Source organism: Emys orbicularis, chromosome 12 (assembly GCF_028017835.1).
Source record: "Emys orbicularis isolate rEmyOrb1 chromosome 12, rEmyOrb1.hap1, whole genome shotgun sequence".
Classification (NCBI taxonomy): Eukaryota; Metazoa; Chordata; order Testudines; family Emydidae; genus Emys; species Emys orbicularis.
This window is the reverse complement of record NC_088694.1, coordinates 53948631-54069488: the sequence shown is the minus strand read 5'-3', so window position 1 is coordinate 54069488 and position 120858 is coordinate 53948631. Positions and strand designations below refer to the sequence as shown.

The window sequence follows — 120858 nt, the reverse complement described above, 5'->3', positions numbered from 1 at the left end:
AATGTGTTAAGAGTGGAATGTGATAAGTTCTCCTTAGATAGGAGGGCAGGATACAAAAATGTTCATGCTCAAGTTTTTGTAAAGCTTTTGATGACAGTGATAATACTGCTGGCACCAAAAAGCTTATCTTCGGGCAGGGGACACACTTAACAATAAATCCGGGTAAGTGGAAAGATGACAAATTCTTTATAACTGTTATTTGGTTGGTTGAAAACAATCTGTTCTACCATTTAATAACCACCACCACACCGGGTTAGACCAATGGTCCATCTAGCCCTGTATTGTGTCTCCAACAATGGCCAGCACCAGAGCTTCGGGGGAATGTACAGAACAGGACAATTCTGGAGAGATCCACCCCTGTCTTCTCCTCCTGGCTTCTGGTAGGGAATAAGGACTTTCAGTTTGGGGCCAGATCCTGAATTCTTAGCTATTAGCACAGCTCTATTCGAGTCAGTGGAGTTGGGCCAACTATGCATCAGCTGATGGCCTGGTTCATGGTCCATAAATCCATTGTCTCCAACCGTGTCATAGACACTAATATAAGTATCTGCTTGGACACCACTCTAGAAAAATGGGTAGATAGAGGAGTGTACATGAGAAAGAAAGAAAGAAAGAAAGAAAGAAAGAAAGAAAGAAAGAAAGAAAGAAAGAAAGAAAGAAAGAAAGAAAGAAAGAAAGAAAGAAAGAAAGAAGTGATTAGTTCCTTATTACTTTTTGCCTACTTTATGGTTTTATTTTAGCTCCTATCACTGTGGGATCTGAGCTCCTTCCTGTGCACTTTGTCATAAAAGTAGGTCACCCCAAACGTATGCTCCAGTAGTGATTGCTCCTTTGGCTAGCAACTCTATTGACTGCTCTAGTTTGGAAGAGGGAGAAAGAAAATCTCTCTGTATGTGTTGGTGTGAGTGAAAGTGAATCTTAAGTGACACTGATAAGCAACGGTTATTGTAAAGCTTTTTACCAAGGTGTAGCTTTGGTAGCAGCTATGGAAAACTCACATTTGGAGAGGGGACACAGTTGTCTGTGTATCCAAGTAAGTTCCAGAGAACAAAATTCTCCATGAATGTGTGAGTGGGACAAATTGTCAGCTTGTGTAAACCAGCCATTGCTCCACTGCGATCAATGGGCCAGATCACCAGGTGGTGCAGATCAGCATAGCTCCAGTGGAACTAATGGGCCAAATGCCCCAGCTAGTGCAAATCGGAATTGCTCCTTCGGACTCGTTGGGCCAGATCCCCAGCTAGGGACCATCTGATGCAGTTCCCTTGGAGTCAACAGAGCTGTGTCACTGTTACACCAGCTTGTGAATCCATGTTTCTGTGCTTGTGTCTTATACAACCAGCTGGCCATAAATACCTATGTGGGTTGGGATTTTTGGAGTTTTAAGGGAGTTAGGCACCCAATCCTCATTGAAAGTAAATAAGAGTAAAGCATCTAATTGCGTTAGGTTCCCTCAGAAACCCTAGCCATAAGCGTTAAGGCTACTGTATATTAAGGACTTTGCTACTAACGTGGTCAGAAATGGAGTGAGGGTCTGCGATTCCAGAAGCAAAGAACCAGAACCGGTTCCTCGGCTGGTGTAAACCAACAGAACTCCTTTGTAGTCAATGGACCAAACCTTGATTTACACCAGCTGAGGCTCTTACCCCCAGACAGCATCTGGGGAAACATTTGCCATCGCCACTTATTGTAAAGCCCCGTGTTACGGTGTAACCCTGCTGCTGGTAGCTACAAACTCACCTTGGGGACAGGGACACGACTGAGCATATATCCAAGTAAGTCTGAAGAAAATCATGTTCTCTGCAAAAATGTTCATGGGAACTATGAAGTGCCAGCCTGGATCAGATGAAGAGTCCATCTGGTCCAGCCTCTTATATCTGACAGTGACAGTGTAGCTTCACATAAAGGTGCCAGAAACCCTTTCATGGATGGTTATGGGATTATCTTCCCCTAGGAAAAGTTTCTTCCACACCTCAATGAATTTGAGATGATCTTGTGCCATGTAGCAGACGGGTGTAAATACACTGTTAGAACAGGCAGAAAGAGTCTTCAGCTTTGCAGGTAGCTAGAAAAAGCGTACCCTGGGTGAAAGCTGACATTACAAGTTTGTGTAGAGGTCTGTTTTATGGTGTCACACTGGCACCAGCTACAAAGTCACATTTGGGAGCGGGACAAACCTGAGAGTCAACCCAAGTAAGTCTAAAAATAAACAGCCACAACTATGTAGGTAAAAATCTCAAAGGTAGGTCTGAGGTTTTCAAAGCCATCTATGAGGTTTGGACACTTGCCTCCAATTAACGAATAATGCTGGGATATCCCAAGAAACCTAAGGTAGTTAGGTGCCAGCCTCCCATTAAATCCTATATTGAAGCACCCAGATGCTATAGTGATGGATGGCAGTAGAAGCAGCTAGGTAGGAAGGTAGATAGATAGATAGATAGATAGATAGATAGATAGATAGATAGATAGATAGATAGATAGATAGATGGGGTGGATGGGGATAGATACATAGATAGTCTGTCATTTCATAGTCTGAGCATTCTGTGTCATTCTTTTCAGAGATGAAGAGAAGGTGGGTTTTTGTAAAGGGCTGAGAGGCTGTGGGAGACAACTACAATAACTTCATATTTGGGAGTGGAACACAATTAAAAGTAGTGCCAAGTAAGTGTTTTAGTTTCAGTTTGAGAAACTATTAAGTCTTAGATTACAGGGATCACTGAAGTGACTCACTTGAGCAAATGGCCACTTAGCTTGACCACCACACAATGATTAATAGATTTTAGGATGATTTTGTATTTGCTTTTGGTTGTGAAGAGTTTTTGTAAAGTAGTTGGCTACTGTGGGAATGTTGCTGGCACGGCGGTGACATTTGGAGCTGGCACTAGATTGGTCGTGCAACCTGGTGAGAAGGACGGAAATTTTTCTTGCTGAAATGATTATGCTATGGACCATGCATGACTGTTCAAGCCCACCCTGATGTTGATTAAGATTCAAAGAGTATGTTAGATTACAGTCACAATTGTTCCCACAGTTACTGCTGGTTTTTGTAAAGCTTTTTATGATGGTGTAACATGGGAACTGCCCAAGGGAAACTCACATTTGGGAAGGGGACATGGTTATCTGTGATTCCAAGTAAGTCCAAAGGAATGAAAATCTCTGTAAATATATGAGTGGTCCAGATTCCCAACTGGTGTAAATTGGCATTGCTCCATTGGAGACCAAGGGCCAGATCCCCAGGTTATGTAAATTGGTTTTGCTCAATTGGAGTCAACAGGACCAGGTCACCAACTGGTGTAACTCTGAGTAGCTCCATGGATCTGGTCCAACACCGTATTATTCCAAATGGTCCATTTTTTCACCCTATGCCACAGATTTTTTAGTAGAAGATTTCGTATCTTTCTTGGTGTAGTGATAGGAACACACAAGTGGGTTGTTGGGGAATGATTCTATTAATGAAGGAGAAGTTTGTGGGAGTTTGTTGGGAGATTACTTTTGTTGGGTGTTGTTAGACCAGCTGCTATTTTCTTCTGCCCTTCTAATTTTTGTTGTGAAGTTTCCCGCTGTCCTGCATTTGCACCTTATTTTTGTATTTTTCTTATACTTCCAGAGAAGACTAGAATGTGAGTTTTTGCAAAGTGTTGAGTGGCTGTGGGTAACAGGAATGACAAATTCGTCTTTGGGAGTGCAACAAAATTAAAAGTAGTGCCAAGTAAGTGGCTTCATTTAAATTAGAGAACATATGAACTATTAGATTGTACAGATCAATGAAGTGAATCACCTAACGAAATGACACGAGCTGGGATTTATTCCATTCATAGGTTCCCAGGTCAGAAGGGAGCACTGTAATAATTCAGTCTGACCTCCTGTATAACACAGGCCATAGAACTTCCCTGAATTAATTCCTGTTTGAATGGCCGGAGAGATCAACGATGAACAGGGATCAAGGAGATATCATGTGTGATCTTGGTTCACTATTAGTTTTTGTAAAGCTGTTGGCTGGTGTGGGAATGAAGGTGGAAGGAAGGTGGCATTTGGAGCTGGGACTAGATTGAAAGTGCGACCTGGTAAGAAAGAGGGAATTTGTCCAGAGCTAGAATATTGTGGCAGGGACCGTGAGAGGTAATTGGAGCCCATTTTGGTAATACAAAAAATGAGCCGGTTTTCAGAACCAAGCAGCAAGTGTTTGGAGGGCAGGTAGGTCAGTGACAGAACATCCCTTTGCAAACTCTTCCCCAAATCAGACCTGTGCACTCCTCATGACTTCCTGGTTTCAGGTCAATTTCATCCTCCTATTTAGGGCCAAACAGAGCCAAGCACTTAAGGACTTGGTTAATTTTCAGCACATGGGTAGTCACGAGAGCTGATTGGGAACCAGTTTTCCACTTCACAGACTTTTTTGAGGGATTTAAAAAATGTCCCTGTTCTGAATCAATATGAATCTGAGATCTTTCAAAGTCGTCCATGTAACAAGAGAGGCCGAGAGTCCTGCCTCCGACAAGCCAATTGCCTGGTGGTTTGGACACTGACCTAGTGGGGGACCCACTTTCCAGTCCTTGGTCTGACTGATTTAGAGCAGGGACTTGAATCTTTGTCTCAGGCACCCGAGCTGAGCTCTCTAATCACCAAGCTATTGGCTAGTGTGCTGCTATTGGCTTTCCATCTCTCCTGTTGCAGCTTTCCCACTTTGTGTCAATAATTAAATAGTCATTAGGAAGCAGACAGATTGATTCGACATCCGAGTGGTTAGGGCACTCGCAGAGGACGTGAGAGACGCTGGTCCAAGTCTTTGGTCTAAATCAGGCAGATCAGACACTTGTACCTTCGTCTTCCACATGCCAGGTGAGTGTCCAAATCACTAATTCTACCTTGGTCCTGAGAAACCTCTCAAATGAGAGTCTTGTGGAACTGGCCCATTCTCACGGAACGTTTCAAATGGTGAAGAAGTAGAGTTTTATTAAAAAGAAATCTGGTTGCTCTGAAAATTCCTGGCCAGCTCTCGGGTTCACAGTGAAGTCCATCAGATTGCATACATTTTTTAAAATTAGGCATGTGCTTTACTGCTTTATCAACAACCCATTGTCTTCCAAGCACTGACTCTACAAGAGAAGTATATCCCTAGAAAAAAAGGCTGATTTTGGTCCATTGTTTTCACTGTTAAACCATTAGGCAATTGTATCAGATAAGATCTGGAATTATGCATTAAAATTACAAGACCCAAATGAATGAGAGCTAACCTAGCAACATTGTGAAGATTTTTCATACAGTGACCTAGGTAACAATGACTTTGAATTCACATTCAGGGATGGGACAAATTTGAGAGTAAACCCCTGTAAATAAGTAAAAGTAGTTCAGTCAGTCAGTCTGCCTATCTATCTGTGTGTTAATGCACCCAGACTGGAATGAGATAATTATCCTTGTATAGGCAGGGAAAATCCAGAGATTACCAAAAATCTTAGATGCTTGAGTTTTTGTAAAGCTTTTGATGACAGTGCTAGTGCTGCTAGCAACTATAAAGTTTACTTCGGGCAGGGGACGCGTTTAACAATAAATCCAAGTAAGTGGATGGAGCAAAAACTCCTTAATACTTTCACTATCAAGCCACTATGGAATAGTATGAGAGAAACTCAGGAATCATGTGTAAAAATGATAAAACCAATCTGAGTGAGCAGCAACAGAGCAGGTTTTGTAAAAAAAAAATTACATACAGTGTCCTGGGTAACAGTTTCTCTAGATTCACATTCTGGGATGGGACCTATTTGAGACTAAATCCCTGTAGATCTCTCATTCTGTCTCCCCTACATAGGCAGCCATCTCTCTCTCTTCCCCCTTTCCCTCCTCAAGATCTATTTTTGATTTGTTCTCGAATCAGTTCTCAAGGAAGCTATATTCTTTTGATAGGCAGGGAGGATTCAAAGATTGCAATCTTCTAATCGGATGAGGTTTTTGTAAAGCTTTTCTTGGCAGTGGTAGTACAAGTGGTGACTACAGAGTTACCTTCGGGAAGGGGACATACCTAAAAGTAAATCCAAGTAAGTGTAGAGAACAAAAACCCTTTGAAAGTATTATATTTGTCTGAGAATAACCCAGGGTTAGGATTTATGCATAATAGAACCACAGGATTAATTTGAAAGAGGGAATTGGTGTGAATTAGTAAGAGACTGAACATATCCAGGTTTCAGAGGGTAGCCATTTAAATCTGTATCAGCAAAAACAACGAGAAGATTTTTTGTTGAAGAATTGCCACTTTTAAGTCTGTTATTGAGTGTCCATTTTTTCTTTTGCTTAGAGACTGTCCGGTTTGGCCAATGCACATGGCAGAAGGGCATTGCTGGCACATGATGGCATATATCACATTGGTAGATGTGCAGGTGAACAAGCCCCTGATGGTGTGGCTGATGTGATTGGTTCCAGTGATGGTGTCCCTTGAATAGATATGTGGACAGACTTGGCTACGGGGTTTGTTGCAAGGATAGGTTCCTAGGTTAGTGTTTTTGTTGTGTGGTGTGTAATTGCTGGTGAGTATTTGCTTCAGGTTGGGGGGCTGTCTGTAAGTGAGGACTGGCCTGTCTCCCAAGATCTGTGAGAGTGAGGGATCATCCTTCAATATAGGTTGTAGATTCCTGATGATGCGCTGGAGAGGTTTTAGTTTGGGGCAGCCTCTACGCAAAAGAATAAATGGACACAAATCAGACATCAAGAATTGTAACATTCAAAAACCAGTAGGAGAGCACTTCAACCTCCCTGGACACTCAATAACAGACTTAAAAGGGGCAATTCTTCAACAAAAAAATTTCAAAAACAGACTCCAATGAGAAACTGCAGAACTGGAATTAATTTGCAAACTGGACACCATCAAATTAGGCCTGAATAAAGATTGGGAGTGGATGGGTCACTACAAAAACTAAAAACTCATTTCCCCCTCCTGTTACTCACACCTTCTTGTCAACTGTTTGAAATGGGCCACCCTCAGTACCACTACAAAAGTGATTTTTCCTCCTGTTGATAATAGCCCACTTTAATTGAATTGTCTCATTAGAACTGCCCCTCCTCTTGGTAAGGCAACTCCCATCTTTTCATGTACTGTGTATATACATCTTCCTACTGTATTTTCCACTTCATGTATCTGATGAAGTGGATTTTAGCCCACGAAAGCTTATGCCCAAATAAATGTGTTAGTCTCTAAAGTGCCACAAGGACTCCTTGTTGTTTCGACAACATCCAGTAAATGATAGCTCCCTGTGTGCTGTATCTGGAAGACAGAGACAGAAAGAGGTGGCCAAATAGCATAGGAATGGAATCTATGTAAACACCGAGATTGATGGATGCGTGAGAAGATACAGAAGTGGAGTTTGTCCTTTAATACTCTTCTTTCTGTTCATCTTGGGGTTTTACACTGGCTCCCCATTTCCGTGGTAGATTATTGGCTTGCTGCAGGAATTGGGATCATATCACAGCCCCACACTCATACGCTAGAGTGATGAAGCCTGTTTTTGAGCTAGTGGACAAATCTGTAGCTGGGGTATATTGGCATATCCACTGTCCCAAACTATTTACATGGGAATCTGGAACAGTGCCTTTCTGGTCTGGATCATTGGAAAGAACGGCACGGGAGCTCTGTCTGCATGTCGGGTTCAGACAGAGACTTGGGAGGCAGAGCTGCCTGCTCTGATTTTTGTAAAGCTCTTGATTGCAGTGTAACGCTGGGGGCAGTTTGGGGAAGTTCACATTTGGAAAGGGGACAAGGCTGTCCGTACATCCAAGTAAGTGCAATGGACAAAACTCCACATAGAAATATCCATGGGACAGATCTTCTTGGGTACAATGTGCATAGGTCCTTTGACCTCAATGGAGATGCACTGGGGATCTGACCTCATTAGGTTTAATGGAGCTTTGCTGAATTATGCCAGCTGGGGATCTGGCACCACTGACTTCAGTCAAACTATGTTTACACCAGATAGAAATCTGGTCCATTGAATTAATGGAGCAACCCCAGTTTATGTCATCTGAGGATCTGGCCCCATTGACTTCAATGGAGCTATACTGGGGGGTTGGAATGGCAGTGGTTTATTCCACTTGGTCTTTTCTACCTATTTAACCTATTGCATTCATTCATCTGGGAAATGGTTTCATGTCCTCACTGGACAAAGAATGTAAACTGAGGCTGATGTTGACTTTGAAGGGAATTAGGCACCTAATCTGCTCAGGCACTTTTGAAAATCCCACAAGATGCCTATCTGCATCTTTAGTCACCCCAATACCTTTCAAAATATGCCCCTTAGTCTTCCTATGCCTCGGGTTCTCTTCTGTAAAACTGGGGTAACAGCACTTGCCTACCTCATTTGTTTTCAAAAGCAACATTGCAAACTTTCTGGCTCTGTTGTTGGAATGGACAAAGCACCCTAGTCCACAATGCTCTCAAAGTCTCCATCAACATGCGAAGAGGTGCCCTCACTCTATGTGGAGCTGCCCGTGGGGTGCCCCAGAGATTGGTGGATTAGCAGGACTGAGCCAGATCTGGGAACTTTGCTACACAATGACTAGTGGGATCCCATCAACTGGGGTCACTATGGCTGGCGCAATGATGCTCTGATACCTCACAGAGGTATTATGAGTGTAAATACATTAATGACCGTGAAGTGCTCAGTACTCTAATAATGAAGGCCATATAAGTACATAGATAGATAGATAGATAGACTTAATAACAGCACTTAAGGATAGTTCGTGTCAGGGCCTTTGCTCCTAATACAGTTAGAAATGGAATGAGAACCTTGGGCTGTGTAGGTAGAGAGGGAAACAGCATCTTGGAGCAAGTTTACCACGACCGGTTTTTGTAAAGCTCTGGATTATAGTGTACTACTGGGAGTGGCAACTATAAATATATATTCGGGAAAGGGACTGGGCTGAGAGTGAATCCAAGTAAGTCTGAAGGAAATTGTGATCTACAAAAAATATAGGCCAAAAATATTTTCAAAGGAGAGTGCCTGAAATTTAGGGTTTTACCCATATTAGGGTACAGACAGAGATTTAGATATCAACTAGGCTCAAGTTTTTGTAAAGATCTTGATGACAGTGATTAGGGGACAAAATTAACTTTGGGAGGGGAGCACACCCAACAGTAAATCCAAGTAAGTGAAACAGTAACAATAATACTATGAGAACTTTTTTACATAGCTATATCATTGTCGGAAAATATTCGACTATTAGTTTTCTGTTTAACTAATGTGATGAATGCCCCCAGGGAATATAATCTTTAGACATGGCTGTGAAATAATATCTATTCCCCCTCACCTCCCTCCAAAAAGAGGTGAAAATATTTTTTTTTTAATTCCATCATTTTCTCAAGCTATTGTAAAAAAATTCCTCTCAAAATAGTTTACATTCCCCCTACCATTTTTTGGTAACCTGTTTCCAGTTTTTGGACAAAAACCTATGAAATGAACAGTTTTCACAGAAATATCCATTTAGTGCCAGATTTTTAAAGGTATTTTGAAAATCCCTTTGAAAGGTGGTGTCTGGATGCTTCTCTAAAGATGGTGTCTAAATACCTTTAAATATCTGGCCCTTCATCAATACAGCCATTTTCTATTGAAAAAAGAGTTTTGATGGACCATTTTTGAGCACCTCTAGAACTATCTCTGGGTGGCCGAGGGAATGGCAACAGTCGTATAGGTCTGGGCACAGATCCTTAGCTGGAGTAAATCAACATTGCTTTATTGAGATCAGCAGAGTTATGCTTATTAACACCAGATGATTCTGTGGCCCCTTGACTCCAATGTACTATGCTGATTGACACAAGTGGGGGATCTGATCTTGGTATGAATATCTAAGTGCCCAGATAGCATGGTGATGAACTCCAGTGGAAGAAGATAAACAGACATAGATCATGAGTTACTCACTTGGGACACCCTTTAATGACTTCTCTTTGTGGCAACTATTGCTAGATGTCTTGCCCAGATATGTGCAAAAAGGCATACATCAAAAGAGATGGGAATGGAAATTGAATTCACTTGTTTTTTATTAGTGCTTGTGACACTGAATTAACTTTGGAAGCCACTGGAAATACATCTTTGGGAGTGGGACTAAATTGGTAGTGAAGCCTGGCAGGTGATGATAGCTCAGAAAATCTTTGAAATATAGAAGTGCTTTTTCCTATACTGGATAACCAGCTGGGATTTCTGGAGGAACATAGATAGGTAGGTAGACTAGGAGAGTAACTGCCTAATATGATCCCAAAGGGGTTGAAAACAAGGATTTATGGGGGGAAAGGAACACACACATTTGTCACGTAGAGCAAATACTGTGCATTTTAGTTATGAAGGCGTAAGATGGGAATGAGACAGGGATGGAAGTTAATGGATGTGGATGGAGGCTCTGAGCATGTTTTTGTTAGACTGCTAAGCACTGTGGGAAAGGTAGTGGCTATGTAGTCACCTTTGGGAGTGGATCGAAGCTTCTTATTAAACCAAGTAAGAGACCTGACATTTACACATTTCAGTGATTTCTGGCAGTGGTTAATTAGCAATGTTGTGGATGAGACGGGCAATTTGAATGACAATGTAATAATATGTGAATCTGGACGTTTTATAGTGAAAGAATCCTTGAAATGTATGACCTTGCATTACTGAGATACGAGAACTTCATATTATTGAGAAAGAGAGAGATTGCAAATGGAAGGACAGCTATACCAAAAGATAAGGGATTTGTATGCCCAGTTCCCACTGAGATTAATGTTAGCTGCATGCCCAAATCCCCTAGGCAGCTGAGAATATTTCTCCCTAAATCTCACACATCAGATTCAAGGATTTGGGATGTCTTCATGACCTTCCATTACAACAATGTGATTATAGACAGAGTTGGAAGGATGGCATCTAAGATTGGAATTTTCAAAGTTTCCTAAGGGACTTAGGGGCAGATTTTAAAAGATCTCTAGGTGCCTAGTGGGATTTTCAAAGTACCTAGGTGCCTAAAACTCATGGTTTCAATGGGTATTAGGTGCCTAGGTGCTTTTGAAAATCCACCAGGTGCCTAAATACCTTTAAAATCTGGCCCTTAGATGCTTTTGAAAATCCCACCTAAAAAGCCTTTAAAAATCTGGGCCTTAGGCACCAAACTTGAACTACATTTTGATAATGGTTGAGGATGTGATTCTCTTATGTCCCTTTGAAAATGCAGGTCTAAATATTTCAATCAAATTTTGTAAGGGAAAAAAAAGTGTAAACCAGGACTGGGATGTAGGCGAAGATAAGACTATGGAGAATATATGACTGCAATAAACACAGTAAAGGAAGTTAAGTGCAGGTAGTTTTTGCTGGGCCTCATATCACTGTGTGTATAGCAGTGCAGACAAGCAGGTGTTTGGAAGTGGAACCAGGTTAAATGTGAAACCCAGTGAGTATCCTGCTTATTGAATTGAGAATTTCTTTTTGTTAGAAATTGCAGGGGGCAATCTATTGCAGAGGGAAGGACAGGGGCTGATGGCTGGCTGGCTGGCTGGCTGGACAGAAAACTAAGGGCTTGGCTACACAGATACTTGTTTTGCAGCAGGCTGGGGTGTAAATGTACCCCACACTAATGTACAGCAGGCAGGCAGCAGGACACTACACGGCTAAAAATACCAACAAGGATGGGGAGGCCCAGCCAGGGTAGAGCAGAGAGCCGTGCAGGGTAGGTAGTCGGGTACATACCCACACCCTTCAGGCATGTCTTTACTCTACTCTCCTAAGCCTGAGATGCATCCACAAAGCAAAACGACTGCAGGACCCCTAGCAGGGTCCTTGGACCTAGGTCCTGAGTGCTTGCTGGCCCGAGTGAGACTGATTTATGTGTGGACAGAAGCGGGACTTGGGCTCAAACCTGACTCAGAGCCCAGGCTTTGGGTGCAGTGTACTGATCAGCCACAGGGTACACACAGACTCTTAGTATGTAACAGGCTAAAATGTACCCCCAGCTTGCTGTGAACTAAGTGTTCATGTAGACAAGCCCTTTGAGATTATGATGTCCAATACCAATCGAAATTAATGTCAAAAATGTGTCCAGTTCCCCATGGCATCATTTCATTTCTTACCCTCAATCTCATGCACTTCATTCCTTTTCTTTGTCGCTAGTTTACTGCAATAGAAAGAGACTGACTGGTGGTGTCTGAGTTGCAATTTTCAAAGGCATCCAAGGTATTGCATTTTGGTGGGAGGTGAGCATCTAATTCCCTTGGGCTCCTTTGAAAATGTATATCTGAATGTTTCAATAGAATTTGGTGGCAAAAGTCAGATACGAAATGGAAATGGAACGTGAGTGAAGATGCAATGACTAGGTACACATGAAGGGTAGCTGGTTTTTGTTGGGGCTAATATCACTGTGTGTATAACAATGCAGAGAAGCTGGTATTTGGAAGTGGAACCAGGTTAAATGTTAAACCTAGTAAGTATCATTATTGAATTAAGAATTGCCGTTATCAGTGATGATGGGCACAAGAAATTGATCAATGTGATTGAACCAGGCTGACTGAACCTGATTTCAAGGATCAAATATCCAAAATGGAAACAGCCGAGTGAGACAGAAAATGTTTTTCTGTTGTGATGAAAACACATTTTTTTTTTTTTAACAACATTTTTCTTCAAAAGGTTTCAGGTTTGGCTGAAAAACAAAAAAGCAGGTAACATCTGATTTTTTTCAAGTTTTTAAAAAAAAACAGATTTTTTAATTTTGATTTTCAGATTTTTTTACATGAACCTGAAAAACTTCATTGAAATTGTACCTTTCCTACATAAGTTTTGACAAAAAAAGGAATTTTTACTGAAAAAAACCCAAACATTTCAAATGAAAAATTACAACAAGTTTTAGAATTTTTTACAGCCAGTGTTGTTGCCTTTTAAACCCAAATACTATACACTTGCATGGCCAGCAGGGAATGTATTTACCCATGTGTGTGTGATAATCTCTCTTCTTTCACGTGATGAAAATGTAGCACGTGGAATTCATGGCCATCAGGTTCACCTGATGCTGGAGTCTCTGGTCTATTTCAGGAGTAGAAAGGAAGGCTGGCTTTCTGGAGTACATTTCTGACTCCTTTACAGCCCGCCTGGGAGACCTTGGGCGAATCATTCAGGGCTAGATTTTTAAAGGTACTGAAGTGCCTAACTCCCATTGATTGAAATGGATTGTAAGTACCTAAATACCTTTAAAAATCAGGCCCTTAATCTCTTGGTGCCTCATGTCTCCCTATGTACCAAACCTTCCTTTTTGCTCTTCTTTCTCTGTGTTGTGTGGCTGCCACGGTGCTGGATTGGGACCCAAGAGTTCTGGGTTCTATTTCTGGGTCCTATGGTCTTGGGCAAGTTGCTTTATTTGTAATTTTCAAAGAAGCCCAAGGGAGTTAGGCACATACATCCCATTGAATTTCACCTCCTTGGAGCTCTTTTGAAAATTCCAGCCTTAATCTCTCCGTACCTCAGTTTCCCCTTCCACCTTTTGTTAGTCCTTCTGTTTAGATTTTAAGCTCCTGGGGAAGGGAACTGTCTCTCGCCATGTGTGTGTGCAGCACCTGGCACACGGGGACCTCTGAGAATGACAAAGAGGAATAGTAGAGAATAATAGAGGAGCAGGGAATGGCAGAGAGACACTCCATCTGCGTGTGGAGCACTCTGCGAGGGAGCTGACAGTTTATGTAAAGTGTTTGGTGACGGTGTAACTCTGGCAGCGGCGGTTTGGGGAAGCTCGTTTTTGGGGATGGAACTCACTTGAGAGTAATTCTAAGTAAGTCTTGAAGAGAGAAGCCTGGCCTGCAAATATACACGTTTTTTCCTAAGTCTTTCCAACTGGGCTCAGATTCTCCCACCAGTGACACAAGAATAAATCCAGAGTGTTTCCACTGAGTCCAGAGAATAAGCCTGGATAAACCCCAGTGTATCGTTGATCCGATTCTTTTCACTCTAGTCAGCTGAATGCCAACCATGTGTTGGCTGAAGGATTCCGAGAAGAAATATGCTTAAATAAGATCCATTAGGTTCAGGGATTCATTAGCCTTAAATGTTCCCCCATGTCAATAAGTAAGATGTATAGGATGAGTTTGAAGGACATTGGTACAAATGCAGATTCAAGATTTGGTGTGAGCACTTAGAAGTTATGGTTATGTAGATAGATAGATAGATAGATAGATAGATAGATAGATAGATAGATAGATAGATAGATCACAGGTTGCCCGCTTGGTACACTCTATAATGACTTCATTTTATGGGAATCAGTGCTAGATATTTTAGCTGTCTGTGTGGAGAGACATACATGAAATGAGATGGTGATGTAAATTGCATTCACTTGGTTTTTGCTATTATATGTGTCACTGTGTTAACACTGAAGGAAACTGGAAATTCATCTTTGGGAGTGGGACTAAATTGGTAGTGAAGCCTGGTAGGTGCTGATATTTCATGCATTCTCTGAGATATGAAAGTGTTTGTTTCAAATGACTGATAACCAAGTGGGATTTTTGGAGGAACAGAGAGAGAGAGATGCTTTTATTTGCCAGAAATAACAATGATGTAGAAGTGAAGTTTAAGTGTAAATGGGAATATGGAGAATAGGCAAAAAGAATGAAGGAAATAAAAGAGTGAGGGAAGCAGAGATTAAAAAGCCCTCACAACACGTGTGTGTAGAAGGAAGGACCATGCCATTATAACTAGCTACAAACGGCGGCACACGGATAGAGCTCTTGTTTCTCAATCATCTTCTCCCTGCAATCAGATTCCAGGGCTTGTCCATTAAGAATCAGGATGCCAGTAGGTTAGGGCCCATGTTAATTTCTCCTGAAGGAAACAGACTGAGGGGAAGATTAATGCTTCTTCCTGACCAGTTATTGTAAAGCATTGCATGACTGTGTAAATACAGGCAATCAGAACTTTATATTCGGGCAGGGGACAAGATTGACCGTAACACCAAGTAAGTGAGAAGAAACGAAATGATTTAAAACTACAAACAATCATCATTCCTCCTCCACATTGTCCTTTTTATCCTCAACTTTGCTTTTGATCCAGATCCGTCTATCTACCATCTACATACGGAGGGAAAGAGAGAAAAAGAGAAAGAAAGAAAGAAAGAAACAGATGCAAAGATGGATGCAAAGGCATGGGGATAGATAGATAGATAGATAGATAGATAGATAGATAGATAGATAGATAGATAGATAGATAGATAGATAGATAGATAGATAGATAGATTTTGCAGAGGGAAGAACAGGTAGACTGGCAAGTGGCTGGACAAGCAGAAAGGCTAAGGATTTTGATTCCCCATTACCAACTGAAATAAATGTCAAATGTAGGTCCTAATCTCCTAGGCAGCTTTGAATATCTCAGTGTAAATCTCACACACTTGATTTAATCATTTAAAAATTCTTTATTCCCTCCCATTATAGCAAGCTTTGTGTTACAGAAACGTGGTGGGTATCTGAGGCTGCAATTTCCAAAGGTATCCAAGGGTGTGGGGAACAAAACTTCTATTGCATTTCATTGGGAGATGAGCACCTAACTCCCTTGGGTTCCTTTGAAAATCCCAGTGTGAATGCTGCCATAGGATTTGGTTTGGTTTAAAATGGAAATGGAATGTATGTGAAGATGAGACTGTTTGGAATACACGAAGGCAATAAACTAAGGGAAGGAGATGAAATGTATTTTTGGGGGTGGGGGGCATCGTATCACTGCGTGGATATGAATGTAGACAAGCAGGTCTTTGGAAGTGGAGCCAGGTTAAATGTGAAACCTAGTGAATATCCTGATTATTTAATTAATATTTTTTTAATGATAAAAGTAGAGGAGGAAACGAACTTTATTGACACAATTGAATTGTGTTCACTGTAATTGGTTTCAGGAACCAAGATGGAAATATGCAGAGTGACTCAGAAAATAGTTTTTGTTCACATGAAAAATTCTGTTGAAAACCAAAATGGGTTTGGTTTTACTGAAATTTTTCTTCAAAAGATTTCAGGGTTCTGTTGAACAAATGAAAACAGAAAATATTCAAATAAAATCTGAAAAGAAAAGTAACCAAAACAAAGGAAACTTTTTTATTTTCAGTTTTTGGATGAAAACCCCCCAAATTGCATATTGGACACTTCCCTGAAAAATTTCATTTGGCTAACACAGCCATTTTTCATCAAAAAATATATTTTTGGTGAAAGAGTCTACCCAGCCCTGGACACAATATTGGCATCAAGAGAGACTCCAGCTGCGTGTGGAGCACTCTGCGAGGGAGCTGACACTTTATGTAAAGTGTTTGGGGACAGTGTAACTCTGACAGCGGCGGTTTGGGGAAGCTCGTTTTTGGGGATGGAACTCACTTGAGAGTAACTCCAAGTAAGTCTTGAAGAGAAAAGCCTGGCCTGCAAATATACACGGCTTTTCCTAAGTCTTTCCAACTGGGCTCAGATTCTCCTCTCAGGAACACAAGAGTAAATCCAGAGCGTTTCCACCGAGTCCAGCGAGTTAGCCTGGATTCCCCCCAGTGTATCGTAGATCTGATTCTTTTTACTCTAGTTGGCTGAATGCCAACTCTGCGTTGGTTGAAGGACTAAGATGAGTAATATGCTTAAATAAGATCCATTTGATTCAGGGCTTCATTAGCCTTAAGTGTTCTCCCATGTCAATATGTTATATTTATAGGAAGCATTTGACGGATATTGATTGGGGTTTTGATACAGACGCAGACTCAAAATTTGCTGTAAGCTCTCAGAAGTTATAGTGGTTAGATAGATAGATAGATAGATAGATAGATAGATAGATAGATAGATAGATAGATAGATAGATAGATAGATAGATCACAAGTTGCCCACTTGGTACACAATCTAGAATGATTTCACGTTGTGGGAATTATTGCTAGATGTTTTAGCCCCCGGTGTGGAGAGACATACATGAAATGAGATGGTGATGTAAATTGCATTGGTTTTTGCTATTACATGTGTCACTGTGTTAACATTGGAGGCAACCAGAAATTCATCTTTGGGAGTGGAACTAAATTGGTAGTGAAGCCTGGTAGGTGGTGTTATCTTATACATTCTCTGACATATAAGATATTCATAAATGATCTGGAAAAAGGGGTAAACAGTGAGGTGGCAAAATTTTTAGATGATACAAAATTTCAGATAGTTAAGACCTAGGCAGACTTCAAAGGGCTAAAAAAGGATCTCTCAAAACTGAGTGACTGGGCAACAAAATGGCAGATGAAATTCAGTGATGATAAATGCAAAGTAATGCACATTGGAAAGCATAATCCCAACTACACATATAAAATGATGGGGTCTAAATTAGCTGTTACCACTCAAGAAAGATCTGGGAGTCATTGTGGCTAGTGATCTGAAAACATCCACTCAATGTGCAGCGGCAGTCAAAAAAGCGAACAGAATGTTGGGAATCATTAAGAAAGGGATAGATAATAAGACAGAAAATATCATATTGCCTCTATATAAATCCATGGTATGTGCACACCTTGAATTCTACATGCAGATGTGGTCGCCCCATCTCATAAAAGATATATTGAAATTGGAAAAGGTTCAGAAAAGGGCAACAAAAATGATTAGGGGTATGGAATGGCTGCCATATGAGGCGAGATTAATAAAACTGGGACTTTTCAGCTTGGAAAAGAGATGACTAAGAGGGGATATGATAGAGGTCTATAAAATCATGACTGGTTTGGAGAAAGTAAATAAGGAAGTGTTATTTACGCCTTCTCATAACACAAGAACTAGGGGCCATCAAATTAAATTAATAGGCAGCAGGTTTAAAACAAACAAAAGGCAGTATTTTTTTCACACAATGCAGAGTCAACCTGTGGAATTCCTTCCCAGAGGATGCTGTGAAGGCCAAGATTATAACAGGGTTCAAAAAAGAACTAGATAAATGCATGGAGGATAGGTCCATTAATGGCTATTAGCCAGGATGGGCAGAGATGGTGTCCCTAGTCTCTTTTGCCAGAAGCTGGGAATGGGCGACAGGGGATGGATCACTTGATGATTCCCTGTTCTGTTCATTCCCTCTGGGGCACCTGGCATTGGCCACTGTCGGGGACAGGATACTGGCTTAGATGGATCTTTGGTCTGGCTCAGGATGGCTGTTCTTATGTTCTTATATAAAAGTGTTTGTTTCAAATGACTGTAGAAGTGAAGTTTAAGTGTAAATGGGAATATGGAGAATAGGCAAAAAGAATGAAGGAAATAAAGAGTGTGGGAAGCAGAGATTAAAAAGCCCTCACAACACGTGTGTGTAGAAGGAAGGACCATGCCATTATAACTAGCTACAAATGGCGGCACACGCGGATAGAGCTCTTGTTTCTCAATCATCTTCTCCCTGCAATCAGATTCCAGGGCTTGTCCTTTAAGAATCAGGATGCCGGTAGGTTAGGGCCCATGTTAATTTCTCCTGAAGGAAACAGACTGAGGGGAAGATTAATGCTTCTTCCTGATCAGTTATTGTAAAGCATTGCATGACTGTGTAAATACAGGCAACTATGGGAAATTTATATTCGGGCAGGGGACAAGATTGACTGTAACACCAAGTAAGTGAGAACAAACTAATTTAAAACTACAAACAATCATCATTCTTCCTCCACATTGTCCTTTTTATCCTCAGCTTTGCTTTTGATCCAGATCCATCTACACGAGGAGAGAAAGAAGGAAATGGATGCACAGATGGATGCAAAGGCATGGGGATAGCTAGCTAGCTAGATTTTGCAGAGGGAAGAACAGGTAGACTGACAGATGGCTAGACAGGGAAACAGAAAGGCTCAGGATTTTGATGCCCAATCCCAACTGAAATAAATGTCAGATGTCTGTTCAAATTTCCGAAGCAGTTTCAATATTTCAGCCTAAATCTCACATACTTGAGTCAATCCTTTAAAAACTCTTCATTCCCTCCCATTACAGCAAGTTTGGTGTTACAGAAAGGTGGTGACTGTCGGAGGCTGCAATTTTCACAGGCACCGAAGCGTGTTAGGCACAGAACTTCTATTGCATTTCATTGGGAGATGAGCATCTAACTCCCTTGGGTTCCTTTGAAAATCCCAGTGAGGATGTTGCAATAGGATTTCTTTTGGTATAACATGGAACTGGAACGTAGGTAAAGATGAAACTATTAGGAATACATGAGGGCAATAAACAAAGAAAAGGAGATGAAATGTATGTTTTTTGTTGGGCCGTGTATCACTGTGTGGATAATAATGTTAACAAGCAGGTATTTGGAAGTGGAACCAGGTTAAATGTGAAACCTAGTGAGTATCCTGATTGTTTGTTTAATAATTTCTTTTATTGTTAAAAAAAAAGGGAGGGGAAATGAACTTTATGGTCACAATTGAACTGTGTTCACTGGAGCCAAATGTCCAAGAGGGAAATAAGCAAAATGAATCAGAAAATGGTTTTTGTTCACATATAAAATTCTGAGGAAAGCCAAAATGTGTTTGGTTTTATTGAAACTTTTCTTCAAAAGATTTCAGGCTTTTGTTCAAAAATATGAAAACAGAAGGAATTCAGCCAAAATCTGGAAGGAAAAATTAACCAAAAAAGAACATGGAAATGTTTTTGTTTTCAGTTTTTAGATGAAATCTCCCAAAAGTTATTGATATTAGACATTTCCCTGGAAAAATTCCATTTTGATAAAACACCATTTTTCAAAAATACATTCTCAATTAAAAATTATAACCACCTCTAGAAACAATATTGGCATCAAGGAGAAACTTCATCTGCATTTGGAACACTCTGGGAAGGAGCTGACAGTTTATGTAAAGTGTTTGGGGACGATGTAATACTGGCAGCAGCAATTTGGGGAAGATCATTTTTGGGGATGGAACTCACTTGAGAGTAATTCCAAGTCAGTCTTGAAGAGAAAACCCTGGTCTGCAAAAAGAGACGGGTTTTCCTGTGTGGATCCAGCTCAGATTCTCCTATCAGTGACTCAAGAGTAAATCCAGAGTATTTCCACTGAGTCCGGCAGAGTTAGCCTGGATTCATCCCAGTGTATCGTAGATCCAATTCTTTTCGCTCTACTGTCACACGTTTCAGCTGAATGCCAACCCTGCCTTGGCTGAGGGACTAAGACGAGTAATATGCTTAAATAAGATCCATTTGATTCGGGGATTCATTACCCCTAAATGTTCTCCCATGTCAATATATTTATAGGAAGCATTTGAAGGACATTGGTTGTGGTTTTGATACAGATGCAGACTCAAGATTTGGTGTGAGCATTGAGAAGTTATGGTGATAGAGATAGTTAGATAAATTGATCCATCACAAGTTGCCCGCTTGGTACACTCTATAATGACTTCATTTTATGGGAATCAGTGCTAGATATTTTAGCTGTCTGTGTGGAGAGACATACATGAAACAAGATGGTGCTGTAAATTGCATTCACTTGGTTTTTGCTATTACATGTGTCACTGTGTTAACTCTGGAGGCAACTGGAAATTCATCTTTGGGAGTGGGACTAAATTGGTAGTGAAGCCTGGTAGGTGCTGATATCTCATACATTCTCTGACATGTAAAAGTCTTGGTTTCAAACAGCTGATACCTGAGTGGGATTTTTGGAGGAACATAGAAAGAGAGATGCTGTTATTTGCCAGAAATATCAATGAAGTAGAAATGAAGTTTAAATGTCAATGGGAATAAGTAGATTAGGTAAAAAGAATGAAGGAAATAAAGAGTGAGGGAACCAGAGATTAAAAAGCCCTCACAACACGTGTGTATAGAAGGATAGTATGTGCCATTATAATTAGCCACAACCATCTCACACACAGATGGAGTTCCTGTTTCCTAATCACCTTCTCTTTGCAATCAGATTCCAGGGCATGTCCATTAAGAATCAGAATGCCTGTAAATTTTGGCCCATGTTAATTTCTCCTGTAGGAATTAGACTGAGAAGATTAATGCGTCTTCCTGATCAGTTATTGTAAAGCATTGCATGACTGTGTAAATACAGACACTTGGAAATTTATATTCGGGCAGGGGACAAGATTGACTGTAACACCAAGTAAGTGAGAAGAAACTAAATGATTTAAAACTACAAACAATCATCATTCCTCCTCCACATTGTCCTTTTAATCCTCCGCTTTGCATCTGATCCAGATCCGTCTATCTATCATCTACATGAGGAAAGTAAGAGAGAAAAAGAGAAAGAAAGAAATGGATGCATAGACTGATGCAAAGGCATGGGGATAGATAGATAGATAGATAGATAGATAGATAGATAGATAGATAGATAGATAGATAGATAGATAGATAGATAGATAGATAGATGGGGTGTATAGGGATAGATAGATAGATAGATAGATAGATAGATAGATAGATAGATAGATAGATAGATAGATAGATAGATAGATAGATAGATAGAGTGTATGGGGATAAAAAGATAGATAGATTTTGCAGAGGGAAGAACAGGTAGACTGACAAGTGGCTGGATGGGCAAGCAGAAAGGCTAAGGATTTTGATTCCCCATTACCAACTGAAATAAATGTCAAATGTATGTTCAAATCTCCTAGGCAGTTTCAATTTTTCAGCCTAAATCTCACACACTTGATTCAAGCATTTAAAAAATCTTTATTCCCTCCCATCACAGCAAGCTTTGTGTTACAGAAAGGTTGTGGGTGTCTGAGGCTGCAATTTCCTCAGCCATCCAAGACTGTTAGGCACAGAACTCCTCTTGCATTTCATTGGGAGATGAGCACCTAACTCCCTTGGGTTCCTTGGAAAATCCCAGTGTGAATGCTGCAATAGGATTTGGTGGGAAAAATGTGTGTATAAAATGGAAATGGAATGTAACTGAAGATGAGTTTATTTGGAATTCACAAAGGCAATAAGCAAAGGAAAGGAGATTAAATGCATATTTTTTGGTTGGGCCCCATATCACTGTGTGGATATAATGTTAACAAGCAGGTATTTGGAAGTGGAACCAGGTTAAATATGAAACCTAGTGAGTATCCTGATTGTTGAATTAATCATTTATAAATACGGTGGGGGGGGGGAGAGGAATGTATATGGACACAATTGACTTATATTCACTGCAGTTGATTTCAGGAACCAAATGTCCATGATGGACATACACAAAGTGAGTCAGAAAATGGTTTTTGTTCACATGTAAAATTCTTATGAAAACCAAAATGTGTTTGGTTTTTCTGAAACTTCTCTTCAAAAGATTTCCGATTTTTGAAATCTTTGAAAAAATGAAAACAGAAAAAAATTAGAACAAAATCTGAAAAAAAAATTAACCAAATAAATGGATACTCCCCCCCCCCCCAACAGTTTTTGGATGAAACCCCCCAAATGTTACTGATATTGGGCATTTCCGTGGAAAAATTCCATTTGGCTGAAACACCATTTTAAATTGAAAAATACATTTTCAATTAAAAATTATAACGAGCTCTAGAAACAATATTGGCATCAAGAGAGACTCCTGCTGCGTGTGGAGCACTCTGCGAGGGAGCTGACACTTTATGTAAAGTGTTTGGGGACGGTGTAACTCTGGCAGCGGCGGTTTGGGGAAGCTCGTTTTTGGGGCTGGAACTCACTTGAGAGTAATTCCAAGTAAGTCTTGAAGAGAAAAAAATGGTCTGCAAATGTACACAGGTTTTCCTAAGTCTTTCCAACTGGCATCGATATTGCAAGAGTGTCTTGTACGGTGCATTAATAGAAGAGGAAGGTTGGTCTTGTGGGGAGGCATTGGCTGGGAACTTAGGGGATTTGGTTTCATTTCTGGCTCTACCGCAGGCTCCCTCTGTGACCTTGATAAAGTCACTTCATCTCTTTGTGCCTCAATATTCCAGAAGTGATAATTCTTCATTTGTCTAGTTTGATTGTAAGCTCTTTGGGGGCAGGGACCATCTGTCATTATGTGTCTGTGCAGTGCCCAGCAGAAATGGGCATCTTGGAAGTCCAGTAATAGAAATGGCAAATGATAATAATAGACGAAGGAGGGAGTAGCAGAGAGCAAGTCCAGCTGCAGTCTGAATTTCAAAGAGCGCTCTGCGTGGCAGCTGACGGTTTGTGTAAAGTGCTTTAGGATGGTGTAGCTCGGGAGGCAACAGTTACGGGAAGGTTGTGTTTGGGGATGGGACTCTCCTGACAGTAATTCCAAGTAAGTCTTTGAGAGACAGGAATGGCTCAGATTCTACCATCAGTGACGTGAGAGACGATCCAGAGTAATTCCATTAACGTCAGCAGAGTTGCCTGGATTCACACCAATGTAACAGATATCGGAATCTAGAAAACTAGCTTTGCCTTCCAAGTGCCCGCCAATCAGTTGACTACATCCAAGTCTGCATTGGCAGAAAGAATCACACTGGATACGCTTAAAACAGATCCATTAGATTCAGTCATCTATCGAACCTTGATTCCCCACCCCCCATTTCAGTCATGTTATTTTGATAGGAAGATACAGATTCTGACTCATATTTTGATATAAGCATTCAGAAATTATGAGGAGGAGGGCTGCAAGGTAGATAAATAGACAGATATTATTTGCCGGGAACAAATCAGTGAAGTAGAAATTAAATTTACTTGAAAGTCAGAACAGGGAAATTATTGAAAGGCAGTATACAAAATGAAGGGAGAAAGACGTGAGAGAAAGAGAGATCAAAAACTCTTGAAATGTGTCTGTAAAAAGAAAGAACATGTTGTTATAGTTAGCAACACATGGACCATACACAGCTTGAGTTCTTGTTTCTAAATTGCCTTCTCTCTGCAATCAAATTCCAGTTCATGTCCACTAATAATCCGAATGTCTGTTTGTTAGGGCCTTTGTTAGGAGAGATACTGAGCAGAAGGTTAAAGTTTCTCCCTGAACAGTTTTTGTAAAGCATTTCCTGGCAGTGTACATAAAGACAGCTATGGGAAATTAATATTCGGGCAGGGGACAAGATTAACTGTGAAGCCAGGTAAGTGAGAAAAACAAACCAAAACAAATGAGTGATTTACCAGTATCACCAATAATCAGATCTCCTGCACATTTTCCATTTATCCTCACATTTATTTGTTGATCTCCATAGATAGATCTATCTCTCTATCTAAATTGTTCAGCTAGGGGAACAAACTCTTCATCTACATTGTAAACAGAAATCTTTAACAGTCTGTATCCCCATGGAGAGTATGTGTGAAAGATTTGGAGAGTCTGGGACAGTGATAGAAATAGAAAGTGAGAGATAAATAGGCAAGACAGACAGGCAAAGAGAGAGAATTTTCCCTTCCAACCCAAGCTATGTTATGTCTTAGGTCGATCAGTTCTTTCATACAGATTCCTGAACGACATGCTTTGGTTCTGGACTATGCCCGGGTTGAGTCCCGGATAGGAAAAAGCAAAGCTCCCTGCTGAGGTGGAGACTCAGAGGGTCTGCAGAGTAGGAGAAGGTTTTTGAAATGGCGTTAAGCAATGTGTGACTACAGGGTCTGGCTACGACAAGCTGCAGTTCGGGAAAGGCACAAAGTTAAATGTTAGACCGAGTAAGTGCATCTTCTGATTTTAAACTTTTCAAAGTACCAAACCGAGGGAGAGGGCTAGATCCTGAATTCAATAGAGCTATGTTGATTTAGGCCAGCTGGGCTGTGGCCCATTCTCTCAAATGGAGGTACAGCAATTTACACCAGTTGTGGATCTGGCCCTTTATTTGGAGCAAGCTTTACTTAAGTTTCCATGTGTAATTGGTTTATTGGGGGCTGATAAATTATTACTAGTTGTTCTAACAAATGATTATTGAATAGTTACAGATTGTATTAGAGTCCCACAAGAGAAAAGATTGCTTGTAACCAGGCATTGTATAAAAAGAGATGGGCCGTTTATATACCACATCTGTGCGGTGATTAAGCCTTCCTCAGAAGCGCTTGATTCTAGCCTCTGTCAGAGTCAAGACTCGGGATTCGACGGCCCTTGGATCTGAGTATGTCAGTTCCCACACTTCTATGTGGCTAGAATAGCTTCCATTCATGTGCTTCTAACACACCCTGCTTATGCCTGTACCAGGCTTATCACGTCTGTTCATCGTTTATAAACTATTTATGCACTTGAATAGAAAGAGCTGAGCATTTTTCCCTACTGCACCGACAGTCAGGGGAAGGAATAATTCATCTCAAGATCTGGCCCACTATCTTCAATGGGAAATTTTGTTTTTCAAACCTGGGGAGACAAACATAGCAAATGCACCCATTTCACGGGGAGAAATCACACATTTGCACAAGCTAATACTTATTCCTGTCTGCAGAATTGTCTTGTGCACAGAATAAATGAGCAATAACCACCCCTGTGCCTGCATTAAAAAATTAGATTATGTGCTCACTCTGGATCAAAATGCATTGTGCAGATGTTCCCATTGTGTGGAGCTTTGACACTTGTGCCTCTGTGAGGTAGTATCCTTGATTGCATTTCTGATTATTCATTATTCTTATTTGTATTGCGATAGTGTCTAGCATACAGGTGGTTGGGATTTTTTAATTACAATATTTTTTACAGAAAAATGCAGATTCCTTGAAAACAAAAAACCTTTCTGCGAGAAAGGGTCAGTTTTGATGAATTTCCTGACCAAAAAAAAAAAGTCAGAAAAAAGTTTCAAAATTGCCTTTGACATTGCAAAACTAAAAGTTTCATTTTTTCGGTTCAAAATGACTTTTTGTTTAGAAACCTAACTTCATCTATACTGGGGAAAAAAATAGTTAAAATAAAGGTCAAAATCAAAACAAAATATTCAGAAATTATATGAACAAAAGTGACCCGAAGTAAAAAGAAAAGAAGTCAGTTCATTTGTTCATGAACATTTGGGACAGAATTTTTTTTAAAAATCCCCCAAATTCTCACGGGACAGGAGAATAGTTAGCCACTCAGCCCTAGTGATGCACTAATCAAGACTGGGACCCCATTGTGCCAGGCACATTGAGAGAGACAGTCCCCACCCCAAAAAATAGATAAGAGAGACAGAGGAGATATTTAGATCCATTTTTCAGATAGCGAAAATGAGTCAGAGAGAAATTGTCCGGTCTTTTCAAAGGGGAATTCAGTGGCATTTGGGTATCTAACTCCCTTAGGCTTTTTGAATATCCCAGCCATAAGATTGATTTACTTATGAGACTATTTTAGAGGCGTCACCCAGAGAGTGGGTTTTGTAGAAGGGTTTGTGGCTGTGTGACATATGGCAATAGGGAACTGGTGTTTGGATCAGGAACGGTTTTGAATGTTAAACCAAGTAAGTAAAACAAAACTTTTTTAATCTAACGGGGAAAATTTGCAAAGTCACAAGATGCATTTAGGCTCTGAATTCTCATTATGATTCAAACTCCCTTAAACCCTATTGAAAATACCAGCCTCCTACTGGATGGTCTATGGGTTGGCAATTCTTCCAAGGTAATTATCTGAACATTTTGGAGTCGACAGGTAGAATTTTCAAAGCACCAAGTGACTCAAGATCCTAAGGTCCAGTTTTAAAAGTTTCTTAGGTGTTTTGAAACTCCAAAGCTTCTCTTTTTTATCGACAGAAGTTGGCCCAATAAAACCCTAGTCACTTTGTCTAAGTGCCTAAGTCACTTTTGAAAATGGGATCTAGGGTCCTAAGATAGCTAGGTGCTTTTGAAAATGTTACTCAACAACTACTAATTAAGGGTAAGATTTTCAAAATTTCCTTAGGCATTTTTGAACATTCCATACAAAGATTCCTTTATGTTTAGAGCTGGTAAAATTATTTAAATGTTTTTTGAAAACTTAAAAAAAAAATTCAGCAAAATGGGAAAAACAAACAAAATGTTTTTCCTCGTTTTTCTCATTTGGTTTCTGGGTTATTTGTTTTATCATCATTCTCTCTCTTCTTTCATTCACAAAACATGAAAAAAGGAAAAAACGGAGAGAAGTAAAAATAAAAGGAAAATTGAAACCTCAAACAAAAATCTGAAAATAACAAAACAAAAATTGAAAGTGATTTTTGGGGGGAAATTTTGAATAAATGAAAAAATATTCCTTTTCAAAACCTTGCAGAATGAACATGATTTTAATTTTTCAGAAAATCACCAGCACCTTCTACCCTTCCGTTCTCCAAGGATCAAATCCTAGATTAACTGAAGTCAGTGAGAATTTTGCCATTGACTTCAATAGGGCCAGCATTTCATCTCAAGTTTCCACTGCACTAAGAGACGGTGGTGGAACGGCTGTGAATGTAGGTTCAAAGAGAGCAACAAAAAGTTACATGAGCAGTTATTGTAAAGGGTCTTGTGGCAGTGATAATGCAGGATACGGTGAGAAGCTCACATTTGGGAGTGGGACCAGCCTCTCCGTAAACCCGAGTGAGTCCTGTGGGGAAAAGAGAGTGTCTCTAAATATCACTCAGATGAAAAGAGGCCAGATCCTCAGCTGCTGTAAATTAAGACTGCATGTTTTTCTCAAAGATCTGTCTTGGAATTGTTTTAGGGCAGTTCTCTGACCTGTGCTCGGCAGGAGGTCAGACTAGAGGATCACAATGGTCTCTTCTGATTCTATGACAGTATCTCCATTGACTTCAGCAGAGGATCTGCCCCCAAAATACAATCTTATTTTTTGTTATTTAAAATACTGGGTTTGAGTCGAATGGGTTCCTTACTGGACAGATGTGTGGTATGACGATACTGATTTGGTTGTGTGTGTTGGGGGGTTATTATGCCATTTTGAAATAGTGAAAAGTTCTTTGAGGATTTCAAATACTTGAAATTCAGCAGGAAAAGTTTCCTAAGGAGAAGCTGTAGAGGATCACCTTGGCCATATAAAACCAGCAGCCGTGTACACGCGTTACAGAGAGGTGGGAGGAGGGTTAGTCTGAGGGGTAAAAAACTGACCCTGGTTCAAGATTCCCGGGTTCAACATGTCCCTCATCAAAAAGGCAGCAGGGCTATCTGTCAATTTACATTCCCCTTGGCTCAGGATGTAGATCAGAATGGTCTGGAGCACAAAACCAGACATGCAGCTGTGAATTGGCCTCTTTCTATTGTCCCCCTAATAATTGTCCCAAGGCACACTTCCCGTGATGCTAAATAATATAGGGTAGAAACACTGCATTGGGTCTGCCACAGAATTCCTGTGTGAACTCGGGCCAGTCTCTTCATCTCTCTGTACTTCAGTTCCCTGTTTATCAAGTGGACATAATAATACTTCCTTGCCTTGAGTCTGTTTAGAGAGAAGCCCTAAATAGCTGGGAGGTAGTTAGAGGCTAGAGTAGTTAAGACTAAGAAGGCAGGATCATATAGTATCTATCTATCTAATCTATCTATCTGGGTGTGCATAGGAAGAGATAGATAGATAGATAGATAGATAGATAGATAGATAGATAGATAGATAGATAGATAGATAGATAGATAGATGCCCAAGGAGGTCTTTTCCAATTCTAATGTGTATGATTCCATGGTACACAATTGGTTTGTGGCTAGATAATCGTGAAATCACCAAGGGGGTGGTGTTAGGTGCACAGCAGGTTTCTTGAGGGGCTAGGAAACGAGCAGTGACTCAGTAAAGACCCTTTTTGTAAGGGGGATAGTCACTGTGTGTATTCAGGAAACAAACTCATCTTTGGAAAGGGAACGAAACTTCTGATCAAACCCGGTAGGTACCTTCAGCCGTTATGGTCCAGAAAGATTCCAGCCATGTGGGGTTATCAGCAGGAATCTCTGGAGCTGGTGTAAACTGGGCTTAGCTCCATTGGAGTCAGTGGCCAGATCCCCAGCTGATGGAAATCAGCCATAGCTCCATGGTCAATGGGGCCTGATCCTCAGTTGGTATAAACCAATCATAGCCCCATTGGCGTCGATGGGGTGAGAGTCCAGCTGATGTGCACTGATGTAACACCACTGAAATCAATGGCTCAAGTGCCAGTTTACATGAGCTCAAGAGCTTCTCCAAAATCATCAGGATCCTATTTTGCCCCCAAACTTGTAATCCCTATTAAGGCAGGTTACAAGGCTAGAGTAAGTGAGGGGAGTTTTTGGTTGGCTCTAAATCACTGTGCCATATAGAGGAGGATCAGAGAAGTTGATTTTTGGACCTGGCACTAAACTGATTGTCCGGCCAAGTAAGTAACAAGGATGAGGGGCAGCAAAATATTTTTTTCTATGAAGAATTGCTTGTCAGTTCTCTTTATTTGCCTCACTTTTTATTGATCTGTTGCCTTCATTTGTGAGACTAGATTCAGGAGGAGAAGCAGACAGTAAAAAGGAGCTGGGATGTTCAAAAGGGAATTAGGTGCCCAATTCCCACTGAAATTCCATGTAGGTCAGACTGGATGTTCTACTGTTCCCTTCTGATCTTAAAAATCTATGAGTCTTCCTCAGTAGGCGTCCTTTGAAATCCTGCAAAAATAACAAATTCAGTGAGCCCGGCTAAAGTGACTGTGAATGGCATCCAGGGTTCTACCTTTACTCTGAGTTTTGTAAAGACTGTCATTGGGTTGATTTCGTTTATTCATGATCTGTGGGTTGGATGGTAACTACCGGATGACAAGCTTATTATCTCTCTCTCTCTCTCTCTCTCTCTCTCTCTCTCTCTCAGCTTTTGTTATGCTTGAGGTTAAACTATATTATTATAGTAATTTCTTGGGATAAAGACCTTTCTTTCTTTCTTTCTTTCTTTCTTTCTTTCTTTCTTTCTTTCTTTCTTTCTTTCTTTCTTTCTTTCTTTCTTTCTTTCAGCAGGTTAGATCAGTAGCAAAATTCAAATGTTAGGCCAGATCTTCAGTTGTTGGAAATCGGCACAGCTGGTTGAATTGAATTGAATAAAACTTTGGTCATTGACCCTAGCTGAGGCTCTGGTCCCTTCATTAGAGGATCACACTGTTAATTCTTTTTGGAAGAAGATTCATTGCTGAATGTGCCTCTCTGTTGGTTCACTCGTTTGTGTCAGCTCTGGAAAGCGCTTTACAGAGATGCTAAGTGAGGTTTTTGTTAAGGTTTCTATTACTGTGAGCAATAACATCAACAAGTTCACCTTTGGAACTGGAACAAAGCTAGTAGTGAATCCCAGTAAGTATCAGGAATATTATTCAACATGTCTAATAAGGCAAGAACAAGAGGCAGTTCCATAAAACACAACAAGCAGCAAATTTAAAAGAGCTAAAAATACTTACACATAATTAGCCTGTGGAACTCACTGCCACATGGTACCATTGAGCTTGACAGGATGTTTTAAGAAATGATTGGATATTTAGAAATAGAGGACTGGAAGGGGCCTCATGAGACACTGAGTCTCCTCCCCAGTTATTGCAACCAACCCTGGCATATCATCTCATTGATTATTGTGGGGGGATGTTCAAAGTGCCTCTGGTATTTGGAAGCAATGGAATGAATGCTTCTAAATCCCTTAGGTGCCTTTGAAAAACTTCTTCATACATGGATAATGGGTGAGATTTTACAAATGTATCCACACCATTTAGGTGCCTATACACCACTGAAAGTCCCCGGGCGTTAGTTGCCTAGGTCACATTGGAACTTTTGAAAATCTCACCCAACGAGACCATGTGCAGTTACATTAGAGAGAGGGGAATGCAATAGAGATATAAATCTGCCTGCTTAAGGCATGCGCCAGCCACTAAATGATGTGGAGTTAGGGAGAAACATCCGACTCCTGCACCACTCCCAACGTCGGGGCTCTTGTACATTCCTCTGAGATAGCGGGTTCTAGGTATTGCTGGAGCCTGGGCTAGATGGTCTTATCCACTCTGGCTAGTCCTAGGATTCTATTTCTTCAAGGAGGCGACGAGTTACAGTTTATTGGGCTAAACTCACCCCTTTATTAAATTGACTGATCTGAATGGAGCTACACCTGGGAAGAATTTAGTCCCATTATCCCTCTTGTTATAGCCAATCAGCAGTAATGACACAAGTCAGGGAATTCAAAGTGGACATTTATTTCAACAGCTGTGATTGGTTCATTTAAAACATATCCAGGATCCCTTGGGAAAAATAAGCTTTATTTTAAAGGCAACTTTTGTACAAACTAACTGGTCTCATGAAGTTTTAGGCGGTTAAAAAATACCTGTCCTTATTGTGCGGCTAGGTGTGTGTGTGTGTGTGTGTGTGTGGATAGATAGATAGATAGATAGATAGATAGATAGATAGATAGATAGATAGATAGATAGATCCCAAGTTGCCCACTTGGGACACCTATAATGACTTCTCTGTGTGGGACTTATTGCTAGATGTCTTAGCCATGTATGTTCAAAGAGACATGCATCAAAAGACATGACAATGTAAATTGAGTTCACTTGGTTTTTATTGTTGTCTGTGTCACTGTGTTAACTCTGGAGGCAGCTGGAAATACATCTTTGGGAGTGGGACTACATTGGTGGTGAAGCCTGGTAGGTGCTGATGATGTTTGTGAAAGTAAAAGTTTCTGTTTAAAATAACTGAAATAAGCTGGTATTTTGGGGAGAAACATAGATAGACAGATGCCCTAAATCTACCTACCTATATTTGTAAATTCAGTTCTGGTCAAAGTATTGAATTTGTAACTATGTGAATATGTGGCTTTAGCCAGTGTATGGACCTAAACTCAACTTGCAAAATAAAGTGATCTGTAAGATAGCGCCAGATTTTCAAAGGTATTTCGACACCTGAAGGTGCTGATAGGGCATCTTTCCAAAAGCACCTCAGTACCAAACTACCTTTAAATTAGGCAGCTAGGCTCTTTTGAAACTCCCACTTGGTGCCTCTCTCTGTCTTTAGCTACCTAAACACCTTTAAATTTCTGGCCCTAGATCCTTAACCCTCCTGCATTATGTGCCAAGGATGGAAGTTCAGGGAGCCTTCCACGGGACAGGAAAAGGCTCGTTTACTTTCTGTGTGGTTCTTGTAAAGCTATGAGCTGCTGGGGGGATTCTGGAGGATATGGCACTAAACTAATTTTTGGAATGGGAACGAAACTCTCTGTAAAACCGAGTAAGTGGTGAGGTGTTAATAGAGTTTCTATAAACGTAGCCTACACAACATGAGCTAGGAATTTCCAGGGCTGCTCAGATACTGTCGTGATGATCATTACATCATTGCCTAGAGCTATAGATGGATTATGAGTGCGGATAGAGAGCTAGATAAATAAATCTGTTTTTAGACAGACAGACAGACAGACAGATAGATGGGGTATGTTGGCATAGATGGATAGATGGATAGATAGAGAGAGATAGGAAGGATGGACAAAAATGCAGAGATCATTCTGTATCTACTCACTTAGGACTTCACTTCATTGTCGAAAATCTAGAGTAACAGTAATGTTCATAATGCTGAATTTATAATCGGTTGGGGGATATGGCAGGAATTGTTGTATGGGCCTAAACTCAGTTTTATAAGGAAAGAAAGCAGTTCATGATCCCTGGGTCCTTAATCTTCCATGTTATATGAGCAAAGATGGAAAGGTAGGAAGCCTTTCTCTGTGTAGGAATAGGTTCCCTCTCTCACACATACGGTTCTTGTAAGGCTGTGTATTGCTGTGGGAACTATGGGGGAAGCAGTACAAAGCTCATCTTTGGAAAGGGAACCAAACTCTCTGTTAAACCAAGTAAGTGGTTTTGTACTGCATGGTATGTACAGTGTAATAATCTGATTGATATTCAAACTCAGAGTTACTAGAGGCAGTCTCACGAATTGGTTAGATAGATAGATAGATAGATAGATAGATAGATAGATAGATAGATAGATAGATAGATAGATAGATATGCATGGAGATAGAGAGCTAAACCTATCTATCTAGACTGTTTGCCAGTTAACTAGCTAGCTAGGTGGGGGATAGAGTGCTATACAAATGGATATCTAAATCTCTCTATGTAGATAGACAGGCAGATAGACAGATAGAAATTCATTACTTTAACATAACTCCCATCCTGGAGTTTTCAAGATGATCTATCAGGTTGGGTATGTAGCGCCAATAAGTTTAGGGACCAATAGTCCATTTCACTATGGAAATAAAATGATTAATAATGTTACATGGTAAGTTTCCCCCTTCTTTCTTATGGGCCTGATCTAAAAGCAATTAAAGCCAATGGGACTCTTTCCAAAGATCTCAATGGCCTGTGGATCATGCCTTTTGTAAACAAAGATGGGGATGTGATGAGTCTTCCACTGTGGAGCAAAGGCCTTGGTTATTGTAAGGCTGTGTGTTGCTGTGGGAATTATGGAGGAGGCAACACAAAGCTCATCTTTGGGAAGGGAACGAAACTCTCTGTAATACCGAGTAAGTGGTTTTGCTTTCGCATTTTAATTGAACGCATGGTTGTGGGCAGTACAAATTATTATAGTTATTATATTAAATAAATATCTGTCACCCAGAAGAAAGTGGGTTTGATTCCCTAGAGTTTGTAGAATACAATATAGTTGAAATAAGTTAAATTATAAGAAGTGATCAGTTACTATAATAATGAGGACCTCTAGGTAGGTAGATCAATCGGCCACAGGTTGCATTGTTATGGGGATGAGATACTGGACTATACTTTTTTTCTTTTGGAACCTTCTTTGAAGGTAAAATTCATGTGTACATCCCAAGAGCCATAAATTCAAAGAAATGACAATGCACAGTGAATGCACTTAGTTTTTGTTATTGGATGCGTCATTGTGGGTCTTCGGGAACAGGCTGGAAACTGATCTTTGGGAGCGGGACAAAATTGACCGTGGAACCTGGTAGGTGATGATATCCAAGATATGCTCGTAAATATCTAATAGATTTGAAAGCCTAATTTGTATTAATTGAAAACGGGCCGCAGAATCCCTTGGGTAGCTTTGAAAATATGAACATCAGTGATTTTTGAGAAGACTAGAGGTGGATCTTTTGCCATGGGTTTTATCACTGTGAGTAACAATGACTTCAAGCTCATCTTTGGATCAGGGACACAACTAATTTTAAAGCCAAGTAAGTATTTGGAATGTTATGGGGGATTTTCAAAAACGTCTCAGGGAGTTGGACTTCCAGTTCTCACTACTTTAGTTCCAACAGGAATATTTTTTTGGGTAATTTCTCTGGTTTGTATTCTAGATGATCACAGTGGTCCTTTCTGACCTCAGAATCTATGAAAGCCAATGAGAATTAGGCATGTAACTCCCTATCAAGTCCCTTTGGAAATGAGGCATAATTCCCTTTTATTAAAGTGATCAATAAAATATAAGAGCAGAAGGAGTGAGAAATTAAGAGAAATACACAAGGCTCAGAAAGGATTTGAAAAGAGGTGGAGTATCTGTCTAATCTTCTTAGAGTGGCATTGATCACTGTCATATCTGAGCAGCAAAAAAAGTCATAGTGCTTCCAAGAGTAGAGTTTACCCTTTTTCTGATCCATAGTTAGATGACCCTGGTGGCACGTCTCGTTCACATATTCAGTTTAGAAAAATGTAATTGTCCAACCAGACTCTGAGAACCAGAGCCTCAATTCTTTTAACTTCCATGTCGTTGCATCAAGTTACCCTAGATTGGACACCTGGTCGAGCAATCTAGACCTCTGCATTAGGCACCATTGCAATTTGACGTGTCATCTGGTAGAAGGGAAATGGTCTCTCCACAGTTATTGTAAGGCAGCATGTTGCTGTGTGAATTCTGGAGGTGGCTTTGCAAAGCTCACCTTTGGAGCAGGCACCAAACTCCTTGTTATGCCAAGTAAGTGGCTTGCTTTTTTGTTGCTGCTAGAGAGTTTGTATAAAAATACCACAGACAATTGGTGGTTATTCATGGTGTTGGCACAATGGGAGGTAGAGAATGGAAGATCTATTAGGTTCTCTCTGCTGGGACCATGGCAGGCTTCTTCCTGATCGCAGAACATCTGCCACAGATCTGTCCACTTCTCATGTTAGCTGTGTCAAGCAACGGGGAGTCTACTATTTTCCTGCTTCTCTACCTAGAGGTCCTCATGGCTCTAGTATCTGAGCCCCTCTTAGCAGAGGCTCAGTTCAGATCAGGGCGCCATGTAGGGCTGCCAGTTTTGGTTGAACGTATTCCTGGAGGTTTCATCACATGACATAATCTTTAATGAAAGATTAATCTTTAATTCCTGGAGACTCCAGGACAATCCTGCAGGGTTGGCAAGCCTAGTGCCATATTGCTGGTTGCTGTACAAACACATTAGAACAATCTCTGCTTTCAAAGAGCTAACCGTGTAAATAGACAAAGGGAAGAAGGAAGTATCATTGTGCCCATTTTACAGATGGGGGGGGGGACTGAACAGAGGGAGATTAAAACTGGGCTTTTCCAAGCAACCTATGGGACTTGGATGCTTTTAAATTTTTTTAAGTCTATAAATAAACTGGTGTAGCTCCACTGAAGTCAATGAAACAGTGACAATTTCCATCTGCTGAGAGTCTGGGCCAAAATATGCATGCTGTGATTTTCAGAGATCACTAAGGGGTTTGGGCAACTGCATCCCACTGAATTCCAGTGGCCTCTTTGAAAATCCCAGCATGCATTTCTCCCTGCACTCTATCGCTCAACGTGCCCCCCTGGCCTCTGCAGTAGATAGATTTTTGTCATGGCAGAGACCACTGTGGGACCACAACTGGGTACAATAAGCTGGTGTTTGGAAGCGGAACGAGACTGATTGTCAATCCAAGTAAGTTCCTGTCCTTAATTTCTCCTGCTGTATGGCCTCTGAAGCAGGGCTGGCTGGAAATTTTTTAACCAAAACAATTTTTCCATCAGAAAATGCAATTTAGACAAAGCCTTTTTTTTTCATGAAAATATGCTGGTTTCGCTGAAACTGATTCTTTTAAAATGGAAATTGGTATTTGAAAATCAAAAGTATTTAGTTTTAGTTTGTGCAACACAAAACTAAAGACAAGGGCAGGAAAGTTGGGGAAATATTTTTTTTTCAAAATTTCCCACAGAAAATTATTTACATTCCAGCTCTATAAACAATACACACATCTAAGCTATACATGGTTATGGGAGTAAATAACACTGTGATATAGGTGAGAAATGCCCTAGAAGTTTTTGTTATGGTGGTACATGCTGTGTGACTAATGATGCACAGAAACCCATCTTTGGAGGTGGAACTCAGCTACTGATAAAACCTAGTAAGTGCTTTTCCTTTCACTCAATGTTTGGAGGGTAAAAATAAATGATATTTCAGGATATTTTGGGGTGGAAATTTTTTGAGAAGCCCATTAGGTGCAGATCTGCATTTTTGGCACTTAATATCTTCAAAATTATGACCCACAATGCTATTGACTTCAAGGGAGATATGTTGATTTACAACAGTTGAGGGATTGGCCCATATTGTATTTTATCTAAGAACAAAATGTATCTCAGATAAAACAATGGGCCAGATTCTCAGCTGGTGTAACTCAGCATCGGTCCCTCCAAGTCATAGACGCTACATCAATTGACAATAACTTTACTTCTGATTTACTTCTGTTGAGAAAATTCTGGGCATAAATAGATTCACAGAGAGCTAGTACTCCTTAGAGTGACAGCTGGTGTTTTTGTTATGGTGCAAATTGCTGTGTGAATACTGGGAACGATAAATTGACTTTTGGGAAAGGAACGAGATTGATTGTTAGGCCAAGTAAGTGCTTTTAGTTTTTTTTTAATTGAGACCCATTTTTTAAAAAGGTGAATTAGATTTCCAAAGAGTTGGTTGAACTGGGGGTTTATTTTATTAGGCTTATCTTACGCACAGAGAGGGACAAGGCACAAATGACAATACGGTTCCCATCTAAGTCCATGAGCATTGGGCACCTGCCTTTTATATCATTCAGAGAATCTCCCCCCTTGCACCTAATTATGTTTAACTGAGAGCAGAAACATTTCAGACTATGTGAGCAACCACTAGATTCCACTCCCCTGTCCAAGCTGGGGATAGAACCCAGGTGTCCTGACTCCCAACTCAACCCACTAGACCATACTAGCTTCCCAGAGTAGGGAAATCAACCCAAGCATCCTGATTCCCCGTCCCTTGCTCTAACCTTCAAGACACCACTCTTCTCCTTGAGCAGGGGCTAGAACCCAAGTGTCTGCACTCCCAGCTCATGCTTCTCTCACCTCTGGACCCCATAATTCACCCCAAAACTGAGGGCAGAAATTAGGAAACTTAATTCCCAGCCCTTCCACACTGATCACTAGATCTCTCCTCACATCCCAGAGCTGGGACTAGAAACCAGGAGTCCAGGGTCCTAACCCTCCCCTTCTACCTCACAGGACTTGATTCCTTTCCCAGACCTGGGGCAGATCCTGGGAGTCCCAAGTCTTAGAACCCCTGCTCTAACCTACAATTATTAAATACAATCAGGGCGATGTAGACAGACAGATAACAAAATACATTCACTGGTGTATATTGGTGTAACATCATTGACTTCAATGGAATTACACCCATTTACAGAAGCTGAGGATCTGGTCCATTATATGGAACAATATCAACATTTCATATCCTATTTCCACAAGGAATGGGTCATCTTCCTGACAAGGGCTGGAGAACAGCTTACGTTTTTGTAAGGGAGGGAAACACTGTGTGAACTATGGCAACACATTCACATTTGGAAGTGGGACGAGACTTCTTGTGAAGCCCCGTAAGTGTAGCTGATTTTCTTTCCTACTTGGCAGAAACACAAATTTTCCCAGTTGAAAACTGGGCTGCAGCTTGGGCTTTTAAAGGTGTTTTCCTTTTAATTGTGAGGCTGAAGTTTGTGTCCAGGAAAAGGAGAGCGAGAAAGTTCAATTTGGATTCCACCCTACTGAGGGTAGACATTATGAACAGCTCTCAGACCCAGAATGGTTTTGGTATTGTACCTCCCAACACAATAGCTAACGCCCATCTGTCCTGATTCACAACCCCCACTGCTGTCCCAGCCCTGGGATCTTCACACCACATCCAACTCTTCCAATGCCCTTTAATCCTGACCTGCAGCCTCATGCTATCCCAGCCCTAGGATGTCTCCTCGTTAAATTCCTAGTGTTTAGAATCATATTGCTGACCTTGAGGTGCTCAACTTTGCCAAGTGATTTGCAGGGTTTTAGTTATGGAGGGAAACATTGTGTGAATGCTGGCACAGGGAGATATGGGCTCATTTTTGGCTCAGGGACCAAATTGTCTGTTACACCAAGTAAGTGCTCTGCCTTCATGGGTACTTCTTCTGCGATACAAGGGTCTTTTTGGTCTTCAAGGCCCTCTTGAAATTAGCTGCTGGTTTTATTGCTGCATTAATGTTTAGATACATAGATAGGTAGATATTATCTATCCATCTATCATTTTTATGGGTGGGATTTTCAAGGGCACCACGGGGTGTGTTGCCCAAGGGGTGGGTAGTGGCTGCAGCATTGTGCCCCTAGATTCCTGGCCCATGGGCGTCGGTTCCATGGGGGCAGGTTCCATTCTCTTGGCTAGGGTTTTTGCTGCAGTGGGAAACACTGTGTGAAAGACAGTACCTATAAGCTCAGCTTTGGGCATGGGACGAGGCTCCTTGTTGAACCCGGTAAGTCCCCACGGCTGGGTCATGGGCGTTAGTCGAATTTGTGACTTTCTGAGAATGTCCATTTTTGAGATGTTTGGGGAGGGATTATTTTTGTTAATGGATGTGAGTGAATCACTCAGTGCTGGATGCGGCTTCAGCTTCTCTCACAGCTTTGCCGATACCCCTCAATTCTGACTCACAGCCCCCTGCTCTCCCAGCCTGGCTTCCTTCTCTCTCCCCTGGATCTGCTGATGCCCCTCAATCCCAACCTGTACCCCTCTGCTATCCCAGCCCTGGGGTCCCCCTGCACCCCAGTTCATCCGGTGCCCCTCAATCCCAACCCGTAGCCCCTGCTGTGCCAGCCTGGCTTCCTTCTCCCTCCCCCAGATCTGCTGATGCCCCTAAATCCCAACCTGTACCCCTGCTGTGCCAGCCCTGGGGTCCCCCTTTACCCCAGTTCATCCAATGCCCCTCAATCCCAACCCATAGCCCCTGCTGTGCCAGCCCTGGGTCCACACCCCAGCTCTGCTGATGTTACTCAGACCTACGACGAAAGTTTCTGGTTTTTTGGGATCGTATCATCAGCCTTTAGGTGCTGAGTTCTGCCCAGTGATTTGCAGAGTTTTTGTGATGACAAGAAATGTTGTGTGAATATTGGCACAGGGGGATATAGGTTAATCTTTGGCTCTGGGACTGAATTGTCTGTTAGACCAAGTAAGTGCTCTGCCTTTCCCTTGAAAAGTTTTCTCATTTAAAAAGGAGCTTTTGGTCATTAAGGACCTGATGAGAGCAGCTGAGGATTTTATGGATGTTTACACTAGACAAGGTTAGCGAGGATCACTATTCTGATATAGCTGCACCAGCACAACCTGCTAGTGGAGTGCTCGTGATGCTACGGCTTTTACCGGCTTCCCTAACAAAATAAGATACAGAGGCAAACACGCTCTTTACTACAATAACTGTCCACACTAGGACTTCTGTACGAAATCACACTTCTGACAAAAACTGTTATACCAGCAGAAGTGTCTAGAGTAGACCTGCTCTTAGTGTAGTACAGCTAGATCTCTCTCTCTCTGAATTGATTCTGATGTATACGTACCTTCACAGGGAGAAAATCCCTGGCTCTAAAGGGCTTCCTATTCTGGGGAGAAAGGCAGAGCAAAAAACGATGTCTGGACAATTTCAAATTAAAAAAAAAAAAAAAAAAGGGCACAATTTTTATAACCCAACCACAGGAACAATCTACACCAAGGGCAGTGGTAGGTTCTTCATCTCTTGAGTTTTCAGATCGAGACTGGAAGCGTTGCTGGAAGACATGCTGCAGTCAAACACCCATTACTGGAATCACTGCAAGGATAACTGAGTGAAATTCTATGGCCGATGTGGTACAGAAGGTCAAACTGCACAACCTGATGGTGCCCCCAGGCTTTAAAAACCCCGAAGATCCATATATGGTCCCCGTTACTGTGCCATCTGCGCAGCTCACTGTTTTTAGTGTACGAGTGGAGAGATTATTTTGCCTCTGTACTTGGCACTGGCGGGCCGGCTGCTGGAATTCTGTGCCCAGTTCTGGTGCCACAATTCAAGAAGGATGTTGATCAATTGGAGAGGGGTCAGAGAGGAGCCGTGCGAATGATTAAAGGATTAGAAAACCTGCTTTTAGGGTAGACTTGAGCTCAATCTATTTAACTTAACAAAGAGAAGATTAAGGGGTCACTTAATTACAGTCTGTAAGTAGCTGCATGGGGGACAAATATTCAATAATGGGCTCGTCAGTCTAGCAGAGAAAGGTCTAACCCAGGGGTTCTCAAACTGGGGGTCGGGACCCCTCAGGGGGTCACGAGGTTATTACCTGGGGGGTCGCGAGCTGTCAGCCTCCACCCCAAACCCTGCTTTGCCTCCAGCATTTATAATGGTGTTAAATATATAAAAAACTGTTTTTATTTTATTAGAGGGGTCACAGTCCGAGGCTTGCAACATGAAAGGGGTCACCAGTACAAAAGTTTGAGAACGACTGGTCTAACGTGACCCAGTGGCTGGAAGCTGAAGCTAGACAAATTTAAATTGGAAATAAGGCCAATTTTTTAATCGGTGAGAGCAATTTTTTATTGGAGCAATTTACCAAGTATCATGGTGGATTCTCCATCGAATCAAGATTGGATGGTTTGCTAAAAGAGCCGCTCTAGGAATGATTTGGGGGCAGGTCTCTGGCCAGGGAGGGCAGACTAGATATCACAATGTCCCTGCTGGCCTTGGCGTCTATGAATCTAGTGTATGTAGCCACACATCACCATTGTGAGGTAGGGAAATAGTGTCCCCATTTCACCAATGGGAGATTGAGGCCCAGAGAGTGCACGTGACGTGCCCAAAGGAGTCCATGGCAGAGCAGGGATTTGAACCTGGATTTCCCAAGGGCTTTGGCAAGCACCCGGATCATTCTACTTCACACACTGCAGAGCTATCTATTTACCAACATATGTTTTTGTGACTGGATTTTCAAAGGAGCCTAGGGGATTTGGGGGCTCTCTTTCTTTAGGTTCCCTTCAATGACCCACTTGATATCTGTGTCTAATATAATTGGAAACATTGCCTGAGGTAAGGGAGGCAGCACATTCCTCCCCGATCCTGGCCCAGGGAGGTCAGTTCCTAGTCAGCACTGTCAGGGTTTTTGTTGCAGTGGGAAACACTGTGTGAATATTGGTGTTAAACTCACCTTTGGGAGTGGGACAAGGCTGCTTGTTGCACCCAGTAAGTGCCCGGGCTCACGTCTGAGCGATTGGTTTTAGTTGAATTTGTGATTTTTGAGCATGTCTATTGTTAATACATGTTGGGAGCTGGAGAATAACTCAGTGCTGGACAGAGCTGAATTTCCTCCACCCCCAGTGCTTTTCTGATGCCACTCATTTCTGATCCATGACCCTTTGCTCCCCTCCCAGTTCTGCGGATGCCCCTCAATCCCAACCCACAGCTTTCTGCTACCCCAGAACTGGGATTCCCCTCCCTCCCAGCTCTGCCAGTACCCCTCAATCCTGTCCTTGCAATTCCTAGACAAAGGGATTCTAGTTAGACCTTTGAATTTTGCTATCAAGTCTCTTACCCGTGTCTGGGGAAAGGAGCCAAGAACTTTGCAGGGTTTTTGTGCTGGCAGGAAATGCTGTGTGAATACTGATTCGGGGGGCTTCAAGCTCAACTTTGGCTCTGGCACTAAGCTGTCTGTCAGACCGAGTAAGTTGCCTTCCTTAATATGTAATTTCTTTCCTTCAAATCTGTTTTGGTCTTCAAAGCTCAGTCCTGTTTCTAGGGTCACATATCCATCTGTCCATGCATCTATCCATCCATCTATGTACCCATCCGTTCTTCCCTCCAGAAGAGAGGGAAAGAAATACAGAGTGAACAACAGATTTCCAGAAGGGAAGGATAGATAGATAGACTTGTAGATTCCAAGGCCAGAAGGGACCATTGTGACCATTGTGATCACAGTTGTGCCTTTCTGGTCTTGGGATCTATCTAGACAGACATCCTTTCCTTCAGGGAATCATTTTTTCTTTCTGTTCTGTCTTTCCATATTTCTTTCTCTATATTCTGATTTCTTCCCTCTCTGTGTATGTTTTGCTGTCCTTCCTTCTAGAAAATCTTTCTTTCTTTCTTTCTTTCTTTCTTTCTTTCTTTCTTTCTTTCTTTCTTTCTTTCACTATGCCTGTGATTGTAGTATCTGACTGCCCAACTCTGTTAAGTCTCTTTGTTGGTTCACTCATTTGTGTCAGCTCTGTAAAGTGCTTTACAGAGGAGGCAAGCAATGTTTTTGTTAAGGTTCTTATTACTGTGAGCAATAACAACTTCAAGTCCACCTTTGGAACTGGAACAAAGCTAGTAGTGAATCCCAGTAAGTAACAGAAATGTTATTCAACATGTCTAATAAGGCAAGAACAAGAGGCAGTTCCATAAACACAACAGACAGCAAATTTAAAAGAGCTAAAAATACTTACACATAATTAGCCTGTGGAACTCACTGCCACATGATACCATTGAGCTTGACAGGATTTTTTAAGAAATGATTGGCAATTTAGGAACAGAGGACTGGAACGGGCATCCTGAGACACTGAGACTCCTCCCCTGTTATTGCAACCAACCCTGGCATATCATCTCATTGATTATTGTGGGGGGATGTTCAAAGTCCCTCTGGTATTTGGGAGCATAAATGCCATTGGTTTGCTATGGAATGAATGCTCCTAAATCCCTTAGGCGCCTTTGAAAAACTTCTTCATACATGGATAATGGGTGAGATTTGCAAATGTATGTACACCATTTAGGTGCCTATACGCCACTGAAAGTCCCCGGGCGTTAGTTGCCTAGGTCACATTGGAACTTTTGAAAATCTCACCCAACGAGACCATGTGCAGTTACATTAGAGAAGGGGGAATGCAATAGAGATATAAATCTGCCTGCTTTAGGGCATGCACCACCCACTAAACGATGTGGAGTTAGGGAGAAACATCAGACACCTGCACCACTCCCAACGTCGGGGCTCTTGTACATTCCTCTGAGATAGCGGGTTCTAGGTATTGCTGGAGCCTGGGCTAGATGGTCTTATCCACTCTGGCTAGCCCTAAGATTCTATTTCTTCAAGGCAGTGACGAGTTACATTTTATTGGGCTAAACTCACCCCTTTATTAAATTGACTGATCTGAATGGAGCTACACCTGGGAAGAATTTAGTCCCATTATCCCTCTTGTTATAGCCAATCAGTAGTAATGAAACAAGTCAGGGAATTCAAAGTGGACATTTTTTTCAACAGCTGTGATTGGTTCATTTACTTTACTTAAAACATATCCAGGATCCCTTGGGAAAAATAAGCTTTATTTTAAAGGCAACTTTTGAACAAACTAACTGGTCTCATGAAGTTTTAGAGGGTTAAAAATACCAATGCTGTCCTTATTGTGCAGCTAGGTATATGTTTATGGAGATAGGTAGATAGATAGATAGATAGATAGATGGGTGTATGGGGATAGATAGATAGATAGATAGATAGATAGATAGATAGATAGATAGATAGATAGATAGATAGATAGATAGAAGGGGTGGATGGAGATAGATAGATAGATCACATGTTGCCCACTTGGGACATTCTATAATGTCTTCTCTGTGTGGGATTTATTGCTAGATGTGTTACCCATATACGTGCAGAGACATGCATCAAAAGACATGACAATGTAAATTGAATTCGCTTGGTTTTTATTATTGTCTGTGTCACAGTGTTAACTCTGGAGGCAGCTGGAAATACATCTTCGGGAGTGGGATTAAATTGGTAATGAAGCCTGGTAGGTGCTGATATCCCTCTAATGTTTTTAAATATAAAAGTGTTTCAAATAACTGATAATGAGCTGAGATTTTTGGAGGAACATAGAAAACCTAAAGCTACCTACCTGCCTACCTATATTTGTAAATTCTGTCTGGTCAAAGTATTCAATTTGTAACTATTTGGATATCTTGTTTAGCCAGTGTATGGACCTAAACTCAACTTGCAAAATCAGTGCTTTTTAAGATAGCGCCAGATTTTCAAAGGTATTTCGACACCTGAAGGTGCTGATAGGGCATCTTTCCAAAAGCACCTCAGTACCCAACTATCTTTGAATTAGGCAGCTAGGCTCTTTTGAAACTCCCACTACGTGCCTCTCTCTGTCTTCAGCTACTGAAACACCTTTAAATTTCTGGCCCTAGATCCTTAACCCTCCTGCATTATGTGCCAAGGATGGAAGTTCAGGGAGCCTTCCACGGGACAGGAAAAGGCTCTTTTACTTGCTGTGTGGTTCTTGTAAAGTTATGAGCTGCTGGGGGGATTCTGGAGGATACGGCACTAAACTAATTTTTGGAATGGGAACGAAACTCTCTGTCAAACCAAGTAAGTGGTGCAGAGTTTCTATAAATGCAGCCTACACAGCATGAGCTAGGAATTTCCAGAGCTGCTCAGATACTGTCATGATGATCATTACATCATTGCCTAGAGCTATAGATGGATTATGGATGCGGATAGAGAGCTAGATAAATAAATCTGTTTTTAGACAGACAGACAGGTAGATAGATCTGATGGAAAAATAAACAGATCATTCCATATCTACTCACTTAGAACTTCATTGTGGCTAATCTAGAGTAACTGTAATGTTCATAACATTGAATTTATAATCGGTTGGGGGATATGACAGTAATTGTTGTATGGGCCTAAACTCAGTTTTATCAGGGAAAGAAAGCAATTCATGATCCCTGGGCCCTCAATCTTCTATGCTATAGGAGCAAAGATGGAAAGGTAGGTTCTTGTAAGGCTGTGTATTGCTGTGGGAACTATGGGGGAAGCAACATTAAGCTCATCTTTGGAAAGGGAACCAAACTCTCTGTTAAACCAAGTAAGTGGTTTTGTACTGCATAGTATGTACAGTGTAATATTTCTGATATTCAAACATAGAGTTAGAGGCAGTCTCACGAATTGGTTAGATAGATAGATAGATAGATAGATAGATAGATAGATAGATAGATAGATAGATAGATAGATACCCAAGGAGGTCTTTTCCAGTGTTAATGGCACACAATTGTTTTGTGGCTAGATAATCATCACATCATCAAGGAGTTGGAGTAGGGTGACCAGATGTCCCAATTTCATAGGGACAGTCCCAATTTTGGGGTCTTTTTCTTATATAGGCTCCTATTACCCCCCTACCCCCGTCCCGATTTTTCACACTTGCTGTCTGGTCACCCTAAGTTGGAGTGAGGTGCACAGCAGGTTTCTGGAGGGGCTAGTAAACAAGCAGTGACTCAGTAAAGACCCTTTTTGTAAGGGGGATTGTCACAGTGCTTCTTCAGGATATGCAGACAAACTCATCTTTGGAAAGGGAACTAAACTGCTGGTTGAACCAGGTAGGTACCTTCAGCCGTTATGGTCCAGAAAGATTCCAGCCATGTGGGGTTATCAGCAGGAATCTCTGGAGCTCGTGTAAACTGGGCTTAGCTCCATTGGAGTCAGTGGCCAGATCCCCAGCTGATGGAAATCAGCCATAGCTCCATGGGCAATGGGGCCTGATCCTCAATTTGTATAAACCAATCATAGCCCCATTGGAATCAATGGGGTGAGAGTCCAGCTGATGTGCATTGATGTAACACCACTGAAATCAATGGCTCAAGTGCCAGTTTACATGAGCTCAAGAGCGTCTCCAAAATCATCAGGATCCTACTTTGCCCCTGAGCTTTTAATCCCTATGGCTAGAGTAAGCGAGGAGAGTTTTTGCTTGGTTCTAAATCACTGTGTCATATACAGGAGGCGCAGACAAGTTGATTTTTGGATCTGGCACTAAGCTGATTGTCCTGCCAAGTAAGTAATAAGGATGAGGGCAGCAAATGATTTTTTCTATGAGGAAGTGCTTGGCAGTCCTCTTTATTTGCCTCACTTTTTATTGATCTGTTGCTTTCGTTTGTGCACTAACGGTGAATCCAGGTAGGCATGGATATGGGCAGATGTTTCATTGGAAATATACAATTGTCAGATTTTGCTGTCCTCCTTAATCATGGTCTACTCCTTGCTCCTGGAGTAGACCACTGAGGTCAAAGGAGCTATTCGGATTCACACCAGCCAAGAATATTGCTCATAGCACACAAGAGTCACAGAATCAGGGTGATTCTACCGCACTGCAACCTGCCAATCCTGCAAAAATAGCAAATCCATTGAGCCCCACTACTATTACTGTGAATGATATCTATTGGTTTTACCTTTTCTCTCATACTTGTAAAGACTGGTCATTGGGTTAAGTTTATTCATGATCTGTGGTTTGGTTGGTAACTACTTGATGGCAACTTTATTATTTAATCTAATCTAATCGCTTTTGTTATGCTTGTGGTCAAACTACATTATTATAGGAATTCCTTTTGTTAAAATAACTTTCTGTCTGTCTGTCTGTCTACAGGTTAGATTATTTGTCTGTAGAGCTAGTTATTAAAATTTTAGGCCACATTTCCTGTTGTTTGAAAATTGGCTCAGCTGAATGAATTGAATGAAATGATGGTAGTTTACCCTGGCTGAGGATCTAGTCCCGTCATTAGATGCTCACATTGTAAAAGTTTTCCTATTAAAAGAAGATTCATTGTTGAATGTGCCTCTTCGTTGGTTCACTCGTTTGTGTCAGCTCCGGAAAGTGCTTTACAGAGGTGGCAAGCGTGGGTTTTTGTTAAGGCTTTTATTACTGTGAGCAATAACAATAAGTTCATCTTTGGAACTGGAACAAAGCTAGCCGTGAATCCCAGTAAGTATCAGGAATATTATTCAACATGTCTAACAAGGCAAGAACAAGAGGGCATTCAGTAAAACATGAGAGGCAGGAAATTTAAAAGAGCTAAACATACTTACCTATTTAGCCTGTGGAACTCACTGCCCCATGATACCACTGAGCTTGACAGGATTTTTCTAAAAAATGATTGGCTGTTTAAGAATATAGGACTGGAAAGGGCCTCCTGGGACACTGAGTCCACTCCCCTGTTATTGCAGGCAAGCCTGTTATATAATCTCATTGATTATTGGGGCGGGGGGTGTTCAAAGTACCTCTGTTATTTAGGAGCATAAATGTCATTGATTTGCAATGGTATGAATGCTCCTAAATCCATTAGGTGCCTTTAAAAACTTCCTCATATATGGATTACGGGTGAGATTTTCAAAAGAATCTACACCAGTTAGGTGCCTATGCCCCACTGCAAATCCCCGGGAGTTAGGTGCCTAACTCACATTGGAACTTTTGAAAATCTCACCCAGCGACACCATGTGCAGAGTCATATCAGAGAGGGTGGAATGCAACAGAGCTATAAGTCTGCCTGCTTCCCCGCATGCACCCGCCACTAAATGATGTGGCATTAGGGAGAAACATCAGACTACCACATCATTCCCTAAGTAGGGGCTGTTGTACCTTCCTCTGAGATAGCGGGTTCTAGTTATTGCTGGAGCCTGGGCAAGGTGGTCTTATCCAGTCTGGCTAGTCCTATGTTTCTATTTCTAATAGGAGGCGACGAGTTATGTTTTATTAGGCTAAACTCTCCCCTTTATTAAATTGACTGATCTGAATGGAGTTACACCTGTGAAGAATTTAGTCCAAATGTCCCTCTTATTACAGACAGTCAGCAGTAATGACATGAACCAGGGAATTCAGCATGGTCATTTATTTCAACAGCCGTGATGGGTTAATTTAGTGTAGTTAAAACAAATCCAGAACCCTCTGGGAAAAATAAGCTTTTTTTTTAAGGCAACTTTTGTACCAACTGACTGGTCTCATGAAGTTTTAGAGAATTAAAAATATCATTGCTGTCCTTATTGTGCAGCTAGGTGTGTGTATACGGGGATAGATAGATCGAATCTCCTTACTAGTAAAAGAAGAACTTATTCCAATCTTTAGATAGATAGATAGATAGATAGATAGATAGATAGATAGATAGATAATGGGGTGTATGGGGATAGATAGATCACAAGTTGCCCACCTGGGACACCTATAATGATGTCTCTGTGTGGGACTTATTGCTAGATGTCTTAGCCATATACGTGCAAAGAGGCATGCATCAAAAGAGCTGACAATGTAAATTGAGTTCACTTGGTTTTTATTATTGTCTGTGTCACGGTGTTAACTCTGGAAGCAGCAGGAAATACATCTTTGGGAGTGGGACTACATTGGTGGTGAAGCCTGGTAGGTGCTGATGATGTTTGTAAATATAAAAGGGTTTGTTTCAAATAACTGATAATGAGGTGGGATTTTGGGGAGGAACATAGATAAACAGATGCCCTAAATCTACCTACCTATATTTGTAAATTCAGTTCTGGTCAAAGTACTGAATTTGTATCGATTTAGATATGTGGCTTTAGCCAGTGTATGGATCTAAACTCAACTTGCAAAATAAGTGATTTGTAAGATAGCGCCAGATTTTCAAAGGTATTTCAGCACCTGAAGGTGCTGATAGGGAATCCTTCCAAAAGCACCTCGGTACCCAACTACCTTTGAATTAGGCAAGTAGGCTGTATTGAAATTCCCACTAGGGGCCTATCTCCATCTACCTAAACACCTTTAAACTTCTGGCGCTAGATCCTTAACCCTCCCGTATTACATGACCAAGGATGGAATGTGCAGGAAGGGCGGCCAGCAAATCCCTCATCCCACGCTGCTTCCCGCAGCCCCCATTGGCCTGGAGCGGTGAACCGCGGCCAGTGGGAGCCACAATCGGCCGAACCTGCGGATGCAGCAGGTAAACAAACTGGCCCGGCCCACCAGGGTGCTTACCCTGGCGAGCTGCGTGCCAAAGGTTGCCCACCCCTGGGCTAGATAATCGTGAAATCACCAAGGAGTTGGTGTGAGGTGCATTGCAGGTTTCTGGAGGGACTAGGAAATGAGCAGTGATTCATTAAAGACCCTTTTTGTAAGGGGGATCATCACAGTGTGTATGCAGGAAATGCAGACAAACTCATCTTTGGAACCGGAACTAAACTGCTGATCAAACCCGGTAGGTACCTTCAGCCGTTATGGTCCAGAAAGATTCCAGCCATGTGGGGTTATCAGCAGGAATCTCTGGAGCTGGTGTAAACTGGTTTTAGCTCCATTGGAGTCAGTGGCCAGATCCCCAGCTGATGGAAATCAGCCATAGCTCCATGATCAATGGGGCCTGATCCTCAGTTGGTATAAACCAATCATAGCCCCATTGGAGTCAATGGGGTGAGATCCCAGCTGATGTGCACTGATGCAATGGTAGTGAAATTAATGGGTTAAGTGCCAGTTTACATGAGCTCAAGAGCTTCTCCAAAATCATCAGGATCCTACTTTGCCCCCAAATGTGTAAGCCCTGTTGAGGCTAGAGTAAGCGAGGGGAGTTTTTGCTTGGCTCTAAATCACTGTGCCATATACAGGAGCAGGAAACAGGTTGATTTTTGGATCTGGCACTAACCTGATTGTCTGGCCAAGTAAGTGACAAGGGTGAGGGCAACAAAAGATGTTTTTTCTATGAAGAATTGCTTGGCAGTCTTTTTCATTTGCCTCACTTTTTATTGATCTGTTGCTTTCATTTGTGAGACTAGATTCAGGAGGAGAAATAGACAGTAAAATGGAGCTGAGGTGTTCAAAAGAGCCTAAGGGAATTAGGTGCCCAATTCCCACTGAAATTCCATGTAGGTCAGACTGGATGTTCTAATGGTCCCTTCTGGCCTTAAAAATCTATGAGTCTTCCTCAGTAGGCGTGCTTTGAAATCCCAGCGCTAGGGTTTTTGTTACTGGGTATGTCACTGTGTGGCTTCTGGATCGAACTGGAAACTCACCTTTGGCAAAGGCACAAAATTAACGGTGAATCCAGGTAGGCATGGATACGGGCAGATGTTTCATTGGAAAAATACAAGATTTTGCCATTCTCCTAAATCATTCTGAGTAGCCCCTTGCTCCTGGAGTACACCCACGGAGGTCAAAGGAGCTATTCGGTTTCACACCAGCCAAGGATCTTGCTCATTGGACACAAGGGTCGCAGAATCAGGATGTAAATATGTTTGCTAACAATAACTATGAGCCAGGCAGGAATTCTAGAGATACAAACCTGCCTGTTTCCTCTTAGTGAGGACAGACTAGCTCACAGACAGTCTCATCAGATAGTGGTTACATGGCTTGGGGTAAATCCTCTGCTCATGTAACTCCATTAAGTCAATGGATTTGCACCAAAAGAAAGTTTGGCTCCTACATCTCCTGTTTGGTATAGGAATTTCTACTCCACTGATAACCTGTCTATCCTGCAAAAATAGGAAATTCGTTGAGCCCCACTAATATTACTGTGAATTATATCTATTGGTTCTACCTTTACTCCGATTTCTGTAAAGATTATTCATTGGGTTAAGTTTATTCATGAACTGTGGATTGGTTGGTAACTACTGGATGGCAAGTTTATTATCTAATCTAAACGAATCTAATCTAAACTCTTTTGTTATGCTTGTGGTCAAACTACATTATTATAACAAGGAGTCCAGTGGAACCTTAAAGACTAACAGATTTATTTGGGCATAAGCTTTCGTGGGTAAAAAACCCACTTCTTCAGATGCATGGAGTGTGGTTTTCTACCCACGAAAACTTATGCCCAAATAAATCTGTTAGTCTTTAAGGTGACACTGGACTCCTTGTTGTTTTTGTGGATACAGACTAACACGGCCACCCCCTGATACTTTACTTTATTGTGAGTAACTCCTTTGGCTAAAATAACCTTTCTTTCTTCAGGTTAGATCATTTGTCTGTAGAGCTGGTAGGAAAAGTTTAGACCAGCTCTCCAGTTGTTGGAAATCAGCTCAGCTGATTGAATTAAATGAAACAATGGTAGTTTACCCGAGCTGAGGATCTAATCCCTTCATTAGCTGATCACGACCTTCATGTATTTTTAAAAGAAGATTCATTGATTGTGCCCCTTTGTTGGTTCACTCGTTTGTGTCAGCTCTGGAAAGCGCTTTTCAGAGGTGCTAAGCGAGGTTTTTGTTAAGGTTTTTATTACTGTGAACAATAACAACTACAACTTTATCTTTGCAAAGGGAACAAAGCTCATAGTGAATCCTAGTAAGTATCAGTAATATGTCTAATAAGGCAAGAACAAGAGGGTGTTCGATAAAACATGAGAGGCAGCACATTTAAAAGAGTTAAAAATACTTATGCATAATTAGCCTGTGGAACTCACTGCCCCATGATACCATTGAGCTTGACAGGATTTTTTTTTAAATGATTGGCTATTTAGGAACATAGGGCTGGAAGGGGCCTCCTGGGACACTGAGTCCACTCCCCTGTTATTGCAGGCAAGCCTGTTATATAATCTCATTGATTATTGGGGCGGGGAGTGTTCAAAGTACCTCTGGGATTTAGGAGCATAAATGTCATTGATTTGTAATAGTATGAATGCTCCTAAATCCATTAGGTGCCTTTAAATACTTCCTCATATATGGATTACGGGTGAGATTTTCAAAAGAATCTACACCAGTTAGGTGCCTATGCCCCACTGCAAGTCCCCGGGAGTTAGGTGCCTAACTCACATTGGAACTTTTGAAAATCTCACCCAGCAACACCATGTGCAGAGTCATATCAGAGAGGGTGGAATGCAACAGAGCTATAAGTCTGCCTGCTTCCCCGCAGGCACCTGCCACTAAATGACGTGGCATTAGGGAGAAACATCAGACTACCACATCACTCCCTAAGTAGGGGCTGTTGTACCTTCCTCTGAGATAGCGGGTTCTAGTTATTGCTGGAGCCTGGGCAAGGTGGTCTTATCCAGTCTGGCTAGTCCTATGTTTCTATTTCTAATAGGAGGTGGCGAGTTATGTTTGATTGGGCTAAACTCTCCCCTTTATTAAATTGACTGACCTGAATGGAGTTACACCTGTGACGAATTTAGTCCAAATGTCCCTATTATTACAGACAGTCAGCAGTAATGACATGAACCAGGGAATTCAGCGTGGTCATTTATTTCAACAGCTGTGATTGGTTAATTTAGTGTACTTAAAACATATCCAGAACCCCCTGGGAAAAATAAGCTTTTTTTTTAAGGCAACTTTTGTACCAACTGACTGGTCTCATGAAGTTTTAGAGGATTAAAAATATCATTGCTGTCCTTATTGTGCAGCTAGGTGTGTGTGTACGGGGATAGATAGATAGATAGATAGATAGATAGATAGATAGATAGATAGATAGATAGATAGATAGATATGTGTGGAGATTGTCTGCTAGCTAGCTAGCTAGATGGGGGATAGAGTGCTGTACAGATGGATAGCTCAATATACCTATGTAGATAGATAGACACACAGATAGAAATCCATTGCTTTAACATACCTCCTGTCCTGGAGTTTTCAACATGATGTATCAGGTTGGGGACGTAGCACCAATGAGTTTATGGACCAATACTCCATTTCACTATGGAAATAAAATGATCAATAATATTATTATATGGTAAGTTTTCCTCTTCTCTCCTGTGGGCCGGATCTAAAAGCAATTAAAGTTAATGGAACTCTTTTTGAAGACCTCAATGGCCTTTGGATCATGTCTTTTCTGAACAAAGAAGGGGATTTAACAAGTCTTCCACTGTGGAGCAGTGGGCTATGTCCCCAGTGCATGGTTATTGTAAGGCTGTGTGTTGCTGTGGCATTTATGGAACAGGCATTGCGAAGTTCATCTTTGGGAAGGGAACGAAACTCTCTGTCACACCCAGTAAGTGGTTTTGCTTTAGCATTTTAATTGAATGCACAGTTGTGAACAGTACAAAGCTATTATAGGTGTTAGTTTAAATAACTATCTGTCATCCAGAAGAAAGTGGGTTTGATTCCCTAGAGTTTGTAGAATACATTATAGTTGAAATAAGTGAAATTATAAGAAGGGTTCACGTACTATAATAGGTAGGTAGGTAGGTAGATCAATCCATCACAGGTTGTTCCGTTATGTGATGAGATACTGGACAGTACTTTTTTCTTTTGGAACCTTCTTTGAAGGTAAATTTCATGTGTACATCCCAAGAGCCATAAATGCAAAGAGATGACGCTGCACAGTGACCGCACTTAGTTCTTGTTATTGGATGCGTCATTGTGTGTCTTCAGGAGCAGGTTGGAAATTGATCTTTGGGAGTGGGACGAAATTGACTGTGGAACCTGGTAGGTGATATTGAAGATATGCTGGTAAATATCTAATGGATTTGAAAGCCTAATTTGTATTATTGGCAATAGGCTGCAGAGTCCCTTGGATAGCTTTGAAAATATGAGCATCAATGGTTTTTGAGAAGACTAGAGGTGAGTCTTTTTGTCACGGGTTTTATCACTGTGGGTAACAATAACTTGAAGCTCATCCTTGGATCTGGGACACAACTAATTGTAAAGCCAAGTAAGTATTTGGAATGTAATATGGGATTTTCAAAAACATCTCCGGGAGTTAGTCATAGATATACTTTAGTTCCAACAGGAATATTTTGGGGGAATTTCTCTGGCCTGTGTTCTGCAGGCGGTCAGACTAGATGATCACAGTGGTCCTTTCTGACCTCAGACTCTCTGAAAGCCAGTGAGAATTAGGCACTTAACTCCCTATCAAGTCCCCTTGGAAATGAGGCATAATTCCCTTTTATTAAAGTGATCAATAAAATATAAGAGCAGAAGGAGTGAGAAATTAAGAGAAACACACAAGGGGCAGAAAGGAATTGAAAAGAGGTGGAGTATCTGTCTAATCTTCTTAGAGTGTCATTGATCACTGTCATATCTGAGCAGCAAAAAAAGTCACAGTGCTTCCAGGAATAGAATTCAGCCTTTTTCTGATCCATAGTTAGATGTCTCAGCCATGTGGCAACTCCATTTCACATATCCATTTTAGACAATGTAATTGTCCAACCAAACTCTCAGGGCCAGAGCCTCAACTCTGTTAACTTCAATATCATTGCATCAATTTACCCTAGACTAAGCGCCTGGCCTAGCAATGTAGATCTCTATATTGGCCACCATCGCAATTTGACATGTCATGTGGTAGAAGGGAAATGGTCTCTCCATGGTTATTGTAAGGCAGCGTGTTGCTGTGTGAATTCTGGAGGTAGCCTTGCACAGCTCACCTTTGGAGTTGGCACCAAACTCCTTGTTATGCCAAGTAAGTGGCTTGGGTTTTGTTTGTTGCTAGGGAGTTTGTATAAAAATACCACAGACAATTGGTGGTTATTCATGGTGTTGGAACAATGGGAGGTAGAGAATGGAAGATCTATTAGGTTCCCTCACCTGAGAGCACTGCAGGTTTCTTCCTGATTGTAGAACATCTGCCACAGATTTGTCCACTTCTCATGTTAACTGTGTCAAGAAACAGGGTGTCTATTACATTCCTACTTATCTACCTGGAGGTCCTCATGGTTATAGTATCTGAGCCCTTCTTAGCAGACTAGTGCCTACAGCCTCAATTCACGTCAGGGCGCCATGTAGGGTTGCCAGCTTTGGCTGGATGTATTCCTGGAGGTCTCATCACATGTCATAATCTTTAATTAAAGATTAATCTTTAATTCCTGGAGACTCCAGGACAATCCTGCAGGGTTGGCAAGCCTAGTGCCATTGTGCTGGGTGCTGTACAAACACATTAAAACTGGCCCTGCCTGCAAAGAGTGAGCTGTGGAAGTGTACACACACTGGGTGGGAGGAAGGAAGCATCGTTCTGCCCATTTTACAGGTGTGGGGAACTGAAGCAGAGGGAAATTAAAACTGGGTTTTCCAAGCAACCTGTGGAACTTGGATGCCTTTAATTGTTTTAAATCTATGCATAAACTGGTATGGCTCCATGGAAGTCAATGTAGCTGTGACAGTTAAAAATGTGCTAACGTTCTGGGCCAAAATATTCATGCTGTGATTTTCAGAGATCACTAAGGGGTTTGGGCACCTGCATCCCACTGAATTCCAGTGGCCTCTTTGAAAATCCCAGCATGCATTTCTCCCTGCACTCTATCGCACAACATGCCCCCCTGGCCTCTGCAGTAGATAGATTTTTGTCATGGCAGAGACCACTGTGGGACCACAACTGGGTACGACAAGCTGGTGTTTGGAAGTGGAACTAGACTGGTTGTCAGTCCAAGTAAGCTCCTGTCCTTAATTTGTCCTGACGTATGGCCTCTGAAGCAGGGCTGGGTGGAAAACTTTCATTAAAACAGTTTTTCCATCAGAAAATGTGATTTAGAGAAAACCAACTTTTTCTCTATGAAACCAACCAACTTGGTCTCTATGAAAAATTCTATTAGAAAAATTAAGAAATGTTATAGTGTCCCTTTTTGATTTTTCATTATGAAACCTTTTTAAAAAAATCACTTTATTTCATATTTGAAAATGTAAACATAAAGGGTGAAAACCAAAACCTTTTGAATGACCCAAAATGAATTATTTTTTGGAATTATATTTCACAAATTTTTTTGAAAAATTGGCTTTTCATCCCAGTTGAGGAAGAGTTTTTTGAAAAATCTTTCTAGTCTTAAGCACAGATCATTTGTAATATCATTTCTCCTCCAAGGTTAGCAAATCCATGAGGGTGAAATTCACCTTTCTGCAGAGGGGGTCAGCACAAAAGTTATGAATCATTTAAAGCTTAGTTTGAGTGCTAATGTGGCATACACCTGGTTTGTTGGCCTTGTATTGCTCCTCTGGACAGGAAGTGAAGAACTGATACTCTGTGGGATAGTTTAACAGTTAAAATGATATTTCCAAAGTCACCCAAGTGTTTTGGATAAAATTGGTTAGCCAAATACCAGAGGTGGTTTTGAACATGGTCTCATTGCTTCTTTGTGCTTCCCTGTTGGACTGTCTGTATCCCCCTCGTCTTATACTTAGATTGTAAGCGCTATGGGAAAGGATTGTCTTTCTGTCGGGTGTTTGTACAGCACCTAGCACCACAGGGTCCTCCTGGTTCCCAAATAGAGTTCGTAAGTACTGCTGCCATAACAACAACAAAGCCTACTTTCTAAGATACAATGTGGAAACATCACTCTTCCCTCCTCCCCCGCCTGCCCAGTGAAAGCTGTCTTTATCCAAAAAATTTAAATTTTGAAATTTTTCATTTTGATCAGAATTTTTTTGGTTGAAAAACATGGAAACTACAATATTTGCTAAACGTTTTCACTTGGGAAAAATAAAATGTGGTGATCAAAAACTAATGTTTTCTGTGGAAATTGGTTTTTGAAAATCATAAGTGTCTAGTTTTAGTTTTTGCAACATAAAACTAAAAAAAGCAAATGCGAAACATTTGGGGGAAATTAAATATTTTCAAAATTTCCCCACAGAAAATAATTTACATTTTGAACCAGCTCTATAAACAGTGCACAAATTTAAAATATACATGGTTATGGGAGGATATAGTTGAGAAATGTCTTAGAAGTTTTTGTTATGGTGGTACATGCTGTGTGACTAATAATGCTTACAAACTGATCTTTGGAAGTGGAACTCAGCTTCTGATAAAACCTAGTAAGTGCTTTTCCTTTCACTCAGTGTTTGGAGGGTGAAAGAAATGATATTTCAGGATCTCTCGCGGTGCTTTTTCAGATACATCAGAAAAACTGAAGAAGTTTGTTGAGTGAAAACACGATGCTTAATTGAGTAGTCTGGTGTGGATGCTGTTTTGTGATCTCGGTGCATAGATTAAGGCTCCAAAGGACATTACCATCACTCAGATAACTGCAATCCGACCAAATGCAATTTTCAGAGTTTCATGGGATGGCCAAATCCCCTTTATTTCTAAAACCCCAGTCTAAATATTCCAGGGAGGGGCTGTATCCCAACTATTTTCCTGTCCTCTCTATTGTAACTCTGGAGGTTTTCATTATCCATATGAACGTCCAGTCCTTTCTTGAATCCTTGAAGCACAGTTCTTGGTCTCAGCAGTGTCTCTCTGGCAATGGACTATACATTATGTAAAAAAAAAAGTCTCTCTTTTATGCAGTTTGAAATTAAACTTAAAACAATTGCTAATAAGGCTACCTAATGTTGTGTTTCTCCAAACAGTAGAAAAAGCGAGTCAGAGTCTCAGCTGGTGTCTATGAACATACTGCCAATTTTAAAGGTATTTAGGTGCCTATAAGATCAGAGAGTCGTGCAATGGCATTTACAAAAGAGCCTAGGCACCTAACTCTCATTGATTTCTGGAGAATTAGGAGCGCAGGCTCTTTTGAAAAGCCCACCAGGTGCACATCTGCATTTTTAGGCATCTAATAGCTTCAGAAATATGGCCCACAGCACCATGGACTTCAAGGGAGCTGTGTTGATTTACACCAGTTGAGGAATTGGCCTGTATTGTATTTTATCCAAGAACAAAATGTATCTCAGATAAAACCAACATAATTCCCTCCAAGTCATAGAAGCGACACCAATTTATAATAACTTTACTTCTGAGTTAAAATTGACTCCTGTTGAGAAAACTCTGTGCTAGTACTCCTTAGAGTGACAGCTGGTGTTTTTGTTGTGGTGCAAATTGCTGTGTGAATACTGGGAACGCCAAAGCGACTTTTGGGAAAGGAACGAGATTGATTGTGAGGCCAAGTAAGTGTTTTTAGTGTTTTTAATCGAGAATCATTTTTTAAAAAGGTGAATTTCATCCAGAGAGTTGGTTGAACTGGGGGTTTATTTTATTAGGTTTATCTTACACACAGAGAGGGACAAGACACAAAGGACAACATGGTTCCCATCTAAGTCCATGAGCATTGGGTACCTGCCTTTAGTATCATTCAAAGAATCTCCCCCATTGCACCTAATTATGTTTAACTGAGAGCAGAAACATTTCAGACTATGTGAGCAACCCCTAGACTCCACTCCCCTGTCCCAAGCTAGGGATAGAGCCCAGGTGTCCTGACTCCCAGCCCTCCTCTCTAACCCACTAGACCCCATTACCCTCCCAGAGGAGGGAAATCAACCCAAGCATCCTAATTCCAAGTCCCTGCTCTAACTTTCAAGCCAGCACTCCTCTCTCTGAGCAGGGGCTAGAACCCAAGTGTCTGGACTCCCTAGCCACTGGATCCAATAATTCCCCCCAAAACTGAAGACAGAATTTAGGAATCCTAATTCCCAGCCCCTCCATGCTTATCACTAGATCTCTCCTTATGTCCCAGAGCTGAGGATAGAACCTAGGAGTCCAGGGTCCTAACCCATCCCCATTCAGCTTACTGGACTTGACTCCTTTCCAGGAACCGGGAATAGATCCCAGCCTTCCCCCGAGATAGTGGGTTCTAGTTATTCTTGGCGATTGGAGACTGGACTATTCCTAGCCAGTCTGGCTATTCCTATGTGTCTATTTCTAAACTTTCTTTAAGGCAACTTCTGTACAAAGTAAAGGGTCACATGACGTTTTAGAGGGTTAAAAAATATCATTGCTATCCTGATTGTATGGCTAGGTGAGTGTGTGTGCAGATAGATCACAAGTTGCCCACCTGGGACACCTATAATGACATCTCTGTGTGGGATTTATTGCTAGATGTGTTACCCATATACGTGCAAAGAGACATGCGTCAAAACAGCTGACAATGTAAATTGAGTTCACTTGGTTTTTATTATTGTCTGTGTCATGGTGTTAACTCTGGAAGCAGCAGGAAATACATCTTTGGGAGTGGGACTACATTGGTGGTGAAGCCTGGTAGGTGCTGATGATGTTTGTAAATATAAAAGGGTTTGTTTCAAATAACTGATAATGAGGTGGGATTTTGGGGAGGAACATAGATAAACAGATGCCCTAAATCCACCTACCCATATTTGTAAATTCAGTTCTGGTCAAAGTATTGAATTTGTATCGATTTAGGTATGTGGCTTTAGCCAGTGTATGGATCTAAACTCAACTTGCAAAATAAGTGATTTGTAAGATAGCGCCAGATTTTCAAAGGTATTTCAGCACCTGAAGGTGCTGATAAGGAATCCTTCCAAAAGCACCTCGGTACCCAACTACCTTTGAATTAGGCAAGTAGGCTGTATTGAAATTCCCACTAGGTGCCTATCTCCATCTACCTAAACACCTTTAAACTTCTGGCGCTAGATCCTTAACCCTCCCGGATTACTTGACCATTGATGGAAGTGTAGGGAGTCTTCCACTTTACAGGAAAATGTTCTTTCTTCTCACTGTGTAGTCATTGTAAAGCTATGAGCTGCTGGGGGGATTCTGGAGGATACAGCACTAAACTAATTTTTGGAAAGGGAATAAAACTCTGTCAAACCAAGTAAGTAGTGCGGCGTTAATAGAGTTTCTACAAATGCAATATATACATGCCATGAGCGAGGAATTTCCAGAGCTGCTCAGATACTGTCATGACGGTCTTTGCATCACTGCCGAGATGTGTTGATGGATAATGAGTGGGCATAGAGAGCGAGAGCGAGATGGGGGATGGATAAAAAGACAGAGATCATTCTGCATAATACTCACTTAGGACTTCACTTCATTGTAGCTAATCTAGAGTAACAGTAATGTTCATAACACTGAATTTATAATCGGTTGGGGGTATGGCAGTAATTGTTGTATGGGCCTAAACTCAGTTTTATTACGGGAAGAAAACAATTCCTAGTCCCTGGGCCCTTAATCTTCTATGCTATAGCAGCAAAGATGGAAAGGTAGGAAGCCTTTCTTTGTGGAGGAATAGGTTCACTCTCTCCCATATATGGTTCTTGTAAGGCTCTCTGTTGCTGTGGGAACTATGGGGGAAGCAACATCTTTGGGAAAGGCACCAAACTGTCTGTAAAACCAAGTAAGTGGTTTTATACTGCACAGTATGTATAATGTAATATATCTAAATCACATTCAAAATCAGAGTTTTTAGAGGCAGTCTCACAATTTGGATGGACAGATAGATAGAGGGCGTGTATGGGGATGGATAGATAGATAGATAGATATGTGTGGGGATAGAGAGCTAAATCTATCTAGATTATCTGCTAGCTAGCTAGATGGGGGATAGAGTGCTATACAGATGGATAGCTCAATATAACTATGTAGATAGATAGACACACAGATAGAAATCCATTGCTTTAACATACCTCCTGTCCTGGAGTTTTCAACATGATGTATCAGGTTGGGGATGTAGCACCAATGAGTTTATGGACCAATACTCCATTTCACTATGGAAATAAAATTATTAATAATGTTACATGGTAAGTTTCCCCTTTGTCTCCTATGGGCCTGATCTAAAAGCAATTAAAGCCAATGAGATTCTTTCCAAAGATCTCAATGGCCTGTGGATCATGCCTTTTGTGAACAAAAAATGGGGATGTAATGAGTCTTCCACTGTGGAGCAAACGGCTTGGTTATTGTAAGGCTGTGTGTTGCTGTGTGATTTATGGAACAGGCAACACAAAGCTCATATTTGGGAAGGGAACAAAACTCTCTGTAACAACCAGTAAGTGTTTTTTCTTTAGCATTTTAATTGAATGCATAGTTGCGGACAGGACAGCACAAAAGTATTATAGTTATTATTTTAAATAAGTATCTGTAATCCAGAAGAAAGTGGGTTTGATTCCCTAGAATTTGTAGAATACAATATGGTTGAAATAAGTGAAATTATAAGAAGGGCTCAGATATTATAATAGGTAGGTAGATAGGTAGGTCAATCGATCATAGGTTGCTCTGTTATGGGATGAGATACTGGACTATACTTGTTTCTTTTGGAACCTTCTTTGAAGGTAAAATTAATGTGTACATCCCAAGAGCCATAAATTCAAAGAAATGACAATGCACAGTGAATGCACTTAGTTCTTGTTATTGGATGCGTCATTGTGTGTCTTCAGGAGCAAGTAGGAAATTGATCTTTGGGAGTGGGACGAAATTGACCGTGGAACCTGGTAGGTGATAATATCCAAGATATGCTGGTAAATATCTAATAGATTTGAAAGCCTAATTTGTATTATTGGAAATGGGCCTTGGAATCTCTTGGGTAGCTTTGAAAATATCAGCATCAATGTTTTTTTAGAAGACTAGAGGTGAGTCTTTTTGTCATGGGTTTTATCACTGTGAGTAACAATGACTTCAAGCTCATCTTTGGATCTGGGACACAACTAATTGTAAAGCCAAGTAAGTCTTCGGAATGTTATGTGGGATTTTCAAAAACATCTCAAGGAATTGTACCTCCAGGTATAGGTTAGTTCCAACTGGAATATTTTGGGGGAATTTCTCTGGCCTGTGTTCTGCAGGCGGTCAGACTAGATGATCACAGTGGTCCTTTCTGACCTCAGACTCTCTGAAAGCCAATGAGAATTAGGCACTTCACTCCCTATCAAGTCCCTTTGGAAATGAGGCATAATTCCCTTTTATTAAAGTGATCAATAAAATATAAGAGCAGAAGGAGTGGGATATTAAGAGAAACACACAAGGGGCAGAAAGGAATTGAAAAGAGGTGGAGTATCTGTCTAATCTTCTTATATTGGCATTGATCGCTGTCTTATCTGAGCATCAAAAAAAGTCACAGTGATTCCAGGAGTAGAATTCAGCCTTTTTCTGATCCATAGTTAGATGTCTCAGCCATGTGGCAACTCCGTTTCACATATCCATTTTAGGGAATTTAATTGTCCAACCAAACTCTCAGGGCCAGAGCCTCAACTTTGTTAACTTCAATGTCATTGCATCAATTTACCCTAGACTGAGCACCTGGCCTAGCAATGTAGATCTCTATATTGTCCACCATCGCAATGTGACGTGTCATCTGGTAGAAGGGAAATGGTCTCTCCATGGTTATTGTAAGGCAGCGTGTTGCTGTGTGAATTCGGGAAGCGGCTTTGCACACCTCACCTTTGGAGTTGGCACCAAACTCCTTGTTAGGCCAAGTAAGTGGCTTTGTTTTTGTTGCTGCTAGAGAGTTTGTATAAGAATACCACAGACAATTTCTGGTTATGGTGTTGGCACAATGGGAGGTAGAGAATGGAAAATCTATTAGGTTCCCTGACCTGGGAGCACTGCAGGTTTCTTCCTGATTGTAGAACAGGGGTCGGCAACCTTTGGTACGGCCGGGTAAGTTTGTTTACCTGCCGTGTCCGCAGGTTGGGCGGATTGTAGCTCCCACTGGCCGTGGTTTGCCGCTCCAGGCCAATGGGGGCTGCGGGAAGCGGCGCGGGCCGAGGGATGTGCTGGCCGCAGCTTCCCACAGCCCCCATTGGCCAGGAGCGGCGAACCGCAGCCAGTGGTAGCCACAATCCTCCCAATCTGAGGACGCAGCAGGTAAACAAACCAGTTAGGCCCGCCAGGGTGCTTACCCTGGCGAGCTGCGTGCCAAAGGTTGCCGACCCCTGTTGTAGAACATCCACCACAGATCTGTCCACTTCTCATGTTAACTGTGTCAAGAAACAGGGTGTCTATTACATTCCTACTTATCTACTTGGAGGTCCTCATGGCTATAGTATCTGAGCCCTTCTTAGCAGACTAGTGCCTACAGCCTCAATTCACGTCAGGGCGCCATGTAGGGCTGCCAGCTTTGGTTGAACATATTCTTGGAGGTTTCATCACATGTCATAATCTTTAATTAAAGATTAATCTTTAATTCCTGGAGACTCCAGGACAATCCCGGAGGGTTGGCAAGCCTAGCACCGTTGTGCTGGGCGCTGTACAAACACATTAAAACAGGCAGTGCCCGCAAAGAGCAAACTGTTTAGATAGACAAAGGCTAGGAGGAAGGAAGTATTGTTATGCTCATTTTACAGACAGGAGAACTGAAGCAGAAGGGAAATAAAACCTGGCTTTTCCAAGCAACCTTATGGGACTTGGATGCCTTTAATTTTTTTTTAAAATCTATGAATAAACTGGTGTGGCTCTATTTAAGTCAATGAAACAGTGACAATTTACACCTGTGAGAGTCTGGGTCAAAATATTCATGCTGTGATTTTCAGAGATGACTAAGGGGTTTGGGCACCTGAGTCCGACTGAATTCCAATGGCCTCTTTGAAAATCCCAGCATGTTTTTCTCCTTGCACTCTATCGCTCACCATGCACCCCATGCCTCTGCAGTAGATAGATTTTTGTCATGGCAGAGAACACTGTGGGACCACAAGTGGGTACAAGCCAGTGTTTGGAAGTGGAACTAGACTGGTTGTCATTCCAAGTAAGTTCCCTTCCTTAATTTCTCCTGCTGTATGGCCTCTGAAGCAGGGCTGGTTTGAAAACAGTGTTTCCATCAGAAAATGCAATTTAGACAAAACCTTCCCCCCCCCCCGCCCCCGCCCCATGAAAATATGTTGGTTTTGCCAAAGTACATTTTTGGGGGGGAAAATCAAAAATATCAGTGTCCCTTTTAGATTTTTCATTATGAAACCATTTTTGGTTTGAATTTTACTTTATTTCATATTTTTTAAAAATTACAAATAAAGGGTTAAAACCAAAACCTTTTGAATGATTCAAAATGAATTATTTGTTGAAATTTCATTTCACAATTTTTTTTGAAATGTTGCTTTTCATCCGAATTCAGGATGATTTTTTATAATCTTTTCACCAGCTCTAGTCTTTTATCATTTGTAACACCAGGTCTCCTCCAAGGATGGCAAATCCGGGAGGGTGAAATTCACCTTTGTGCAGAGGGGGTCAGTACAAAAGTTATGACTCATTCAGAGCTGAGCTTCAGGGCGAATGCGGCTCCAACATGGTTTGTCGGCCTTGTATTGATCCTCTGGACAGGAAGTTAAGAATTGATACTCTGTGGGATAGTTTAACAGTTAAAATGATATTTCCAAAGTCACCCAAGAATTTTGGATAAAATTGGTTAGCCAAATACCAGAGGTGGTTTTGAACCTGGTCTCATTGCTTCCTTGTGCTTCCCTGTCAGAGTGTTTGTATCCCCCTCGTCTTGTACTTCGAATAAGCGCTATGGGAAAGGATTGTCTTTCTGTCGGGTGTTTGTACAGCACCTAGCACCACAGGTCCTGGTTCCTGAACAGGGCTCGTAAGTACTGCTGCTATAACAAAAACAAATCCTACCCCTCCTTTCTAAGGTACAATGTTGAAGTGGCATTACACACACACACACACACACACCATGAAAGCTGTCGTTTGCACACTAATTAAAACTTTGAAATGTTCATTTTGGTCAAAATACTCCAAATTTTTTAGATGAAAAACATGGAAACTACTTGTTTTGCTAATCATTTTCACTTTGGGGAAATAAAATGTGGTGATCGAAAATTGAGAGTTTTGTTTGTGGAAATTGGTATTTGAAAATCAAAACTATTTAGTTTTAGTTTTTGCAACACAAAACTAAAAAAAGGACAGGAAAGTTGGGGAAATGATTTTTTTTCAAAATTTCCCACAGAAAATTATTTTACATTTTTGGATCAGCTCTATAAACAATACACACATCTAAGCTATACATGGTTATGGGAGTAAATAACACTGTGATATAGGTGAGAAATGCCCTAGAAGTTTTTGTTATGGTGGTACATGCTGTGTGACTAATGATGCACAGAAACCCATCTTTGGAGGTGGAACTCAGCTACTGATAAAACCTAGTAAGTGCTTTTCCTTTCACTCAATGTTTGGAGGGTAAAAATAAATGATATTTCAGGATATTTTGGGGTGGAAATTTTTTGAGAAGCCCATTAGGTGCAGATCTGCATTTTTGGCACCTAATATCTTCAAAATTATGACCCACCATGCCATTGACTTCAAGGGAGTTATGCTGATTTACAATAGTTGTGGGATTGTCCCATAATGTATTTTATTTTAGAACAAAATGTATCTCAGATAAAACAATGGGCCAGATTCTCAGCTGGTGTAACTCAGCATCGGTCCCTCCAAGTCATAGACGCTACATCAATTTACAATAACTTTACTTCTGATTTAAAATTCACTCCTGCTGAGAAAACTCTGTGCTAGTACTCCTTAGAGTGACAGCTGGTGTTTTTGTTATGGTGCAAATTGCTGTGTGAATACTAGGAACGATAGAGTGACTTTTGGGAAAGGAACGAGACTGATTGTGAGGCCAAGTAAGTGTTTTTAGTATTTTTTATCAAGACCCATTTTTTAAAAAGGTGAATTAGATTTCCAAAGAGTTGGTTGAACTGGAGGTTTATTTTATTAGGTTTATTGTATGCACAGAGAGGGACCAGGCACAAATGACAATACGGTTCCCATCTAAGTCCATGGGCATTGGGCACCTGCCTTTAGTATCATTCAAAGAATCTCCCCCATTGCACCTAATTATGTTTAACTGAGAGCAGAAACATTTCAGACTATGTGAGCAACCCCTAGACTCCACTCCCCTGTCCAAGCTGGGGATAGAACCCAGGTGTCCTGACTCCCAGCCCTCCGCCCTACTCTAACACACTAGACCCCGCTATCACCCAGAGCAGGGAATTCAACCCATGCATCCTGATTCCCAGGCCCTTGCTCCAGCCTTCAGGACAGCACTCCTCTCTCTGAGCAGGGGCTAGAACCCAAGTGTCTGCACTCCCAGCCCATGCTTCTCTTGCCACTGGACCCCATAATGTCCCCCAAAACTAAGGACAGAATTTAGGAATCCTAATTTGGAGCCCTTCACACTTAACCTCTCCTCACATCCCAGAGGTACGACTAGAACCCAGGAGTCCAGGGTCCTAACCCTCCCCTTTTAAGTCACTGGACTGGATTCCTTTCTTGGAGCTGGGGATAGAACCCACGAGTCCTGACTCTTAGAATCCAGCTGTAACCTACAATTATTAAATACAATCAGGGAGATGTAGACAGACATAAACTATATCCGGCTGCTGTATATTGGTGTAACATCTTTGGCATCAATGGCATTACACCGATTTATAACAGCTGAGGATCTGATCCGTTATATGGAACAATATCAACACTAGGCTAGGATGTCTTGGCTAATCCATCCTGAAGAGCTCGTGTTTGCACAAGGAACAGCTCTTACGTTTTTGTGGGGGTGGAAAACACTGTGTGAACTATGACAACACGTTCACATTTGGAAGTGGGACAAGACTTCTTGTGAAGCCCCGTAAGTGTAGCTGATTTTCATTCCTACTTGACAGAAACCCAAATTTTCCCAGTTGAAAACTGGGCTGCAGCTTGGGCTTTTAAAGGTGTTTTCCTTTTAATTGTGAGGCTGAAGTTTGTGTCCAGGAAAAGGAGAGCGAGAAAGTTCAATTTGGATTCCACCCTGCTGAAAGTAGACGTTATGAACAGCTCTCAGCACGTCCCTCAACGCAGACCCAGAATGGTCTCGGTATTCTACCTCCCAACACAATAGCTAACACCCATCAGTCCTGATTTGCAACCCCCACTGCTGTCCCAGCCCTGGGATCTTCACACCACATCCAACTCTTCCAATGCCCCTTAATCCTGACCCACAGCCTCCCTATCCCTTTACGCTCCTCCCTCCAATCTGCCAGTGTCCCTCAATCCCCACCCATAGCCCCCTGCTATTCCAGCCGTGGGCTCCCTGGCCAACACATGCAACTCAATCCTACAAACAAATATTTCCTCATTAAATTCCTGGTTTTCAGAATCATGTTGCTGGCCTTGAGGTGCTCAACTTTGCCAAGTGATTTGCAGGGGTTTTTGTTATGGGGGGAAATGTTGTGTGAATGCTGGCACAGGGGGATACGGGCTTGTCTTTGGCTCGGGGACCAAATTGTCTGTTAGACCAAGTAAGTGCTCTGTCTTCATGGGTACTTCTGCGGTACAAGGGTCTTTTTGGTCTTCATGGCCCTCTTGAAATTAGCTGCTGATTTTATTGCTGCATTAGTGTTTAGATAGATAGATAGATAGATAGATAGATAGATAGATAGATAGATAGATAGATAGATAGATATTATCTATCCATCTATCATTTTTATGGGTGGGATTTTCAAGGGCACCACGGGGTGTGTTGCCCAAGGGGTGGGTAGTGGCTGCAGCATTGTGCCCCTAGATTCCTGGCCCATGGGCGTCGGTTCCATGGGGGCAGGTACCATTCTCTGCTAGGGTTTTTGTTGCAGTGGGAAACACTGTGTGAATGACGGTACTTATAAGCTCAGCTTTGGGAGTGGGACGAGGCTCCTTGTTAAACCCGGTAAGTCCCGACGGCTGGGTCACGGTGATGGGCATTAGCTGAATTTGTGACTTTCTGAGAATGTCCATTTTTGAGATGTTTGGGGAGGGATTATTTTTGTTAATGGATGTAGGAGATTTACTCAGTGCTGGATGGGGCTTGAGCTTCCTTCACAGCTGTGCCGATACCCCTCAATTCTTCTGACCCACAGTCCCTGCTCTCCCACCCCAGCTTCCCTTTCCCTCTCCCAGGTCTGCTGATGCCTCTCAAACCCAACTTGTACCACTGCTGTGCCAGCCCTGGGCTCCCCCTGTACTCCAGTTCATCCAGTGCCCCTCAATCCCAACCCGTAGCCCCTGCTGTGCCAGCCCTTGGTCCACACCCCAGCTCTGCTGATGTTACTCAGCCTTTAGGTGCTGAGTTCTGCCCAGCGATTTTCAGGGTTTTTGTGATGACAGGAAATGTTGTGTGAACACTGGCACAGGGGGGTATAGGTTAATCTTTGGCTCGGGGACTGAATTGTCTGTTAGACCAAGTAAGTGCTCTGCCTTTCCGCTGAAACGTGTTCTTGGTTAAAAATGTGCGTTTGGTCTTTAAGGACCTGATGAGAGCAGCTGAGGATTGTATGGATGTTTACACTAGACAAGGTTAACTAGCATTGCTCTATTGCTATAGCTGGGCCAGCACAACCCGCCAGTGGAGTGCTTGTGATGCTACGGCTTATACCGCGGTGCTCTCCTAACAACATAAGATACACCAGCAAACATGCTCTTGAAGGAGGTTGATAAATTGGAGAAGTTTCAGAGAAGAGCCATGAGAACGATTAAAGGATCAGAAAACCCACCTTATAATGATAGACTTGAGCTCAATCTATTTAACTGAACAAAGAGAAGGTTAAGGGGTCACTTCCTTACAGTTTGTAAGTGCCTACGTGGGGGACAGATCTTCAACATTGGGCTCTTCAGTCTAGCAGAGAAAGGTCTAACACGATCCAGTGTCTGGAAATTGAAGCCAGACACAATCAGACTGGAAATAAAGTGTAAATGTTTAATGGTGAGAGCAATTAACCGCTGGAACAATTTACCAAGTGTCATGGTGGATTCTCCATCGAATCAAGGTTGGGTGGTTTTCTAAAAGAGCCTCTCTAGGAATGATCACAGTGGTCCCTGCTGGCCTTGGAGTCTATGAATCTAGTGTAGGTAGCCACACACCACCATTGTGAGGTAGGGAAATAGTGTCCCCATTTCACCAATGGAAGACTGAGGCACAGAGAGTACACGTGACGTGCCCAAAGTGACAGGAGTTGTCCATGGCAGAGCAGGGATTTGAACCTGGATTTCCCAAGTACTTTGGCTAGCACCTGGACCACTCTACTTCACACACTGCAGAGCTATCTATTTACCAACATATGTTCTTGTGACTGGATTTTCAAAGGAGCCCAGGAGTTTTGGATTCTTTCATCCTTTAGGTTCCTTTGAATATCCCATTTGGTATCCATCTAATATAATTGGAAACGTTGCCTGAGGTAAGGGAGGCAGCACCTTCCTCCCCGATCCTGGCCCAGGGAGGTCAGTTCCTAGTCAGTGCTGTCAGGGTTTTTGTTGCAGTGGGAAACACTGTGTGAATATTGGCGCTGGTAAACTCACCTTTGGGAGTGGGACAAAGCTCCTTGTTGCACCCAGTAAGTGCCGCACTCGTGGTTTAATTGAATTTCTGAGTTTCTGAGCATGTCTATTTTTAATATGTTTTGGGAGCTGGAAAATCATTCAGGGCTGGACAGAACTGAATTTCCCCCACACAAAAGTTTTTCTGATGCCCCTCATTTCTGACCCACAACCCTTTGCTATCCAAGCCTTGGCTCCCTTCCCAGTTCTGCGGATGCCCCTCAATCCCAACCCACAGCTTTCTGCTACCCTAGACAGGGGATTTCCCTCTCCCTCCCAGCTCTGCCAGTGCCCCTCACTCCTGTCCTTGCAATTCCTAGACAAAGGGATTCTAGTTAGACCTCTGGGATTTGCTACCTTTGGGATTTGACTAAGTTGTCTGTCAGACCGAGTAAGTTGCCTTCCTTCATATGTAATTTCTTTGCCTTAAAATTCGTTTTGGTCTTCAAAGCTCAGTCCTGTTTCTAGGGTCGCATATCCATCTGTCCATGCATCTATCCATCCGTCTATATACCCGTCTGTTCTTCCCTCCAGAAGAGAGGGAAAGAAATACAGGATGAACAAAAGATTCCCAGAAGGGAAGGATAGATAGACTCGTAGATTCCAAGGCCAGAAGGGACCATTGTGATCATCAAGTCTGAGCTCCTGTTTAACACGGGCCCTTCAACTTCTGCTCTAGGAATTATTGTGGGGAAGTTCTCTGGCCTGTGTTATACAGCAGGTCAGAGTAAATGATCACAGTTGTGCCTTTCTGGTCTTGGGATCTATCTAGATATCCATCCTTCCCTTCAGGGAATCGTTTTTTCTTTCTGGTCTGTCTTTCTATATTTCTTTCTCTATATTCTGATTTCTTCTCTCTCACTGTGTATGTCTCGCTGTCCTTCCCTCCAGAAAATCTTTCTCTTTCTCTCTCTTTTTTACTATGCCTGTGATTATCGTATCTGACTGCTCAACTCTATTAAGTCTCTTTACTATTTACATTTTTCATTCTTTTAGGACTTAGGTGAATATTTACTGATGTTGTAAGGAAAAATAGGAACAGAATTGGTCAGAACAAGAATCCCCTCATCCCAGGTTTCTGTCTCCAGCCATTACCAAAGGCTTCAGAGAATGGCTAAGGGAACCTCATGGTGGACAATTATGGAATAACCTGGCCAGGAATAGCTCAGGGAACCCATCTGTAAGTGCCCACCCTTCAGGAAGCTCTGTAGAACTTCTTGTAAAGGTGGCAAACACTGTGGGATTATGGGACTAATAACAAACTAATCTTTGGAGCTGGGACCAAGGTCGTTGTTAAACCAAGTAAGTTTTTTCCTTCTTTGGACAGAGTAGTGGCAGGGGAAAGACAATTGGTCAGTTTGGAAAATATATCTATACTCAGTAAAGGCCATAGAGCAGAGCCTTTACTCACATTGATGAGTTATTTGCATGAATAGTAATAGGTCACTAGCATGAGTGAGAAGTTCACAGACTAGCACTCATATTTTGTGTGTCTTTGTGACTTGTTTCTTGGCTGAATTTGTCTAACTTTGACTTCCAGAAATTGGATCTTTTTCTACCCTTTTCTATGCGGGCTCTTCCTTCCAGCAGACAAAGTTGTAACAGGATTCAGGGGCTGGATGCTGAAGTTAGAAAAAATTTGAAGTGGAAATAAGATGCACCTCTTTAACAGTGAAGGTGATTAATTACGGGAGCAGCTTCCCAAGGGCTATGGTGGATTCCCCATTGTGTGGAGTTTTTAAATCATGACCGGATGTCTTTAAAAAAACACCAGAAGTTATGGGAATCGTTGGGTGAAAGTCTCCAGCTTGTGTTATGCAGGACGTCAGAGTCGCTGACCATAATGGCCCCTTCTGGCCTTGAAATCAAGGGATGTGATTTTCAAACCCTCCTGGTGGCCAGATCCCTCAGGTAGCTTTGAAAATCTCATCCTTTGAATCTATGGAAGTGTTTTGAATCAATGTATCTTTTCCTGTGAGACATAAGAGCAAGGAATTACGCAAGGAATTAACTTCCACTTTAATACAAATCATAAACGTATGGAAAGGGAAGGTGAGGAGACTGGAAGATGAGTTATTAGTTCAGAGAAGATGCTCAGAGACTATGGTGATGCGGACAATATGAGAACCTGGACAAACCATTGTCTCCTCAAGAGTCAAAGCAGCAGTTACATTTGTGTTTAAAGCCAAATTTTGCAAATGTTGAAAAAAATATCTTGGCATGAAAGCTCGTCAGTTGTGCTAAGATCCGGGGAGGAGTTTGTGGAAGTAATATTAAATCATTTTAATAAGGGACTCCTGAGACTGGACACCCTAAAATTGCACTGTCCTCAAAGCTACAAAAAATCTTTTTTTTTTCTTTTTTGGCACAGATATAGTGAAAAATAAGGTGAAGGAATCACATGAAACTTTTATCACTTGATCCAGGGCTTATATTCTCATAGAGTATTTCCTGGAGCTCCCCCCATGCTCCTCCACCAACATACTATGAAAACTCCAAGAGGGTTAACAATATTTACTGGCACTGGGCTCCGGACAGCTCTGGCTGAATTTAAGCCCTGACTTGATCCCTTTTGTTGAGACCTAGAGCACAGTATGGAAAAGAAGGGTGATAAATGAAATAGGCGAGAGGGAGTCATGGGCAGAAGAAGTGATCAAGGTGGAAGGTTTTAGTAAAGGCTGTAAGTATTGTGTGAATACTGGGTCACGTGTTGGTAAACTGATCTTCGGAGGGGGAACCAAAGTCTTCATCCAGCCAAGTAGGTGGCTTGTCTTCATCCAGCCAAGTAGGTGGCTTGTCTTCATCCAGCCAAGTAGGTGGCTTGTCTTCATTTGAAGTCCAGCCCTCAGAGATTAAGTAGAATTCAGTTTAAAGTGATGGAATCAGATCCCTAGTGGGTGTAAATTGTCCATAGCTCCATTGAAGCCAATGGGCTCAGATCTCCATCTGGTGTAAATCAGGGGACTTCCATTGAAGTTAAGAGAGCTGTGAAACTTTCACCAGCTGAAGACCCAACCCTACAGGTTTATGTAAAGTGCTGTGATACTGTGATAATCAAGGCTATAAATCTTACTTTGGATCAGGGACTAGACTGACTGTATTGCCAAGTAAGTATATTTGCTACTACTAGATGGATATGATATGATATGGTATGATATATGTATGAGGTGGGATTTTTTGAAGCTGCTTAATGTATTCCACTGTCTAACTCCCATTCATTTTATCACGGATTGGGCACCCAGGCCACTTTGGGGTCTTTGCTTTGAAACTCTCAGTCTTAATGTATTAATAACCCCCTGGAACTCATTGTCACAAGATATCACTGACTGCTAGGACATTGCAAAACAACCCAAAGCAGTAGCTATTCCTCCATCCCTCATTGAATTAGGGTGCCTAAATCCCATCCTAAACAAAAATCTGTATCTCTTTATCATCTGAAAAAAATTGTGTGCAACAAGGGAGTACTTGCAAGAGAAATGGGATGAAATAAATATGAGAAAAGCAGATATATTTCAATGGGATTCAGGTGCCTAGGCATTTTTAAAAGTCCCAGTAATGTCACATAAGAAATCTGTAATAGAGTGGGAAATCAAAGCAAGGTCTCTCAAATATCACATCAGCACCTTAATCATTGGACCAGCCTTCCTCTTCCGTGTGCATCCAACCCATCAAGAGGAGGGTAGGGACCAGGAGAGAGAGAGAGCACAAAGGCGTTCTTGTAAAGGGGATGTGTATTGTGTGGATGGAAGTTCTGGTTGGGGGAAACCCACCTTTGGAAGTGGAACAGTGGTGACTGTAACTCCAAGTAGGTGACTCATCAATTTAATTCAGAAATGACCAAGAAATGATTGATGAGATGGAGTAATCTAAGCTCAGTGTAGAGATGGTCAAAGAGTGTCAAGTATTTTTCACAGGAAATTATGAAAAATGTTCATTTTTTCTAAATTTCTCTCTCCCCAGATACAAACCAAAACCCCCATAAAACCAAAATCCATGAGTCAAAAATCATTTTCAGCTTTCTGTAAAAATTTTACAGCATTTGAAAACCAAAAATTGAACTGTTTTACTGAAAACTCAAAAGTTTATATATATAAAAAAATCAGTTTCTGGGTTTTTTTGGTCAGACAAATGGAAAATTTCATCCAAAATTCATTTTGGCCATTAAGCCATTTGTCAGCAAAGGAAAGAATAAGTTGATGAAACATAATTGACCAACTCTACCCCAAAAGAAGGGAAAGATCTATGTGGAAATGTTTGCTCCTGTAGATTGCTGGGATTTTACAAGTAGTCTGAGGAGTTAGATGCACAGCTGTCTTTGAATTTCTCTGGGATCTGGGTTCCACAAACTCCACTGAAAAACCCAGCCTCAGTCCATGGATCCCCCTACGACAAATAGTCGCTGCTATTATTGTTAAGCTACATAATACTGTGTGATAACAACGCGAGAAAACTCCAGTTTGGGCTGGGGACCAAGTTATCAGTTCAACCAAGTATGTGACTTTTTCTCTCTATGCTTCCCTCCCACATTCTCTTTCTCTCTATCATGGTTTTATCCTGCTGTCCATCCCTGTAGTATCCGAGCACTTTCCACATATAATTAATAGGAATTGCGACGTCCATATTGGATTTGATATAAATACATTGGCAGATTCTTTGTTTAAAAGCAGGAATGTTAAGGCACCGTTACCAGATTTGAAATATTTTTTCATAACATGTTACCAGTGATTATTGATCAACTTAATTGATTTCTGTATGCAGAAGTCATGGATTTATAGATTCCAAAGCCAGAAGGGCTGGTTTTCCTGGTTCAGCTCACTCAAAAAATTTGTTTAGGTAATTTCAAAACATTTCATTTCAGCTTTGAACTCCACACCCATCTTTTTTAAAGTCTCATGGGCTTTAATAAATTAATTTCAGTTTGAACTAGAAAACTGGAATTTTTAATTTTGAAAATGTCAAAACAAAATGTTTAGACAATTTCATAACTTTTTCCTCAACATTTTTTTTTCAAGTCAGGAAATTCATCAAAACCAATCTAGTTTTATGAACAGTTTTGGTTTCAATGAAAAAAACATTTAGTTGAAAAATTCATGACCAGCTCTTATAATGATATAGGATTTACCAGACTGGGTCAGACCTATTGTCCACACAGCACAATTTCTGATTTCTAATAATGGCCAGAATCATAGGAACATAAGACGTAGGACTGGAAGGGACCTCCTAGGTTATCAAGTCCGGATACTTAGGAGGAAGATGCAAGAAATGCTGATGAGCACAAATAGAGTGGGAGCAAAGCACCCAAATTGCCTTGATTATCAATAGGAGTAGGATGCCCAACCGACCTCTTGTGCCTTTGAGAATCTCTCCTTTGTTAATGAATGACATCAGGAGAGGAAGGGCGAAGGAGTTCTTGTAAAGGGAATGAGTATTGTGTGTATGATGGTTCTGGCTGGGGGAAGACGATCTTTGGAGGTGGAACTACAGTTACTGTAACTCCAAGTAGGTATCTCTCTCTTTCCATCCAGAAATGACCAAGAAGTGGTTGAAGAGATACCATAATTAAAACCCAGTCCCAAGGGAAAGATCTCGAGAGAAGTGTTTGGCACCTATACGTGGCTGGGCTTCGTCAAGTCCTCTAAGGGAGTTTGACCCCTAGGTCTCATTACATTTCAGTGGGATCTGAATACTGAAACCCCAGCCTGAATCAATGGAGCTTCCAGTTCTTAGTGTGGGGAATGAGCATTGAGTGGGCCAGAGGTCCGTATGACAAGCAAGTAGCAGCAGCTGGTATTATTGTTAGGCTTCGTAGCACTGGGTGAGTAGCGATGCAAGAAAACTCCAGTTTGGGGTGGGGACAAAGTTATCCGTTCAACCAAGTATGTATCTATTTTCCAGTCTGTGTGTCCATCCATCTATCTCTGTTTCACAAAGTTTCTTAAAAATACTCGGCCTAAATCCGGAGTAACATCATTAGTGATAAGAGTTTGAACGAATCTGAGCCCTTGGGTCTAGTAGGTTTTTGATGACACTCAGAGCACTGTGTGTATAGCGGGACAGCTGGAAAGCTAACCTTTGGGAAAGGAACCAGGTTAACTGTGAACCCCAGTGAGTATTGGTGTTAAAATCAGCCATTCTCCTTTTATAACACAATAAGGTGCCAAAGGGCTCTTTGGGGATTCTTTAAAACTTGTATATTTGGTCGGTTTTGATTGATCTGAAATATATTTTCACTCCAGTTGTTGCTACCCTAAGTTGACTTACTTATGTATGTTGAAATCAGGACAGGGAATTTCAAAGCAGCATAAGAGAGCTACATGCCCAAATCCCTTTCAATTTCCATGAATCTGAGCACACAATTCCTTAAGGTCCCTTGAAATCTCCGCCTGAAATGTTCAGCTAGTAAAATAACTTTCTGTTCATTCCCCAGAGTTGATGCTCATATATATGGTGACAAGAGCTAGCTGGATGGGTGTGTATTGGGATAGATAGATAGATAGATAGATAGATAGATAGATAGATAGATAGATAGATAGATAGATAGATAGATAGATAGATAGATGTACAAATGATAATAGGCAGTTGGCATTGCCTTGCTTGCAGCTGGCGTGTAAGAGATGTATTTGTACGGGGTTGTCTCACAGTGTGTATGATGCAAACAGGTTCATATTTGGAAAGGGGACGGTGCTCTCGGTGATTCCCAGTGAGTATAACAGTCTGTTGGGAAAGTAAACAAAGAAACTGTTATTTTTTTCCATTATTGTAGTGGTGGTGAAGAAAAGAAAGAAAATTAAGGGTGAAAATTTCAAAGGCACTGAAGATATTGAGGGCCAGATTTTCAAAGGTGGTTTGGCACCTAAAGCTGCAGATAGGAGCCCAGTTGCATTTCCAGAAGCACCTAACTCCCATTGAAATCAGTCAGTTTTATGAACCCAGATGCTTTTGAAAATCCCACTAAGGAGTCTAAATGCCTTTAAAAATCTGGCGCTAAGTCTCATTTGAAAATGGAATTTAACCTCCTAAGGGTACGTCCACACTGCAAAAAAAGGTTTCAGAGTAGCAGCCGTGTTAGTCTGTATCCGCAATCCGAAGAAGTGGGTTGTAGCCCACGAAAGCTTATGCTCTAATAAATTTGTTAGTCTCTAAGGTGCCACAAGTACTCCTGTTCTTACTGCAAAAAAAGACCCAAAGTGGCGAGTCTCAGAGCCTGGATCAACTGACTCAGGCTTGTGCTATGGGGCTAAAATAGCAGTGTTTGGGCTTGGGCTGGAGCCTGGGCTTTGAAACCCGGTGAGTGGGGTGCGTCTCCTCGCAGCCTGGCCTCCATGAACCCGAATGGCTACACTGCTCCTTTTCATCGCATAGTGAAAGTCTGAGTCAATAGACCCAGGCTCTGAGACTGACCGCCGAGGTGTTGACCCTAAGTCACTTAGGCCCTTCTGGAAATGTTCCCGAGTCTACCTTATTCAGTCACTAGAGCCATTCAAAATTCTCCCTGTGTGATAGAAGGAGAGCGATAGACAGCTCAGTCTTCTAACCAGTCAAATGCAACGTAGGGGTCAACTCTCCGCTCTGCGTTCCAGGGGTGACTGATAAATAATATCCACGAAAGAGCAAAATCTCTCTCTCAGGGAGGACAAGGCTCTGTTGCTTTCTGCTAGGCCATAGATCACTGTGTGAATGCTAACAGAGACAAGCTGATATTTGGCAACGGGACCATTTTAACGGTGAAACCCAGTGAGTAGCATGAGTGAATGAAGGATTTCCTTTACTAATAATGATCATTGACAAAACTTTATCGACACAAGCGAATGGTGTTTAGCAAACCTGATTTCAAAGACCAAATTTCCAATAGCAGTGCATCCATTTTTGTGGCATTTTGTGTCCCCTTGTAACCATCCAGTGACATACCTTCAGCTGCCCTAAATTGACTACGTTTCATGGACCCAAATGGGGCAATACTGAATTACGTGAGCTGAGGATCTGGGTCACACAGGGCCAGGTGGGTACTTAGACTCATAGACTTTAAGGCTAGCAGGGACAATCATGATCATCTAGTCCGAGCTCCTGAACATTGCGGGCTACAGAACCTCTCCCACCCACTCCTGTCATAGACCCTTAACCTCTGGCGAGTTATTGGCATCCTCAAATCATGATTCAAAGATTGATGTGTGCGTGAAATGACCCCTGCCCTTTTAGCACTTGATAGTGTAAGTGTAAAATTGATAAAAAGAAATAATTTCTCCCCCATAAAATGGACAGTTAACCTGTGGAACTCCTTGGCACAGATTTCATTGAGCAGGACAGTTATATGGATGATGGAGAATTACATTAGCAAAGAGTAAATCTCATCAGCTTGGAAGGGATATAAACCAGGGTATAAACCAAATTCTGGGTTCTCCCACGACTGTCCATTGCAGGGTCACTTGCACTTTCCTCTGGAACAGCTGGTATTGGCGACTAGCAGAGACAAGGTAATAAACTAAATGGAAAAGTCCCACGTTCTTATCCTGTAGAGTTGGGATTTTCCAAGTTGGGAAGTTGAGAATTGCTTCCACAAAGGAAACAATTCTTCTGATGACTCCAGTATTTCCTGATAAATGTATAACATAATTAAATTTAATCTAATTTACAATCTATTTTATTTCCTAAACTCACAAAGAAATGAGAATGAAGCAAGTAGCAAACCCAGGAGCGATCAGGTTAATTTATTTAAACCATCAGTAAAAAGCTCAGGCTGGAGAGGAGAGAGGCTAGTTTTTGTTGGGACGCAGATCACTGTGTGTTTGACACGAACAAATTGATATTTGGGTCAGGAACCATTTTAAATGTGGAACCTAGTAAGTAACTATGTCAGTCTAGCTACCTTCCCTTGTGTCATCTCTTTATCATGGCTGGTTGGGAAATTTTTGACAAAATGTTTGGGGTTTTTGGTTGGAAAATGCTTATTCATTGAGAAAGTTTGTCAGGTGCAGGATGGAATTTCTGGTCAAAACATCAGAGAGTCCCATCCCATAATAGCCAGGTAATTACACCACTCATCTGGCATGCGGGCAACCCAGGTTCTAGATCCTCATAATGAGGAATAAGAGGGACCTGAACCTGGGTTTTCCACATTGTAAGAAGTGCCCTAAGCATCAGGCCATTGGCTATTCTGGAATGTTGATCTGTCTCTCTCTTGCTCTAAAAAAGAATAATAATAAAAATCTGAGTTTTGTTCCAGTGCAGAATGGAGAAGCTTTTTGAAATCTCAAAAATTCTCACAGGATGGGGAAATCATTTCCCTTCCATCTCTCTCTACACCTTTAGCATGGAGATGCTGAGAAGGCTAGAGGTGAAGTGTAGAATCTGTACTGGTATATTTCACTGTGTGTATGATACAGGATTTAAGGTTCTCTTTGGAAAAGGAACAGAACTCTCGGTGATCCCCAGTAAGTATGAACTTTGGTTGGGAAAGGAAAGTCTTCCTCACATCAGCTGAGGATTTCTGTATTTCTAACTGTCCTGAGAGAGAGAGAAATTTATACCTCTTCCCCAGATGACTGAATCACACTTCTTTCCTTCATATGATATCTTTGTGGTGTAGGTTATGTCCAGTGCCCAAGGGCCAGATTTACAAAGGTATTCAAGCCTCTAAAGGTGCAGCTAAGTGCCTAAAGGGAATTTCAAAAATGCCTAAGTATTAAAGTCCATGGGAGTCAGGCACCTAACCTACTATGGCACTTCTGAAAATATCACTAGCACCAATTTGCATCTTTAGGCACTTAAACAACTTTGAAAATCCAGCCCTAAATGCTGATCACAACAATAAGAGAAGAAACTCAAGGAAAATAGTTAAAACCAAGACTCGTCGTGGGGTGGGAAGAAATATCACGAACAAGAAGAGAGGTTGTAGGGAAATCAGAGGGATCTATTTGTGTAGCTAGAAGGGATTTTGATGGGGCATGTAGCATTGTGTGAATACTGCAGGAAACAGGCTCATCTTTGGGAGTGGAACAAGAGTATCAGTGGAGCCCAGTAAGTACAGAGGGAAAAGAATCTTACGTGGGTTAGAGGGATAGATTGACCATAACATACACAGAGAGACAAGGTGGTTGAAGTTATATCTTTTACTAGACCCACTTCTTCAGGTCTGGGGAACTAACTCAACCCCAAACCTGAAGAAGGGCTCTGTGAAAGCTCGAAATCTTGTCTCTCTCACCAACAGAAGTTGGTCCAATAAAATATATTACCTCACCCACCTTGTCTCCGTAATATCCTGGGAACAGCATGGCTACAACAACACTGCCCATAACACACACTGGTAGGAATGCTGGACTGAAATTGAAAAAAAAATGGGGTTTAGTTCCTTGCTTTGCAACAAACTCCTTGGGCAAGTCAGTTATGGGTTTTTCAATGGTACCCAGCTCCCATTGATATTAAGTTAGATTTGGGTGCTCAAATCAATTGAAAGGCCCAGCCTTTCTTGTTTATCCTTGTGCTCCAGAAGTGCTTATTAAACCCACAATATCATATTGTGCCTATATAGCAGAGTACACAACAGCCTTATCCTTACATTCTGGATTTAGCCCAAAGAATGTTGGCTAAATTGGTAAAGAGATGATGGGAAGTGTGGGGCTGGGGTTTCTGTCATATGGCCAATCACTGTGTGGATTATGGAGGAACTCGTGGCAAACTCTTATTTGGGGATGGAACCAGACTGAGAGTGAAACCAAGTAAGATGATCAATATTCTGGGAATTGATGAATGTGAACATGGAGTAGCAAAAGGCACTGCTTTTGGGTGGGCTTGTTGAAGTAGCCCAAGTGAGTTTGGGCTTGTCAACAGGGGGACACTCAGGAAAGTTAATCCAAATTCACTTTCAAAGTGGATACATATAACTGGATTAAACCCATGTGTAGACCTTAACTTGGTTTAGTTTAATTCATACCATTAGTTAATTTGGATTAATTTTGCACAAATCCCATTGAATTTCAATGGCAGTTAAGGGGGCATGTCCAAAGCATAAGAAAAGAACCAGAAAATGTATTTGAGTGCAGGAGAAAATGCCTTACACTGTGAGATTCAATCTGTTTAGCTTGTCAAAAACAAGCTCAAGTAGTGACTTGATCATGGTGTATACGTGTCTTCAAAGGAGAAGATACTATGTGGGGACTCTAGTGGAGAAAGTCATAACAAGAACCAACGGCTGGAAGTTAAATCCAGATCCATTCAAAATAGAAATGGAGCACAACATTTTAACAGGGAGGGCGATTAACCATTGGAACAAAATACTAAGGGAAATGGAGAACCCACTCTCTCTCAAAGTCTTCAAGCCAAGACTGGGTGTCTTTCTGGAAGATATGCTTTAGTCAAAAACAATACAGGGTAACTGGGTCACTATAATCAGTGATAGGAGGTCAAACTAGATGATCAGTCTAATGAGTTCTTCTGGTTTTAAAATCTATTGAAAAGTCCCATTAAAAACCTACAGGACTGTACTTGTTAATACTTTACGTGCATTTGAAACTCTGCCCCATTGCATCGAATTCCTGAGCCTCCTTTAAAATGTCCAGCATGAAGACTTTCCAAGATGAGTAACACTAGGACTAAAGGAGAGAAGGGAGTTGTACGTACATACAATGGAAGAATAAATGCTGTATGTTTTAGTTAAGTCATCCCAGGATGGGAATGAGCGAGGATAGAAGTGGTGCGTGTCTGTCTATGTGGTGGTTCTGGGGATGTTTTTGTTGTGCTCAGAAGCACTGTGTGAACACTGGTGGCTACAAATTCGTCTTCGGGAGTGGGACCAGGCTTCTTGTTAAACCAAGTAAGAGGCATGCATGTTCTCCCTTTGAATCCTTCATGACTATTTTGTATTTGATGGGACAGGTGAATTTGAATGGCAGCGTGCTAATAAAGGAGCCTGATATTGGTGTAGCGAAGATGTCCATGCTGTTAGCTAATTGCTATAGGAATACCTCCTTCCCCCGGTCTAGTTCTCACACTGCTGTCCATCACTCTAGTATCTGATGGGAACCGATCCAAGGAGATGATAGATGGATAGACATCGTTAAAGTTACTCCTGAATTATACTGTGGTGAGTGAGGAGCAAATTACCTGCATCCATCCACGATAACGTAAAACACAGAGATAAACAGAACATCGGTCTGGTTATTAGCATGTCCCAGGACTGCTTTCTCTATCTGTAGAGGTCATTTGTGGCTTCACTACATTAAATCCTGACCCTAGCCTGAAGGAAGGTGCATACGTTGGTAAAGGGATCAGAGGAAGTGGAGGGATGATGTTTCTGTCACAGCATCAACCACTGTGTGAATAATGTAGGCGCTGGGGTCAAACTCACTTTTGGGGATGGAACCAGATTAAGAGTGAACCCAAGTAAGTGTGACTTTAAATGTGGTAGTGCGGTCTAGCGGATAGGGGAGCCGTGTCTGATTCCAGACACTCAGCGTCTGTTCCTTTCTCTGCTCTGTGACCTTGGAGGTATAATTTTGCCTCTGTTTCCCATCCCACCCTTCCTATTGCAAGCTCTGTGGGGCAGGGACTGTCTCTCCACACGTGCTTTGTGTAGCTCCCCAGTGCAATGGGGCCCGGATCAATGAGTGCTGTGCCTAGGTCGTACAGCAATAGGGATGAGAGTGATGAGAGTGCTGACCTTGGATGGAGATTCTAGGTGTTACGAGAGGCTAAAATCTGCCGGGTAGGAAGAGTAACTGCTTAAGTTGGTCCAGAAGGGGTTAATATAACTAGGACTAAGGGGGGCACAGGGAAACATCGGATGGGTCAGAATAAATGATGTGTATTTTATCCAAGAAGTGAAAGGATTGGAATGAGCAGGGTGGTATGGGCGTATATAAGATGGTTCCAGGGAAGATTTTGTTGTGGTAATAAACACTGTGTGAACAATGATGGCTTCAAATTCACCTTCGGGAGTGGGACGAGGCTTCTTATTAAACCAAGTAAGATGCATGTGGTTGATACCTCTTAATTATTCAAGGAGTGACTGGTTTGACATTGGAAGAGATAGGCAATTTGCAATGGCCAGGTAATAATAAATAAGTTTAGTGTTGTTATAGTGAACATGTCAGTGAAGAGAACTAGAAGTACGTCTGTCTAGCTGTCCGTCTGTCACACTAATTTGTGATGGGACCAAATGGAAGAATCTAGATAGCTAGATTGATTGCTCTGTGGAGATCTGAGCTTTGGGGTTATCCAGTTAGATTACAGCCAACAGACGTCCACAGTTGTGATGAGGCTTCTTAGACTAAGTTGCCCACAATGTTCTCATTAGGCTCATGTTGTCTGTTCCCTGTTGTCCGTACACGTTGTTCATGTTGTCTGTAGCCTGGAGGTCCAACCACCACCCTTGGGCTACCATTTCACTGCCCAGTACTCTCTCTATCCTTAACCCTCCACCACCCGCGTGACAGCACAGACAGGCCATTTTGTAGGGCTTTGTACCACAGTGCAAATCCTGGAACGTTGGGGAAGCTGGTATTTGGAAGTGGGACCAAACTTCTAGTTACTCCAGGTAAGCTGATTTCCCATTCTCTGCGAGCCTTATTCTCATCTCCACTGGCCACAGTGTGTGCTCAGATACCACGGTGATGGGCATGACATAAGAACTGAAAGAGAAAAAGGACAGAGAAGGAGGAAAACATTGAGTTTCAGATGCTGGATTGGGCCTCAGATGATCTGGGTTCAATTCCTGGCTCAAATCCTGACTCCACGTGAGACCTTGCAATAAATCCAATGAGCCTAGGGGGCTTATATGCTTGTCTCCCATTGGGCAAGCAAACCCCTTTGAAACTCAACTCCCTTACGTTCTGTGAAATAGCCTAGCCATAACCTCTCTGTGCTTCAATTCCTCATCTGTAAAATGGGGACATTACTCCCTCTTTTCTGTGTCTTGTATAGTTAGGCTAAACTCTTTCTCGCCTCGGTGTCTGGGCAGCGACCTGCACAATGCAGCCCTGATCTCAGTTAGGACCTTTATGTTCCACTGTCATATAAACAGCAACACCATAGACTTGCACCAGTGTAACCGAGGGTAAATAACACCCAGGGCACGTCTACATGGCAAGTTAGTGCGCAGCAAGCCAGGGTGTAAATCTACTGCGCTCCAGCATGCCACGCACGAACTGTTCGAGGTATCTCCATCCACCCCCTGGCAATAGCAGAGCTTTCCAGCCCGACTGGCAGGGTGTGGAGGGGTCATTAATTAGTGGTTGTGAAGGGCCTTGACAATTTCAAAGGAGTCTGAGTTGAACTTGGCACCTAACACCCTTAGGGTGGCAAACATGAATGGGGGTCAAATGTTTTTGAATATGCCAACAGGCCAGTTAGATTTTAAAGCTGAAATCTAACAAACTAGATTTGCCAATCTGATAAATATTATAGCCAATATTCCAATGGACATCTCAGAGGGTTCTTTGAAAATCTCTCTCTAGAATGACTATAAAATTGTTGTTTAATCATTATAGGGGGAGATCCGCAAAGACACAAATGGATATTTAGTACCCTAAATCCCACTGGAAAAAAAATCAATGGGAGTTCATCATCTAGCTTCCCTCTGTGCTTTTGAAATTCTTCCCCCCGGTTGGCATTAATTTTATTACTGCTGCTAAGTCATGTGAGGAGGATTCCTTGAAGAGAATGGTCAGGATCTTTGTGATTGTATCCTTGCTTCTCTAGCTGAAGGTGTGAGCATGGAAACACCCAATCCATGGGTTTGAGATCAGTGCTAATGAATGGAAGTTGAGGAACAGGTTCTGTGAGCTTAGGCCTGTTTTTGATACAATGCATAGCACAGTGTGAACTATGGAGCAGGAAATAAATTCATCTTCGGCAAAGGAACAAAATTATCAGTCAAACCCAGTGAGTATGCAACCCATTGCAAGATAAAACAACATCAAGGGATTTCAAGAGGTGATTGAATTATGGAAAAAAATAATGAATAAATGATTCACTAATTGAGTAAATATTGCAAAAATGTATCTGAATATTATTCAGTCATCTCTAGAGATGGTAGAAACATTTCTTTGTAAGGCACTTAAATGAAATTTGATGGGGAAATTAATCAGATAATTTATCCATATATATATATATTATTTAACCAACACTAGGATGGGATTTTCAGTGGAGTCTAAGGAAGTTAGGTGTGTCAGTGGGAGTTGGGTAAAGAACTACCTTCACCTCTATTACCCCAGGCCTCGTTCATATATACGTAAATAATGATGAGGGAACTATAAGAAAATATAAAGTTTTGTGTTTCTTGAGTGGTACTCTGATACTGTGGTGATGGACACTGAGAGAGAGAGAGACTTTATAAGCACATTACTGACATATGGATGTCAAATATGCCTTGAATATTTATCTTACAGCATTCAGAGACAGAAGCACTTTGATTTATCAGGATAGATATAGATACTCTGAATGGAAGGCTGGATAGAGGTATTGCAATTGAAAGAAAGAAAGAAAGAAAGAAAGAAAGAAAGAAAGAAAGAAAGAAGTCGATATCTAGACATGTTTTTGCTGCAATAATAATTGCTTTTTGCATACCAGTAGCTTCAAAGTCATGTTTAGGAATGGGATGAGGGTTCTTGTTAAACCAGGAAAGTTGCATTCAATGTTTAAATGTAACAGGGGGGAAGTGTCTATATATTTGGCACTGGAGTGATCATGCAAAACATGCTAAATGCTGATATAAACAGGAAAATAAGTGGATATCTCTTGAGTTGCCATCACTCTAGGTATCCAGAAACGAGACCCTACAGAGAACCACTGAAGATTCTCTAGGTCTTCTCTACTCTCCACTTTGGTAACACCCCACTAGTGTCTTTATCACTCCAGTATTTATAAGCCTCTGAACAGCATCTTTTCACTCACTGTCAGTCTGAGATGGGAAAGTTCAATTCCCAGCAATATATTACCCAGGGTTACAATTTAGGCGCCAAAGAAGTCAATGGCCAAAACTTGCACTGACTTCAAAGATCCAGAGTTTCACCCCAGGTTTAACAGTCCAATCCCCTGTCCTATGACACAACCCCCGGGTCTCTCTTCGGTCCTTGTCCTAGGTGTTGGGGCCCCCACAACTATCTCACTGTCCTAGATTGCTGTTCCTTGAAGACCCATGGGTCTTGACTTAGACACCCTATTTTGTAGAGGTCTGTGTCACAGTGTTGATTCTGGGGCAAGGGGGAAACTCATATTTGGCAGTGGAACTAAACTTCTAGTTACCCCAGGTGAGTTGAAATTCTATTGTCTGCGAGTAGCTGGACCTGATGCTGATCTAAGTTACATCAGGTTATACAAATGGGAGTGACATTGATTCCAATGGACGTACTCCTGATTTGCACTGGGATGAGTGGAAAGAGAACCAGTCCCATTGACTCCAGTGAAATTATTCCTGATTTACATGTGCATGAGTGAGGGAAGAATCACTCTGATCTAGCTGAGATAATGGAAAATATATGGGCAGAGGACTAACACGTTCCTATTTATCAGCATAGCCTAGAAAGGCTTTTGTGGATCCAAGAGGTCATTTTGTAGAGGCCATAACTGTTCTGCCCTATATCCTGCCCTTAGCACAGAGACCACTGACCACTCAGTGAGGAGATGGTGGTGGATGCAGGGTGAAGGTTTCTGTCACACTGTCAACCACTGTGTGAATTATGCAGGAGCAGGGACTGGACTCATCTTTGGGGATGGAACCCAGCTGAGAGTGAAGCCAAGTAAGTGAGACGTGGCACAAGAACGTGAAAGTGTCCGGCGAGCGTGAAGTGGAGCAGAGCAGGGAACAGCTTAGAGTTGTCCATGTTGGATGTAAATAGGGTTAAGGAGAACCAAGCAGGTCAGGGAGTTTGAGGCGGGATTAGGACTAAGCAGAACAAAGTTAAATTCCCATATTTACCCTTTTGGGGCAAGTCACTTAAGCTGGAATTTTCCAAAGAGCCTATGAGATTTGGATGCTCAGGTCCTATTGAAACTCAATAGCAGTTAGGTGTCCAAATCCCAGCTGCAATCTCTGTTTCAGTTCCACTACTGTAAAACGGAGACATTAATCATTTCCCCACACACACTTTGGCTGAGATTTTAAAAGCCACCTAGGGGATTTGGACACCCAATTCCTATTAATTTTTAATGGGAACCTGACATCTGAGTCCTTCAGGCAGCTTTGAAAACTTCAGGAAACTCACTTAGGTGGGCATGGTCTCTGGCTCTGCATATGAGCAGCCCCCCAGTTCAATGGGAAAAAAGTATTTCTTTTTATTAGTGTTACATTTGCTGCCTTTCAATTTCTTTGAACGTCTCCTTGTTCTTGTACTATAGATTTTCATAGCCGAAGGATATGGATAACACAGGCCATAGCGTTTCATCCATTTACCCCTGCCCTGAGCCCAATAACTAGTGTTTGGGTAAAGCATATCTTCCAGAAAGCCATCTGAAGCCACCACAAAATGGAGAACCCACCATTTCCCATGGTAGCTTGTTCCAGTGCTTAAGACGCTGGGTAAATAGATGTGCCAGATCTACCATCTCTCTCTCTCTCTCTCATTCATATGTTATATTCCTGTAGTATGTCCCCTATTATTCTCTTGACTGGCTTTTTCAAAGCTACCTCAGGGAGTGAGCTGTTCGTCTCCCTTTAATTTAAATGGAAACTTGAATATAATAAGGTGTATATTGGACTTGAACTCAGCAGATGTGGGTTCTATTCACAACTCTTCCAGTAACCTGATACTTCACCGCCCTCTGCCTCAGTTTCCCCCTTTGTAAAATGGGGATAAAGATGCTGACCTGCTTTGAAAAGTGTGTCAGATCTACTAATGAGAAGAAGTCAGGATTGTTCTCATTAACTCCTGGAACTCCCAGCCCTCCGCTGTAAAGTATTGTATGAATTCAGTGAGAGGTTACGTTACAGGAAAAGGTTATAGCAGAAGCCCGAAGTGTAAGAGAGACAGATACAAATATTGGTTTCAGGATTGAAAATGAGCGATGGGTTCTGAGGAACCAGGCCTGGTTTTGACAGCACAGTGGGGCTATGCCGGAAACAATCAAATTTTTTGGACAGGCACAAAGTTCTCAGTTGAAGCCAGTAAGTATAAAACTCCCTAACAGACAAAACAACGTCAGGGAGTTAGATGTGGAAAATATTATTCATGATATGAATAAATTATGCACTGATTAACGGGGGGAAATCTCATCTGTTTTAACTGATAATTATCAATCCAGCCACAGTGCTGGGAAACGTCTGTTTGCAGCAATATGCACTGCTAAGTGATGGGAAAAGTGTAATGAATACATTAGTCATAGCTATTATTCCACCTGCTCCCACTGATGTAATGTGAAGAATTAGAATGTGGCTGTCAGCCGATATCCAGTGTGGTAGCCATGGAATGGAAATGGGCAGCGAAGAGAGAAAGAAAAGACGGACAGACCTATGTGGCGGTTGCCAGGGTATTTACTAAGTGATAAATACTGAGAGCGTGAAAGGGCCAGAAAAGCGGCCCAATGAAAGGAGAATGAGTGATGGACTGAAGGACAAATAGAGGCACAGACAATGATTGATAGAAAGAGGTGGGTGGCTAAAGTGGTAGAAAGAACGAGATAAGACTTAGTGCTTATGATCCTTGCAAGTGTTTTCAAAGCTAATTGCAAAGAATGTGTGGGCCAAATCCTTAGCTTGTGTAAATCAATGTCGCTTCACGTCACTTACCATCTAGTCCCTTCCCCTCCGTGCCTCTTTATCCCCATTTTACAGACGGGGATAACGGTATGAACCTCCTGCGCAAAGCATATTGAGAGCTACGGATGAAAGGTGTTGTAAGGGCCAGAGGGGTAATATCTGTTATTGGACCAACTTCTGCTGGCAAGAGAAACCAGCTTTCGAGCTATGCAGAGCTCTTCTTCAGGTCCTCAAAAGCGTGTCTCTCCCACCAACAGGAGCTGGTCCAATAAAAGATATTACTTCACCCACCTCATTGCGCTAATATCCTGGGACCGACATGGCTACAACAACACTGTGTCTAAAGAGTAGGTACTATTCTTAGAAGTCCCAGGAATGACACTGATTTACACCAGGTGAAGGTCTGGCCCTTGTGGAATAAGTGGCGTGAGTCTGATTCTTCTCACACCAGGGATAGACCAATAATAATTCCACGATTCCAGTGGAGGCCTCCTGATTTACACCCCGCCAGCGAAAGGGGAATCGGCCTCTCGTAATTCAGGGAGGCAGGCAAGGAATTTGGAGAAGGGAGAGTGGAGATTGCAGGGGGGCGGGGGTGGACAATTCTGAGCACGTTCTTGTTGTACCAGAAATCACTGTGTGAACATCAACAGCTACAAACTCAGCTTCGGGAAAGGGACCAGGCTTCTTGTCAAACCAAGTGAGAGGCCAGAGTTTTATTCGTTTGGACCGTGGCTAGGGCAGCTGGATTCCCAGTGAGTTTTAAGGGCAATGTAGGGTGGCAACACACTAGTGAATGTATGTTTGGTGTTGTACCAGTGACAGTGTCAGTGAAATGTAGCTTGTTGTCTAATTGGCATCCAATCTTTCATCTTTGCTCCATTGATTTCCATCACCGTCGTGTCTGATGGGCATCGTTAGAGCAAATGGAGATTAGATAGACAGATAAAGTGGAACAATTATTTTAAATAACCCAAGTGTCAGGAATTCCATCCACTTCCTATGAGATACCATCCGCAAACCAATACTTTCTGTGTATTGCCCTAACTGGTCTCCCAGGACGGTTTGCTTCCCCTACATACCATTTTGTAGTGCCTCGTGTCAGGGTGTGAACACGGGGGGTTACAGCAAACTCACATTTGGAGCAGGGACCAAACTTCTGGTATCGCCAGGTATGTTGAATGCCCCGGGGCGGGGGGCATTTAAACCGGTTTGTCAACTTCATTAAGAGTAGAATGATATACAGGCACGTAGGGCAATTCCCCCCATTGGTGTAAATCAGGATACATTGACTCGCACTTGAGGATGGAGCTATGTTGATTTACACTAGACCCGAAGATGCCCTAGTGATGTTCATTGGCGGGTTTGAGAAATTCAGTAATAATTAGAGGTGGTCAGAAAATTGAAGGATATTTTTCATGAAAATTTTCAACAAAAACCACAGGGTTCTTTTGGTTCTCATTGGAATTTGCATCAGAAAAGGTCAACTTTTTAGTGGAAAAACCTAAATACCAATAATTCCTCTATTGCCAGCAACTGAAAACCAAAAATATTCAGCTGAAAGTTTTCAGTTTTCACCCAACAATTTTTGATTTTCAAGTTCTTTGGGTTTTCCAAAGAAGAGTAATAAATAAAATAACTGAGCAAAGCAAGCAGCTTCCATGAAAGTTTTCATTCAGTTAAAAATTCAGTTTTCCTTTGAAGGGAAGTTTGGCAGAATTTTTTCCAACCAGCTCTAATAAGGAAATCAATTTTGTTTTCTTAGCCCTGCACAGATTTTTATTCTGGAAAGTGGTCATTGTCTTGTAGTTAAGGCAGTGGCTAGGGACTGAGAATAACTGGGGTTTCTTTCCAATTCTGCCAGTGTCTCCCTGTGTGATCTGGGACAAATCATTCCTGGTGCTTCAGCTCCTCCTCTACAAATTCAGAATAGGATACTTTCCTGTCTATTTCCACTGTAGGATCTTTGGGGCAGAGGCTGTCTCTTCTTCCGTTTGTACAGCTCCTAGCACGCTGCGCTTCTGGTTTTGGTTTGGGCCTCTAAGTGTGTTACAGTAATATTTGTGTGTGTGTGTGTGTGTGAGAGAGAGAGAGAGAGATTACACATATATTCTCTTTATATATAGCTGTAAGTGTATATATACATACACGTAGCTGGAGCTTGGACATTAGCCGAATTGCTAAGAGGAATTCAGTGGAGAAAAGCAAGGAAGTGGAGTTTTGGTTGCATCCAAAATCACTGTGTGAACTAGGAGGCTCAGGAACCAGACTCACGTTTGGGAGTGGCACCCAGGTGAAGGTGGAACCCAGTAAGTGAGAAGTAAGATGAGGAATATGGGTTAATATGCAGGGCGCAGACACCAGAGAGGGGGGCTTAATTTGTTGGAGGGGCTGGAATAATGGGGTGAAACTGAGCAAAAAAGTAAGAAGTCTTTTTAAATGACAAGGGATGGAATAGACTCCCCAGGTGCTTTGATATCATGGGAACAAGGGTCATATGTGTACGGAGACAGACAGATGGATAGAGATACTGTGATGAACGATACCCCAGTTGGAAGGACAGACAGATAATGCAGATGAAATAAAGGGCATAGACACTGTGGATGAAAGGATAGATAACGAGAGAGGTGCAAGAACAGATAGCCAGATTTACCTGTCCTGGGTGGGTCATTCCACTGCTCAATACCTCCTGGGCATGGACAGAGCTCCACACCCAGTCCAGGGAGCTATCCCCCGCCCCACCATTTTGTAGAGGCTTGTGTCACAGTGAGGCCCGGGGGATTCGATAAGCTCCTCTTTGGAGCTGGGACTAAACTTGTGGTTTCTCCAGGTACGTTCAGCGTTCCCAAGTGACTTGTTTTGTTTAATCTGCCTTGGAGTTTTGGGAAGCGCTTTCCCCATTAGCCGGTTGTGTTTTGGCCCTGCTGGGAGTAAAGTTGTAGGTCAGGGCCAGCCCCGCAGCTGGTATGAATTGGTGCAGCTCCATTGACCTCAAAGGAGCTGTGCCGATTGAGGCCTCCTGAGTCTCTGGCCCTACACCACGAGCCATTAGAGGGGTCGGTGGCAGAAGGAAGTGCTAGACAGTGACTGAGAGCCTTGCCAGACTGGAGCAGACCTGGGGTCTATCTGCCCCAGTCTCTTTTCTCTGACAGTGGCCGCTGTCATCATGAATGACTATGGACGGGCCTATGAATGGACTGTGGATAGTCAGTCTCACTCTACGCCTGGCCCAGTGACTATCCACTTATGCAAAACCGTCTGTTCCACCTTGGAGTTAGCTGTGCTGCTCTGAGTACCTTTCCCAGACCTGAAGAAGAGCCTGGTGTAGCTTGAAACCTGCCTCTCTCACCAGCGGGAGCTGGGCCAATACAAGCTCTAACCTCACCCGGCTTGTGTGGCAATAGCCCAGGGGTTAGGGTGTGGATGTCTGAGACCTGCGTTCAAGCCCCTGCTCCAGTGACTTAACTAGCTATAAAAAGTGGAACGGATTCAACCGGAGAGAATGAGAGATCCTCGCCCCACTCTCTCCCATAGCCCAGTGGCTACAGCATTCTCCTGCAATGCGAGAGCTGGGAACAAATCCCATCTCCACACCAGGCAGAGAAGGGAATTGGACGTGGGTCTCCTACATCCTAGGCGATGACCTGAACCACTGGGCTAATATTTATAAGGGAGCTCCCCTCCGGTCTAGGCTAGGCCTGCACCAGAGGCAGGTACCCCTGACAACCAAGTGTAGACTGTACATGCTGGGAGTAGTTAAAATACTGCCGGGTGAGACAGGACTCCTGGGTTCCATTCCTGCCCCCGTGGCTGACTCACTTTGTAACTTTGGGCCAGTCATTTATTCTCTGTGACTCAGTGCCTCAAAATAATATTTCTCCTTCGTCACCGGACTGTTGTGAGCATCACTGTATGAAGGCTTGCGAGGCAGCCAGAAATCCCACACATCTATAGATAGATGGACCTGAGAGAACAGAAAAGACAAGCCATTGCGGTATCAGAAATTCACCAACAAGCCATTTTTATTTTGAACAGCATTGTGCAGTCTACGTACAGTCCGAGTTATTATTGGCTGTTTGTGCTACCGTAGCCCGGGAAAGAGGAGGAGCTGCCTGTGCTAGGCGCTGTACAAACACAGATCCGAAAAACAGTCCCTGAGGTACTTTGCAATCCAAGGGTGTTAAAGTACCGTTAGGACCCCAAGCTAAACTTGGGATCCTATGGACAACTGAGCTGAAAAGAAAGTGAAAAGGGGTTTGTGTTGATGTGTGCAGTGATGGGTTTGCGTTAAAGCATCCACCACTGGGTGAGTTTTGGGGCATCTATAAACAAGCTCACCTTTGGGAGAGGAACACAGTTGACAGTGAGACCAAGTGAGTGAGCTACGTACAATCTCATATTCCTCATATCAAAGGGGGAAGATGGTTTGTTTGGGGAGCTGGGATAAAATAAATTGAGGACGAACATTTTCATAATGGTGACAGAAGGACTAGCTTCCCAAAGCGATGAGACACCATTGTGAGGATCGATTGTAGCCGGAAGGATGGGGTGGGGGATGGATAGATATCAGAAAGGACAGATATTATACAGTGACACAGGGATGTCAAATAATGAGTGGAAAATTTAAAACCATGGAACTTCTTGCCAGAAAATATCACTGAAGGGAGTTTAGTAGGATTTTAAATAAGGATATCTTTATATCTATTTGGATAATGAGGACATCAACAGTTAATGTATGTACAAACTAAAATATTTAGAGGGGGTATAACCCCATAATACTCAGGCATCAGCTGATCTGTAATTGGCATAACTGCCCAATACAGAGTATTTGGCACCTTTGTCTGGTCTGACGTTCAGTTAAGAAATCTAGCCAGAGAGGGATGGTAGTTGAGGCATAGAGATAGGTTGGGTGGAGGCTGTGGACTGTAGCACCTGTAGATTGGACTAGACGGGACTGTCTCCATCTCTGGCTCTCCGGAGGCTCTGAAGCAAAAAGGATTCATAATGGACACATGGGAGGGCCAGTCAGAGACAGGCTTGTTGATCAGAGCCGAGATTCTCACAGTTGTATAAAGGATTTGTACACTCCGGGGTCATTACAATTCACGGGAATTGAGCATCCAAATCTGAAAGGCAGCTCTGGAAATGTCCCCATGGTTTCCATGGCACGAGACATTCGGGAAATAGGAAATAATCCAGAAAAGCTAATTGCGAGCGGAATCGTAGGCAAGAGCAGCGCAGTCAGGAAAGCTTGTGAAGGTTTCCTGGCCTGTGTGGAGTTTGGAGCAGATCAGCTGCCGTTTGGATGCAGGACGTAGCTAAGGGTCAGCTCAGGTGAGCAGGACATGGATAAATCCACAAAAGCAGAATGTGGAGAGCGCATGATGGAAATGGAACGCAGCGCTTCATATTTTGTGGCTGGTTTTCATGATATAGATAAATATTACCTGGGGAATGCACTACTTATAACCCTCCTATGTATTGCTAGAATCTCTCAGGTCATCACATACATCCTAGAGTTACAGAAGTCAGGGATGAAAGAGCTGGGCAGGTCTTTCCCCATCCATGTGCCAATGGTCTGTTGTTCCCATAATATTCACCAGGGACCTTTTACAATCCTCCCCATCACTTCCTCTGGGAAATCATTCCCCAGTCCTCTGACCTGTTTTGTACGACCTGGTAAAGGGACCATTGCCTGCATTTCGTAGGGGCTTGTGTCACAGTGTGAATAATCAGGGAGCGTGGGCAGTCGTATTTGGAACTGGGACCAAGCTTCTTGTTACCCCCGGTGAGTTTGATTTGCCTAATGCTGTTTCAGCAGCAAAGCCAGCCACCCCTCTTAGACAAGTGCGGTGTACTGAGAAACAGTGCTAAAATGACAAGCTTTCCCTTTCAATTCCAAGGGGGCTGCTTGCAGGTTAGGGGGCTCAGAGGGAAGTGCACAATCCTCAGCAGTTATTTTGCAAAGAGCCAGCCCAGAGCAAGGTGGGGTGAGATGTTCCTCTCTGCCTAAGGGAGAAGCCTGCTTTGTCGCTCACTGGTTTTGGTTCTTGATAATGAGAGTTGTGGAGTCTAAGAGATAAAGCAGTGTTACTTTGCAATCTTCCAGAAAGATAAAACTATAAACTACTCTAACTTCCCTGCATGCATGTTGCGAATATAACACCAGTGAGGGGGTGAGCCAGCTTTCATGGGGCACCCAGGTTGCCTAGACAGCTTTGACAATGTCAGCTTAAGTAACTTGACCAAGGTCACACAGAGTCTGTGACGGCAAAGCTGGGATTTGAAGGCAGATCTCTTTTGTACCAGCCCAGCCAAAACAGAAAACCAAAACCAGCCTTTCCCTTTACTTCATTAGCTGTAGCACATACAGACTAAGTGGGACCTAGGAATCCCTGGGGATGGAACTAGATGCATCTTTTCCATCTCCAATTCCCATGCGATGGTGGCAGAAAAGGGGTCCATCATGGACACATGGGGAAATCCAGTTAGAAATGGACTTATAGACCTGGTGTCCAAAGCAGGAAATGTTCTGGAAACCCTAACTGAGGGCAGAATCGTGTCAGACATCAGCCCAGTCACAGATGTTCTTGTAAAGGCTTCCTGGGTTGTGTGAATTATGGAGGTGGGGGATATAAGCTCACCTTTGGAAAGGGGACCAGGCTGACGGTCAAGCCAGGTGAGTATAAAATAGCGATTAAATGATAAGGGCAGAACAAGAGTGTGTGTGATGGCTGCAGAAGATAATGATTCATGTTCCATGGACTAGAGAGGGACACCTAAGTGATCCTGCAGATGGAAAGAGAGAAAGCTAGACAGAGGGTTAGGAAGAGGTTTGCATGGGGATAGATCAATACAGCAGTGCTGCACAATGAGAGAAAGAAAGAAAACATAGTAACGAGGGACTTATAATTAGACAGATGGGTCTGGGTAACTAGACGTGTACCTATACAGAGGGCAGGGTACAGATAGATAGGACCTCGAGGCCTGGAGATTATATTAGGTGACCCACCTGGGCATGAACCCTTGTATTTATTGAGAGGGAGTACAATTTTCAAATGAATGACTTTGGGTCCCATCTTCGAGTGACTCAGGAGGCTAAGGGGAAAATAATCCTTTGTGACTTAGAAGCCTAAGACCCATTGACTTTCAACAAAACTTGGGTTCCTAATGGCCAACTTTTCCTAGGTATTTCGGTGCCTAAAGATGCAGATAGGAATTCAATGGGAGTTAGGCACCTTACTTGGTTTGACACTTTTGAAAATCCTACTAGGTGCCTATCCGCATCTTTGGGCTTCTAAATATCTTTGACTATCTGGCCAAAGGTGCTGAGTGGGATTTTTCAAAAACACCTAGACACTTAATGTCTACTGGGTGTTAGGTGCCAAGGGGTTGTTGAAAATTCCACTCAGTGCCTAAATACCTTTAAATCTGGCTCATGTCACTTCTGAAAATGGGACTTCGGCTCCTAACTCACTCCAGCACATCTGAAAATTTTACCCAGAATCTTTTCACATGATCATATAATTCCTAGATTTACAAGAGTCAGAGTTAGTAAATCACCCAGTCAAACTCCAATCTCTGGGTAAATATTGGATTCTTGACAGGAGATTTCCCCAGGGATTTCTTCAGTTCTTTTAATAAATTACTCTAGTAATGTGTCAAGTATCAGAGGGGTAGCCGTGTTAGTCTGAATCTGTAAAAAGCAACAGAGGGTCCTGTGGCACCTTTAAGACTAACAGAAGTATTGGGAGCATAAGCTTTCGTGGGTAAGAACCTCACTTCTTCAGATGTGATTTCTCAGTCTAAACGAAATAGTTCTACAAATTTCATGTCACCTGAAAAAAAAATCAGACTGAGTTGAGACAGTCATCCTCCCATTTTGTAGAGGCTGGCATCACAGTGTGAAAACACAAGGCTATGGAAAAGTCATATTTGGAACTGGGACCAAACTTCTTGTTACCCCGAGTAAGTTGACCTCTCTGTGCTGCTTTAACCAAAGGACCATCCATCCCTTCTCCACCTCCTTTAGCCATCGGGGAGCTGGACTGGGCATTGGGGAGACTGGGTGTCCAAATCCCCTAGGCAGCTTTGAAAATGTCAGCTTAAAGGAGTCTGTGGTACAGCTGGGAACGGAACCAAGATTTCCCGACTCCCATCCCAAACACAAGACCATCCTCACCCTTTAATACATTAGCAAGTAGGGTGATGGACCAGCCAAGAGCAGGGGTATGGGCCTAGATGGAACTTTTCCAGCTCCAGTTCCTGTGAGGTTTTGAAATCAAAGAGTGTCCGTGATGGACACATTGGAACCTCAGCTGGAAACAGTAGGAAACATTCCGTAAAAGCTTAAGTGCAAGCAGAGTATTAGGTAAGGTCAGTGCCATGAAGAAGGTTCTTGTAAAGGTTTCCTGGGTTGTGAGAGTTATAGAGGAGATATGCTCACGTTTGGAAAGGGGACCAAGCTGATGGTGAACCCATGTGAGTATGGCACAAGGACGAAAGGAAAAAGGCTTCAGGGAGAGAGGCAACCAATTCTCATTGAAATTCAATGGAAGTTGGCTGCCTAACTTTGAAAATATCAATCACAGTGTGGAGTATACATGATGGAACTGAACTGCAGTGTCTCGGTATTTTGTGGTAGGTTTTCATGGCAAATCGATAGATCTATGGATGGAAAGGAGGATGGATAGATACCGCATCGACTAGCCATGAACTTTAAAAAACAGTTTTCAAAACCTGGACATTTCGAAACTACCTGTCAGTTTCAAAATGGAATTTGGATAACTCCCATTATGAACCTAAAATGACCAATCAAAATGGGTATATTAAGGCTATATTTATAAATAATGTAGACAGGGTCAATAATCGGTTATTCGGTTTTATGAGCCTGTCAAAGGCACGATTAGTATGTACTATGAACAATTATAATTCATCAGTAGAAGGTGCTAAAGAAAGGTACAATCCATGGTTATGAGCTAGTTACTGACTTGTTGGATTCTTTAACAGTCTAGGACAGGCACTGGCAACCTTTGGCATGTGGCTCGCCAGGGTAAGCACCCTGGCGGGCCGGGCTGGTTAGTTTACTGCCGCATCCGCAGGTTCGCCCAATCACATCTCCCACTGGTCGCGGTTCGCTGCTCCAGGCCAATGGGGGCGGCGGGAAGTGACGGCCAGCACATCCCTCGTCCCGCGCCACTTCCCGCTGCCCCCATTGGCCTGGAGTGGCGAACTGCGGCCAGTGGGAGCCGGGATTGGCCGAACCTGCCAACGCGGCAGGTAAACAAACTGGCCCGGCCAGCCAGGGTGCTTACGCTGGCGAGCAGCGTGCCAAAGGTTGCCAATCCCTGGTGTAGGAACAGTTGATTAACCATTCAATAAATACCTATCAGTCATTTCTTTAACTTTTATAAACCATACGTAAATTGAACTGGAGTATAACGGGTTGGAATCTAGTCTATTCAGCGTCTATACCCCACTCCTCACCATAGTACCACAGAGGGATGGTAGGTCATATTTAGCTGAAATCCACTCTAACAATATTTTTCCTTGCCATATGCTGTAGGGACCTCACTTAGTATCTATGCAAGCTTGGAAGATGCCCAATTCTATAGTGACAGGCACCAACGCAAAGCCCTGTGGTAGGTAGACAGACAGACAGACAGACAGAGACACATGCATGGTTTGGAAATGCACTAGCTGACCCACCAAGGCCTTAGAACCCTCACTTATTTCTCTTCATGTCGTCCTATAAATTCCAGAATGACAAATGTGAGAGAAGAATAAGGGATTACTGGGTCAGCCAATCCCAGCCTCCATCTCTTAGCCATCGCTGGATTTTCCCCACCCACCTGGTTCCCCAGAGATGTGTTAAATTGTTTTGTCCAATGGGATTTCCCAGCCCTTCACTGGGAGAGCATTTCACAAGCTTCTCCACTTCGTACCCAAGATGAGCAGGAGTTGAGAGTCACCGCTCATTTTGTAGAGGCTGGTGTCACAGTGTGAGTAATGAGGGGCTAGGAAAACTCATATTTGGAATGGGGACCAAAGTTCTAGTGAATCCAGGTAAGTTTCCCCCCCCCCCCCACCAAGGGTTTGACGTTTTTGTTTAGCCTGGATTCTGTTTGTTTTGAAGCGGCTTCCCATGTAGGTTTAAGGCCAGGTAAGAATAAAAATTGCCCCCTATGTTACTATTCATCATGTTTATGACATTAGTGCCTGAGGCCCAGCCCAGAAAGGGGCCCCGTTGCACTAGGTGCTGTACAGACACAGACGCTGCCAGTCCCTTCCCCGAGGAGTGGACAATTGAAATAGAGCAGACAGGCCCAGGGTGAGGGAAGGGGTCAGAGTGAACAACGGGATGGCAGGACATGGCATGTTAGTGCCACGATTTTTGAGCTGAATTTAATGAGGAGGGAATCAGCCAAATGAAAGGAAAAGGGAAGGGAAGGGGGTGAGGAGGACAGGGCAGGGGAGAAGGAGGTAGGAGGAATACATCTTCACAATCCTACCAAAATAGAAGAAAATGGATTTTTCCTCCAAAATGGAAAATGCTCCAAAGTACAAATTTTTGCTATGGGGAAAAAACCAACAACAGCCATGTGACAAAAATGTACGTTGGAAGTATAGAGGTTTTCTTACAATCAAAGAATTGCTAATGAAAAGCTAAAGTGTGGTCATCTAGACCAGTCGCCTGCACTCATGGTATTATCTAGACCAGTGGTTCCCAAACTTGTTCCGCCACTTGTGCAGGGAAAGCCCCTGGCAGGCCGGGCTGGTTTGTTTACCAGACGTGTTGACAGGTTTGGCTGATCGCGGCTCCCACTGGCCACGGTTCCCCGCTCCAGGCCAATGGGGGCGGCGGGAAGCAGCAGCCAGCACATCCCTCGGCCCGCGCCGCTTCCCACCGCCCCCATTGGCCTGGAGCAGCAAACCACAGCCAGTGGGAGCTGCGATCAGCCGAACCTGCGGACGTGGCAGGTAAATAAACCGGCCCGGCCCACTAGGGGCTTTCCCTACACAAGCGGGGGAACAAGTTTGGGAACCACTGGTCTAGACCATCCCTGACAGGTTGAAAAAAAATCTAGGGCAGTGTTTCCAAGTTTGAAAATCAGGCATATTTAATGGGGGAAGAGAGGTAGCAAAGAAAAGTTTCAAGCACCTCCACTTGGTATCCATAGAAGGAAGTAACCGAGGGCTAAACTACAGGAAATGGAACTAGGTCTGGGAAAGCTCCCCTGGGGTGTGGAATACAGAGATGGAGGCTCTCGGGTTCTATCTGGAAGTGGAACCACGCTGGCGGTCAAGCCACAAAGATGAAATGAGAAAGGCAGACTAGGAGAACTCTCTGCTGGAACCAGAACTGAATAATTGAGGGTAGATAGAGCGAGCACAGTTTATCCATGGAGATTTTAAACAATGTTTTCAAAACTGGAAAGTGTAGAAAACAACTTCTTTCCAGCATGTTTCCAAATTGGTAAAGGGAATTTTACACGTTGGATGAAAACTGAAATGTCAGAACGAAAACTGCAGGGGCGGGGGGGGGGGGGGGGCGGGGGAGAGAGAGACCTAGTAAAATTTGAAACTGATTTTTTTTTTTTGGAAAAATGTGTGTGGGGGGGAATCAGTTTGAGAGGGGGGTAAATATCCATTTTCATGAAATGGCCAAATAACTAAAATATTTTGAATGAAAAATTTCAGCTGGTGTACCTAGACTGTTTCCTACTTTGGCACTAAGAACATGTAATTTGGGGGCAGAAACACTGGAATATGTAAGTGCAGTTTTGGATGCTTGTAAAGGCCTTTGCTGGGGTGTGAATGATGGTGGGGAAATGACAAGCTCACATTCGGAAGAGGGAGTAGGCGGAGGGTCAACCCAGGTGAGTATGACCCAGAGAGGCAGGCTATGAAAAGCGTAGGATGGAACCAGACTGCAATGATAGATAGAGAAATTGATGAAACTCAAGTCACTACCACTCAGGTGTCTGTGAGGATCAACTCCATTCAACTTTATGAGGGGCCAGATACTATGAAGTGGGAACCTATGTAAGCACCTGGATTGAGAGAACAGTCAGAGAAACCACCACATTCATCCTGAAGTCACTATTCTGTGCTATCTGAAAAGGAGAGTTTCCCTGAGTGGTTTCTCTGACTCATTCTCAGAGGAGAGTATTTGTAATGGTTCAGACTGGGGTGGGAATACTGGGTCTAGGATGGTGACCTTTGGAGCTGGAACAGAACTCTTAGTACTTCCAAGTAAGTTTCCTAATTAAAATAGTCATTAAGGCCGAGATTTGTAAAATCATCTCTTTTCTAACCAGGGATTTTAATGTGAATGAGGTATCCAGCTCCTGAAGCAGCCAAATCTAGGCCAAAAAATTCTTTTGACTTTTCTAGATCAACCTAAAAATCTTCTATTTTATGTGCATTTTCTCTCCCTCCCCTCCCCCCCCCTCCCTTCACTAAGTGGAGCTTTTGGGCACTGCTTGGGAATTATATATTTTAGAGCTGGTCAGGAAGTGGGTTTTTCCTCCCTGTCCCTGTTTAAAAAAAAAAGTTTCAGCAATTTTTTAAACTTCATCTAAATATTTTTCAGAAACTTTTTGTTTCCATTGAAAAACCAACCCCCTGCCCCCCAATTGGTTTTGGTTTGGGCAACCCAATATGGTTAATTGAAAACAAACAGTTTGGGATTTTGCCACAACAAACAACACCAAAAAACCCCAAAACTGTTTTCAGGTTTATGGCTCTTCAACAAACATGCCAACGTTTGTCAACGAAAGCAGAACTTTATTGCTTAAATATTTTCATTTCATTGAAAAGCAATTCAAAAAAAGATGGGAGATGATGTACCAGCTCAAATATTTGTTCCCAAAGGGGATGACGTTGTTTTGCTTGATGGAGGCGTCCCTGCGTGGGGTTCTCTGGCCTGTGTTATACAGAGCAGGCTAGATGATTTTGTGATCCCTTCCTGCCTTTAATGTATGGCTGGGGAGCCAGAGGCCAGGTCTACACTGCAGCCTTGGGCTGGCCCAGCGCTGTTGGTTCGGGGCGTGACCAGCTATGATCCCTGGGCTGGGCGAAGTCCCTAGTTTAGATGTGGTTAGACTAGCAAAGCTGCACTTTTACTGACCGAGCTTGTCCCTCTCAGAGGGGTGGGTTGGCTACACTGGGGCAAAGCACACCTTTGCTGATGTCCGCTGCGTCCGCACTAGGAGTCCTTTGTGTGCATGTAGCCTAAGGGAGTTAGGCACCCAGGTCCCAACTCTATGGAAGTTGAAACTCTCAGCCTGTGCATGTATGGAAAGTTACCTCCAAGGAATCTCCCCTCCCCCCTCCCCTGTGAGTTTAACAAATTCCTTAGGAAGAAACTTCTGCTGTGGGAAAATTGTCTCATAAGGGCCAGATTTTTAAAGGTATTTTGAAAAGCATAAAGGAACTTAACACCCAGTATCAATACGTATAATGATCCAGCCATGACAGCCCACTTGTATCTTCCTGGGAAGCAGCCGGCCCTGGGCTATATGGACACTGGGTCTGATGGGGAAATAGCACCCCAAAGACTTGTGGCCAGTTCTTAACTCTGCCACAGGCTCACTGTGGGCAAGTCACTTTCTCCGGGAATTTCAAAGAGATTTACAAATTTATTAGAGCATAAGCTCCGAAGAAGTGGGTTGTAGCCCACGAAAGCTTATGCTCTAATAAATTTGTTAGTCTCTAAGGTGCCACAAGTACTCCTGTTATTTTTGCGGATACAGACTAACACGGCTGCTACTCTGAAAAGAGATTTAGGCACCAAATCCTAGTGAATGCCAATGGGGTTAATTATGCCTAACTCCCTTTGAGCTCCTTTGAAAATCCAGCCATACAATAGCTGAGCCTCAGTTTCCCCCGGAGTGGGAATACCGCTGAGTGGTGTGGGAGGATAACTTGTCTGAGCAGTGCGGCTACTACGGTGCAGGGCGCCAGATAGGAGCTGAAAAGTTAGGTTACAACGCTGATGTTGTGCCATTAGAATCACTTCCATCGCGCCACACTGTGAGGTCACAAATGCAGCATTCTGATGACTTCAGATTCTAAAGCACAGAAAATCGGGGGGCGGGGGGAATACAAGAAATGAGGGGGACACTACATTTCTTTCTGCATCAATGGTTAACGCACTCAGAGCGGGGAGAAATTCTTCTTCTGAAACTTTTTTCGGTAGAAATTGCAGAGTCTGCAACAGTGCTTAGCATTTTGTGAGTTTGTCAATTGTGCCAAATGGTTCTTTGGAAAAAGAGAAAACCACCCAAAACTGAAGGAAAAAAACCCAGTGTTTCATTTCAACGTCTTTGAAATGAATTATTGACTATTCAGTCTGAAAGAACTTTGCTTCAATGTTTAATTTAATTTTATTTAAATAAATTCAAAAAACATTTTAAAAAGTGGTCAACATTGAAACTACAAGGAGTCCGGTGGCACTTTAAAGACTAACAGATTTATATGGGCATAATCTTTCGTGGGTAAAACAGCCACTTCTTCAGATGCATGGAGTGAAAATTACAGATGCAGACATTATATACTGACACATGAAGAGAAGGGAGTTACCTTACGAGTGGAGAACTAGTGTTATAGATAAATATATTATATTTATGCCTACAGCTGTAATTTTCACTCCATGCATCTGAAGAAGTGGGTTTTTTACCCACAAAAGCTTATGCCCAAAGAAATCTATTAGTCTTTAAAGTGCCACCGGACTCCTCATTGTTTTTGTGGCTACAGACTAACACTGCCACCCCCCGATACTTGGCAAAATTGAAACAAAACATTTCACTTGGACAAAACTGAAACATTTAGTTTAACCCCAATATTTTTTTTAACTCTTCCACTCACCAAAACTTTTCATTTCCAGTCTGACCCCAAACGAACCATTTTTGGGTTGACTTTTCAAAATGACCAATGAATCCCGCCCTCCCCCAAAAAATAATTCTGTGATTTGCCCAGCTCTAGTTTAACTGTGCCCCAGGCGGATGTCAGCTCTTTAACGGTTTGGGGTAGGGCGTGGGATTGTTCTTGCAATGCCATTTCCCTGACTGTGAATGATGGAGGAAATAACAAAATCACTTTTGGGAGTGGGACCAAACTAACAATAAATGCTAGTAAGTAAAGTGATATGTTCGCAGTATACATCTTTGTGCAAAATCCATGTACAATGGATGGCTCAGTGGGGCAGGGAATGGGATATAGGGCCTTTCGTCTCTAGGGGGTGCTGGTTTCAATTGGCCCCGATCTGGGATGAGATATGGGGCTTTTCATAGCTGGGGGGGGGGGTAGTTGGAATCCAGTCCCAGGTCAGGGGGACCGGCTGGCTCAGGAAAGTTGGGGGAATGGAATTGGGGCATTTCAGATGTCCATGGCACTGATTCCCATCCAGAGGGACCGGTGGGGTCAGGGGATAGGATCTGATGCCTTTCGCTTCTAGGACACTCATACCAATCCAGCGCGAGGCTGAGGGAATAGCTGGCTTGGGGAGGATGGGCAATCAGATACCGATCCTCACACCTCTGGCTGAGAGTTTTCTACGCTGGCCTGCGTGGAACAAATTTGGTCCGAGGCTGCAACTGAACAGGCATTCACCTCTGAGTCACCACTGGGGCTGTCTTCCCAAGGGCCGGCTCCAGGACTGAATGGTCCCTGGACTTCCCTGGGACATCTAGGCAAGGCCCTGGCAGTGGAAAGTTGAGGTCCGTTGGCAGGAGGTTTGGTACAGTTTGGACCAGCCCTGTCCATCCTGCACCCATTCTGTAGATAAAGGACCTCAGAGATACCAGTACGCAGCAGCTCCAACAAGCCCTCTGTTCACTTAGACATAGAGAATAACAGGAAACGGGGGCGATAGGGCTGCGGTTCTAATAGCACCGATTTACCAAAACAACCTGCAAAGTCTCAGAGCGAGGTGTGAATTCTGTGGGCGGTTACAGGAAATTGGCCTTCGGAGCTAGAACAAAGTCCCCGGTCGCGCCGAGTAAGCTTGAGAAACAAACGCTTCACAGGCGCTGCACTCTGCAAAACCAGCCTCCAATTGTTATTTGCTCAATAAGCCATTTGCAAAAGTCCTGCACAGTCAGAAAGGGACTGAAAAAACCACCACCACCACGCACCCCCCCCCCCCTGCTAGTGCTACTCAAGGGTTTGGGGTACGCAGCACAGAGTCAGGCAAATAATGATTAACTGTAACACTAATGAAGAATCTACCTGGCCTTTCTCCGGTGATAGCTAGCTAGCTACCCGCCCAACCATATCCATTCTTTCCTCTTTGAGATCTACCCATTGATCCTCACTCCTCCAATATCTAGCCAACCATCCATCCATCCATCATTTCCCCTATATTTATCCATCCATCATTTCCTCTGCAGTTTCTCTCTCTCTCTCCATCCATCCATCTTTCCCTCTGTAAGACATATCCTTGTCTCCCAGATAGTCCAAAACTGAAATCTAGCCATCCATGAGCAGAGATCAGAGAGTAGAACTGCCACACCACACCACACCAGGACACATTCCGTACAGAATGGGGGTGAAAAAGTGACTTTTCTGGGTATCCCAAACCCATAATGAAGGGAACGCAGAGAAAAGCCAGACAACTGAGCCGCTGGCTAGAGGGTCTAACCTTTGGGGAAAGATTAAAAAAAACATAAACGTCCATAGCTTGAAGTGATGATGTCTATAGGGTAATTATCAACTAGTATTCGAATAGGTGTAAGGAGGAGAAATTTTTAAATCAAGGTTGCTCTTTTTCTTGAAAGACATGTGCTAGTTCCAACAGGAGTTAATTCAGTCAACTCTTACAGTCCATGTAATATATGAGGCCAGACTAGATTAGAACAGTGCCTGGCTTTCTAATCTATGATTTTGTTCAGCCTTTGCTAGATTAAAGGGCTGCCTACTATCAGAAATCTCTTCCTTGTGTAGACTGGGGTGAAGTTGCCCCTTGCCCAATCTAGTCTATCCAAGAGGAGGTTATCTTAAGTCTCTTGCTGCAAGGCCTGGTTTTCAGATTTAGATGAGGAGGCATGCAAGGACTGTGGTTACTGACCCCTGGCCATGTGATTTTTCTCTTTTACAGATCTCGAAGACTCTGTCCCTTCTATCTACCAACTGAAGTCCCAAGATGGAAAGTCATCAGCTTGCCTTATCACAGACTTCGCCCCTCAGAACATCTCAGTTGGGAGTTCAGACAACGATGAAACACAAGTCAATGGCTCCATTGTGCAGGTGAAAAACCCAGACAGCGGAAAAACGGAAGCAAGCTATGGGACGGTGCTTTGGAGAGAAGAGACGTCGTTTCCCTGCATCGCTAAACATAAAACGGGAGAATTCAAGATGGGCGACAGTGATGAGGAAGGTAAATGTGGGGGCGGGGAGGTGATCTCTAGACTGCAGGCTGGGCTCTGGTCCCTGGTTGGTGGTGACCAATGAAATGACCCGTTCTTGTTGACATGTTGGAGATATGGATGAGCTGGTGGCGGGGATGATGGGTCTTGTGATGTAATTGCTGATGTTGTTTAGAGTTGTCTAAAGGAGTCAGCCACCCAAGTCCCGCTGGAAGTCAATGGGGAATCATCAGTGAATGGAATTGTTTCCAGTAGGGGTCCACAGGCACCGGTGCTAGGCAAGATGCCATTAAATCTCTTTATCGATGACCTGGAAGTAAATATAAAATCACTGTTCTTAAAATTTGTGGGTGACCCAAAGATTGGCAGAGTGGTAAACAAGGGGGCGGCCAGGGCACCCTGGTTCACTTGGCCAGCCGGGCCCATTCAAATAAAACGTGCTTTGAGACAGCTGAAGGCAGAGTTATACATCTAGGAACGCAGGCCACCCCCACAGAACAAGGGTCTGTATCCCAGAGAGCAGTGAGGCTGAAAGGGATTATGGGGTCACAGCGGACGAGCAACCAAACATCAGCTCCCAGTGCGGCCCTGCACCGAGAAAGGCTAATACCCTCTCGGACATGGTACCAAGTGCCCTGCTCACCTAGAGGCGTCCCTTCCTGGCCACATGCAGCGGGGTAGCTCCTGGCGGGGCTAGCGGCCCCCCGCCCCGGTGACGGTCACTGCAGCGCTGTGGGGGTTTCTTTGACAGATGGCTCAGCCCTCTGGCTAGATCAGTCGTTAGCCCACCCCTGCCGGGGTCACAACTCTCCAAACTGACCTTCCAAACTCTTTACCAGAAACAAAACGTTCCGGCCTCTCCTGCAGCCAGGCTGTTCCCCAGTGACTGAGGGGCTTCCCACAGGCATTTCCCTCTGGCCCTTCCCCCAGCTGGGCCCTCCTAGTGCTTCCACCTGACTCCCGATACCTCTCAGGTGGGCTCGACCCCAGCCTCGGCAGCCCAGGGAGCGTGCCACCCTGTTACAGAGGAGTTGTGAGTCGGCCTGGGTGGGGGGTGGCTTGACCTGTGTACACAGCATGGGGGAGCCCAGTACTGCATCCAGCTCCGGCATCCACCTTTCAAAAGGGTGCGGAATAGAGCTACAGAAATCATTGGAAAGGCTGGGAGATCCCTTGCCGCGAGCTCAGTCTGTTTCTCTGCCCACAAAGAAGGTCAAGGTGGCTTGGTTAGAGTGCCCAAGTACTGTCAGAGGGGGAACACGCAGGGTCCTGGAGGGCTCTTTCACCCAGCTGAGAAAGGCACAACAAGGACCCCAGGCTGGAAGCTAAAGCCAAAGAAGCTGAGATGAGATTTGAGGCACAACTTTCTAGCAGCAGGGGTGATTAAGCCCTAGGACAAAATCCCCAGGGGGAGGGCTGGATTCTCCAGCTCTGGCTGGGTCAGCCCAAGCCTGAGGTCCGTCTGGAAGATGCTTTACTCAGACACACAATTGGGATCAATACAGGGGTGCCTGGGCGAAATTCTCGGGCTGTCTTATGCAGGGGGTCCGACTAGATGATCTCATATTCCTTCTAGCCATACAATCTGTGACACTCTGAACCTTAGCCCGTGTGTGCACAGCACCTAGCGCGCTGGAGCCCTGTTCTCAGCTGGCTCCTTAGCACAGCCATTGGAAACATGCTAAATACAAAGACACAGATACTTGTGTGAATTTAAATTGTTTTGATTATTTCTATTAATAGCTGATGGGTATTTTTATTTACAGGTGACACCTGCGGGATGATAGAGATGGATGACAATTTTGAGACAGGTATGGATGCAGTGTCCAGGATAAAGCTAGGACTGATAAGAGGAAGCACTTACATAAGACCATAAGAACAGCCAGACTGGGTCAGACCAAAGGTCCATCTAGCCCAGTGTCCTGTCTTCTGACAGTGGCCAATGCCAGGTGCCCCAGAGGGAGTGAACAGACAGGGCGTGGATCACTTGATGATAACCTGTCACCCAATCCCAGCTTCTGGCAAACAGAGGCTAGGGACACCACTTCTTTAACCTGTGGAACTCTCTGCTGCATGGAATTGCTGAGGCAAAGAGCTTCATCTGGGACTTTCAAAGTGGGCCGAAGGGAGTTAGAGACTGACTTTCAAAGGGAGTTGGGCACCCAACTTGTGAAAATCCCAGCATCTGTGAACAGGATCAGCTAGTCTCTGGTAGGGTCAATGTCATCTCATTCCTTGTAGTTTCCAGCTGCATCTAACCCCCGAGTAAGAGCCAGGAGTGAGGGAGACATGAGAAGCCGTAGCGTGTGTGTGTCTCATCTTTTATGACCTTTGCTTTCCTGTTATCTTACAGACGAGAAGCTGAACCTCCTGTCATTCACGCTGCTGGGCCTGAGAATCGTTTTTGTGAAAGGAGTGGCGGTTAACCTGCTACTGACCATCTGGCTGTGGAAAAGCTAAAGTGAGTGGGATGGGGAAGGCTTCGGGGATCTGTGTAATCCAGACAGCCAGTCTTCCTTCACCCTCTAATCTCTCTCTCTATCCATCCGTTCCTCAGCAGCATCTATCTGTGTAGCTATCTAGCCATCTTCCCCTCCAGAGCATCTTTCTCTCTGTCCAATCTATCCATCCATCTGTCCATCCTTCCCTCCACAGTATCTCTCTTCCTATCATCTGTCTATCCTGGCTTCATAGTCTCTATTATCTATCAATCCATTCTTCTCAATATCTGTCATCTATCTACCTATTACCTTCTATCCTTCGTTTGCACTTGTATTATCTATCTAAGGATCCATCTTTTCTATCACTCCTTCCTTCCCAGGATCTGTTTATTCATCTCCACCCATCCTTTTCACTATCCATCTATCCGCCAACCCATTTTTCATCTATCTATACCTGTACACACCCCTCTATCCATCCAACCCCGTAAACAGCTATCTATCCATCATACCCACTATCCATACATCTGTCAATCCAGCTTTCCTTGCCAGTAGCTATCCATCTCTCGCACTCTCTGTTTTATCTTCCCATTCCTAGTTCTCTACCCAGCACACTGAAATCCTTCATCCTGGCTGGGGTCTCCAGACCTGACCGTACGGTAAACAATGAACTGACCCTCTCATCCTGCTCTCTCTTTACAGGAGTGGAAGGAAAGAGGACAGATGGAATCTGGAGTGATGGGAATTCCTCAGAGACCTGCTGTCATCTCTTCACCTTCCCATGCAGCAGGAAATCGAATGCAATGAATGATCCCCATATCACCTCTGTAGTTAGGCCTGATGTATAATGATCGGCTGTGCTTTCATTTAGCGAGTTTTAGAAGGATCTCACCTACCTAGCCTGGTTTTTCCATGACCCTCATTCCTTTCACCCTCCACAGACTGACACATTTCTCCTCACAAGCTCCCAGTGTGAGGCAAGGAATTGCTATTAACTAGAGCTGGTCAACAAATGTGTGTGAAAATATTTTTTGATGGAAAATTAGGGTTTCAATTTTTTTGGCAGAAAGTCCCCATTTTCCTAGAAAAAAAAACTTCAAATTTTCATCAGAAACCCAAAATGTTTGGCTAAAAACTGAATATTTTTCCATTTGTTTGTTGTTGTTTTTTTACAGTTTTTGGCCACAAGATATTTCAGATTTGTCTGAAAATTTTCAGTTCTCAGTTGTCAAACACCAAAAACAACTTTTTTAAAGGTTTTTTTAAAGGTTTTTTTTAAAAGTTTAAACTTTTTTAAACATTTTTTTCCAGTGCAAATTTCAACAAAAGTGAATATTTTTTAGTCTTCATTGAAATTTTTTGCAGAACAAACCAGGTTTACCATTAACCCTATTTTGAAAAGGGCAAATTGAAGCACAGAGAATGAGGCTGAGATTTTCAAAGCCACCTAAGGGCTTTGGGCTCCTGCTTCCCTTGGAAATCAATGGGAATTGTGCATTAAAATCTCCTAGGTTGAATTTTACACTCTCTGCCACACACTGGGATTTTCAAAGCGGCCTAGCGGAATGAGGCCTCCATCTCCACGTGAAATTCAATAGCATTTAGGCAGCTAGTTCCTTGGAAAATCCAGCCAACACATTTCTGACAGTAGTGGGTTCTTTAAGGCAGATGCGTGGAAGTTGATGCTAAACAAATTCAGCCTGGCAATAAAGTGCAAATTAACAGTGAGGGGAATTAACCATTGGACTGTCTTAACTAGACATGTGTGGATTTCGCTCACTTGAGACTGGATGTCTTTCTAAAAGGCTGCTGGAGTTCACCTAGACGTTGTGGGCTCAAAGCAGGGATAAGTGGGCAAAACTCTCTCATTGTGTTATATGCAGGAGGTTGGGCTAGATCAGAATGGTCTGGTCTGGCCTCTGTGACGTGAAGAAACTCATTCAGATGACTCCATGCCGCAGTCTCTACCCATCCCCGCTCTGCAGAATTGGAGGCCAGATCCCCGGGTGGTAGAAGTCAGCACAACCTCACTGATTTTCATGCAGTTACAGCAATTCTGGAAGATGTGCGTTAGCCAAACACAAGATGTGCGTTAGTCACAGACAGGTTCTGGGCTCATTGCAGGGGAGAGGTAATAGCCAGGAAATCAGACTAGTCTTTCATGCTGTAAACGCTATGAATTTATACCAGCTCAGGACTGATCCTACATTTTATTTTTCCAATCTGCATTTATACCGTCCCTTAGCTCTGTTACATTTTGAAAGTCAGGTTATCTCCCTATTTTAAACATTTGTAAAATGTGATATTTGCTCATGTTTATGCTTTGGAAAAGATTTTATCATTTGTTTTCATTTCCTGCCGAGCTTCTTCGTATGGCATTGATGAGATGATCATGTACTCACATTTCCGGTCCGCCCTGGGCTGCTATTAAAGAACTTGGCGGAGCGTGAGAACTCTTGCTGTTTTGTGTGTCTAGCCCTGGGGGATTTATTCAGACAACCGGCTGGGGAAATACAGGGAGGAATTCCACCTCATGGACAATGGCTGGGCTTGGGTGAGAAGATGGTTGATTTTCGTCCCAAGCATCGAGTGTTGGCCGTTATTGGGAATGGGATACAAGGCCTTTCCCCTCTCTCCGGCGCAGGATGGGGGGTCAGGGAATGGGGTATGGGAGTTCTCCCCTCTAGCCAGTTCCAATCTGTCCCCACGGCTGAGGGACTTGCTGGCTCAGAGGGGTGAGGAATGGGATATGGGGTCTTTCCCCTCTAAGGGGCACTGGCTGAAAATATCAGCCAAAGCAAATGGCCCACATTGAAACGACAGGTCAGGACTAGAACCCAGGTCTTCCGGGGCCTGTCCTAGTCACTAGCCACACTGCCTCTCCAGCAAGAGATGCAGCACATGCCAGCGTGAGCAGCTCTGCTGGTTTCCAGCTGCTGTCAGGAATGGTCCCGAGGATGTCACGTACTCATGGGACGGCTCCTAGCTAGCCTCTGCCCAACCATCCTCTTCATCTCCGTTCCACCGGGGGCCATGGGGAGAACAGAATTCCCTGCCCTCCTCTCAGCATACTCATCACTCCTGCAGGACTGCACTAAGTCACTGACTCTCATCCATTCTCATGCTTCAGGGCTGCAGCCAGTCGCTGGCTGATACACGGTTGGCCAGATGTACTCCGGATTCCCCCCCCACACACACTGTCCTCTGAAGCATCAGGGATTGGTCCCAGCTGGAGATGGGACACCAGGCAGGGCTGGCCAGGGTGCTGCGGTGGTACAGAGAATCCTCTTTCTAGATGCTGGGCCGGTGCATCTTGTTCACGTGATCAAGGTCACCAGATTTGGGGTCAGGAAGGAATTTGCCCTGGGTCAGACTGGCAGGGACCTGGGGGAGGCAGGGGGGAGGTTCGCCTTCTTCTGCAGCATGGGGCACCGGATTTACCTGAGCATCACTCACCTAAACAATTCCCTGCCACCTAGGGGACTGTGACGTACAGGGGGTCAGACTAGAAGATCTAATGCTCCCGTCTGGCCTTAAATCCCATGAAATCTACAACAGCCCTTCTCTCTAGGCGAACCACCGACCCCTGTCACCCTCGGATCTGAGCCACGCCCAGCTAGTGAGGGATTCTACAAGGCCACCTGTAACACTGCCTGCAATTTAGTCATCAAGCCAGCTTCATGCAAACCGGGCCAGGTGCAGAGAAGGGCGACTGGGATGATCGGGGGAATGGGGAGCAGCTCGTAGGAGAGGGGGTGGACAGAGCGCTCGCTGTAAATATACTGGGGGGTGAGGAACACGGAGCAGGGAGCTCTTGCAGCAGCTGAAGTATGTTGGCCAAAGAACAAATGGGTATAAACTGGCCAGGAACAAATGACAAGGTTTCTAACCCTCAGAGGAGGCAGGGTCTGAAACAGCCTCCCAGCAGGCGCCAGTGGAGGACAGACGCCCAGCAAGGTTTAGGAAGGAGTTTGGTACGTTTATGACCAGGATGGACTGTGCCAGCAGGGGACGGGACTCGACAGCCCAGGAGGCGCCTTCCAGCCCTGTGCCCGATCGTTAGGGCCCTACCAAATTCACAGTCCATTTTGGTCAATTTCACAGTCAGAGGATTTTAAAAATAGTAAATATCATGATTTCAGCTACAGAGAATCCTGTGGCACCTTTAAGACTAACAGATGTATTGGAGCATACGCTTTCGTGGGTGAATGCCCACTTCGTCGGATACATGTCAGATAAATGATTTCAGCTATTTAGCTAGGATCGGGGGTAGCCGTGTTAGTCTGTATCCACTGTAATAAAGTTCTGTCCTAGTCTCCGTGGGTCCTGCGTTTCCTGGCGGATTTCGCTAGCCTCAGAGGCTCACTGTGACCCTCCACGTAGCCCTGCTCTCTCTAGAGACAAGGGTCACAGTCTACTGAGCCATCTTCATCATAAGCCAACAAGGGAGGTGAGGAGAAGCAACCCTCCCTCACACAGTCTCTGTTGTCTCCCAGTCTCAGTGATTAATCAGGGAGAGGAGGGGGGAGCCCAGGCCCACCCTCTACTCCGGGCTCCAGCCCAGGGACCCTAAAATTAGCAGCTATGGTAGCTGACTTTTTGGAAATAGGATGTGTACAATTCCCTGGGGCACTTCCCCACAACAGCCCCCACTCAACATCTCCTTCACCGTTACTTCAGGGCCTCCTTGCTTGCACCTGATATGGATTCATACTACTTCATTCCTCCAACAGCACAGCTCCCTCCTATAGCTCCTGACACCCACCTCACACTGACTAACTGGGAGGCTTTTAACTGGTTCCAGCCAGTTCTTGATTGGCTTCAGGTGTCCCAGTCAACCTAGCTGTCTCCACTGCCTTCTAGAAGGATCTTAATTGGCCCCAGGTGTCTTGATTAACCTGGAGCAACTGCAATTTGGTTACCATGGTACCAGGGATTTGTTTAGCCTGGGGCTAACATACCTGTTCCTCACTACTTTACTGTAGCCATCTGGCCTTGCCCCATCACACCACAAAAACAACGAGGAGTCCACTGGCACATTAAAGACAAACACATTTATTTGGGCATAAGTTTTCGTGGGCTAAAACCCACTTCTTCAGATGCATGGCTATTTATCTGAAATTTCAAGGTGTTGTAATTTTAGGGATCCTGAACCACAAAGGAGTTGTGTGGGGGGGGTGATCACAAGGTTATTGTAGGGGGGGTTGCAGTACTGCTACCCTTACTTCTGCGCGGTGGCTGGCGGCAGCTCTGCCTTCAGAGCTGGGCGGCTGGAGAGCGGCGGCTGCTGGCCGGGATCCCAGCTCTGAAGGCAGTGCCGCCGCCAGCAGCAGCGCAGAAGTAAGGGTGGCAGGTATGGGATTATCACCCTTCTGCGCTGCTGCTGACAGGGCGCTACCTTCAGAGCTCTCCTGCTGCCCAGTTCTGAAGGCAACAGTGCCCCCCCCCCCCGCAACTCCCTTTTGGGTCAGGACCCCCAATCTGAGAAACGCTGGTCTGTATGGTATAGGGGTAAAAGCACACAAAAGACCAGATTTCATGGTCCATGACACATTTTTCATGGCCGTGAATTTGGTACGGCCCTACCTATCGTTCATGCTCATGGCCTGCGAGGCCGGGAAGGATCATGACCCCCTCGTCATAGATGGAAAACTGAGGCACAGAGCTATTAAGTGACTAGCCGGTGAGGGGAGGGGGGGTCACCCAGGGAGTCTGAGCACAGCTGGAAATTGAACCCACATGAAACAATAACTTCCAATGAGAGAGTCCCACCGCTCAATCTATTGAGTATCACAGGGAAGGTGAAGAGGTGACTAGGGAGATTTCCGATAGCACGGGGCTCTCTGACCTGACACACAAATGCAAAATGGGATCCTATGGCTGGAAGGTGGAGCTAAACACTGAGGGGCAAATTGCTAACACAGAGGGTAATTAAGCACTGGAGCAAAGCCCCCGGAGATGTGGTGGATTCGCTCTCAGTTGGGGTCATTAAGGCTAGGATTTCCAAGAACGCTAGGGGAGTTGGGCTCTGAAGCTGGATTTTCCATTGCACAGGGAATTCTGTGAGTTTGAACTTCTTCCCCAGCCCGAAACCAAGCAATTTTAAAAAAAATTCTCACAAAATGAAATTCAACCCCCCCTCCCCCCATTCATTCTGGGTCAATCCAAACATCTCCCTTTGATACCACCAAGACATTTTGTTCTGATTTTGACCTTTTAAAACATGTTATATTTTATATATATCTATATATCTATAAAAACAAAAACTCAAAACGACCCATTCCACAGTGGGTGGATTCGACATGGTCGAAACGCTTGGACTCATCCCGCTCAACGTTTCTCCCAACCTTCTGATTTTGCTGAAAAATGGCATTTTTCGTCATAAACTGATCGGATGAGACTGTTCTGAGCGGCTCTATTAGGCACGCCATGCCCAGCTACCCCTTTGGAAATCCCAGGCGCAACCAAGATTGGATGGCTCTTCCCAAAAGATTAGCTCCATTGCTAGCGATCGGGCTAGACGCTGGAATCACCAGGGGAGCCCATCAGGGCCTGTGCTTTTACCGGAGGTCAGATGAGATGATCTCATGGTCCCTGTTGTCCTAAAATGCACCAAACTCCAGAAGTTAGTGCGTTTGCTTCACAGACCCTTTTAGACTTTGAGGTTTCCTACCCGACCGCCTCCCCGCTTTGGTTTGTTGTTTATTTCAACAACAAGTCCCCCCCATGCAGCTGGGAGGCAGGAAATAACAAGTAGGACAGGAAGTGGAAAATGACTCAGAACCCAGGTGGGGGTGAGGTTAAGGACACATCAACATTTCCATGACAACACGCCGCCCAGAGATCTGGGTCACCTTTGAAGCTCCCCCCCGTGCAAACCACTTCCTCTGGAAATAGGAGTTAAAAATCTGAAGGGGGCAGAGAGGGGCACGTGGCGGGGTGAGTGGGGGGCACGTGGCAGGGAGAGGGGGGAAACATGGCAGGGCAGCCGTTAGACCGCCAGCTGGGGCACAAAGGAGACTTGCCCGCAGAGCACGCGGCTCACGACCGCACCCGGGGGTGTGTGGAAAAAACAACCTATGTTTAGAGTCACACAAGGGGAACGGAAATTACCCTGGGAGGGGGAGAGCTCCATAGAGACCCTGCCCCTCCCCCCTTCATGCAAGGAGGGGGGTCCCTTTGGGATCCGTCCCTTTCACTCGCTACCGACAAATGTACCCCCCTTTATACAGGGCAGGGTCCCCCCGGGGATAACCCCTCCCCACCTCAGCACCCCTTTATACAGGGCACGGTCCCCCCGGGGATACCCCCCTCCCCACCTCTGCACCCCTTTATAAAGGGCAGGGTCCCCCTGGGGATACCCCCTACTCACCTCTACACCCCTTTATACAGGGCAGGGTCCCCCCGGGGATACCCCCTCCCCACCTCAGCACCCCTTTTTACAGGGCAGGGTCCCCCTGGGGATACCCCCCTCCCCACCTGAGCACCCCTTTGTACAGGGCAGGGTCCCCCTGGGGATACCCTCTACCCTCCTCAGTACTCCTGTATACAGGGCAGGGTCCCCCTGGAGATACCCCCTAGCCACCTCAGCACCCCTTTATACAAGGCAGGGTCCCCCCAGGGATACCCTCTACCCTCCTCAGCACCCCTTTATACAGGGCAGGGTCCCCCCAGGGATACCCCCTACCCACCTCTGCACCCCTTTATACAGGGCAGGGTCCCCCCAGGGATACCCCCTACCCACCTCTGCACCCCTTTATACAGGGCAGGGTCCCCCCGGGGATACCCCCCTACCCACCTCTGCACCCCTTTATACAGGGCAGGGTCCCCCTGGGGATACGCCCTACCCACCTCTGTACCCCTTTGTACAGGGCAGGGTCCCCCCGGGGATACCCCCCTATGCACCCCTTTATACAGGGCAGGGTCCCCCCGAGGATACCCCCCTACCCACCACAACACCCCTATATACAGGGCAGGATCCCCACTGGGAATACCCTCTACCCACCTCAGCACCCCTTTTAAAGGGCAGGGTTCAGCCAGGGATAACCCGCTACCCACCTCAGCACCCCTTTAGACAGGGCACGGTCCCCCCGGGGATACCCCCCTCCCCAACTCTGCACCCCTTTATAAAGGGCAGGGTCCCCCTGGGGATACCCCCTACCCACCTCTACACCTCTTTATACAGGGCAGGGTCCCCCCGGGGATACCCCCTCCCCACCTCTGCACCCCTTTATACAGGGCATGGTCCCCCCGGGGATACCCCCCTCCCCAACTCTGCACCCCTTTATAAAGGGCAGGGTCCCCCTGGGGATACCCCCTACCCACCTCAGCACGTCTTTATACAGGGCAGGGTCCCCCCGGGGATACCCCCCTACCTACCTCTGCACCCCTTTATACAGGGCAGGGTCCCCCTGGGGATACCCCCCTCCCCACCTCAGCACCCCTTTGTACAGGGCAGGGTCCCCCCAGGGATACCACCTACACACCTCAGCACCCCTTTATACAGGGCAGGATCCACCCGGGGATACCCCCTACCCACCTCAGCACCCCTTTATACAGGGCAGGATGCCCCCGGGGATACCCCCCTACCCACCTCAGCACCCCTATATACAGGGCAGGGTCCCCACTGGGGATACCCCCCTACCCACCTCAGCACCCCTTTATACAGGGCAGGGTCCCCCCGGGGATACCCCCTACCCACCTCTACATAAATAAAATATAGGAGGAAAAAATATCAGCCTGTGTGCAATTCATAATGCCAGCCACCAGAGGGCAGCAACACCCGCAGAAACTACAAGAAAAGAAAAGAAAAGAAAAGAAAAGAAAAGAAAAGAAAAGAAAAGAAAAGAAGGAAGGAAGGAAGGATTGTGAGTCATAAAGGGGTTTAAAGAAAAATATTCTCAGGTAATTTGGGACCATTAGTGGAAAATCTTTCACCACCAGGGGGAGAAAATGTAGCCTTTTAAATCCAAGGTACGGGTGAAGATGTGAAAATCCACCAGAGGGCACCCATGTCTTATCAATAGGAACAGATGCCCTGGGGCGGGGGGGAAGGCCCTGTGCCCCATTCCTTGCCCTCCTGAGTCAGCCAGGCCCAGATTGGCACCAGGGATGCAGAGGAATTGACACAGCAGATTGGCCAGGTGCATTGGCTGGCCTGGTGTGGCAGGGCTTGGGGAAGGGGATGGGGAGGAGACCTGGGAGTGGATGGATGGAGGGCTCAGCAGTATGGACAGGTACCAGCCCCTTGCTCTGATCAGGCAGGGCAGGAAGGAGGGAGGAGTGTGTTGAGGAGCCCATTGGTCTGATCTGACACAGCAGGAAGTGTGTGTGTGTGTGTGTGTGTGAGAGAGAGAGAGAGAGGGTGTGAAGCAGATTAGGAAAGGGACAGATTTTAAAGTTTTATGAAAGCTAATGTTAAAAAAAATGATGTAGTACATAGGTTGAGAAAAGAGTGTCTGTACATCTGGGTATAGTGCTTAGATTAGCCACAACTATAAAGTTAGTCTGTAAAAGTCATAGGATACAGAGAGCACATAATCAGGAATAACCCAAGTGAGTACAACTGAAAATACCCTAATGCCACCGTACCCCTCCATGGCACTGCCCCCAGTTCTGGTCACCTCCTCTCAGAAAGATACATTCGAATTGGAAAAGGTGCCGAGAAGGGCAACAAGAATGATCAGGGGATGGGACAGCTTCCGGATGAGGAGAGATTAAAAAGACTGGGACTGGTCAGTTTAGAAAAGAGACAACTAAGGGGGATACAATAGAGCAGTGGTTCTCAACTAGGGGTACACAGAGCTCTGGGGGTACGCAGAGGTCTTCCAGGGGTACAGCCTAGGTGTACAACAGGCTACATAAAAAGCACTAGCAGAGTCAGTACAAACTAAAATGTCATACAATGACTTGTTCATACTGCTCGATATCCTACACACCGAAATGTCAGTGCAATATTGATACTCCAGCTGATTTATTTTATAATTCTATGGTACAAATGAGAAAGTCAACAATTGTTCAGTACTAGGTCCGTCAATGGCTATTAGCCAGGAACGCAACCCAATGGTCTGGGTGTCCCTAAACCTCCAACTGCCAGAAGCTGGGACCGGACGACGGGATGGATCACCCAAAATTGCCCTGTTCTGTTCATTGCCTCTGGCCGCTGTCAGAAGCCAAGACACTGGGCGGGATGGACCATTGGTCTGACCCAGAACAGCTGTTCCTATTTCAGATTCCAGTGGTGGGGAGGCAACTTTCAGCAGCGCGCCCAAGGGCCAGTTAGTCCCCTGGATGCTCTTGGGTTTAAGGATAAAATGTAAAATTTGTATTTTGGGAACATTTGTTAGATTATTGCCTCTATTTTAACGTGTCATATGGGGCACTGCAGCAAACTGGCCAGCACAGGCCAGCGTGGTGGTGGGAGCCGGCGTGGAAGAGGAAACGGAGGGTGCCTGCTTCCCTGACCGGGCGCTGTGGGGAAGCGGTGCCACAGGCAGCAGGGGCGGAGTAGCAATTCCAAGCCGGCTCCCCCAGTGCTCTGTGTCACACGCAAGGAGGGAGAAGCAGGAGGCAGGAAGTGTTCAAGGATACAGACAGGTGACTGGCAGGGCTGGCCTGTGACCTGGGAAAGCAGATAGCCACAAGGCCCCCCTGGCACTTGGGAGAATCCAGAACTGGAACAGAAAATCTCAGCATTCGTGCCAACAGCCAAGTTTCTCGCCCTTGGCTTCCTGGAGATCTTGGGAAGGGTGGACCCACAGCCAAGGCTGGGCACTGATCTCTACTAGACACCTCAGGGTGCTCCCGGTCCCTCAGTGCGAGCACCCAGTGCTGAGACGTACGCCCCCAGTGCCAGACCACGTTGCGGAGGAGGGAGTTTAGGGCCCAGGGAAGGAGTTGCCAACACAGGCAGGAGCCCCCAGGGCAGGCACCCCTACCCCCACAGCTCCCTGTTGGCCTGGGGCCTTCTGTCAGCACCGCCAGGCTTGGATGCTGATGCCAGGAACAGGGAGCAGCACCTCCGCAGCTGGCTCCTTGCCCCTTCGCTCCGCCTCTTGGGACGGGACAAGGACAGGCACCTCACTGAGAAGAGCCCGGCCCGGCGTGACTTGGTGTGAAGCATGGGGAGGAATGTCAGCCTGGGGCGTGGGGAGTGGGACAGTACCTTCCAGAAGGCTTTATGGAAATATGCTTAAACTGTGTTTTATGCTACATATGCCATGTCACATCTCTCCGTAAAGGTTATGATCTACTGAATGTATTAATCCTATTTGTATGCAGTATCATTTTTGTATTCGACATTATGAATGTTATAAATGTTGGCTGGGTACTGGCTTGATTTCTAAATAACCTTAGTAGAGCATCTGGTCAGTTCCTGGAGAAAGGAATGTTGAAATTAAGTACCTAATCAAGAAACACTTAAAGGACAATGGATCTTGGAAGGCTCCAATCCATATAAGAAGTCTACTTGAGGACATTCAAGGTAGCATGTAAACAATGGATGCTACCTGTAAAAATGGTGAGTCATGCATGGACATGTGACTTGCCCAGGTGACTCCTAAACTCCATCTTGGAGCTGGACTTTGCATAAGAGTGAGGAGGGGGGTCTCCACCACAAGAGAAAGTCTATTTAAACCCCTGGGAGACCACCTCCATTTTGTCTTCAGCTGGCTAATGAGAGAGCCTCTCCATCCCCCAGGATACTTGGAAGAAACTGGAACAAAGGACAGTGTGCAAGGGGTGTGAGTGATTGCTGGACCCAGGCTAAAAGGAGATTAGCCTGTAAAAGGGAGCATTCTGGAACTGGTGAGGATCTTATCTGTATTCAGCTTGATTAGACACAGATTTGTGTATTTTATTTTCTTTTGCTTGGTAACTTACTTTGTTCTGTCTGTTATTATTTGGAACCACTTAAATCCTACTTTCTGTAGTTAATAAAATCACTTTTTACTTATTAATTAACTCAGAGTATGTATTAATACCTGGGGAGGCAAACAACTGTGCATCTCTCTCTATCAGTGTTATAGAGGGCGAACAATTGATGAGTTTACCCTGTATAAGCTTTATACAGGGTAAAACGGATTTCTTTGGGTTTAGACCCCATTGGGAGTTGGGCATCTGAGTGTTAAAGACAGGAACACTTCTGTGAGCTGCTTTCAGTGAAGCCTGCAGCTTTGGGGAAGTAATTCAGCCCCTGGGTCTGCGTTGGAGCAGACGGGAGTGTCTGGCTCAGCAAGACAGGGTGCTGGGGTCCCGAGCTGGCAGGGAAAGCAGGGGGTAGAAGTAGTCTTGGCCCATCGGGTGGCAGCTCCCAGGGGGGGTTCTGTGATCCAACCCGTCACAGGGAGTACCAGGCGAGAAGGACCCATTGGTCTGATCTCATGCAGCAAGGGTTGTGTGTGCAGGGGGATACCAGGCTAGACAGGCTTGGGCTCCTGATCCGATGGAGCCAGTACGTATATGGGGCGAGGAAAGCCCCGAGGCTAGATCCACGAGGGTGCTGGGGTAGCAGAGCCCCTGCTCTAACCCAGCCCAGCATAGAGGTGGGGTACCAGCCAGACGGGCCACTGTGTCCGCTCAGCGAGTAGGCATTCGCTGCAACACCTCGTTACCCTGCCGCACATGGATCCTGATGTTCTTGACCCGTGGAGAGGCCAGCGCAGACCGTTGAACCGGGGTTTGTCCCAAAGTCATGGTCCTTGCTGGCCCAGCAGAGCCCCGGCAGCCCCCAGCCAGCACACTGGCCAGAGGAGACCCTTCGAACCCAGCCAAGCTCTGCAACGCCGCAGAAGCGCTGCTCCTGGAAAACATGCGGCTGGGAGGTGAGCGCCGCGCTGGGAGCAGGGAATAGATCCGTGGGAAGAAAGCACAGGCCGGGGCACTGGAAAGGCTGGGCTCGCCTAGCCCAGCAGAACGAAGGCTGAGAGGGAGGCGACCGCGGCTGGTTAAAAAAAATGTGGGCATGGGAACACATGGGGAGAAATCGGCCCTGAATAAACGTAACCTGGAAATGAGAAAAAGGTTCCAGCCCTCTCCAGGGAGCAGGGGCCTGCAGCAGCCTCCCCTAGGAGGAGTGGGTACAAGTCACCTGGCTGGTGGGGAGATGGGGCAGGACGAAGTTAGGAAGGGGATTACAGGAAGGGGTTGCCTGGGATAGCGCCGAGATGCGTTAATGGAGAGATCAGACTGAGGGGAGACGCGCTTTGGGATCTCAGGAATGGGGAGGGTTTAGTAGGGGATTGGGCAAACTACAGCCGTTTTAATCCGGCCCTCGAGCTCCTGCTGGGGAGTGGGGTCTGGGGCTTGCCCCGCTCTAGCGGGGGAGCAGGGTCGGGGTTCGCTCCACACGGCTCACAGAAACAGCGGCATGGCCTCACTCTGGCTCCTATGCATAGGGGCAGCCAGAGGGCTCCGCACACCGCCCCTGCCCCAAGCGCCACCCCCACAGCTCCCATTGGCCAGGAACTGAGGCGAATGGGAGCTGCAGGGGCGGCACCTGAGGATGGGGCAGCGCGCAGAGCCACCTGGCCGCAGCTCTGCATAGGAGCTGGAGCAGGGACATGGCCGCTGCGTCCGGGAGCTGCTTGAGGTAAGTGCCTCCCCGAGCCTGCCCCCTGCCCCCCTCCCATGCCCCAACCCCCTGCCCCAGCCTTGATCCCCCTCCCGCCCTCCGAACCCCTCGGTCCCAGCCCGGAGCACCCTCCTACACCCCCAACCCCACTCCAAACCCCTCATCTCCAGCCCGGATCTCCTCCTGTACCCTGAACTCATTTCTGGCCACACCCAAACCCCAATTTGGTGAGCATTCATGGCCCACCATACAATTTCTATGCCCAGATGTGGCCCTCGGGCCAAAAAGTGTGCCCACCCCTGGTCTAGTGCCC

General features: G+C 43.7%; 1 gene segment (V, D, J or C); it reads left to right on the top strand.

Moving 5' to 3' along the window:
• The first annotated feature begins 470 nt into the window (after positions 1 to 470).
• LOC135886424 (T-cell receptor alpha chain constant-like) lies at positions 471 to 109418 on the top strand. The segment is given in 6 exon segments: positions 471 to 692; positions 2598 to 2661; positions 104270 to 104548; positions 106304 to 106348; positions 106891 to 106998; positions 107678 to 109418. Coding segments are annotated over 5 exon segments (717 nt in total).
• Positions 109419 to 120858: the final 11440 nt, after the last annotated feature.